This window comes from Equus asinus, chromosome 20 (assembly GCF_041296235.1).
Source record: "Equus asinus isolate D_3611 breed Donkey chromosome 20, EquAss-T2T_v2, whole genome shotgun sequence".
In the NCBI taxonomy this organism is placed as follows: domain Eukaryota; kingdom Metazoa; phylum Chordata; class Mammalia; order Perissodactyla; family Equidae; genus Equus; species Equus asinus.
This window is the reverse complement of record NC_091809.1, coordinates 60973826-61103357: the sequence shown is the minus strand read 5'-3', so window position 1 is coordinate 61103357 and position 129532 is coordinate 60973826. Positions and strand designations below refer to the sequence as shown.

Genomic DNA, 129532 nt, shown 5'->3' with positions numbered 1-129532 from the left:
ATGAAGAAGTCAAGACACCTTAGAGAGAATTAAGCATTTTTTTGTGTACCATTTTATAATTGTCCTGGATAACAGCATCTGAAAAAGGATCTATACAAAGGATGTGCTTATCTTTTATTTGTTTAACACAGCTCAGTTTCCCTTTCTTTCCCATTTGCTGAATCTTGAGCTGTTCTAGTCTTACCTTTGTGCACAGACTGGGATGTTGAGGTTCAAAAGACATGCAAAGGTAGGGATATTGGTAGAGGGGTAAAGATTGTTTGGATATATAGGACTCTGGAAATTGGTAAACTAAATTTCTTAGTTTTTATTGTCTTTCTTGATGAAAAATTGAAATTTAGCACAGAGTAGAACAAATAGATATCTGATCTTGTGTTTGACAATTTATATGGCATATTTTACCTACTTTCATAAGTGCTGTCAATGCTTCTAAGTTATATTTTTTAAAAACTTCTGGAAAATTAGGTAGGAGGTCAATATCACCTCTAACTCTTCTTCTTTAAGACCATCATTTTTCACACAATATTGCAACTTCCTCAAAAAGGTTCTCTCTGCTTCCAGGATTAGCTATCTCTAACTCTATTCTCCGTATTGCAGTGAGAGTGAGTTTTTTTATATACCAATCTGAATTATGCTGCTCTCCCGTTTACAACAGAATCAAGACTACACAACTTAACATGGTGTAGAAGACCACTGATGATCTGGACCTTGTTTTCTTCTTCAGCCTCATCATTAGCCCCCACCCCCTACTCTCTCTCACCAACAGGTCTATGCATATATGCTGTTACCTCCTGTTTGTAATACTCTTCTCTTCCCGCCTTTGGCATCTTCTGACTCTGCATGCTCAGCTAATTCCTAAACCACTTTTAAAGCATGGCTTCGACCTTTTTCCAAGATGCCCTTGCACACTATTAACTTCAAGCCAGGTGCCCCTTAGCAGGTGCTCCAATAGCTCCCTGTACTTCCTCCATCATAGCACTCACCATACAATATTATAACTATCTATTTACCTGGCTCTAGTCTCCATCCAACTGGAAGCTCAGAGATGGTAGGAACTCTATCTAATGTATTCACTGGTTAGCTCCACAATCTGATAGAGTGACTGGCACAGAACAAAGTAAATGCTTTGAACTAGTTATTGAAAAATAAAATGAGGCCCAAAGTAAGACTTTTCAATTTTTTATTTTTGTGTTTCATGGTCTATTTTTCTTTTATTAATATGGATAACTTAGAGTTGACTACTTTATGCTGATAGAAACTATTAACAGAAAATTTGTAGTTTCAGAGCTGAAAGGGATAATTTGGTCATAGTCTTTTCTCCTTCCCTTCACTTCCCCTACCTTCCTACCTTTCTCTCTCTCTCTTTCAAGTGTTGACACCCAATTAATTGACAGCTATACAGAGACTTAGAAATCAGGAATTTTTTTCTAAACCATGCAGTCACAAATTAGAAAATGGAATTCTTAAACAGCAAAAAGCAAGCTTCTGAGCATATTTATGTTTTATATGCACAGAGAGTGAGCGATAATCTCTTTAACATTTTGTTATCACTGTAGATAATCACCTATGTTTTGTATCGTCAACATGATCACCTGCTCAATAATCAAGGGAAAAACATTTAAGCTACTGTTTAGAAAAACCCTCTATTTCACTTTGTAAGTCATAATTTCTCCTTCCAAAATATGAAGAATTTTCATATTTTTCTTCTGTTTTTTCCAAATTTCAATGAAAAGCTTTTTTTAAAAAAAATTCTTTGCTCTTAATTTTTCTTGTGAATATGCACACATCAGAAAAGTTAAAATACATACAACACTCAGGTCATAAGGAGATACATTATTGGTTAAAGTGATGAGTTCTAAAGACTGCCATGTGAAAATCTCTTTCTACCCCTAGTTATCTTAAATAAAGGGCTTACATTTTAAGTGAGTAATTTTTACCCTACGGAGCACAAGCAAAGCTGCATATTTCTGTTTTGACAAGAATGTGGTATGCTGGTATTAACTCTCTATAAACATTTTTGGTCTTTCTCTTGAATCTTAAAGCCCTTAGAAGAAGAAGATGTACCTTTATATAATATATTATGATCTCAAATCTCTAGTTCTTACCCTAGTTTAGAAAACCTATGATAGATGTCCATTGATTATTTTGCTATTATAAAAAAAAAAACCCTAAATTTTTTATCTACCAAGTTAAAACTGCACAAAAACTGTGAAATCAACTTGAACATAACTGTTATGCTGCTCAGCAGCTCAAATTGATATGTCTTTGAATAATAAAACATGAAGAGAACAAAAATACTATTTCTTAATAGGAATACAGTTCAGTGGGGAGATACTTTAAAATGTAAGTTTTTCTGAGGGAGAGGGTAGTAAAAGGTATCTTTAGTAGCAAAAAGTTTAAAACCACTGCTTTCTATAAATAATTCATAACCAAAAAAAAAAAAAAAAAAACCACCTAGCAGGGAAGTAAATTTTATAGAAAAAGTGATGTTAAGCTTTAAAAATTGGCTAGAGGAAACATATTTAAGTGGGTTTCATTTAGAATAATTTGTTTGCTAAATTGGATACATCAGGATTTGATGTATTAAGAGCAACTTCAAAGGATTACAAAAATAGCTACACAGTGTATGTCTTTACAACTATTTACAATGCCATTTAAATATTTTGTTCAAATCTATCTCAGTACTGACCATGATGCTGATGGCACACTGCAGAGTTAATAATACCATACATTTTCTTTAAAGCAATGGACAGGGTATGCTTTCTTAGCTGCTTAATTCACATTCTCTCAAAGTGCTTTGTCAGTTAAAGCTTTCAACCAGCTTAAAAGCAGTGCTCTCCCTATTTCTCCATGAGTGGAAAGAAAGCAAACAAACTTGTGTTTAACAGTAAGGTCAGCATGACATAAAGCAACAAGAGCCAGTAAACTGAAAATGAGGTTGACATTCTGGGACTAATCCAGCAGTCCAGCAACAGTCTTCCAGACTCCACAGCTGCAGAAGGCTGTGGACAGGCCTGGGTGCAGCCTCCAGGCATGTGCCTGGAGCTCTGCCTTGGAATGTGATCAGCTCCAAGGAGGGGAACAGATCCCTTCATGTTGTTCTTTGCTTTGGCTATAGGATATTTAGACTATATATTAAATCACTGCTACTATAAACTGCTGCTATTTAACTTATCACCACTGCTCCCCAAATTCTGAAATCTTCTCCAATGACAGAGAGGACAGATTGTTAAAGGAAACTGCTCTTGGCTTCTTATTTTCAAATTTTTAAGGCCATGTTGTTTCAGGCCTAACTCTGGAGATACAGGTTCTATTAGCCCCAGGGAACTGATGGTCCGTAAGGCCTTTTTCCTGAGTGTAAGTAGAGATGTGATTCACTATGAACACCATTATCTAGGCCCAATTCATACTACGGATTCATATTAGGGATGCAGACCAATCCAGGCTGGACTGGATCCCATAACATGCGGTGAGTCATCATTTGTTTTACTGCTTTTCATTCATTTTTTGAGTTTGACAAGGAGCAGGGAGTACATTAAATAGATGCAGATGTCAGGTAGAGAGAGACCATCGTTTTCACCAAAACTTGAGTAAGAAAAATACAGAGAAACCACAGAGCCTGAGGGATATTCTTTTCATTAAAATCATTACATGACTTAGTCTAGTGAGGATAAGCAATTTAGGACTTGGCAAACTTTTGCTAGATTATCTGGCTAATATTTCCTGTAAAATTTAAGAGATGTGGAAAATCCCCACATTCAATGGCTATTTAAAAGGCATACTTTGGGAAAAAGAAAGTTATGCCCTTCCTTGGGTCATCTGCTTGTCTATTTCACTTTATCAGTGGAGACATGGCTGTTGGGTTCTTGAATACAAAAATGAAATATCTTTAAATCTGAAAAATTTTTTTCCTGTTTTGAGTGCTTCTTATAAACAACGCTCTGGAGACTGTAAAGATATTTAAAAGGATTTATATTCTATCCTGAAATCTGGTGTGTAAAGGGTAAGTATAGATGAGAGAAATTGCTCAGGTATTCACAGCAAAAACTCTAGAAATTTAATAGCCATCTCACCAAAGGAATGCATGATATCAGATCAAGGCAGACATGAAGATCTCTTCTGGGCATTTTGTATCATAACCTTCTTAAGGATAGGAATGTTATTTTTGGGTTGATGACTTTATCATGATTTCTAGATCCATTGTTCCCTCTTGTGGAATTATTATCATAGTAAAAGTAATCTGAGCATGTGATATAGCATAGACTTTTGGAGGGGCTGTGTTTTAGTTACGCTCTCTATACCTTAAAGAGAAACTTGAAAAATGTCAAAATCAGTACCATTATTCTTAATATTATAATGAAATAGTGATAGGCTCTTTAGATTTCTGATAAAACAGGCCCTAAACTCAAAAGACTATATCTTTTCAGGGGGAGAAATTGATTGAATACTTCTAGCTCTAATTTCAAACCAAAGACATCAAATACTCATATGTATACAGAGATAGAAATAAAGCAACTACATTTTATAGATTCCTTGGTTTCACTATAGAATATAATAGATTAATTTGATAAAATCATAGCCAGAACTATGGCTTAATGAAAACATAATAATAGCTGTTACTATTTCTGAACACCTGTATACTTTTTTTGTTTTCATTTCTGTCAATCGTAAAACAATTGAGCAAAGGCAGGTTTAATCAGAGAGGTTAAATGACTTGCTCAAGCTCATCCAGCTAGTAAATGGCAGAGAAGTGGGGCAAAGGCCTGGATGAGCCCTTTCTACAGATGCTATCATCAAATATATCACTGTAGCTCTGGATAATTTAGAAGTTACAAGTTGACATGCCATGACTATTTGAAAGGCATTGTTTTGGTAAAAACATATTTGCATATCACCTCTATAGCAATAAATTATTTTAATATTAAATGTGAAAAATAATAGCACTGCCTAATTAAAAAGTGCCATGTTTTTCATAAAAACACACAAAAAATTGTTACATAACAAATGATATTGGAGGTGTAATTGCTTCATGCTCAAATGGCTTCTCAAAGCTTTTTAAGGGAAATATATTTATTAACTCAATAATCTATTTCAGTAGGCTTCAAGTATTTTCTGATATATAACCTGTCTTCCCATGATTTAACGTCACTTTAGAGTACTAGAAAAAACATGACCTGTAAAATGAAGATAAAGGTTATCATGACTACCTAGGAATGGAGGCATTAGTAGGTAGGGATTTGTAGAGGAAAAGATTTAGATACCTTCCATTTGGTAATGTCATGTTCTTTTTCAAAAGCTTTTTTCTTTTTTTTAAAGCTTAGCCTGAAACATTACATCCTAGTATTGAGACATCTACATTGTGAATCAAGATCAACATCAAGAATATCAACATTCCTATGAGGTTGCAAAATAACAGTAACCACAATGACAAAACCCAACTCTTCTGGCCACTACATTCTTTTCCCCCACAGTTGAGTGAAATACAAAGTTTTAAATTACTTTGGAAATTAAATATGTGCTGGTGTCATCAAAATATTATTGTAATTCAAAGTAACGAGAATTAGATAGTAAAATAATCACATCATCAATAGTTCTCTGGGTCTATTACTTGAGTGTGAAAGGCTAATGATACTGTTTTTATTTTTTTGGACACACCTACATTCATTTACTTATGTCACATAATCCATTCTGAGAGGGACCACTCCCACAGTGGTAGATTTCCTTTAACCACTGTATATGGGGAAAATTTAAATGTATTTATTGGGATGACATTTGTGGGGAAAAAAGATATTGAAAGCTTTCTCAACAAATGTACATATAAGATTTAATGCAAATGAATTACCCACCAGACTAAATTAAGGAGTTATTTGATATTCATTTTAAAGTTAATATCTTACTGTGTGCTGCATTTGTCTCAGTAAAGTTATACATGATAATGCTTTGCACCTATCAAATCCAAACTGTATTTTCATTTGTACATTCAAATATTTGAGTGCCTACTATTTACCAGGCACTATGACTCAGACCTACTACTAGAGTGTAACTTTCTTTACTTAGAGTTTACTTCAGTTCTAAGTTCTCATAATACTTATTAGCACATTTTCTTGTGCTAATAGACGCCAATAAATATTTGTTGAATGAAATCAGAAATGGGGAAAATTTGTATACTGAGGTTTAAAATACAAACAATTTAGGGCTACTTAAATATAAGAAACAATTGTATCTGTGAAATATTTCTTAAGGAAGGAAATAATACTCCATTCAGTTTTAAAATTTAGAACAGGGAATATAAAGTGTTGTTCTTAATAAATATAAAATGTACTGATATTTTCCTATAATATAGTCAGTACAAGGAAAGACCTTACAAAGTAGAAAGAAAAGGTGGAAAATTTAAAAGAGATGAAGAGAAATGAAGAGACGGAGATAGGGACCATAGGAAGTGAAAGTGATAAAGTCATGCATACAGAGACATGCCTTGCTGTAACAAAAGAATGAGAGAGATCCACGGCCACACCAAAAATAGATAGAGAACATGTCATTCAACTGCCAGTCAAGAAACACTGTTGTCACACCTCAAAGTGGCTCTCAGACTTGTAGTAGAGTCAGAATTGTAGAACAATGCATTGTTGTCATTCAGATGTGCACAAAATACCTGGTGAACCTTAGGAAGAAGCAAATCACTATCTGGAAGATGTAGGGAAGACACTGCAGAAATGATGTTTGGCTGAGTCTTGAGGTTGAGATACAAGTGGGAGTGGTATGAAAGGGAGAGGGGATTCAGGCAGAAAATTGATGGTAAAAAGATTTGCATGGCTAGAACATAAAATGTATGACAGTGGAGGATAAAGAGAGTAAAGTTACAGGAAATGATGCTTGAACACCATTTTAGAGTAACTATTATGTGCCCACATTAAGAAGAAGAGCGGACCAATTAAAATCTAATCTCTGAGGTGGAGCCCAAGGAAAGATATTTTGAAAAAGCTCACTTGGAGACTCTAATGTGCAGCTCTAGTTGAGAATCACTGCAATAGGTGACTCGAAGTCAGTGAACATTTTAAAGTGAGGAAATGGCAAAATAAGATCCTTTTTAGGAAGATAACTGGCCTGGAGGGCAGAGAGAGAATGAGTCTGTATGTGTATAAAGACTTTGCAGAACTGAATGGCAGTCAATTGTCTATTGTAAGATAGATGTATTCATAGAAAAAGACATGTAGATAGACATACCAAGGAAGAGATCATTTTTATACTAATGTGAAGACTATTTGGAATAATTGGATTAAACTCTTATTGAAGGTTATAACCAAGCATTATAAAATTTGTATATTATCTATTTTATTTGCCACATAGATCTAATGAACCCAAGCCAAGGGCCCTGGTTGGAGCTTGTTTTAATCCCTATTTCGAATGCCTTATGAGAATATACTATTTATAGATATTCCACAGCTAATTCTTTTTGTAAATTGAAGAAGTTATCGGTAAGAAACAGTTATGGTGACATTTCATGCCAATTTTTTATCAGATGAAACCACTTTATCTTGTTTTGGGGGCATATTAGTGTTCATTAATATTAATCTATGTTATTGTCCTTCGGTAAACTGCAAGTATTTATCAGGTGAAGAGAATGGGTAATTAAAAATGCATTAAGAAATCAGAGACTTCAGTAAATGTTTTCTATACTGTTTTCAAAGTTACTTTGATTTTCTTAGTAACAACCGTTAATTTGCATAAAGTGATATATTTTATTTGTAAGATAAAGTCCAATTTTAAAGGAATTTTGAAAAAGAATTGGGTCTACTAGTTTTTCTGAGTTGTTAAATATTATATATATGTGTGTGTGTGTATCTATCTATGTATGTTTAAAATTGGTATAAATTACTTCATCTAGAAAAGAAAACAATGATTGGTTTTGATTAAATTTTACCAGTGTATGAACTTGGTTCTTCCTGTTTATATACATCTTTTTTTAAAAAGTGGATCTCCAGTGACTCACATCAGAAAAGAACTCTTGTCTGTCTTCGAAAGGAATATTTTCAGTTCATAAAACAATGTGAATTATGTGTTTTCTAGTTATTATAATTGGTTGTATTATTTTAAGCCAGTATCTAGTATTTCTTGAAATAGCTCTTAAAATTGAATCTAAGGCACTCAAAAATTTTCAACCTGTGATTCATCCATTATGCCTCCCTGAGTGAAGAAAGAGAATAATATTTCTCTCCTTTTTTCTACCCCCTCCCTTTCCCTCCCTCTCCTTCCCTCCCTCCCCTTCTCTCACTCCCTCCCTTCTCACCTTCCTTCCTTCATTCTCTGATTTGAGAAGAAGTGAATAAGAAGCTCTGACTAAAAGAAACATTTCTCAGGAAAGATATTATTACACCGGGGTTAAAGGTGAGGAAATTGAGCATCAGCAAGGTTAAGAGCCTTTCCACGGGCCCCAGATGGTAAGGAGTGGTCAGGCCGCAGACTCTCCTGACTTCCTATTCCATTCACAGTACCTTATTAGAGGACAATTCCCAAAAAAGCTTAGTAAAAAACTACAAAACCCACAATACTGTTGTCATAATGATATGGCTCTACTTAATAACTTCCTTAGAGATTTGTATTTCCAATCTGGGAAACAGTCTTAACATATGAGCTGTTTTTCCTAGTTTGAGAAGTATCAATGTGTTTGAGGGATTTTTGACTCTTTTCTCTGTATTTTTTTGCATTAAAAACTCTTTGGAAAATCTGATGAGGGTACTGAATTTCCTCCTCACAAAAACATATATACACACATAGACAAAATTTTGCATCCTATTTAAAGGTTCATTTTTGTAAATATAATCAAGGAGACAAAGGGAGCTACCTACAAGGAACATATATAATAGCTTTTTATTTTTATATGTTAAGATTTTTTCCTCTAAAGTTGATTTGTTAGATGCAAAAGTTAAAACTCTTCACCTAAATGGTATGAAATAATATGGATACGATTGAGTTTACTTTAACAATCAATTTTAGTACTTTTTCAATCTTGTAAACTCTTAAAGAAAATATGGGTACACAAAAACACTTAAAAAATTCTAATTATGCTTATAAAGGAAAACAAAACCTCATAATTTTCTCTGAAATGTACACAGTATGATATGTTATAAATGTAAGGCTTTGAGAAGAACATTGTAAAAACTCGAGACCTCATAATCCTGACCAAAACAAAAACAGACATACCACAGAATTTAATTTTTTAAAGATAAAAATGTCATTCACTTTTTATGAAAGAGAAGAGGTTTCACCATCCCTGCCAAGATTTTTGGTAATTGTGCAGCAATAACTTCAGTCATCATTTCTGGAAATTCAACACTCAGTGCCCGAGACTGGATAAACGTATTTAAGCAATACAGATGAAGCTGTTTGACAAGCTGTTGGTTTAACAAATGGATAAGAAATGTGAGAAAAAGAATAAATTGATATACTATTCAAACATGGCAACTTACTTTTCTAACAATATAAATACTTGTCAAGATGTTTTCTTCTTACTAAAATGAAAATAACTCCCACTCTCTAGAATAATATATAAAATATTACATACTCACAATGAAACATTTTGATGGTCCAGAAAGATTTAAAGAAACGATTCACAGTCCAATAGGATAACCACTGTGAACATTTTGGTGTATTTCTTTCAAGTTTTTTTTTCTTTTATACATTTAGATAGACAGACCCAGGTATATACACAATATGCACATATGCATATATATTTCTAAAAATGCATAAAAGTCTATTTGTTAATCTGGCTTTTTCACATAACAATACTTTGACTCTTCCTATTTCAATACAAACAACTCAATATAATTCATTTTAATATAATTTTAATTTTTGTCAAAGTAATTCATGGACATAATCTAAAAAGTCAAATAGTTCTGCAAGACTTAATAGCAATAACAACGAAACCCAGTGGTTTCCTGATGTAAGTCTTTCTATCCTTATTCCAGCTCCCCAGATACAACCACTTTCAACTTCTTTAGCCTGTCTTTTAATATTCATCTCTGTATTTATAATAAATTTTGTTCTCCAAATTTTACATTATTGATTAATTTCCTATTATGGAAAATGAGGACTTAGCTCTCTTATAATATACACCTTCCTCCCCGACTATATATACTTTCTCTTCTCCCCATTCTCTATATTGTTCTGTCTCAATTTTTGGCTAAATCAATATCCAGGATTTATATTATGTTTTTTATTGTTTCCTGCTGGATTCTATTTCCTCTCTGATATGATTTATTTTTATTTTGGTGGAGCCAATCACTTCGTCTTCCTCTTTGCTTTGTTTCCTCAGTGTTTATCACAAAGTCATAGTCAAATTCTCTGACAGAATTGTAAAAATTCACCTTAATATGTTCATATAGTTCCATCTTTTCCCAGTCCTGGTATCCTGGAAGCCTCTGCATTACTGTTCTCATCTAGACTAATGATTGCTCAGCCCAGTTAATGTGCTGGCCATCTCTCTGCATCTCTCCTGGGTTGGATGTTCTACTTCTTTTGCTTACTCCAGTGTTTTGTTGTAAGAAATCTTGTAGGTGTCCTTGAGAAAGGTTGTATCTGAGGTAAGCTCTATGAGACCTTACATGTCTGGAAATATTTTTACAATGCCATTGTATTTGTTTGATGGTTTGGCTGGGTATAAAATTCTTTGAAGATTTTCCATTCCTTCAAAATTCTGAAGGCACTGCACCATTGTTTTCTGGGTTCCAGCATTGCTGCCGAGAAGTCCAACATTATTCTCAATTCTGACAATTTGTGTGTGACTTGTTTCTTTTCTCACTGGTGTATTTTAGGATATTCTCTTTATTCCCAGTGTGCTGAAATTTTACAATAACGTGCCTTGGTTCAGTTGTGCTGTGCCTGTATACTGGGCCCTTCCAGTCAGAAAACCCATATCCTTTAGTTCTAGCAACTTTTATTTTATGATTTATTACATAATTTTCCCTCCTTGATTTTCTCTATTCGTTCTTCTGGAAATTCCTATTAATTGGAGAATGGAACCCCCTGGATTAATCCTCTAAATTTGCTATCTCTTCCCTCTAATTTTTCATTTCTTTATCTTTTTTGTTATTTTTTTCTGGGATTCTCTGAGATTTATATTTCAGCCCTTCTATTAAATTTTTAACTTCTGCTCTTCTTTATTTACTTATCCAAAAGTACTTTCTTGCTGAAAGTTCCTTTTTAAGTATTTTCTATTCTTGTGTCATGGACACAATCTCATCCTTATTTCTCTGAATATCTTAATTTTTTTGAAGCTTTCTTCTGTTCTCTGTACTAGTGCTTTTTCATTCAAATCACTTTTTTTCTGTTTATTTTGCTTTCTGCCTTTCATTTCATAGGCTTTACCTAAATGGTGAATAACCTTTGGCTGTCTGTTTATATTTAGGAGTAAGGTCTCAAATTTGACCTGGTGAGTGGACAGCTTTTTTTTATGCCTTTACTGTCCTTTTGGAATGGTTTCTAAACACAGCAGCAATAAAAGTTGTATTCTATGTGTCTTGACTAACCACATATGTCTTGTTTGATTAATCCAGTCACGGTGTTGGGCATTTCTAGGGTTTTTTCTCTTGTATAAGCAATGCTGCAGCAAACATCCTTGCTTTTATATCTTAAATACTTGCCAATTATTTATTTAAGATAAATCCTAAAAAGTAGAAATTTGAAAAGCATGACAATTTTAACTTTTGCTATATACTGCCAGATTATCTATTAGCATTGTCATTAACTTATAATTCCATCCAAAACAGTATGAGAGTCTTATTCTCCACATTCATGCCTTTACTTTTCCTGTATATATAAAATCTTTTTTGACTTAAAGCAAAAATATTTTAGAATATATTCAGGAAAATGTATCACAATTCCTATCAACCATTAAATTACCCTCAAATTATACAAATACTAGTAAAAGGATATTTGGGTGATCTACATCAAAAATGAAAAAGCACAATATAAATTCTGAGCAGTGTGATGCAAATACTGTTTTAAAATACAAGTACAAATATGAATTTGAAGAAACTATATGAAGTAAAATTCAGATTTAAGATTTAAAAAGTTATAGAAATTCAGAAAATAATCACTGATATTCTACAAAACAAAATACTTACATCATGCAAGGTATCAAGAAATTTTGTAAGTTGGTAGAAACGCTGTGAACTAGAAACAACTCCTTTTTGCCTCAAACCAATCGCCTTGATGAGCTCTCTAATGTAGTTTGATCTCATCTCTTCAAACTGGTTTTGACTTCTTAGTCCTTCCAAAGGAACTGTAAGAAGACAATTACAAGTGGCACTCATGTTTAAAAAGACATTAGCAGTTTATAATACAAATTTCTGAGTTATATAATGATTTCCTTTGATATGTAACTCGATGCAAACATTTTAAATGCAAAAGAGATAGTGTTATTAATAGTTTTAGGACATGTAAACTTCTAGTTCTCTGCAAGAATATAAGAACAAGTAGGTAAGTTAAAGAACATTTCAGCTTAACTTATTTTAGTGCTGTATCAGCAGATTGGGCATTTAATTTAGTTAGCATGTGCTCAAAAAATACTTGCTATGATTTAGTTTACAACAGCATCTATATGTTGAGTCTTCTTTTTCTTTCTTTTTAACAAATACTTGGATCTTTCTGTAAAGTCTTGTCTTCATATAAATCTCAAGTATTTCTCATTAAGATTATTCCTGGCTAATTTATTGTTTTTTGCTGTAATTTTAACATTGCTTCACTGAATTTTCTAACTCCTTCCAGCTGATATGAGAGAAGGCTATTGATATTTGAATATTTCTTTTTATCCAGTCACTTGGTTATACTTTATTTTTATTTATTTTTATTTCTATTTAAAATTCTAACAGTTTTTGATTGTCTTTTGCTTTCTTGGTATACAACAATAGTATATTCAAATAATATCTTCCTTTTCCCCTTTCCAATAGTTGTAGCTCTCATTTTTGCTTCAGGATTCAGTGCATTGTTCAGGACATCCAGAACAATATTAAATAATAATGGTGATGGCAAATATCTCTATTTTGTTGCTGATTTTAATGGGAATGCCTCTTATGCCCATTATGATGCTAACTAGTCATTTAGATATTTACCTCTGAAATCTTTAATTCATATATTCCAGATCTTAGGCACAACTTCTTATTCTTACCGCTAGTTCTCTTATTTCCTATACATTGTCAATTCACCTACAGCTTTTTTTCTTAAATCTTTTAGGTCTTTCTGTTGTTACTTGTCTGAGATGCCCTGGTTAACTTCTTCAGCAGTGCTATTAGCAGAACTCCCAATTTCCATGCTTCCATTTTCTTTGACTGCACTTGTCCTGCAAGCAAACTTTCAACCTGAAAGTGAAGCATCTGCCTTTTCCTGAAGCTATATCTGAATTGCTGAAAGAGAACTCACATAACTTCTTGGATTTATACAAGTATATATTTATAACCTTGACCCTTAGTAATGTTTCTATAGAGAAAAAAATTTACTTAATTTTAGCAAAGTCAACTGTATGTGTCCAGCAAAGGCAGAGAAATAATCCTTTTCTAAAACCCCTACTTATTCCCTGTACCCCAATAAGATTTTGATTTCCACTCCCCTTGAAAAAAGAAGCCAGAGATAACAAACCAAAAGAAACGAAAAAGTTAATTCTTTGGCTTAGAGTTTTCAAGAGCTCAGATCCTGAATATAAAAGGGACTTTCAAAGGTAATTTTGGCAGTAAGTGATCTTCGCTCAATTGAAAACTTGTATGTATATCTGTACGTACACACTATGCGTATCAATGATCTGTCTAGTTTCTTCATATATCTATTTAAACCTCCATAACTCTTTTTAAGCTTTCCAACTAATCCTCCCATCTCCATCATTCTTAAACAGGAATATAAAATTAATTTTTCTTCTGATTATTGAAGTACTATTTTCCCATTGATCTTTGAAGAGTTGGAAACTAGTAACTCAAGGCCTTTGTTTGCTCTATCCAACAGTTTAGGACCAGAACTTGAAGCAATTTCTTCTTTACTCTAAGAGAAAAGCAGGCCTAATCTCATCCTGCCTCATATCCTTTAAGTATCAACCATTAACAACATGTTTGTAGGATATGATAATCTAATCATTGGGCTGTCATCCCCTGCTCTTAGCTTATCTGAAATTTTTCCTCCTCTCCCACTCTCTTCCCTAGATTTAAGATCTTTGATGAACCAGCTTTCCTAAATATTTCTGACTATTGTCTTTAAGCACCTTACCTTAATTCATGATTTCTTTGATTATTACATCCAATATTATATGATTGGAGAATTGTCTCTCAGATTCTTGTTGATTCCACAAGTTCTGAGTTTTTAGGACTTCTAGTGGCATATCTTAGTGGCAAGTTGGGAGAGGCTGAGTCAATGGCCGTTAGCTAGATGCTATTTTAGATAAAAATACTTTTTTCAAAAAATAAGAATCTTTTTGATTTAGCTAATTTTCAAATATATTCATTGGAAAAATTTTAGAAAATTACGTCACCTGAGATCCTACAATCTAGGATTTTGGGACATTTCCTAAACAACTTTGTTGTTTAAAGTTTAACTTTTAAATATTTTATCGCAGTTTTGCTGCCTTATTAGGGCAAAGAGTAGTGCCCTGGCAACCCAACTTTTTCCATGCTCCAGAGGCAAACCACTCTCAACTCTTTTAGTGATTTCTTTTGGTTTTTCATTTCATACTTTTAAATAACACCCTTATAAAGGTGCTGATTCTTGATTTTTCATTTTTAACTTTTGAATTTCCAGCATGGAAAATCGGGCGATAGCTCTATTTCCATCTACCATCACCACCACACTATAAGCATACATATACATACAATCTCCTATTCCTCATCTTCCTAATATAATTTTCACAACATTGGTTAAATGGATATTCAATAATCAAAGTTACTATTTTAGCTATGTAAAATGCTACCACAATCAAGTCATGTAGCATATATTATTTCTTTTCCTTTCTAGTACAACTTTTTGTTTTACTAAGATTAAATACCATCCTAATGGGTGTGAAGTGTGATCTCACTGTGGTTTTGATTTGCATTTCCCTAGTGATTAGTGATGCTGAGCATATTTTCATGTGCTTAATGGCTATTTGTATACTTTCTTTGGAGAAGTGTCTACCAAGGCCTGTGCCCGTATTTAAATTGGTTTTTTTAAACTGTTGAATTGTAGGATTTCTTTATATATTCTCGATATTAATACTTTTTCTTTATCAGATAGGTGACTTTCAAATATTTTCTCCTATTCAGTGGATCACCTTTTCATTCTGTTGATCATGTCCTTTGAGGCAGAGAAGTTTTAAATTTTGATGAAGTCCATTTATCTGTTTTTTCTTTTGTCGCCTGTGTTTTGGCGTCATATCCAAGAAATCATTGCCAAATCCAAGGTCATGAATCTTTTCCTCTATATTTTCCCCTAGGAGTTTTATAGTTTTAGCTCTTAGATTTAGGTCTTTGATCTATTTTGAAGTTAATTTTTGTATATACTGTAAGGTAACGGTCTGACATTGTTTTGAATGAAGTTTTCCAAACACCATTTACTGAAATGATTATTTCTTTGATGATTTCTTCTCTTATGTATTTTGTTGTTTTCTCTTTATAGACCTCCAACTATTTGGGTGTTGCACCTCCTTCTGGACTCATATTTTCTATATTTTTTGTTTTTCGCTCTACTTTTGAGAGGTTTTCCAACTTTGCCTTCCAATACCTCTACTGAGTTTTAAATTCTGCCTTCATATGTATATATTTAATTTCTAAAAGCTCGTTCCTTTTTATGCGTTCTTCCTTTCTCATAGTATCCAGTTCTTGTTTCAAGGGTACAACATGCTCTCTTATCTTTCTTTTCATATAATTTTTTATTTTCTTTTAAACTCTGGGGGTGGGTGCATTTTATTTTATTTTATTTTTTGTGAGGAAGATTGGCCCTGAGCTAACATCTGTTGCCAATCTTCCTCTTTTTTTTTTCTCTCCAAAGCCTCAACACATAGCTGTACATTCTAGTTGTAAGTCCTTCTAGTTCTTCTTTGTGGGATGGCTCCTCAGCATGGCTTGATGAGTGGTGTGTAGGGACATGCCCAGGATCTGAACCTTCGAACCCTGAGCCACTGAAGCGGAGTGCATGAACTTATAGAAGACTCGGCCACAGGTCTGGCCCCCTGCTTTTTAATTTTTTTTAAGTTTTCATCTCCCTACATGGTCTCTGTTTCCTCCAAGTTCTTTTTTTTCTTTCTTTCTGTTTTGTCATTGTCTTTGATGTCAAAGGCCTCCCTCAGATACCTTGGTTGTTTATTTATATTCAAGAGTGGAAAACTAAAAGGCCAATTGACAGTTCTATCTGCTAAGTAATGCTTATTGACTGTGAGCTTTAGTGAAGGGCAATCTGGCTGAGCTACTTCAAAGAGAAGTTCCTGCTATTAGCATATTTAGTTGTTTTTCTTTCTGGCTAAACAGATTCTGCAGAGAAGACTCTTTCATTCTCCTACATGCAAGATAGAAACCTGGATGACAAGGTTCTAGGGGACAGCTGGGGGAAGAGTGCTGGAGGATGGTGGCTCAACAGCTGGTATATAATCTTAATCTGTTTTCACTACAGAACCTCACACCCTCAGCAGTGCCTGCAGCTCACCAATCTAGCTACCCTCTGTTATATTCTCCTTGGGGTATAAATCTACTCTCTGCCTGAGTTGGAAAGGAACAACTGCATGGCTGGGTGATATTTGGAAACAGACTTTCAATACAACTTTGTGTTTTTAACGCTACTTTCACTCTCATTTCAAAAAACCATCTTGTCACCAACTGCAGAATGTGCTAGAAGTTCAGCGATGCACATCAAGTTGCTTCTTGGCTTTCCTTACTTCTTAGAATCCAAGCTTCTCAGGTATGCTTAATTAGTTCTGCTTGCTGGCTTGCAGAATTTTATTTCTATTGATTCCTCTCTCATTCTTTTTTCCTTTTATTTTATTTCTTAAAAAATCCCTTTACTGGGGCCGGCCCTGTGGCCGAGTGGTTAAGTTCATGCGCTCCACTTTGGTGGCCCAGGGTTTTGCCGGTTTGGATCCTGGGTGCGGACATGGCATCACTCGTCAGGCCATGTTGAGGTGGTGTCCCACATGCCACAACTAGAAGGACCCACAACTAAAATATACAACTATGTTCTGGGGGTTGGGGAGAAAAAGAAAAAAAAATCCCTTTATTAATATTTTGGTGTAGTTTTAGAGGGAACAATGGTAAAAGTATGTGTCCAACCTGCCATATTTTCCTAGAGACATGTATTTTAATTTTTAATGGCAGATGGGAGGTTTAAATTCTTTGTATCAAATCACTAAACTTTTTCTTTGCCAACTTTCCTATTGAAATTTAATTTTAAAAAGGTATTCCTGGGTCTGGCCTGGTGATGCAGTGGTTAATTTTGCACATTCCACTTCAGTGGCCCGGGGTTTGCTGGTTCAGATCCTGGGTGCGGACACGGCGCAGCTTGGCAAAAGCCATACTGTGGTAGGCGTCCCATATATAAAGCAGAGGAAGATGGGCACGGATGTTAACTCAGGGCCAGTCTTCCTCAGCAAAAAGAGGGGGATTGGAGGCAGATGTTAGCTCAGGGCTAATCTTCCTCAAAAAAAAACCAAAAAGGTATTCCTTATTTGAAATTTCAAAATCATTTATATTCCTTTTAGTTTGCTTTTAATGATTTAAGTGTTCACATTTTATTCAATTACCTGTTATTTATTTTAGGATATAATTTGAGCTAAATGTCTCAGGTGAGTTTTCCCCAAATATAAAGCTATTTTTGTCAACAATATTTGTCCCATACTCATTGACTTTGATATTTCTGCTACAGTATATTAAGTTCTAATATATACTAGTCTGACTAAACTAACAATCCAGTGTATCTATTCTTCTTTTGCACTGTATTAATTATGGTAGCTTTCTAATTCTCTCCAGCCCCCAAATTTTTGTAATACTTATCTATTTACTTTCCAAGATGTAAAGATGAATTTTCAACAGCTTTGCCAAGTCTCTCCTCAAAAATCCCTTTAGAATTTTGATTAGAATCTGTAGAAATCATAAGTACTATTCACTAAGTATGTCTGTTTTCCCCTTTTTTTGAAGTTGCCAAGAATCTTGCTTTCCGTGGTATGTGAGTGGAAGTCGTATGTCTGCACTTTCTTCCCTTACCCCTGCTCTCGTGATTGTGGCAGCACGTGTTAAGATACAGCCTCCACTTGCCTGGGTACCTGAGTGATAACCGTGACCAGAGCCTCCCTGTGGATCTGCATCAGACATACAGTGGAAGAATAAATACTTAAAATTTTTTTTCTTAAGCTACTGAGATTTTGGGGTTGTCTGGTCCCCCACCATCATGTAGCCAATCCATAAATACAGAATGATGTTAATAATATCCGCTGATTTGGGAGATCTAGGAGTCTCCATGACATACCTGCTATAGGATTCATTACTGTCAAGAAATGAAGGATAGGAGTTAACTGCTCTAATACTATTTCATTCCAGGGGACTCTCTTGGCCAGTCCCATATCAATACCCATAGTCTCCTTTGTGCTCTTTCCTCAAATTAGGCTTGAAGGTCTCTGCTCCAAATACGGTTCCCAAGAGTAGGGCGATAGGCCTATGTATCCTCAGATCCAGTGCTGCTCCCTGTCTTTACACAGATTTCAGGAGGAAAACTTCCATTGAAAGGTTTTAGCTCTTCTGTTGTTTCCTCCTGACATGTTACCTCTTCCCCACCATCACCATTTGAGATTTGTGCCATTAGAAAGAGGTTCCTGCAAAAACGCTGCTGAGAAAGACCCTTAGCTCACCTTCTACCTAAGGTATTAGCTCCCTGTTGTTCCCTTTCAAATCACTATGAGTGAAGGAAGGATCAATTCAGACATTCAAAGGCTGAGCCTACCTGTGCATGGAAAAGGGGCAGAAAAGAGTAAAAGGCAAAAGCATAATTTTTTTAAAAAAATTTAAATTTAAACAATTTTCCCACCCAGACCCTTGGGGATCCTACTGAGGCAGAGGTGTATGTGTTCTTTGTATATAAGAAAGAATGAAATGGATATCCGCCAGTCCTTCTGGCGACCAATGCTATGTTTGATAATATACCATTTCATTTTTCTTTTGGGTATACAGCTAGGGTGCACTTCTCAGCCTCTCTTGCAGTCAAGGTGGGCCATGGAATGTGGGTGGAAGTGACATATGACATTTCCAGGTCTCACCTCCAAACCTCCAGATCTTCCAGGTCTCGTCTCCAAACTCAGTACTTACCTTCTAGTCAGATCCAGTGGAGGACTCCAAGCTGCTATGAAAGGGTGGAGCCCCTTCCTGGAAGGAGCCTGGCTCTTCTTGCTGACCCACTAGACTGTGACTCTGAGTGATAAATAAACTGCTCTGGTATGATGCTACTGATCTTTGTCATTATTTGTTACAGCAGCCTATCCTGGCATAAAGAGAATAGCTTCAACCAAAATTGTGTATTTTATATAATAAATCCTATGTGGAGTAGAGGTGCAGGGAAGCATAGTTTGTGTTTATGCATTAATTAGTTTATAATACCTAATTGAGTGAATATGAAAAAGTCACTTAATCATGTTTTATCTAAAAAAAAATAGAATTGGCTGAATTGATAGGCTATTTTAGTATTATGTGATGGGTAAAACCTGAGAAATATGAAGTGATTGTATTATAGTCTATGACTGTATATTGGGTGTTTCTCTTTTGCAGTTACAATCTAAGACTCATACCTCATGTTTAATCATATGATCATATTGTTGTTTGAGACTTTCATAATGAATTAAAAATTAAGAAAGTAAATATCTTGTATTAAGTTACTTGTACTCACTCACTTGTATTAAGAAGTAACAATACTTTCATACAGAGGAACTCTTCTTGGCTAACTTGAAGCTTCACAAACTCCTGTGGGATCTGCCACATGGTAAGGCATAATGAATATAATGATGATTCCTTCATCCGCTGTCTTGCACCACACACAACACACAAAAGGAAAAGCAACAGGAAAGAAAACCACATACAGTGTCTTAGCCAGTTTATGTAATTTATCAGAGAATATGGGATTTAGTAATGACCTTATTTATTATTGAAAATGACTTTTTATAAAACAGACTCAATATTTGGAATTTTAAACATCTAAATTCATTGACAATATCGAGTTTTGGAGGTCAAGAAATTTTAAAGTTAGAAAATCACATTAAATACACATTGAGCAAGATTAAAGTTGTTTCTCACTATTATCATCACATTTTAAAAACCTAAACCAAGAAAGGAGAGCAAAGTTGTAGGAGTTGAGAATGTAGAGCTGAGGGGACACTCAGGAAATACTTTATATACTGATAAGATTTTCTGTGAAAAAAAATTAAAAATTTTGTGTGGAATCCAATGGGAGAGTGGATTCAGGACACAGAAACTGAATAGTGTAGAATAGTTCCACGTATTCAGTTTAGAGTATTCAGTGTAAAATGTTACAGTGTGAAATATTCTGGGGAAATGTATGGTGATGTAGAAAAGAGAACATTAGCAATCATTAAATAATTGACAAAGTCAAATACAAATTCTGAAGGTTGAGGAAATTTATTTCAGGTATTTTCTCAACCAGGTACTGTTTTGTAATATCCTCATTAGTCAAATGAAGCTAACAGGAATAGTGAAAAGAGAATGAGATTTTGACTCAGGAGAGCTAAGATTGATCCTGACTGTCACTTAGATTCTTTAGCAGGCTAAGCAATTCTTCTGTGCCTCCATTTCCTGAGCTGTAAAATGAAGGATACTGATTCCTTATCAATTTCAAGAGACTGCAGGATAAAATGGAATAAAAATATACAAAAGTTATCTGTAATCTGTAAAGACTTACATAAGTGTAAATTACTATGTTATATAATTCTAAGTCAGCACTCACTGTTAGAAAAGTATAAATATTTCCACGAAAAGATTCTTATTCAGTTTAAAGTTATATATAGAACATTAATTATAGTAATTTAAATATAATCAAGCAAATGGACATATTTATCTTTCAACTTTCTAAATAAATTGCCAGTCTGATTTTTCTTCTAAGAAGAGAGATAATATTTTTACTTTCTGAAGGTAAGTCAATACTTTCAAGCAAAAATATTTCTCACTATCTTCAGTTAAATATTTCTCATTTACTTCATTATCCTCATTTAAATATTTCTCATTGCCTTCATTATCTTCATTTAAAGATTTCTCATTTACTTCATTATCCTCACTAGTACCAAGGTATGAAATTTTAATTTGATCAACTAAACATTTAATTTTGTCTTTAAGTATATTTTTTGGTACATTTTTGAAGCTTAAAAAAATTGGATTTGAGGGGCCAGCCTGGTGGCATAGTGGTTAAGTTCATGTGCTCCACTTCAGCAGCCCAGGGTTTGCAGGTTCGGATCCTGGGCGCAGACCTACACATTGCTCATCAAGTCATGCTGTGATGGCATCCCACATATAAAGTAGGGGGAGATTGGCACAGATGTTAGCTCAGGGCCAATCTCCCTCACCAAAAAGACAAAAAAAAAAAACCCCAAAAACCCACTAAAACCAAAAATTGCACTTGAGACAACTACTGTATATTGAAACAAAAGGAAAAAGCTCCAAATATCAAATTACGTATAAAAATGATACAATTTTATTAATATTGTCATATCAAATTATATCCTTTAGGTAATTCTGAGAAACCTTTCAAGAAAATTCTATTATTTAGGACACAAAATGTACAAACATCTATTTAAATGTAAGTTTCAAGATTATCCTACCTATACATTTTTTTTTTAATGGTTCATTCTCTCCTTTTTTTTTTTAGGAAGATTGGCCCTGAGCTAACATCTGTTGCCAATCTTCCTCTTTTCTTTTGTCTCCCCAAAGCCCCAGCACATTTGTATAACCTAGCTGAAGTCCCTCTAGTTCTTCTATAAGGATGCCATCACAGCATGGCTTGATGAGCACTGTGTAGGTCCATGCACAGGATGCAAACTGGCGAAACCTGTGCTGCCGAAGCAGAGTGTGTGAACCCAACCACTACAGCACTGGGCCAGCCCCACTACATATATATTTTTGATAATAATAACAACAAAAGTCAAGTTACTACTTACTCATTTAGTACTAGATCAGGTGCAAAATACAGCATCTGTCCACTGACATGTTTATAGGATCTCCATCCTAGTCCAAATACCATTAAGCTCATCCAAGAATACTGGATAAGAGTTATCTGGTCATCAATATGTAACTTTCGAAAACCTGCAAAACAAATTTAAAAATAAAATGATCACAAAAATCACTGTGTCAGAAATGTTGAAAATAAATAGAAATTTGAAAGTACCTGTCAGTAGGATAATATAATGTTTTTGATCTCAATATATTTATACTACAAATCAGGCAATATTAATAAAAAATAGGGCCTGCAAAATTAAAAAGAGCAGCAGCTTTGGAAGTTATTAAAATTAGTCACTGTGGTTTAGCATTTCTGGAAATTCACTAATTGATCAAATGTCTACCACTCATTCTTTCAACACTCATTTATTGAGAGCCATTCGTGTGCCAGGCACTGCGTTAAAATGCTGGAGTTAGGAAGATGAATAAGACACAACTCTTGCCCTTAAAAGAGGTTTGCAACTCAACAGGAGAGAGAAGCACATAAGTCCAATGTTACAGAAAGTTAAGAGGGAGTACATCAGGCAATTGGGAGATCAGGAAAAATATACCTTAAAAGAGAAAGAGATAATGCCCAAGCAGAATATAATCAGTTTGTTGAGGAATCTCAATTCTTTGGCATTTAAGTGTAAACTGATTTTATTTTGTAAAACCACTGCTTTCAATTGTGCTATATCTAATTTTTCTTTAACATCCCTTGATAATGTCTTGGGTAGCTGCCATAGTCTTCTGGTCACTTTTGTTTTTTGAAACCTAATCCAGTCTCATTTTAGACTCCTATGTGGCTGAAGAGGTTTGGAGTCTGTGTGTTTGTGTGTGAATACTCTGGTCTTTCACATCTTCACAACCTCCTTCTTTTAGGCCTTTCTCTGGTGTTGGTGGCAGAAGGAGGATGGCAGGGAAACACAAATGTATCTTGACTTAAATGGTCTTTCCAATTCTCTTTTTGCCTGCTTGGGGGAAGACTACCAGCTCAACACTGATTAACTTAAAAGAGGGAGGAAGAGGCAAAGAGGTGAGTTTGGAGATGTAGGCTGGGGTCAGATCATGGACGGTCTTGTATGTCTATTAAGGAGCAGTGGCGGTGACACTGCCTTATTATGTTATGTATGGATCCTTGGGAGCCATGTGGAGGATGGATTCACTGGAATAAGCCTGGAGTTAGGAAGAGAAGTTGGGAGCTATTGCCAAAGGCCAGATGAAAGATGATAACAGCCTGAAATAAATCAAAGGTAGGAGTAGAGAGGACAGAGTGTATTAAAGAAATATTTAAAGAGTAAAATCAAAGAAATCTGGCAACTGACTGTATGTAGGTAGGAGGAAGAAGTCGTCAAATAGGTCTTTCAGTATTTTTACTTGAATGGTGGGTGATGACAACAGTATTACTGCGATAAAAATAAAGAAGGAGAAATAAGCTACAGAGAAAAAAGTAAGTTTTGGACATATTTGAAGGACCTCCGGAATATCTAGATAGTAATTGGACATATGAATTAGAAGTATGGAGAGATATCTGAGCTAGAAATACAAATTTCACAATTATTTGTATCTGAGTGTAGCTGAAACAACGAAAGTGGATGATATCATTTATTAAAGGCATAGAGACAAACAAGTGTTTTGGTGGGAACACCAACCACTTTTCATAACGCTATTTTAATAACATCTATTCCTCCTAAAAACTCATTGAAATCCACTCGCAAATGACCTATTTCAAAAGGAAAACCAAAGCAAAACTTAATTCCTTAGATCTTAAGGGTGAAAGAAATTTATTTCCTGATTCTGTTAATCATCTCAAGTAGGTAGCAGAAAGGTAGGTTATCTTCTCTCCATACACTCCAGACAGTCCCAGCTTCATGTGAATAATAGGAAGACTGATATTCTCTTCTCAGAAACTTTTAGCCTTACAGGGACCAAAAACATCTCTAGTACATATTCATAGTTAGGGATGCTATAGCAGACATCAGCCTTGTTTTTGGGTGGGGAGTGTTCACTCTTTAGTGTTTAACCTTCTCCCCTTCCTCCTTCCCTCTCTTCCTCCCTTTTTTTCTCTACGCAGACATAATTTCCCATTGGTTGTAGTGTGGTGAGAGCAAGTACCCTACCTTCTCACCAAGGAAGCTGGCTAAGGCTTTGATTCCCTGGGCTTGTGATCCAGGTTTGGCCTGCGGAACACATAGTACCTGGACTTTGAATCAAAAAATAGTAAGGCAGAGACAAAGGTATGCTTAGGCTTTATTCTTGATGGTGGTGGTGCCCAGCGACAGCAGGATACAGTGGGGGCATTTGTGATGCTTGTTTCCTGGCCCTCCAGAGATGCCTTGGTTTCTGCATATTTTCCAGACTTGTCTTCTAGCTTCTATTCAGTGAATCCTTGGTGTCCTTCCAGGAAATTACTCCTTCCTTTTTGTTTTGTTTTTGATAGCCAGATGTCTTTTGTTTTTGTTTTTTAAAATTAACAGAGTTGGTTTTTATTGCTTGCATCCTGATTTATTCAGGTGCAGAAATACTCCCTAAATAACCAGCTAAGAAAAATTTGTCATGCGATTTTCTAAATTCTTTCTTTATTTTCATATGACATATATGCATCTTGAGGTCCATGTCTATATATTACCTCTTTTTTTTTAAAAAAAAATGAAGCAGTCAATACAATAGACCTAGTACAGAAATGCTGCTTGTAAATGGAATATTTTACAGGCTTTACAAAAATGGGTAATGAATTCTTTTATAAAGTTTAGAATCATTCGATAAGAGATAAACGAATTTTCCTAATCTTTGCAAGGCAAGACTCCCTAAAGGCAGGCATATATGGATCTGTCTATTGCTGGTCTATCTCAAATTAGAAGGAGTTCTGGAGAGAAGGCCCAACCTCCAGGGCTGGCTCTACCACTCACTGAATGCCACTGTGCACAAGTCATTTAATATCACTGAATCCAAATTTCTTCATAAGTAAAATCACAATGATAATGATAACTAGTTCACAGAGTTGTAATGACACTCAAATGGGATAATTATGCACATTATAGAGCACTATGCAGATGTTTACTGTTATTATTACCAATGGAGCCCAAAACAGAATTGCTGAGGGGGCAATGGCTGTATGAAAGCCACCGATTAGTCTGATGGGAAATCTCTGATATTAAAACACAGTGAGATCCAGAAGGCATTTTATATGTCTCTATATATTTATTTTTATATATTATTTATATATTATGGAACCTACATGATACCACTAAAGTGTCAATGTTATCAATAGCAGTAAAATTCAAAATGTGATGAAGCATTCTATCTGGAATATGCATTTTCCAGAATCTGTATTTCATATATATATTTGTTACATATCAACAAATATATATCTGTGAAATATATACTTGTCCAGAATATAGATTTTATATGTTATTAGATATATATAACAAATTATATATTTCATATTATATATGAGAAAAATGGCAGAATCATAGAAAGTTAGGTTCAGTCAAGCAGATGTATTAAAACATTAACAGACTATTCAATATCATCTCCGGTAATATACTTATTTTTCTCTGTATCTTTCTTAATCAATTTTATAACTTTCTAAAGAAACTATTTCGGGGCTGGCCCTGTGGTCGAGTGGTTAGGTTCACGCACTCCGCTGCAGGCAGCCCAGTGTTTCGTTGGTTTGAATCCTGGGCGTGGACATGGCACTGCTCATCAAACCACGCTGAGGCAGCGTCCCACAGGCCACAACTAGAAGGACCCACAGCGAAGAATATAGAACTATGTACCAGGGGGCTTTGGGGAGAAAAAGGAAAAAATAAGATCTAAAAAACAAAAGAAAGTATTTCATAATACTTAAATATTTGACTTACTATGCTATATTTCTTTCACTCTAGGCCTTTGTTTTATGATAATCTCTGAGTAGTTTTAACATTTTACAAAAGTATACAGCAGTTAACTCATTTGTTCTTTTATATTTTTTTTGATGAGGAAGATTAGCCCTGAGCTAACATCTGTGCCAATCTTCCTCCACTTTGTATGTGGGATGCCTCCACAGCATGGCTGATGGTGGAGTAGGTACGTACCTGGATCTGAACTGGCAAACCCAGGCCTCTGAAGGGGAGCACGTGGAATTTTTACCACTCGGCCGTTGGGCTGGCCCCTTATTTGTTCTTTTTTGAAAAACAGATTCTGCTTATATGTACATTTTTATGTTTACACTAGCCTACCCTTTGTTTTTTGTTTGTTTGTTTTTGCTTTTGCATTCTGGGGTTATTAAGGACTAGAAATAAAGAAACATTCTTATTATATTATAAAAGGCAAATCTTGCTGAAATAACTTAAAACTTATGAAAGTACCAAGAGTTATAGCAGAAAGTATATTCTTTCCATTTAACAAACAAATACACCTCAGAAACTAGCTTTATTTACTCCACCATTTAGAGGGCTAATCTGTGATAAATGTACAATGTTAAATTGACTTGAACATGCTTGGTACAGAAGTGCAATTTTTTTCCCCATTAACTGTAATATCATACATTACTTTATACTGAAACAAAGACGGGAACACTGAGATCAAATTCCCATTGATGATAATGATCAGGTAAACTCAGTACATTTGAGATGATGATCAAAATGAAAACCTTCACATAGGGAAGTGATGGATGATCTCTAATTGTGTTTAACAGGTAGTAAAGAAAAAGAGCCTTGCCTTTTAACTGATATGACCTGATTATTTCTGACAAAAGCCATGTTACAAGCTGTACAATCATTAATGCTGAAAAACAATTAAAGAGTACAGTAAAGACATGGCCTGTATGACCTTCTAGGTTCTCCTATCTTTCTTGTAGAGTTCTGGTAAAATATACAGGCTGTGCTTCTGTAAAAACTGTCATATATTGAAATAGTTAATCTACAACAGGTGCACAGCATTAAATACCCCAGCATGTTCCGACACAAAATATGAGCTTTGAGGAGCACAAAAAAGCTTCAGCACAATAAATGTAATCACCAACACATGTTTGATGACATTATCAATAAGGATGTGATGGTTAATGATTTAAGGCAGCATAGTTCTTTTCATATCAATTCCATAATTTAAATTTCTGTAAATATTCTTTAAGCACTTCTTTAGGATGAAGCATTATGCTTGCAATTAGACATAAAATCTAGAAAGACCCTGTTTCTGCCTTCAACCCTTTTGTCTGGCGAGACAGACAGAAAAGTAGAACATAATTATAACTCAGGGTGACAGTGCCTTGACACAAGGGTGATGTGGCAGAGCAAAGGGGTTTTTGACCCAGTCTGGGAAGACTTGGGAAAATCTTCCTGGGGAAGTCACAGGTAATTAGAATCCTAAAGGCTAGTTAGAGACAAGCCAGGGGAAGACGTGGGAGAAGACAAGGGCCTCCAGGTAGGAAAAACAACATGGGCTAAAGAAGGCAGGAAATTGAGCAAAGAGCATTTTGGGAACTGAACCTTAGAGTTACCTGAAGAGGAACAGTGAGAAAGAATGCTGCGAATTCAGGAGCCAGACCACAGAAGGGCCTTGGATATTAAGGCTGAGAAGTTTGAAAAAGAAAAGGAACAACAGAACTGATTATAATTGTTTTAGAAAGATGATTCTAGGGGCAGAATAGAAGATTGTTTGGTGCCAGTGTGAAACTGTGGTAACAGGATCAGTCAGGGGACTACAACAGAAATCTAGGAACAAATGACGACCTAAACTAAGGGCAGTAGCAGTGAAAGCAGCGCGTATAATGCATCACATATTTAATTAGTAGAGTTGACAGGATCTGACAACTAATTGGACAGGAAGTGAAGGAAAAAAAGTGAGCTAAGGATGATATCCAAGATTCCGTCCGAGGTGCCATTCAAGATACAGGAAAAGGTTTTAGGTTTATGGAGTAGAAGGTCATGTTGACTTGGGAGTTCATCCAGGTGGAAATGTGTAATAAACAGTTGAAATATTGGGTCCAATAGTTCGGTAGAGGGTCTGGGTTGATACTATGTGTTTAGGAGTCATCAGAATATAGTGGTAGTTGAACACAAGGCTATGTATGAATGAGCTCATCCAGACTGTAGCATGAGAAACTACTGGAGTACAAGACAGAACACAGGGAACGCCAAATTTATGGTGTAAGTGAAAGAACAAATCCACAAAGGAAAGAGAAAATGTATAAATTGAGAGAAAAATATCTAGCTGGAAGGGAAATGATGAATGCCAAAGGAAGAGTTCCAGTGAGAAATAGTTACTTTGTCAATGGCCCCGGAGGCATGTGAAACATGTTAAGGGATGAAAGTATTCATTTGATTTGATAAGTAAAAAATTTTGTTGACATTGGCAATAGTAATTTCAGTAGAGTAGAATATTAGGAAAGTCATTTTTGAAAGTCTTCATAAAAGTATTATCAAACCTGACTTTACTCCTGGTAGGCTCATTTCTTTCCCATCACTTTTTTGGGGGGAAGTAATTTGATTTATTCATTTGATTTGGGAAGAAAGAAAAAAATCTTTTGTCACATATGCAATGGCTGTCACTGACTCAAAAGATATTTTGCCATGCTTCACAGGCAGAAAACAAGCAAAGGACTGTCCGGTCTTCTGATGCTAATGACTGTAAGTAGTCTTGATGCCGGGTCGGTGAGCCGAGGAGTCGAAAGAAAGATTTCTTGGACTCTCAAGATCTGGCAGTAGTGTTCTTTTATTTAGAGAATAGTGTGGAATAGCATGGGGACAGGACCCATGGGCAGTCAGAGCTGCTGCGTGGGGACAGGACCCACGGGCAGGAGGAGCTGCTGCTGCCACTGCTGCTGCTGGCATGGGTGGAGAGTAAGGCTAAATTTAAGGCATAGGTATGTGAGTTATCTCTTTACAAGACAAAGGAAAGAATATGTAAAAAAGTTGTTAAAATGATATCAGTGCCGGTAGGGTCTGGTTATTGGGTGGTCCTATAACTTTTAGATAAGAATCAACCCGGATTAAGTAAATGGCAGAAGCCACCTCTTAAATATTGTCTTCAGCTAAAGACAAAGGAGGATGTTGGGGGGGAGGGGGTTCAGTTACATGGGGTTGTCAGACAGTAAACAACTTAAGTCCTTGCCTTCCCCATTAAGAGTTTCCAGAGATAAGGCCATCCCGCCTTCCTCCTGGTGCAGAGAGGGAGACAACCCCCACAGATGGAGACTTCCTTCACAAATGCAAATGTCTCTCATCAAAGGGGAAGGAAATTCCACTCCTCAGAGCTTCCTTCTCATCTGCAGTTTTAAAAGTAACCAGCCTAAAATACTCCCCATCACTCTGTCTAGCTGAGACCAAGAAGTAAGGTATGTATTAAAAAATGCATGTTTAAAAATGTTAAACCATTGACTAAATAGAGATTTCACCAAATAAATAGCAGAATCAAGACAAAATTTATAAAAAGGAAATATTTCTCCCAAACTTCTCTGTCACATTATTTCTGCTATAATGTATTGATATACTAGACGAAAATATTTAAAGATTAAATTAAATTGGGAATCAGTACTTAATACTCATTCTTATTATTACTTATTTCCAAAGCCTACCCTGACTTTCAAGACCCTCCTTGATCTTACTATGCTGTGAGGGGAAGGTATGATAAGATTTTTTATCTTACTAAAGGACTCTGACATTTTGAAAAGATTGAGAACCATTCTTAGGCTGGTCTAATCCATCATTCACCAAACATACTTCATGTTTTCCTTATTTTACACCATCAGCCATGCTCCTCCTATCTGAAATGCTTCCTCTTCTTATCAGGACTTATCAAAGTCTCATTTCTCCTTCAAGGTGCAGTTTAACTGAGACTTTGAATGAAGCCTTTTCTAGTTCCTGAAGCCAAAAATGTTCTTCTGTCCCCATTTTCTTTATATCTGCATCTTACATCATTTTCACATACCACTATAGTTGTTTGGGTATCTTATCTATTACATCAGATTGAATGTTCCTTAACGAGGGAATATGTCCTGTTCATTTTTAAAATTTTGCAAATATTGTGTTGCTTCAAGTTCCAAAGACGAAAATATTACTCATTGAAGTTACAGCTAAAAGTCAATGTAAAAGCATTCATATATAGATGCAATATGTCAGATGCAGTGTATCCTGAGAGGTCATTTGTATTTAAATGTGTTGTCAGGAGGCTAAAGCATCTTGCAAGTCTCCATTAAATAGACACAAAGACAGCTCTGAAATATCATGGGAGAGATGTCAGATAAGCTGTAATTATTGTAATAGGTCCAAGATAACAGAAAAGCATAGACAAAGAAGAAATGAGGAAGCTCTGACCAGGCAACAGGAATCTCCTTGGGCACCTGCAAATACATGCCTTGGGGCCCTCATGCATGCTGTCACCTTTGTTATGACTATCATTCTGCATCTAATCTTAATCTAACTTCCTAAATATACTTTCCTATCGTGAAAGGATCACTTGATCTGCCAACACATTTTCCTAGCAGTATCTTTGTTTTTTGCACTGTAATAAGTAAGCCTCATTTAACAAAAGTCCATCTTTCACAGACCACAAACATGTGAGTGAATAGATAAAATAAATTTCTCGTATGTGCAAAACTGATGACCAGATGCTAGGATGTGCTGCACCCAAATGCATTCACACCATGAGCCCACCGTTCTGGCTTCTCTTTCTAACACCACTGTTTAATTGTTAGGTCTTGCGCACAGCAGGTATGCAATAAACATTTATTAAGTGAATCAGTGAATAAAAACCACTCTCTGGTTTAAAGTCAACTGAAAGGTTTGATTAGCTAATGATACTAGATTACTGTATCATACATATGTCCCTCTGAGTCCTTTTGCAGAGGTCAATATAATCACTCTGATTCATGGACCATTTTCATCATTCATTCATTTATTCAAGTTAATCTCAGAATGAAGACTATGCAAATATGCTTTAAAAGACCACAGGCCAAACAATACTTTCATAATCTCAATGCTCCCCTTATTGTACAGTTAATGGAAATAGTGCGTGTAATACTGGTGATGCCATCATTCTTGTTCACTTACATAAATTACATTTTGCAACATTAAAAATTTACCACCAAATTCAATGTAAAAATTTCCTCTCACTGTTTTTGATGGTGTGCGTGGGTCAAAAATCTTGACAAATACAAGTGTTTCAACTTAAAAAGCTCACTTAACTTTTTATCCAAAGTGAATAAATTATCTTTTAAAATATAACTGGTCATTGTCTAACTTTGGCTAGCTGATAGTAGAATCTTTTTAAACAGTAAAGAACCTCTAAAATGCAAACAAAAGAAATATGGACTATATAAAAAAAATCAGAGAAATCACTTCTTCCAAATAACAGAAAAACAGAGAAAAGTTAAACACACATTTAAACACTCATATTTTTAAATAGAAAAAGTTCATCAATACTATTGTCACAAAAATCTATCACATTTGATAACCACTTTACAGTAAGTTTTAAACATTCAGAACTTTTCTAATGGAAAAAATTATTACCTGTCCAAGGCCTTTCAGCAAGAATAAAGCTAATAAAAACCTGGGCATTTTGATTTTTCTATAAAATTAGTCTACATCCATTAGAATAATTAATTTTATGAACTTTTCTCAATATGCATTTTTTAAAAGATTCAACAAACGAGAATCAATTTTTCTTTCTATTTCATGTTACTTTGAATTTTCAATAACAATTCATCTATTGTATTTCAATCCTTTCAGGGAGAATAATAACTGAGAAATACATTAAGGCAAATTGGGAAGGAATTATTTTTTCAAAAGGCTACTGAATTTACTTGGAGACTAAAATGACATAATATATTTAACTCTTTATCAGGTATTGGAAAAATGATTTGGTCTAAAGGAGTATAGGGATATTATTTGTGTGAAGAGAATATAATTTTAAAATGTTTCTATTTCTAACTATGGGATTAACACCTCCACAAGCAATTGCTACTAATATATTCTCCTGGCTCTATAGTCTAACATTGAGCCAAGTGTTAACTGCATCCTTGTTTCTTTCAACCTCTTGGCTCCTATGGAACGTTATTTATATAAATGTAAATACAAATAGAAACAGAAATAGTTTATAAATTGACTGAAATCCTTTCATGATGATATGATTCATATTCTCATTGTTACCCCCTTTGTCGGGGTATAAATTAGAGAAAACAGCGACTGGAAGTTCATTTCTCTGCCAAAATTATTTATTTATGTTTAGGAATATTGTTTCTTAATTGACTTTAGATACTCTGCTGTACTCAATACTATTTTGATTTGTTATATAAATAGATACATTCAGTTTTATTTCAACCAATTGAGTTTGGTCAAATTAGGGTTTAGAATGAACTAGATATGTTTAAGATGGTCAATTTGTCTTTCTCTGAACTACTAGACATCTATGGTTGAACAAATAAACTTATGCTGTTCCTTAACTGTTTCATGCATGTAATTCTTGATTCATCAACAACACTCAATGTGCTAACTACGTCTTTTGTATCTCCCTAGCAAACAGTAGGTTCCTAGAAAAGCAGCAGATAATATAGGATCCTAGATAAATATTTTGAACTACTGAAACATATACTATAACGTGCTGTTATAACATGCTGTATTAACTATAGTTAATTTACTGCACAGACTGTTTGATTTTATTTAACAATCTACTAGCACAACAAACAGTAAAATTTTTGTTACATGCTATTATATACAAATTATTATTACCTGGCAGTGATTTAGACCACTTGACTACTGAAAGAAGTTGTCTCTCGGCTAGTTGATTAAGACATGTCAACAAAGAACTGGAGGTATCAGGTTTGGTGTTGTCATGTCCTGCATAGATCATGTCTGGTTCAATGCTCATTAGCAGGTTGATCAGTGGGGGCATCAACTGTATATCCTGATTTGGTGAAAAAGAGATTCTCTGGCATAGGGGTTGGCTTTCATTTGGAATGCCCACCGGCTGTGGGAGAGTGACAGCATCTAGTGCTCTCATAACTCGCACTTTATTGAACTTTTTAAACTTTCGACCTACAGAGAAGAAAGAAAAGAAGTTCATGTAAATACATATCAACTAAATCTTCCAGAGGCATATTATTTTTCTTAAGTCTTAGAATCACAGAATTATAGGTTTTAGCACAATCTAAGAAAATGAAATTGAGTAAGTAAAAATGTTAGGTCTGAGACATGGATTAAAGAATTAATTACACCAGCATTCAGTGGGTTGGTGGGGTGTGGGTAATTACACTAGCATCCAATGTGGGGTTATGGAGCTTTACAGAAACACGTATGAAAAGGCAAATGGCTTTTAGCGGAGACTAAGCTCAGCACTGGTCAAAATTCTGACAGGACTGCTTCCCAAAAGCTAATGCTACTAACTACATTAATTAAAACACAGCCTTCTCTTGAGTTTTATTCTTCTAAGACTCTGTTAAAAGATATGTATACACATACACAAACCCCACAAAATCTTGTACACAATTTCAGTGGGCTCATAGATTCCTTCAAATTTCCTGAAATTAATACATGGACTATTACGAGATCTAAGGACCCAAAATTAAGAACCTCTTTTCTAAAGTAAGGGAGGAGAGAGTCTATATCCTGTGCTGGTCAGGCCACATTTGTATTTCTAGACAATTTCTAGGATTTTTACGTTGAGGGGCAATCCAGGAAAAGTGGGAATTACTTTTGGACTTACTGATCATATCTGAGTGAACAGAGATAAATATAAACTAACCCATAACACCTTCTATTCTGCTTCTGTTTTATTTTTCTTCTTAGTATTTATCATGTTCTATCAGGGTACAATATTTTATGTTATGTAATTATCTGGTTTATTATCTCTGTCCTCAACTAAAACATAAGCTCCTTGATAATAGCGTAGCACTTTACATATAGTAATACTCAATAATTCTGTTGAATAAATCAATAATTGCACAGCAACAAAAAAGCTGTTTTCTACAAGGGCTCCAACCCTAATCTGGCTCCTGCTGTATTACTTCTACTCTCTGAAGAATGGGAAAAAAATCCAAGTGGAATTTCCCTTCAGGAAGACACAATCTAGGGCAGAAGGGGTAGCATATTTCATAGCAGAATGTTTGGGGTTCACATATGTCTGCAAACTTCAGCTGTTGACACGTTTCTACCATAGCTACATTTATGTCTCCAATTGCTTTTTCCTTCTCTTCTATACCAAACCAAATCACTGAGATTTCCAGCTCAAAGTCTTTTAGCTCAAATTGTAAGGGGATAATCAAACCAGGAAGGAAGCCAAGGGGAACCATTTAACAATTACTAAGTCAATAACAGCCCAAGATGGAATTATACAGACTTGAATGCATAGTAACTAGTAGGCATATTTATGGAATTTAAGCAAAAATATTTTTAGGAATGATAAAAAGGGAATGTAAAAGCAAAAATCATGAATACAAGTTGGAGGAAGAATTACTGTATGAAATGGACTTATTAAGCAATCATTTCACTGTATTTCAAAGATAAAGTGGCATCTAAGTTTCAAGAAATCCAGGAAGAGAAACACAACGTCAAATAAAAGATCAAATAAATCAAAAGACGGAATAAGATAAAATGGGAGATGGCAGAGAAAGAAAATAAAAAAATAAAGCCACTATACATTTAAAAACCTTATTAGAAGAATAAAAAAGGAGAACTGATAGTGATGCAGGGTCGGTGAGCTGAGGAGTCGAAAGAAAGATTTCTTGGACTCTCAAGGTCTGGCAGTGGTGCTCTTTTGTTTAGAGAATAGTACAGAATAGCATGAGGACAGGACCTATGGGCAGTGAAGAGCTGCAGGCATGGGGACAGGACCCATGGGCAGTGAAGAGCTGTTGCTGCTGCTGCATGGGGACAGGACCCATGGGCAGTCAGAGCTCCTGCTGCTGCCCTGAGTTGAGGTTAGGGCTAAATTTATAAGGCATGGGTACATGACTTATTTTTACTGGAAAAAGAAAAGATGATGTAAAAAGTCATTAAATGATTTCAGTGCAGATGGGGTCTGGTTATTGTGTGGTCATATAACTTTAGATACGAATCTGGTCATATAGATCGGCATGTAGGTGAGGATGCCCTGGGCTTCTTTCCCTGGGGCAGCCCTAATTCATACCATAAAAATCCACCGGGTCATATAGTTCAGCATGTAGGCCAGGTCACCTTGGGCTTCTCTACCTGGAGCAGCCTTAATCCACATCACTAGTGTAAAAAACTAAATCAGTGACATGAAGTTTAGACTTTGAGATTTTGAGAAAAATCACGAAATGAAGTATAAAAGGAGTAAAAGTGAGTAAAGATAACAGATATAGAAAACAGAAACCAGAAAGCCAACACATAGATTATTACTGGGGATCATAAAAAAGGAGAGGAAAACATGAAACAGAAAAAATCTTTGAAGTTAACATTAAGAGAATACTTAGCTAATATATTAGAAGACAAATTTTCAGATCAGAGAGGGCTTACTCTGTACCAAGAAATGATAAAAATTAGTCTCACATCTCTCTTCAGTTTCATTAGATGCCTAAAGACAATGGCACTGTATGCAGATTTGAGAGACAAGGGGCTCATACCACAGATTTTCCATGTTTTAATAGAATTTTAGTGAAGATTTGGGAGGCCAAGAAAGTAGTACACACAGTAAGCTTCTCAGTCTCATCTCCCTTTGTCAGCTCACTTCTTTTACCTTCCCATCCTAAGCAACACATCTTCCTTTTTGCCTTTGGTAGATCAAATTAGCAAATATCTCTTGTAACATCAGCATGCTCCTGGGGCCCCAAACAGCTTATCAAAGCACTTCTAAAAGCCAAAACAAATAGGACATTCCCCTCTAAAGAAAAAAAAAACCTTCAACTGAGAAATGTTTTCAATCATTTAGAAAACTTTTCTACCATATGAAAATATACACATTTTCCTTCTGATTATGTTTCCATGGGAAATGTATAGTTTAAGAACATAAATATATATGATAACAATACTTAATAACTATTAAATTAATTGAGCACCTGCACTAGATATGATTCTACAAATTAATTTCAGATCAAAGATATCTGCATTGATTTTTCAAAGGTTCCTACAAATAAATAATTAAAAACTTTTAGAAGATACAAGAATATGTTTTACATCAAAGTTAAATCTTTATTTTGCCACTGATAATGTTTGCATAAATGGCTTCAAGACATAAGATATTTTAAGCCACCACTGACTAAACCTTTTTATATGCCAGACACTATGCTCTATGCTTTAGATGTATCATTCTGTTTACCCCATAATAACTCTTATTATGTGGTCTTAATAGAAAAGAAAATAGAGATGTGTAGAGGTTAAGGTGTGTGCCTGACGTCCCACAGCTATTAGTGGGGAAGTTGAAATCTAACTCCACTTGTTCTGACTTTGCACCTTTACTCTTATTAAATACTATACCATCACCTACAGAGGTGTTTTAAAAATCTTTTTCTAATCTATTGATAAAATTTAAACTTTTAAGGTGGAGTTAATATATTTGATTAAAATTGGCATAAAGTTCTACATAAACTTCCTTTACTGGCAGTATAGAAGATTAGATAAGATACACCACCTTCTCTAGAACACCTAAAAAAGGATGGATAAAACATAACTAACAGCCTTTTAAATGCATATCTAAGCTCCTCAAAAAATCAGTAAAATATCAAGAAGTCCAAAATGAAGAAAACTTCTATCCACTGACAAAGGGATGTGAGAAGGAAGCATGTCTGTTTCATCCTTGGCTCAGCATGAGAAAAAAGTCTCCTCTGATCCTTCCTAATTCATAGGCCTCCGTCACACAGGTTTGTAACTTGAAATTATTCTACACACAAAGTATGGGAAACTTAGAGGCAAAATTCAACAGGAAAAGTGGTCCTTCACGGATGAAATCCCTGAGGTGCCTGAAGAATAGAATGAAAATTCTCTCTGGAGAAAAGCTCTCTCTATTAAAGCCACACAGGAGTTCAAAAAAATTAAACTCTGCCAAACGTGAGCTTATAATCCAAAATTACAAAAGGCATAATGAGTGAGAAGTAGCAGAGATAATAAATAGAGTGGTGGATTTGGCTCATACTGGCTTACGAAAACTTATTGTTAAGTACTTAGATTAATTTTGAGAGCCAATTGTTAAAACATTGGTAACTTGAAATTTGCTATAAAGGAGTATTTACACCACAATCATTGGGAAACCCTATAAATAATCAGGGTGGGTTTGTTTGTTTTGTTTTTTTTACCACCATACCACAATGGCATAATTAGATCCAGAGTTATGGGACTTCGCAATTATGAATTTAGAATTATGAATACAAATATTTGCAATAGGTATGTTTATAATTATTAAGGATACATGATAAAGAACGAAAATAGAAAAAGAAAAGCTAGTAGAAAGAAATGGACAAATTTATGAAAGAAACAAGTAGAATGTCTAAAACAAAATATACCATCATTAAAATGAAGGAATGGTAAACTGGAAGACAGAACTGACTAAATTACACAGAATATAGCACAGACAGATAAGGATATGAGAAATATTAAATAAGACAGAGAGACATAGAAGAGAGAATGGGCCAACCTAATACATGTCTAATAAGAGGTCTGAAGGTAGAGGAGGCAATAAGGAGAGAAGCAATATTCGAAGAATACCAGGATGGTTTTGATCCTCCTGGTATTTGTGAAAGACATAAGTTCTCAGATTTAGGAATCATGATGATTTCCAAATAGAACAAATAAAACTAAATTTCCAACTGGTTACATTATAGTGAAATTGGAGAACCAAGTATAAAAACATTTTATACAAAAATATAGAAAATATTGCCTCAAAGAAACAACTATTAGATCTACAAGAGCATTCTCAGAAAAATGATACAAGCCAGAAGATAGTAGACTAACATCTTTAAGGTCTGGAGGAAAAAAAAAGTCAAGCTAAATGTTATAATCAGCAAAATCATCATTCAAAAATGAAGTTGACATAAAGATAGTTTCAGTGAAAACAAATTTATCTTAATAAATTCCCACAGAAGGAACTTACAAAAAATTTATTTCAAAAATAAGGAAACTGAATGAAGGGTTTGAGTTGGAAAAAAACTGAGCAAACAGGTAAACGTAGGTAAATGTATTAGACTGAATAGACTCATATTGATTACTAATTCTGGATTGTGTTCTGAAATGAGCCCTGTTTACTTTCCTGTGGCCTATCTTTCTGCTATTTGTTTTTAGTTCTGGCAAAAAATATTTTATATTAAATGGATGACATAAGATGTTCATGTGATAACACTGAAGCTGTGGCATAAAAGCAAAGGAAGAGTATCACGTTTCATATTAAAATATAAGTTTTATGGCAGCCAGCAAGTTTTCTGGGAATTGGATGAAGAAATAGAGGGTAAAGATCAGCAGGCAATTAGGGAATTGAGCAAGTCCTTTAGCATTGTGAGAGTCATGATAAGTATCACTGTAGTTCGGGTGGACTTACAGGCAATTATCCCAACACTAGCTGTAAGAAATTATGTCTAGATACATTTCTTACTTTGGATTAGCAAAAGGATGATCGATGTTGCTGTATCAGTCCCTTGGGACTACGCTCTAACAACCGCTCACAGCACTGATTTAGCTTGCTTTTCCTTTTTCAGGATCCACCTCTACTTCCCAGATCAAAACAATGTGCCTGTATCTACACCTTTTAAAAAAATACAGATACTAGATAATAGGAAATATAAAATTGAAATAGGTATTTGCCAAAAAACTATACTAGACTTGATTTTTTTTTTTTTTTTTTTTTTTGGTGAGGAAGATTCACCCTGAGCTAACATCCATTGCCCATCCTCCTCTTTTTTTTTTTTTTTTATTGCTTGAGGAAGACTAGCCCTGAGCTAACATCTGCACCAATCTTTCACTTTGTATGTGGAATGCCTCCACAGCATGGCTGATGAGTGGAGTAGGTCCACACCTGGCATCCAAACCTGCAAACCCTGGGCCACTGAAGCAGAGCGTGTGGAACTTTTTAACCACTCAGCTATGGGGCCAGCCTTGAGTTGATATTTTTTAAAGAGTAAATGTCTCAATTATTCAAATAAAGTCAGACTGCAAACGGAGGGGAATTTTTGTACTCCTCAATCCTGACTGTTTTCTGGGTCTAGAAAACAGGAGGTATTGATAGATTGAACAGTTCTAGCAGACAGCCATAAAAGCAATCCCTAGAAATGAAAAAAAAAAAGGAAAACAAAACCAAAAAATCTTTAAGCAAAGAAGTGATCATGAATATTCTAAAGAATGTCCTTATCCACTGTGTGTGGGATGGCGTTCAGGGTGAACAATCAGGCAGTGACCAGAAGACATTGTTTGGCTGAAGGCTTCCATGCAGGGAATGGTGGAAGCCGTATGAGAGGTACTGTCCCTGAGGTGTGCTGAGTCAAAGACCAGGGTTTGGATAGAAAATGAGATGCTCATGGGGCCAGTCCAGTGGTGTAGGGGTTATGTTCACACACTCTGCTTCAGCGGCCTGGGGTTCGCAGGTTTGAATCCCGGGCATGGACCTGCACGTGCTCATTGGGCCATGATGTGACGGTGTCCCACATACAAAAAAGAGGAAGATTGGCACAGATGTTAGCTCAGGGACAATCTTCCTCACTAAGAAAAACGAGATGCTCATAAGAGGAATACGATGAAAGGTCTAAACACGTAAGTGGCAGGCATCACCCATACCAATTCCTGCATTAAAGAGAGGGCAGATGATTTCAGTTTTTATAGTAATTAAAGGCATAGACTAGGCTGCTATATTTCCAAAAAATGTACTGTTCAGTGCCCCAAATTCAGGAATTTTGGAATTCTTCAGAAAAGAAATTGAGGCTTTGTTGGCTTTGAGTATAGCAGGAGGAAAAAACACCCACTTTACTATACAACTCATATTCTGTAGCTCAGAAAGTTATTCTCTTTGTCAAGAGAAGTGGGGATGAGTCTAGGAGGAGGTAGGAGAGATACTGGCTTGCTAATATAACCTTTTAAAATTTAAGGATAAGGCTCTCTACCAAAAAAAAAAAAAAGATAAATAACGACGCTATAAAAATACTCTCTAGCTTAAAAAAAAATTCAGCAAACATAACTATGAATTTAATCATCCTTTATGTAGAAAGCAATTTATTATTGAAAGAGATAATTACCTTTATAATAGTTCAGCATTTTTACTACAAATGCAAAACAGAGTTGTATTTGTTTCAGAATTTTTTTGTGAGTCATTACACAAAAATGTTTTCCAAAGAAAAGAAGTTAGAAGAAGAACACCTAAATTAGAAGATATATTACCATCCTTCAGGGTGTAACTGTCTTTCCTCCTCTGTAGCAATGAACAAAATGCAGAAGTTCACTGTGACCCAGTGAAGGTAAGCAATGTGATTCATTAAAAACAAGAATCATATGCAACTGAGAGACCAAATAACTCAAACATAATTCTTATAACCAGCACATAGCTGCTGAAGCAGATAAGAACAGCCTGTAAAATCTATGTTATGACATGCCAAAACATTAATAGTTCTGACCTCTGATATTGTATCATAGATTTTATTAAGTCTTTTAAAAGTTTTTCAATATTCTCTCTTGTTTCATCTTTTGTTATTCAAATGGTCTCTATATCAGAAATGAGAAACCTCAAGAAGTAGTGACAAACATGAGGAAAGAAGGAAGAAAGAATGGAGGAAGGAAAGAAGAGAGGGAGGAAAAGAGGGAGGAAGGAAAAGGACGTGGGCTCCATTTTCCGTAGTGTGTAGACAATTATTACTTCAGTGGAATTCTTCTAACTGTGGAAGAATCCAACCAGGGGCAACCCTGATTATCATTCAAAAGAAGGCTTTAATTCTCAATAGACCACAAGTATACTCCCCCTTACTCCAGAAATTTAATACAGGACTAGCAAGTAGAATCTAATCCTATAAACTGACTACCTTCTTCCTGGTTTACAAGAATTGGATCCTTGATTCTCCAGACTTTTGTCACTGACTCTCCCAGGTAGAACAATATCAAGACAATGATATATCAGAGTATGTTGCCAGCTTCTTTCTAATAAACCTATGAGCAGATCCACTTAGGAAATAATTAAATGCACCAATATCATATTTCTCAGTTTGTGATGCTGATCAAAGATAACATATAATTGAATCAATCTTTCACATATACCGGAATACAGTAAGGGGTTTTATTTTTTTAAATCCCAGAATTATCCCTCAGAAAAGATACTGCATTATAGATTAGTCCATATAAGCCATCTAATATAATGGAACTCTCCAAATTATTTTGAGTGACAATGAGTTGTTTGGGCAAGACAAATTAATTTGAAATAACTTCAATCAGTGATAGTTTGGAAGGTTTGTAGAGATTATCTGATAGAAAAAAGAGGCAAAGAAACTTGATACAGATCTAATTCCTGGGGGTGAGAACTCATGATTTTAAGTGTTAGACACCACTGGAATAAACCTTTTAAGCATCATTTTAAAAGAACAATTCAGAGGGTCAAGAAAATCAACTTTGAAGCCAATTTTGAAGAAGTGTAAATTAGGGAGACATTCTACTAGGCATCAAGATGTATAAAGCTATTATTTCAGAGAGTATGGTAGTGGTGTAGGGAGCTACAATGGGATAGAATAGAGAAACCAGGAAGAGGAGCAAACACATGGAAATTAGATACATGACAGAGGTGGCATGTGGAATTTGTAATTGGGGTATTGTTAGAAAAATATTACAGTTACTACGAACAGTTTTTTGTAAGGAAATAAAAAGAAATTAACCATCAATAACATATAATTTGATTGTAGTGCATACGTATCATTTACTTGTAAATAGATGTATGTTGGGGAAGGAGACTCAGAACATTTTTACTTATATAGGAGTGCACTATCAAAACAATCTGAAGACCCTTGTGTCAGTAAATATGCTTGGGCAACTGGTTATCCATATGGAAAATAAAATAAAGTTAGATTCTTGCCTCCCTACATAAAATAATACTTGGAGGTAGGTTAAGGACATGAATGCAAAAAAACAAACTTTTAAGATTTTAGATGATTTTTAGTATATTATCAGTAGGATTTCAGGGTAGGAAAGGATATAAAGGGATAATATTAATATATGTGATTATACAAAAATTAGGAAAAAGATCATAAACAGTAAAAAGTCAAGACATAGACTGCATGTAACTAACAATGAATTAGTATAGAGAATATAGGTAAATTCTATGAATCAATATAAAAAAAGACAGAGAATCCAGTTGAAAAATGGCTAATAGATATGAAGAGCCAATTCATGGAAGAGGAAATACAAATGGCCAATAAATATATGAAGCAGCATTTGCCTTACCACTAATAAAGGACATACAAATCAAACCAAAATTAGATACCAATTTTATGCCCATTAAATTAGAAAAATTAAAAAGTCTGAAAACACCAAGTATAAGTGAGGATGCATGGTAAGAAAAACTCTCAAATCACTGCTGGAAGGAAACACTTTTGGAGAGTGATTTGGTGATTAGGTAACATTTAGGAAGATACAATAAATCTAGAAATTTCCTTTGTAGATAAATAGCCTAGAGAATTTCTCAAACACATTCACAAAGATACAGGTACAAAAATGCTTACTGGTACACATTTTAAAATCATCAAAAATTAGAAATAAGTATCTGTTAACACAAGAAGGAAAAGCACTGTGGAATGTTCACAAAATGAAGTATCATAGAGAAGTTAAAATGAAATCCTAGCTACATAAATAAATATAAATAAATCTCAAAAAAAATTTCACACAGCATTGAGTGAAAAAAGCAAGTTTAAGAAGTACATGTAGAGTGTGATGCCATCTATATAAAGTTTTAAAATAGTCAGAATAATACTGTATTAGGTAAGGATTCATGGACATAAGTTACAAGTATGAAGATGTTAAGCAATAATTCACCATAGTGGTTATCTGTGAGGAAGAAATGAATCTAATGGGTTTAGGAAAGGATATACCAGAAGCTTCAAATATCTGTAGTTCCCTACAAAATACAACAAAAATGAAGAAAATATGAAAAAAGATCTGATATTAAAAACTGAGTGGTGGAGGGGCTGGCCCCATGGCTGAGTGGTTAAGTTCACATGCTCCGCTGCAGGCAGCCCAGTGTTTCATTGGCTCAAATCCTGGGTGCGGACATGGCACTGCTCATCAAATCACACTGAGGCAGCGTCCCACATGCCACAACTAGAAGGACCCACAACGAAGAATATACAACTATGTACCAGGGGGCTTTGGGGAGAAAAAGGAAAAAATAAATTCTTTAAAAAAAAAAAATTGAGTGGTGGATGCACAGGTGTTTATTTTAAATATTTTTGGTAGGTTTGATATATTTCATAATTAAATAATTAATAATGCAGTAAGTTATGTTATATTGTTATATTGTTATATTATGGGATATATGTTCTATGTTATGCTATATACATATAATATACATATATACATATGTTATATTATGGGGAATCACAAAGACAAACTCTTACAGTCTTACAGGATAAATAATAAAACTGTTAGATTATGTGAAGGAGCATCCGAACCTATAGAGAGCCAGTAGAGAAACACAAGACTCAGGTGACCAGAACCAAAGAAACCAAAGCTGTACCCAAATAAGAAAAGGTGATTACTACCAAAAGTGAGCTGGCAGAGGATTAATTCATCAAACACCATGAAGAACTACAGTAACACTGCAGAAGAGAAGGAAAATGATAACTCTTCAGAAACCAAATCTGAACTTACAGAAGACTACAATCTAACTGACAGGAAATTCAAAATAGCTATCATAAAGAAACTCACTGAGTTACAAGAAAACTCAGAAAGACAGTTCAATGAGCTCAGGAATAAAATTAATGAACAGAAGGAATACTTCACCAAAGAGATTGATGCCGTAAGAAAAAAACCAAACAGAAATTCTGCATACACAGAACACAATTAATGAGATTAAAAAAATAATTTAGAAGCATAAAAAAAAGAGTAGACTTTATGGAAGAGAGAATTAGTGACCTTGAAGATAGAGACCTAGAAATGGTTCAGGTGAAGGGAAAGGGAGAGCTAAGATTTTAAAAAAATGAAGATATTCTTCAAGAAATAACCGAATAAATTAGGAAAAGTAACATACGGATTATAGCTATGGCTATCCCAGAAGGAGAAGACAGGGAGAAAAGAGCAGAGAGCTTGTTCAAAGAAATAATAGCTGAGAACTTCCCAAACCTGGGGAAGGAACTGGACATACGAGTATATGAAACCAACAGAACTCCTAATTACATCAATGCAAAAAGACCTTCTCCAAGGCATATAACATTAACTGTCAAAAGTCAATGACAAAGAAAAAATATCAAGGGTGGCAAGAGAGAAGAAAATAACATAAAAAGGAACCCCTATCAGGCTTTCAGTGGATTTCTCAGCAGAAACCTAACAGGCTAGGAGGGAATGGAATGATATACTCAAAGTACTGAAAGACAAAATCTATTAGCCAAGAATACTCTATCCAGCAAAATTATCCTTCAGATATAACGGAGAAATAAAAGCTTTGTCAGATAAACAAAACCCAAGGGAGTTTATCGGCACTAGACCTGCCTTACAAGAAATAATGAAGGGAGCCCTCCTTCCTGAAACCAAAAGGCAAAGGTTTACAAAGCTTTGAGCAAGGAGATAAATAGACAAAATCAGAAAATTGCAGCTCACTATCGGACTAAGTTAGCAAATAATTATAACATAAAAGATAAAGGGAAAGAAAACACCAAAAATAACCACAAACACTTCAAGTTAGTCACAAACTCACAACAGAAAACAGAATAATTTGTGACAACAGAAACACAGAAGGGGAAGGCGAAAGGGATGAAACCTGCTTGGGCTAATGGAGATAAGAGCTTATCAGAAAATGAACTATCTCATCTATGAGGTCTTTTATACTAACCTCATGGTAACCACAAAACAAAAATTCAGAGCAGAGTCACAAATCACAAAATAAAGAGAAAATTGAAAAAAACCATCACAGAAAACCACCAAACTGAAATAGTAGTCAGAAATACTAGGGAAAAGAAACAATGGAAATACAGAACAGCCAGAAAACAAGAGATAAAATGGCAATATTAAGCCTCATATATCAATAATCACTCTAAACATAAATGGATTGATTTCACCAATCAAAAGACACAGAATGGCTGGATGGATTAAAAAACAAGACCCAACAATTTGCTGCCTCTGGGGAAACACATCTTAGCTCTAAAGAAAAACATAGGCTCAGAGGGAAGGGATGGAAGATGACACTCCAAGCAAATGGCAAACAAAAGAAAGCGGATGCAGCCATACTTATATCAGACAAAGCAGACTTCAAGAGAAAAACGATAATGAGAGACAAAGATGGGCATTATATATTGATAAAAGGGATATTCCACCAAGAGGACATAGTTATTCATATATATACACCTAACACAGGAGCACCAAAGTATATAAAGCAACTATGAACAGACCTAAAGGGAGAATTTTTGCAGCAACACAATAACAGTAGGGGACCTCAATACCCCACTTACATCAATGGATAGATCATCCAGACAGAAAGTCAATAACAAAACAATGGCCTTAAATGAAACACTAGACCAGATGGACTTAATAGATATATGTAGAACAGTCCATCCAAAAACAGCTGACTATACATTCTTCTCTAGCACACATGAGACAGTCTCAAAGATAGACCATATGTTGAGGAACAAGGCAAGCTTCAATAAACTTAAGAAGATTGAAATCATATCAAGTATCTTTTCCAACCACAAGGCTCTGAAATGAGAAATCAACTACAAGGAAAAAGCTGGGAAAGTCACAAATATGTGGAGACTAAACAACATGCTACTGAACAACCATTGGATCAATGCAGAAGTCACAGGAGAAATTAAAAATAAAAAACACCTGGGGACAAATGAAAATGAAAACAAAACAAACCAACTCTTATGGGATGCAGGAAAAGCAGTACTAAGAGGGAAATTTATAGCAATACAGGCCCACCTCAACAAACAAGAAAAATCTCAAATAAGTAATCTTAAACTATACATAAAGAACTAGAAAAAGAAGAACAAACAAAGCCAAAGTCAGTAGAAGGAGGGAAACAATAAAAATCAGAGCAGAAATAAGTGAAATAGAAACTAAAAAAACAATAGAAAGGATCAATGAAACTAAGAGGTGGTTCTTTAAGAAGATAAACAAAATTGGCAAACCTATAGCCAGACTCAATAAAAAAAAAAGAGAGAAGGCTCAAATAAATAAAATTAGAAATGAAAGAGGAGAAATTAAAATGGCTGCCACAGAAATACAAAGGATTATAAGAGAATACTATGAAAATCTATATGCCAACAAATTGTATAACCCAGAAGAAATGGATAAATTCTTAGTATCATACAAAACTGAATCAGGAAGAAATAGAGAATTTGACTAGACAATCACAAGTAAAGAGAACTTAGTTTAGTACCTGGTAAGTAGTAAGGGCTCAATATATAGCTATTTAAAGAGAATGGGAAGTTATTTAAAGAGAGAAGAAAGTAGGATGGGAGGGACTGATGTAGAGAGAGAGAGATGGAGATTAATGTACTTGACCAACTCACAGAACCAATTTTAGAGCTGGAAGGAACTTAAGTGCTCTCATTTTACAGATAAGGAGACTGATGCCCATAAAGGGTTAGTGACCTACTCAAGGCCACATAGGCAGTGAGCGGCAGAGCCTAGACTCCAATCCATGTTACTTGATGAGAGGTTGCAAACTTTCCATATTATCTACTTATAGGCAATATAGACAGAAGAAGGTTTAGTACTTCTCATAACAGCCTCAAGATGATGAAAATCTATAAAGTTAACAGGATGGTGTTGGTTGCTTCAGTCAGACACTAATAATCAAAACAGAAAAAGCAAAGCAAGAACAAAGATAAATGAGAAATCTAGGATTTTCTGGCACAGTTTTAAAATGTAAATATTAGATGGAATATTATTGATGAAAACGTCAGCATTACCTCCAAGGACCATGCCAGCCTGACAGCACTTTCTAAGGCGACATGCTGGGCAGTTTTTTCTGCGGATTTTATCAACAATGCAGTCATTTCTTCCAGCACATAAATAGTTATGTTGCCCTAAAAAACAAAAAAAGTAAAAATTATTTACAATATCTAAAGACCACCGGAAATTTTATGCAATGACAACTGAAAAAGGATCGGTACACATCAGCAAGGGCATGACTGTCCCAGCCAGCATCTTGCTTGGCGTGACTGAATGTTGGTGATGCGACAAAGCTGCCAATACTCTACCGATGCCTTCAGGGGTGCAAATGAGGTGAATACAGCTTAGAAATCAATTCCAGGGCTCCTCTAAAAATCTTTTGTACAAGATTTCGGTGCATCTTCTTAATGGTATCAGCATATGAATGCCCTCAGACCTTTCTACTATTTCAAAATTACCTACATGTTACTGATAAGCATTAGTTATATAAGATAGTCAAGCTCTAGTAAAACCTTTTCTTTCTGGCATCTAAACCTTCAAAAGAACAGGTACAGACTAAAGAATTAAAGAGATCTCTGGAACAGACCTTTTATAAAACCTATATGGTTAATTCTATTAGAAAACCCTGGAGCCAGCTCACTCTTAAAGGGTCTAATAATTGTGAATAGCATGGGAAAAAAAAGTCACTGATTGTACTGACTTTATTTGCCCAGGTTATTTTGGCCACAAATTAGAAAACATGATAAATAGAAATAATGATAAAGGGAGCACAACTTAAAACAATGAGAAGTACTCAATGAAGGAGAGGACAGAAGAATTATAGAAGAAACATGGATAGAACATGTGACCCCTGGGTATTTGTGTAGAGGAAATTACTTACAGCCTTCAAAAGGTCTGGACTATGAATTTAATATGCAACAATGATTTTTAAGCCACAAATATGTCCTATTTAATAAGGCATGAAACAATCTAATTTATTTAGATTGAACAAAAATAAAAAATATTTCAGCTTAAACATGTAAATACTAATTAACTGCAAAATTTGCTTATTTGGCACTCATTTTCCAATAAATTCTTATCAAACAGACTGTGAGTCTTTTAACATCATCAGCTTACTTCTACTTTTTAAGCATGAAAAATAGTCGTCAACATAATGGGATTTCCCTATAGTATTTTCCATTAGTTGACCTTAAAATCAGATTCACTCTTCTGGCCAAAGTTTGTAGTTTAGGAACACAGAGGTACCTTACATGTGTGCTTAATCAAACACAGGAAAGTATATGACCAAAAGGCAAAAGACAAAAAGGCCACATCTATGGGATAGCTAATAACAGAATGGTCTTGATCTGGAGCATTTTTGGAAAAGCACAGATGGTCTTTTTTTTTTTCTTTCTTTCTGGTGAGGAAGATTGGCCCTGAGCTAACATCTGTTGCCAATTCTTCTCTTTTTGCTTGAGGAAGATTGACACTGAGCTAACATCTGTGCCAGTCTTCCTCTATTTCGTATGTGGGACAGCGCCACAGCTTGGCTTGATGAGTAGTGTGTAGGTCCACACCCAGGATCCAAATCCTCAAACGCATGGGCTGCTGAAGCCAAGAGTGCAAAGTTAGCCATTACACCACTAGGCCAGCCCCAGATGGTCTTTTCTTAAAAATATATTCCTCCATGAACTTATGTGCATGTACTCTCATATACTAGTGTTCATTTTCTTGTTTAGGAGTCCTGGGCTTTCCTCCTAATAAAGGATAGTTATGAAGCTGCACAGCTATGCCCACTAGGTTAGCAGAGTGTATTGCATGCTACTTTCTGTTTTATTTTGACTCTAGTTTATTTTTGACCACAAGTTATATTTGCAGGCTATAGGAATGACCATGGGAGTAAAGTGTGTATGAGTTTACCTATCTATCTATTTCTATCTATCTATCTATCATGTATCGTTTATCTAGGCCCTACACTGATTTCTCAAAAGAAGGGAGAACAGAAAATAGGGAGTAAAATTTTCCATCCTATACAGAGAACGAAATTAAACAAACAGCGCACATGGATGAAGCTGCTGTTTGAAGGGAGGCTGATCTACTCGCTACATCTAGGTCACAGGTATACAGGAAAAAAGCCTGAAAGGCCATCAGCTGGAATGCTGCTGACTTGTCTCTTTTCTATTTCTTAAAAGATTTACAACAGCACCTCCTCCTTCAGTGTCTCAGAGGGAGAGTCCTCCTTGCCAGGGCTCTCAGTCTACACTCCTGAAACCATTCCTTCCCACCTGCTTTCAAATCCTGTCCCATCAATTTTCCCCTTTCTCTCCTAAGATCTTTAGTCTCTCCCTCTTCAACGATGTTGTACTTTCTCCTCGTTTTTCCATTTCAAAAGATTCCAGCAAAAAGAAGAAAAGAAAGAAATTTTATCTCACTCTAAATTCTTTCTGAGCCCATCCCTTTCTCGGTCATCTAAATTGTTGAAAAGTCATCTTCATTTGCAATCTCTAATTACTCAACTTCTTTTACTCCTCAGCATTATGTCATTTGGCTTATATGTTCACTGTTTTTATAAAGTGTGTGACGTCATCAAAGATTTCCACATTTCTAAATGCTGTAGATTCTTTTCCTGACTTTCTGTCTAATGTGCCACTGGTGATTTCTCTCCCACCAGCCCCCCTGCTTTGTGTTTGGGGGCATGTCTCTTCTGACTCTTCATCTATCTTTCCAAGTTCCTCTGAAGTTCGCTTGGCCAATCCCTCCTCCTTTGCCTATTCGTTATACGTTGTATTCCACTGTTCACACTATGGGGATGGTCTTGCCATCTTCTCATGGCTGCAAGCTCTCATGCTGAGCTCTCACCTTCCAACCATCTCTCTGTAGGTGCCTCAAACTCAATATATATGAAAAAACATTTAGTGATTATCTGGTTAAATTGTTTATTTCATAAATTGTATTATTAGAGAAAGTTTGTAACAAATTAAGGAAATTCAAAACAGAAAATCATCTACAATCTCATTACCATGAAACTATTTTCATTTTTATGTTTCCTTCCAGTCTGTCTATACAGACCTAGAGAGTGTGTAATATCTATTTGTTAATATTAGTTAAGTGAATATATACATACTTTTACAGAACTCTCATTAATTCAACAAGTATTTATTGTGTATTTATCGAATATGTCCCAACACTGTTTTTTGAATAATCCCTTTTCTTCACTTAACTGAAATGCCATCTTAGTTGTCGATACTGTAGTGTGAAGAGCTGTTGCTGAAGTCAGACTGCTTGTTCAAAGCTCAGATCTGCAGCTTACTATCCATAAGATAATAATAACAGCAACAGACAATTATTAAGCATTTATAAGCTATTTACAAGCTCTGTTATAAGCAACTTGCATGTATTAACTCACTTAATCATCACTGCCACCTTGGGAGGTATTATTGGTACCTTTTATAGAGAGTTAACCTACGCACAGAGAAGTTAAGTAACATGCTTAAAGTCACACAGCTAGACTTTTTAGCTTAATTGACCTGAGAGGTAGTACAGGAATTTAAGAGTATGGACTTTGGGGCAATATTGCCTAAGTTTGAATTTCAACCTCACTAATTATTAGCTGGGTGACTTCTGGCAAGTAAAATGAAGATAATATTAGTACCTAGGGTTGTATCTAAGGATTAAATGAAGTCATGTAGTACTTAGAATAGTCTGGCACATAGCAAGTACTTAATGAATGTCTACGATAATTATCACATCCCAAAATCCTGTTCTAGATGTGACCCAAGAATTCTATACTGAGTCAAGTTATTCAGTTTTAAAAGCAACAGAAAGACATTCTCAAATATGCATAAAATCAGGAAATAATACCCCTATATACTCTTCCTAAAGAGGTTCCTACAGATGTAGCCTAGCCAACAATAAATGAATTACAATAGAGAACGCATGAGGGAGGAAGTCTGGTGTGAAAGGATATTGATAAGTACTAAATAAATTTAAATGTTATTTACCTATAAATGAGGAAATTATAGTTATGAAATAGAATGCAATTCTTATAACTCTTGGGGGGGGAGCTGAGCATTTCAAAATTTGACATTTGAGTGGGAGAGAAAATTTCTGATAATTAAGGCTACTGGCATGAAGTCACTACCTTAAGATATTGGCGTGACTCAAATCATCATGGACGGCCTGTAACAGAATGGAATGGCTTATAGAAACCTGGAAGCTAGTCCACTCTAAGCTACGGTCATCTTTAACACTAGCACTGGGCTTTCAAAACTGCAAAGCAGATGCACCACCACGCATGCAAAAGATAGGGGGTATAGCTGGAGGTTAATCTTCTCTAAGAGATTTTTTGGCCTAAGAAACATTGCAGCCAGCCAGTTTCAACTACAGCTGACCAAGATAATTGGCATGGGGCCCAGGCACTGCCTCTGTACCACGTTTGGCCAGGATTCAGAGCCACCCAGAAAGCAAGGAATGCAGAAAAAACCACTCCATTGCATGTGTCACTCCATCAGGTACCCGGCTGTGTATACAGATGGAAAAAGCTCACACCCAGATGCACTGGCTCTGTCATGACATTATCTGGAAAGTGCAAAACGTTGAACTGTGGTGGCAAATCTAGCATGATGTCTGTTGCTACCGCTTTTCTTCAGACAATAGTCCCAAATTTATATGCTGGTTTCAAAAAACACATCCATGTCTAGATCCACTTGCTTATTACCCATAAATCACAGATTGATGGCTCCAATTGCATATTGTTGCTGCTCCTCAGTTCAACATAACATTGTTACTATACAAGTCTATAAAAAGTCACTCTATTAAACCCCACAGTGCATTCCACTCTCTAACGTCCTTGCTATCTACCCACACCTTCACCACCAGGAATTACAAGACATTCAGGAGTATTTATAACCTATGGGCCGCCACAAACAGGACGAATGACACAATGATAAACAATAGTAGAGTTTATCTGCTTGGTAAATACTTACTCAGCTTTCAAGTTTGGTCTTACTTGACTGATCACAGAAAGGCCTAGACATTTCTTCTGTGTATCAACTGCACATTCGATATATTCCTCTTATAAATGCTGTGTGCTTGTTTCGCCTAGGTTCTGTGAGAGTAGGAAGTAGGTCTTTAGATCCTTGTAACACTTGTGTCTAATAAGGGTTCAATAAATACTTGTTGAATACATGTATACCTAATTATATTTATTGTTATACTTATAGTCATAAATATACTCAACAATGTAACATCTATAATAATATTTTACTTATTGTCATATATAGTAAATAAAAAAATCATTTGTTCCAGATTTTTATTTGCCACCTTTCAATATTTATTTTTATTATGGAAGGCCTTTTATTTCAGAAAATTCATTGCCTTTTTATGGTAGTAAACCATGAGTTACATGTAGAATCCTTACCAAGCTTTTTTTTTTTCGCTTGAGGAAGATCGTCACTGAGCTAACATCTATGTCAATCTTCCTCTATTTTTGTCTCAGCATGGCTTTGATGAGTGGTGTGTAGGTCCACACCCAGAATCTGAACCTGTGAACCCTGGGCTGCTGAAGCAGAGTGTGCAAACTTACCCACTATGCCACCAGGTCGGCCTCAACAAACTTATTTTTAACATCTACCTTTGGAAAAACAGAGAATTTATTATCTCTGAAAAATCTGTTTAATGATCTGAAAAAAGGGATTAGTGAATAATTGTATTTATATATTGTTTCTAATGGCTCTTTTTTAACATTTTAATATAACTTCAAGTGTTACTATTACTAAAAAGATCATATTCTGTGAAAATAAAAGCACTATTAAAGTGTGATTAGATCATTTTATTTGACTAGTGACTTAAAAAATTTTAGATACATGACAAACAAAATTCTATTTTAATTGAAATGAAATCTCTTTATTATAAGCTAGGAAGAGATTTCCCTTTAAAATAAGAAATCTGTATTATTTGTGTTGTCTCTCAATATGAGAACAAGTGAACATATTTCACTTTGGTTTGAGAGAAGTCACAATTTGTCATGGCTTTTTTTGAGGAGGAAATAGGTAGTAAATAACAGGAGAAATGAGTACAGATGTTCAAGAGAGAAAGCAGCAAAGAAGAGAAAGTATAATATGACCCACTGAAAAGGGAGGCTTGAGGCAACGTGTGCTGGTGCTTATGGGGACACTCTTTCCACCTGCAAACACACAAATGCTGGATAAACTATGACGAAGCATGCTGTTTAATTACATTCTAGGCCAAAAAAAAAAAAAAAGAAAAAGGGAAATCCCTGTAAGCCAGAAATGAAAGCCAGAGTGGTAAACTGGAGAGGACTCAGCAATGGCCCCAGAATGTTTCAGATGCAGATATAAGACCAGGAGCCAAGAACTGGGGTTTGAAGCCCTTAGGGGCTGGGATACATGACCTCAGGCCCACCGGGAGAGAGGGGCAGGAAATGAACTCTGCATAAAATGTAGAATCTCAAACGGCCATCTCATCCTTGAATAAGGCTAGAAGACACTCCTCAGAATATGCCAATGAAGCCAAGAATCTGTCCGAAACTTTGGGTGGGGAGAAGACTCATCCGTGACTAAAAACAAAACAAACAAAAGTCTTGGCCTTTACAGGAGGTGAATTTTCACTTCCACTTGCTGTAGGAATCTGTACCAAGGAACAAATACTGGTCTAGGATCAGTGAAATTCCTAGGGTCTAGGGAGAGGCAAATGCAAAACTCATCTGTTAGGACAGGTATGCACATATGCAAAAAAAGATCTGTATAAGAATATTTACAGGAGCAATGTTCATAATAGCCCCACAGTGAAAATAACCCAAATGGTCATCTATAGCATAATGAAAAACAAACTATTTTATTTATTCAATGCATTATTATACAGCAATGAGAATGAATGTCTAAATGTGAATAAACTCCATAAGCATAATGTTGTGTAAAAGAAGTAGACATAGAAAAATACTGTATGATCCCATTAATATAAAGTTCCCAAACAGTCAAAACCATCTATGATGTTAGAAGTTGGGATGGTAGTTACTTTTGGGGAGTGATTAGAAGGGGTACAACGGGCCGCCCTGGTGGCGCAGCAGTTAAGTTCACACGTTCCATTTCTCGGCAGCCCGGGGTTCACCAGTTCGGATCCCGGGTGCGGACACGGCACCGCTTGGCACGCCATGCTGTGGTAGGCGTCCCACATATAAAGTAGAGGAAGATGGGCACGGATGTTAGCTCAGGGCCAGCCTTCCTCAGCAAAAAGAGGAGGAGTGGCAGCAGATGTGAGCTCAGGGCTAATCTTCCTCAAAAGAAAAAAAAGAGAAAAAATAAAGAGAGGGGAAAAAAAAGAAGGGGTACAAGGGGGCTTCTGGGAAGCTAATGATTTTTTAATTTTTTGACTTGGTTGATAGTAACATGGTTTCATTTACTTAGTGATAATTCATTAAGCTCTACACCTTTAATTTGAGACCTTTTCTGAAAATATTTATGTCAATAAAAAGTTTCTTTCTTTCTTTTTAAAAATAGTTCCACCCAAGAGGACAGCCTAGAGGGCACTGTGATCCAGCAGAAGGAGTCTGTGTAGGGCTGACCACTGAAGTCCAGTGGCTGAGGGTCAGAGTCAGAAGTGTCTAGAGAAGAGAGAGGCATCACCTACATTACAGGATTACAGCTGGAGTTTCCCAGTGAAATATCCCCGAGAATCCCACCAAAGTATCCTATTCGAGAAAGAGTCAGCTATAATCATCCACTAAACACACAGAACTCTTGTGACAGTCATATATGTACCTGCCAAGTATAACTGTGTCCTTCCTTTTAACCCCTATTCCTATATCTTTGCCCTGAAAAGATAAAAGATTAGCTGCTAATGGGGCTTGGGAGTGTGAGCAGAGTAAACAGTGAAGGTGATCTTGTTCATTCTTCCCTGCAGGCTTTAGGCCCCAGGGAGTGCTGAGCTGGAGTAAAGGAAAAAGCCTAAGTTAGCTGAGAGTTTGGAATTTTGACTATAAGGCTGGTCTGTGCATTTTGATTACTGAAATGAGATTATTTTTCCAATGAAAAACTGGGATTGGACTAAGATTTTGTGCAAAGGATGGAAGAACTAGCCCACAGTTAGATGTTATGCTCATATTGGTATTTTGAAGAAACACACATACACACACACACACATATATGGATAAAACAATCAGGCAATTGTTTTAATGTTGCTAGAAATATAAGTGTAAACCAGTGGTTCTCAAGTAGAGGCAATTTTCCCACCCCCTCTCTTGGACATTGCCCAATGCCTGGGGACAATTTTGGTTTACATAACTAAGGAGATAGGTGTTACTGAGGAGAGGCCAGGGATGGGATGCTGCTAAACATCACACAAGACACAAGACAGTCCCCACAATAAGAATTAACTGGCCCAAAATGTCAATAGTGCTGAGGTTGAGAAACCTTGACATAAACTCATGATCATTCCACTTTTTCAAAAAGAAATATTTTCTAGGTCTGTCCACTGAATATGTCCAGAAGCTAAGAAAACCACAGCAGCAATAAATGCTAGGATCCAGATTGTCATGTCTAATGTCATTTTCATCTAAAAGGAACCAGAGCTCTTTGGAGACGTGGCTGATAAGGACTGGGGAAGGAAATGGACAAGTTGAGTCTAGGATGCTTTGTTGTAACAGAATTTGATGTAATTGGGAGTTAATGAAATTGTTTCAAAGCCACAGTGACCAAAGGTAAGACAATTTGAAAGTCAGAAAGAATTGAGTTGATGTGATTAAAAACACTGACTATAGAAAAAGCCATGACTACAGAACATGTTAAAAAGGAACAAACTCCAGGCTGGTCCAGCGGGGCATAGTGGTTAAGATGATGTGCTCTGCTTCGGCAGCCCAGGGTTCGCAGGTTCGGATCCCAGGCACGGACATAGCACTGCTCACTGAGCCATGCTGTGGTGGCATCTCACACAAAACAGAGGAAGACTGGCATAGATATCAGCTCAGTGACAATCTTCCTCAAGCAAAAAGAGGAAGACTGGCAACAGATGTTAGCTCAGGGCCAATCTTCCTCTCTCTCTCTCTCACACACACACACACACACACACACACACACAAAAGGAACAAACTCACTGGAAACTACTGAAGGCTGCTAGGGCACAAACTTATTACTTTAAAAATTGATAATGAAAAGAAAATATGCATCTAATAGGTCTTCGAGTATAAATTGTATTTTAAGATTACCAAATTGCCTTTTGGAAAAAAGAAAGAACTATAAAAAAGATTTACAGCTGATAAAATCAGAAGTAGCATATCATCTTTTTGCAATCCCTAACAAAATGACCACCAGTTGTCTAGTCTGAAAAGACAATTAAAATACTCCTCCATTTTCCAACTACATAGCTGTGTGACACCAGATTTTCTTCATATCCTTCAACCAAACAAAATATTGCAACAGATTGAATGTAGACAAAGGTATGAGATACAGCTGTATTCTATTAAGGCAGACATTAAAATGACTTATAAAAACGTAAAACAATGTCACTGTTGTCATTAAATTTTTTTGGTTTAGAAAATTAACATTTAATGAATTTGCTTTTCTTAAGTGAATTAATAAGAAAATTTCAAAAAAATAGTTTTCATTTCTAATATGATAAATATTGACAGATATAATTCACATAAAGACTCCTAAGGTTCTCAATAATTTTTAAGCATATAAAGGGGTTGAGCACATTATCAGCCATTATACTAGCAACTTAACTGGTTGATTTCATGTAATCTTTATAACAAAATAGATACTACATAGGTATTTAATTTTTCCAAGGGGAAATGGCTAATAAGATACATGGAAATACCTAAGGATAGAGTAGACATAAAGAGTCTTGGGCTGGGAACAAAGAGGGCACAGAATATGCCCTTTGAGAACAGAGACACAGGCACTGGGCATCAGACATGAGCATGTGACACCTGAAGGGGGCTGCTGGGGAGAGTTACATCATGCTAGTGGATAGCAAGGGCAGAGAGAATGGCACCTCCCAGCTCTAACAGAAGAATATTGCTAAGGTTCAGCCTGAATCAGAAGCCACTCCTGGAATCCTAATTTCACTCAAGTATCAGACACACAGGTACTTAGTAGAGGCTGGGCACATTCGCAAACCCTCACACATCAATGAGAACATACGATGCCTTCACCCAAGAACAGCAACTCAGCTTGATTGAATTCTGACCAATCCCAGCATTTAGTGCTTCAAAGAAGAATTCTAACATCAGCCTAACTTTTATTTCTTGGTAGTTCACTAGTTTTTGTTTTGTCCTATTTAAACTCATTTAGGATGTTTTTTTCTACGTAAAATTAAACATTTTTTCAATATATGCAAAGGGTGGCTTTTTTCATTATATTTGTTTGGGACACAGTGAGTCCTTCTGATGTACAAAGAAAAATTTTTATTTAACTGTTAAATTTACTTCTGTTATCCAAGGTCTACCACCTATTAACTATAAAAACAAAGCTGACCATGTCACTTCCCAGCTTAGATGCTGGTTCCCCTCTGAGTAAAGCATGACTTAATAAGTACTTGATAAGCATAAAAGACAGTCAGGCAGATCATCGAAATGCAGATTTCTGAGTCCCTTACCTACATAGTTTGATTCAGCATATGTGAGGTGAGGTTCAGCAATCTTTATTTTAAGCCCGTACCCCAGGTGATTCTGAGGCAGAATGGGTTGAAGACCAAATTGGAAGGAACACTGGCTTACCAAACAAAATCCAAAGTAGAAGAGGAGCTAACTTTTGGACCTAATAGTTTGAGATGTTCAGTAGTCATCTATGAAGGTATCAGGTCTGCAGTTGGATATACGAGTCTGGAGTTCAGGGGAAAAGTCTAGGCTAGAGACAGAAATTTGGGAGAGATGCTATGGATGATTTAGCTAAAGCCATGAGACTACATTACATCTCCAAGGATGTGTCATACAAACAGACAGGAAGGGGTCCAAATACTGAGCACTGGGTCCTCCAATGTTAAAAGCTAAAGAGGAGGAGACTGAACAGGAGCCAGTGAGGAAAGTCAAGAGTGAGGTCTCCTGAAAGCCAAGTGAAGAAAGTATTTCCAGGAATGTGGAGTGATCAACTGTCAAATGCTATCAATAGATCACATCAGATGGGACTGAGAGTTGCCCATCAGATTTGCAATGTGGTAACCTTTACAGGAGTGTTGGTAGAGGCAGTGGTAGAGACAAAAGACTGATTAGATTAGGTTTGAGGGAGAACGGGAGAAGAAAATTCACAGGAGGAGTTTGGCTGCAGGAGGAGCAGAAAAATAACTGGTTGCTGAAGGATGAGTAAAATCAACAGAAGTATTTCAGTTTTATTTTACTTAAAGATGGGAGAAGTAATAGCATATTTACATGCTGATGGGAATGATAGAGCAGAGAAGACAGAAATAATGATTTAGCGAGGAGGGGAAAAATTGCTGGAGCCTGCCCTTGAGTTGACAGGAGGAGTCTGGATGTGGGGCAGAGGGGAGAGGGCTGGCCTTGAAGAGGAGTGCAGATCCCCAGGAACAGGATGAAAAGTCAATTATGCATTAGATGCCACAGGAGTACATGTGGTGGTGTGGTGGTAGCAGTTTCATGAAGTTTTCTCAGAAAATTAGGAAGCAAGGTCATCAGCTGAAAGTGAGGGTAGGAGAGTGCTGGAAGGCTGAGGAGAGAGGGAAGGTGGAAGACAGTCGTCCAGAAGCCATGGACAATGAATGGACTGTTTGCAGGGCAGATTACTTGTCATGATATTCATTTTTCAATACCACCTACCGATTATGCAAAATTTCTTTTCCCCTGAAATTCAGCTAGCAAATTTCTACCCTCCCTGATATAAATCAGTGTTCATTACAAATAATTAGGACAAAGAGACTCTAAATAATGAGTAAGATATAATGTAATATAAGAGAGAAGGTTCTCTGGGTTCCATCCTCAGCTCTGCCATTTATTCGCTATTTGCCTGTGCAAGCGATTTAACCTCTTTGTGCTTCATGTAATACATACAGTCGAGTTCCTGGCATGTAATAAGTGTTAACGTATATGCCACCATTATTAATAAATATATTCAGAACCATGCCAGTGAAACTCTTGGAAGACTTTTTTAAGAAGTTAGAAAAATTTTTATCTATAATGTACTTATACTGTGTGCACAACAAAATCACATAACAACAGAATCATCTGCAGACACCCATTCTTCTAAATGCTCTCTACATCACAAAGATGTCTTGCAAAAGGGAGCTACTCTCATTTTTCTATCAAAAACATTGTCTCGAGGGGCTGGCCTGGTGGTGCAGTGGTGAAGTTCGCACCTTCCACTTTGGCGGCCTGGGGTTTGCCAGTTTGGATCCTGGGTGTGGACATGGCACCGCCTAGCAAGTAATGCTGTGGTAGGTGTCCCACATATAAAGCAGAGGAAGATGGGCACGGATGTTAGCTCAGGGCCAGTCTTCCTCAGCAAAAAGAGGAGGATTGGCAGCAGATGTTAGCTCAGGGCTAATCTTCCTCAAAAACAAAACAAAAAAAATGTTGTCTCTACCTTTAAGGGGCAGATGAAGTGTCCCTTCTGCTAAATATCTTCTAAGTAACATCTACTGAGAAACTTGTTCTCATAGAGAAGGTCAGCAATTCAGAACACATATCCTTTTATAAAGGAAAATATGTAGTTCATCCTTAAATTTGACAACTCTTTTTAAGTACTGTGCAGTGAGAAAAGCACTGCGTGGTAAAAAAGATTTTATATTGCTAAATATTTTTAAGATTCTACTGTATTTTAAGGGCCTTGTGCTAAAAATCAACCGCAGTAACGACATCTTGCAGAGCTTCGTTCATTTAAGATTTCAACTTGTTTGCTGCCATATATAACTTGCCTACGAAGGAAGCAGTAAATGAATTTCATATATGATGTTAACTGTAACCTTAACCTGAAATCTTTTTTTTTAATATCACAGCAACAATCCTATCAGTGCTTTATGCAGTCTTTCCATAGAACATTCCTTTAGTAAAGAAGGCAATTACTATTGAGACTATATCTTTCCTATATATATCTTTGCTTTACTGATTCATAAAAAAGTTTTTTTCTATATTTCATTATTGAAACAGAACCTAGCAACCAGTAAAACCTGATGATAAAGTATCTAGTGATGATGAGATAATGTTAACTCAGATAAAATCCAACTCTCAAACGCCTCCTGTCCTCCAGGCAGCTCCTATTCCCCCAAATTAAGAAGACAGTGAGGCTAGGCAGAAAAAAGGTAGGCAACTCCCAATCAGCCTTAATCTGTGAGAATCTCCCAAGGTGGGCCAACAAAACTGGTACTGACTAACCAGGAGATTTCCTGGACTCCTTGCCTAGGAGATCTAGAATCTTTTCCACCAATGTTTAAGCGCAGTGTAAAACCACAATCAAGACTGGATGGATTTGGATTATATAGTGGACCCCTGAGCTCTAAACCATCTGGCTGTGCAAGTTTACCCCAATCATTTCATTGGTCTCATAGTAATACCACCTAGCATTTGACTGAATTGAATTTTTTGGTGATTACCTTTTGGCAGTAATTCACTGTCATATAAACCAAGACATAATGAAACTCCACGTTCTTCCATCTGTCTAGTAAACCTTCCACACTACAATTTTTTCTAATATTTGATTTCTTTAAATCTTGAGCAATATTCTCTATGTATCTTTCAAAAGTATTTGCTGAATGCATTTAGCTTGCTACCAAGTTGTTTTACATGCATTATTTCAGTCATTTATACTAGGGTAGGAAGAACAGCAAGAACCTGCATATGTGGATTTTTACTTGGGAAACCTCAAAGAAGACTTCCAAACATTTTTCATTAGGTTAAGGGAAATTTGTGAATGACTAAATTGAATATTGCATGACCCTAAACATTGCTGAAAAAAATGGCAGAGGTTTGGCTTCAGGTTCTGAGTACTACTTCAAATGTCTCGTTTATAATAATGGCTTCATATAGTTATTAACCAATAAGTCTAGCAAAATGTATTCTTAGAGCAAGGTCCATCTTTTATGAAACCTATTTAAATACATATTTCAAATTATCTTCCTAATAATTTCTAATTTTTTTTATTTCTTGACAGATCTGATGACGTTGTCTAGTTTAGAGCTCTACATCTGGCTGATGAGTAGCTATTACTGGAGGTATGAGAAATTTCAGCTCTACCATTTTTCTTGTTCACCTGTGCTTAAATTAATTGGTATTATCTTCAATCTGTGGTTTCTCTGTGGTCCAGATAAGCTGTAGTACTTCGCCATACCCTAAGCATGAATCCAGGGGGGAGTTTGCACGCCTCTATGCCTCTGCACCATGGAGCTTGGGCACTTCCATCAGGAGGCCTTGTCCTCCATAAGTGGTTTATGCCTCTGATGTATGCATTGAGAGTGTGCTAAGACAGATACCAATGCTATCAATGAGTCCTTTCTTATTTTTGAATAAGAATAAACATAAATACAAGTTCTAACATTTTCTTCACAGACCTCAAATGCAACATCCCTGGGGTGTGTGCATCATATTAGAAAACCAGAGCTCTAGTGTATTTTGGGAGAAACGGCCCACTCCAGCTCTAATAAAGGCTCTTGGCTAACACTGCTGCTGTCCTTTCTTGCCAACCTCCTTTGCCACACATACTGGATATCACCACCTCCCTTCATTTCCCCAAAACAACAGCAACAGGGTGAGTATGTAAAGCAAAATTCTACTTAAGGTTTGAGAGTAGCTGGAGGTAATAAATACATAAGGCAGTAAATAATCCCAAATTTGCTGTCAGACATCACCATTCCTAGGGATTTATCGATCACTCCCTGTGATAGAAAACTTCTCACAGGCATTTATTTCTTGAGCCCTTGCCCCTTACTCTATTTCCTCCTCCTTGCCCCAGCTGCCAGTGACAACTCTCTAATTTATACTACAATTGTACACAGAGAGGGATTCAGTTCTTCACACTTCCATCGCCCCCAACGCAAAGTGGGCTCTGGACTGACTTTGCATAAAGAAACTTTCACTAAAGTGCTCTGCTTAACGAGAGATCAACCATTGTGGTCTCTACTGTTAGCAACACAAACACTGCCACAAACTTTGGAATTTATAACTGAAAAATTAAAAATGTTTATCTCATGCTTATGCAAGATTCATTTCTCTCCTATGCGCCCCCAGTAATTAAACACCAGAGTTATCTGCTCCCTATCCTATGCTTCCACAATTCGTACTTCAGACCTCCCATAAATATTACTAGACTATATTTTAATAATGTGTTTATATTTCTTTTTCCCTAACTTATGAATTTGGCTGATTCATTTTTGAGTCTCAATATCTACCATAAATCCTGGCACAAAGAAGTCACTAAATCTTTTTGTTTTTGTATGAAGGAATAAATGACCAAATGAATGAGTAAACTGACAGACCAGAATGTCTCAATTCTCAGAAGTTATGTTGTGCACAAAAGATTATATTATTTCAATATTCTGGTGAGTATATTATGTGGAATATAATATATACAATTTGAAATTAAACCACATCTCATAAGCCACGTTATCAGCTCCATAGGTGTTCTCTCTGACTCAAAGGCATCTAACCTCGTTCAAATCCATTTTGCACGGTGCTCTGAGGATGATCCTCTCTAAACACTACTTTCAACATCACTCCTTCACTTAGTAAAATAATCATATACTTCCTACTTCTTTAGATCAAAGTTCCCCTATCTACATTTTTTCCCCCCAAAATAATTATTTTGTGGAACTTTCATTATGCCACTCAACTTGGCTCCCATCTACCCAATGAACGTATTCCTCTCAGCTCCTGCCTGGCTCAGCTCCTTAGCGCACCATCTCCAGATTGTTTTCATGCCCTAGTATTTTCCTGGCCTCAGTCTTGCCTATTCACTGCAAATATATTAATTTCCCTACAGTATTGCAATATGTCACTAAGGTGCTCAAAAATCTTCAGAGGCATCTCATTCTCTACTCGGTTGCCAAACACCACATTGTGTATTCCACATTTTTTCAACCCTTTGTTTAATAATAATAATTTTCACCACTCTTTTATGGCAGTGGTACCTAACTTTTCTGGAGGGGTGTCACTGATGCCTTTGAAAATATTGTGCGAGGGATCACCCGAGAAAAAAACACAAAAATGTTATATATAATTACAGGGGATTCTTGGATCCCTGACCATGTTCTACACTTTAGCTAAATTGTGCTTTTGCTCATTCGATACTTTTTGTTTATAAGAGTCATTATTACAACTCTTGCTATCAAAATCATGCATTTTCAACAGTCCATCTAACGTGCTACCTTCCCAACAAAAATAATTTTGGTCTTCCTATTTAAATATGATCTTTTCCCCCTGGAAATCCAAACCATATTTAGTTTATATTACCTATGTTATACTTACTTATGGAGTTGTCTTATCTCCCTGATGAAATTAAAAACTCCATGAGGTTAGGTAGTATGACTTATTTATTTTTTGTAGCTCTCTGCAGAACCCAGCATGGTAGTAAAAGTATAGGAAGAGAGATAATAATAATTATAGTAATTTTCAAGCTGCTACTTTGCAAAACTCCAGTGGGCACCATGTTCAACAAAGTCTAAGAATTTATTTCTTAGTACGTCTGAAACCTTTTGGGCCAGATATGTTTCAGAATTCAAAATTATTTAGATTTTAGAAAGATGATACAGAGCAAATCTTCATAATGAAACACATTAATATCTATGCAACAAAATGTATGAACATTCACATAGCCTATAAAATGAAAGTTCAGGTCAGGTCAGGTAAGGTATTATTATTGTTATGTTTTGCTGAGGAAGATTCGCCCTGAGCTAACATCTGTTGCCAATCTTCCCCTTGTTTTGTATGCAAGCTGCTGCCACAGCAGGGCCACTGACAGACAAATGGTGTAGGTCCATGCCCAGGAATTGAACCCAGGCTGCCAAAGCAGAGTGCACCAAACTTAACCACCAGGCCTCTGAGGCTAGCCCTCAGGTAAGGATTACTGATGAATGACTACAAGAAAACTCTAGTTTGCAGGGCTTTTTGGATATTGAGATTGTGAATGAGGAATTGTGGGCCTCTGTCAGTTCTTGGCTCCATCTAGTCAGGCTGGATTCTGCAATTTATAATGCAGGGTGACCTCAACCTTTTACTTGGAATTTTCTGCTCTAACTGTATTCTTTAATGGTCTCTTTCAACTTTCTAGGGTACCTGAAGGTCAAAAGTGGTGCACTACAGCCACTACACAGCACCAGGGAAGCAGAGGCTAGCTCAGACTAGGTAGGGTTAGTGTGGCAGGAAATCAGATACCAGGTTGATGTGTAATAGTGGCCTTCTCAGGAAATTCTTGCTTAAAGAAAAAAGCATATTGTCATATCATATCCTGACAGCAAGTAGTTTGGTGTATATTCTTTCCAGATAGTTTTCTATATATAGTAATATCAACTGAGTGAAATTATTTTTACCCAAAATGATATCATTGCTTGCTTTTTCACAAAATCATGTATTTTAGATACCTTTTCATATCTGCAATACAGACAGCTAGCTCGCTCTTTTTAAAGGCCACAGAGTATTTCAGTGCACAGGTATATCATAATTTATTAATCTCCTATTAACAGACATTTGGGCTATTTTCAGTTTCTAAGTATTGTAAATAATGAAGTAATAAACATCCACCTGGAGCTATTTCTAGTTTTTTTAAGGACGAGTTTCTAGAAGTAAAATTGTTGGGCCAAAGTAATGAATACTTTTAATAGATAAGACCAAATTGCCCTCAGATTCTCAAATGGTTATTGTTCACTGCTTTATCAATCTGACTGCTGGAATACCCAATATTTTAATCAAATTACTTATTAGTGAGTTAAGCATTTTTCATACTTCTACAGACTATTTTGTGAATTATCTTCATATCTTTTGTTCATTTTTCTTTTTGGCTCTTTGTCTTTTTTTCTTATTGGTTTGCAAGAATATTTTGCCTATTAGTAATAACATTCTTTTGATTTATACATGTGTTACAAATAGTTTCCTAATTTATCCTTTGACTTTTTTTTTTTTGCCTTATAGAAGTCTGAAACTTATTTATGTAGCAAAATTGAGCAAATTTAATTTTGAATTCTGGATTTCATGTCAATATTAGAAAGTTTTGTCACTCCAAGATTATAAATATATACCTCCATCTTTTCTTTCTGTGCTTTTAGGAGTCTTTTCCCTTCAAAAAAAATAACACGTAAATCGTCGGCCCACCTGAAATTTTTCTTTTGTTTAATAGGCCAGTAGTCTCAAGACCATTTATCAAATAATCCATCTGAAAATAAAAGCTTCTTAACTCCTATCTATTTTTTAAAAGGTTGTAAATAAGTTCTACTTTTTCCAATAAATCACCTTTTCTAACTACTACAGGACAAAAATAAATAATCTCTTCCAGCACTACCTACTATTTTTGGTAAGTTACTTAACTTCTGAGTCTCTGCTCACACACCTAGAAAGTGGGAATAAAAACAGAGATAATGAACATAAAGCATTAACCATGGTTTCTATTACACACAGGCAGTCAATAATAACAGCTATTGGTACTTTCTTCCCTGATCCACTTACAGCACTCCAAGTCTGCATCACACAATTTAACCAGGCTCTAAACGGTGGGTTGTTTGTCATTCAGTCACTTCCACTTGCACTACAAGCTCCTTGAAATTAAAGACTGCACTTTCTCCTGTGAAGGCAGTGAATATCTGGTAGAGAGTAGGAGCATGGGCTCCAGGAACTCAATTCTGCTCTACTTCTCACTAACTGAAAGAACCTCATCTGTAAAACGAGGAAAGAACCTTCCTCAGAGGATTATTGTGAAGGTTAAATGAATTAGGACACGTGAAAAGATTAGAAGAGTACCTGAATTTAGCAAACACTTAATAAATGATAGCCATTATTTTTACTCTTTAATTTTTATGTTTCCTACAAATGTTGCAGCATAGTTTTGGGCTCATTGTCCATACTCACTAATTTTTTTATTCAACCTCACAAATAAATCACTTCGCCATAGAAGAGAAAATAACATTAGAAGTATTTTTTTCTGAAGAAATAAAGATTATCATTGAGTATTATTCTTCAAGAAAACAAATTATATGATTCCTTAAAATGTTATATAAAGTACGTAATACCAGAGGCCGTAGCAGCAGCTGAGAAGGAAACCAAAAACCTAAGTTGTTTACATTTAAAAAAACTGAGCATGAGAGTTTACTTCTTTGCTTTGTAGGAATTTAAACTAAAAAGGAAAACATAATAGATTGATAAATTATGTGAAATATGCATTATGTAATTTATTAGCTCCTTCCAGCAATGAGAAGGCTATTGTGTTCATCTGCCCTTTCACAAATTAGGCAGATATGGAAGATCTAAGAGTATGTGACTTTCTAATGTTCTAAACGAGGATGAAGTTTAAAAACCCAGGAACGTAAATGATTAGTGTGCCTGTTTTGGAGTCTCTGCCTTGAGTATCAATTATTTCTATCAATCTCTTAAAGAAGTTACTGATGAAAGAGTCTCTAGAGTTACTTTGTTTTGCTGACAAAAGACAGAGCTCTATAACTCAGATATGATTTTCAGGTGATAATGCTGATATTCTGTTAGAATACTGAACAGCTTGATTTGAAACCTTGATCAAATGTTCATCCTATCTATGCACAGATGTCAAAAAGGTATCAGCAAATAAAGTCAAGAAACTGTTTAGGATTTGCTCAAGTACCTGAATAAATACATGATTGAGGCCTAAGGGCTTCTCGTCATAATGTAGCAGTATTAAAAAAAAACATTGGCGGGGAATCCTTTGTTCAAATAAAATCTTAAGTGGAAGTAGAAACCAAATAAACAGACAAAAGCAGAGCTGTTCTGGGCTGAAAAAGGAATGGGACTGAGTTAAAGAACACAACTTCAAAACCAGTCTCCTGTAAGAGATCATGTTTTTGTCTGCAAAATTATAAAGTAACAAATATTTGTTCAAATACAAAACAATCTGGAGAGACAGCATAGAAGCACACAAAACACAGAAGCTGGAGTCAGATGCCCTGGATTTGAATCTCGGCCCCTACACCTTGTAGCGTCCTTTCTGTATACTCATCTGTGAATACAGAAATTAAGAATACCTCCACCTCATAGGACTCTTAGAAGATCAAAGGACTTAATACAGTAAAGCACTTAGAACGGTGCCTGGGTCATAGCCAAGGGTACTTAAGCGTCCGTTAAATGAATAAGCCTCTCACACAACACCAGGATATGTTAGTGGAACAAAGTGCAACCCTTCGAGATTTGTCTAACTGAATACTGTGGTGCAGCATCCACAGCATGGCATAAGTCATATCAAAGTACTCTCACGTTCACTAATTGTACATCAGTATTTTTCTTTTGTTTTTGTTTTCTTCTTTTTGGTTTTATGCATGTCAAAGAGAGGGACTACATAAATACTCATCTTTGTAGTATCAGCACAAACAACTTTTAAATGTAGTTAGTGTCAATACATACATCTGGAAGGAATAAATCAATGAATTAAATCATTTTAGCAGCATGAAAGAAGCTAATCACCCAGTTCACTTACAGCTGCATCAAAATAATTGTATTCTGGAAAGAGGAGTAAGGCATGTATTCAAGGAGGCAAGTGCAAAAAATGCTTACTCAAGTAATGGTGCAATAGCAATGCCTTAATAAGATTCTTATACTATGAAGTATGCAATAGTTAAAAGAACAAGCTAGGACTATATATAAACATACTGGGCTACAAGTCATTGTTGCATAAAAAAATACGATGAGAAATGATACACAAATTATGATATGTGATATCATTTACGTGTTAACATATCCAAAACACAATATTACATATGCATACACACACATGTAAAAATCTGAGATAGAAGTGTAGAAGAATGGTAGGAAAGGAAACAGATTAGAGGTATTGATCAAAGAGGACTTAAGCCTTATTGGTAATGTTTTAATTTTTTAAAGGATAACATATTGCTGTGTTGAGTAATCAAAGCACAAAAATTCAAAGGCTGGAGCAGGAGCGCTAGCTGTTAGCATTAGCAAATATGTCTTGATATCAATGCTTCCCTTAGGTTCTTGCAGTGGTATTAAGATGCAGGCTCTGAAGGAGCACTAACAATTTGAGAACTCTACATAACAAATATGGAGCAAATGACACCAAATGCTACCTTTTAATGATTTCTTTCAGTAAAGTGGAGGCTTACTTTAACAGGTCATAATACAAAACTGTGCTTAAAACCAGCTTACTACTCATGCTAAATATTAAACTGAGAGACGTGCAGCTTGAGAATAAAATATCCAACTTATTATCTACTATTAAAAATATTTATTATTATTAATAGGGTTTAGAAGTGATGTCCAGTGAATTACTACATGTTTGGTTTTAGGGTAACAGGAAAACTGCCACAGGGTAGACTCTACTGGAGAGAAAGTTACATTAAACAAGTTTATTGGCAAATTATCTTCTCAAGAGCCCAAATATTAATGGAAAAAATTATGGTAGAAGGGATTGCTGGATAATTTGTGGACTACAAAAGACAGAGAAGGCATTAAAAAGCTCCAAAGGCAGGAAAAAGTTTTTAGGGATACAGAGGGGCATTATATAATGATGGATACATGTCACTGTACATTTGCCCAGACCCATAGAATGTACAACACCAAGAGCGAGCCCTAATGTAAACCATTGACTTTGAGAGATTATGATAGGTCAATGTAGGTTCAATTGTAACAAATGTGTCACTCTGGCGAAGAATGTTGATAAAAGGGGAGGCTATGCATGTATCAGGGCAGGAAGTATATAGGAAATCTCTGTTCCTCCTCTCAATTTCACTGTTTACCTAAAATTGCTCTAAAAGATAATAAAATCTTAAAAATGTTTGTATGTTCATTATTTCTCTTTTGGAAGCCATACCAGGCAGAACTATGCTGCCAAATCAGTTTTCATTTTTAGTTTATGACACCAACTCTTCTGAACTTTTGAAAGAAATCCATTATTCATAAAAATATTTCATTTCTGTCTAGTTTCTTCTGTGGTCTACTTATGATGGTGTCTCTAATTCTCAAAGACTCTTCCCACCATGCCCAGCTTCTGGCAGACTGGTCAATTCTCTAGTTGCCCAGGCATTGCACAAACTAATCACTTACCACTTCTATAATTACTTACATGCATGCTAATTGAGAGAATGTCCCTTTCCTCTACTATACTATAAACTCCACTAGGGTTGCAGCCAGCTAGCTCACCCCTTTTACTGCTTTTTCAACTAGCACCCAGCATAGTATTTGGCATACAGCAGGTATTCAATAAATTTGGTTAATTCATACATGAACAACAACAAAAAAACAGATGAACCTGGAGGACATTATGCTAAGTGAAATGAGCCAGACAGAGAAAGAAAAGTACCGTATGGTATCATTTATGTTAGAATAAAAAAAAATCAAATTCATAGAAACAGAGAGTAGAAAAGTGGTTGCCAGGGCCTGGGGGGCGGAGGGAGGTGTATGGAGGAAATAGGGAGATGTTGGTAAAAGGGTACAAATTTTCAACTACAAAATAAATAAGGTCTGAGGACCTAATGTATAACATGGTGACTATAGTTCATAACATTTTATTGTATAGTTTAAATTTGCTGAAGGAGTAGAACTTAAATGTTCTTGCCCAAAAAAGGTAAACGTGAGGTAATGGATGTGTTCATTGACTTTATGGGGAGAATCCTCTCACAATGTATATGTTGCTTCACGCCAAGTCTTAATAAAGGAATGCAGTGGGCTATTCAGCCAATTGCTTTTTGCCTAATTCATTTTTTAGCTTAAGAGACATCATCTCTCCCTATCCCTGTACCCGACTTCAGAGTGGTTTCTTTTTTTTTTTTTTCTCCCACTTCTGTCTTCCGTCTCATACCAAAAGAAACCCAGTTTTCCTGGGTGACTTCTGTATAGGCTTTCTCATCTCCCACTCCTAACTTGGAGGACAGGTGGGGAAACTGGTTTTTGGCCCCTGCTTGTGTCTTCTCATTGCTGCTCTATCTATTTATATCACACCCTCCAAACATCCTTGATCTTGCATTTTCTTTTAGGATTCACTTTTACCTTCTTAGATGTCTGTTTTATCACTTGGCTGACACTTTTTCTTCCAACCCTCTATTGTTTTTCTTTGAAATTTAAACCACATTTCCTATTATGAGAAAGGAATTATAGTGGTGGAGAGCACAGATTCTGGAGTCACACCATTTGGATTTGAATCCTGACCCTAAAACTTCCCAGCTGTACTTAAGGCTATTCAACATCTTTGGGCCTTACTTTCCGTATTTGTAAAGAGAGAGTAATAATAACATCTACATTATAAGGATTAAATGAGTTAAGACCCATAAGACACTTAAACAGTCACTGGAACATAGAAATGTGCCACTGGCACATAGTCACTCTAAATGCCATTATTATCATTATTATCCTTAGTAAACATTAATATTGATACTGTTGACTCTTGACTTTCAACACCTGGACATACTGACATCCACAGATAGTTCTACCTCAAACCAGCTCATGACACAGCCCTACTTTACTCTAAGATTCAAACCTGGTATTTCTCTTCAACTATAAAAGTCCTTTCACTCATCTTCCTTACTATTGAAAACTCCCAGAACCTTCTCTCTATTCTTTTGCTTTAAATCACTGATTCTCTCCCAATTCATCCAAATACTAACAACCTAACTTCCCAGCCTATAACTCTAACAATTTCCTAATATGAATCTTCAACTCTTGGTCAGTCTAATCTTAATCTCTTCACTCTTCTTTGAACATATACACTTAAAAGCTCTCCTCAATGTTCAGAGATCAGTAATCTTACTTGTCCTTTAATAACCAAATGAAGTTTATATCTTCCATGAAGTCTTCTCCCATCATTCTAGAACATGTACATTCCATCCTACGAACACCCTCCCCCTTTGCAAATATACAAACTCACAAACTACATAAATCTTATATACTTTATAGAATTGCTTATCTGGATGTTAAGTGAGAATTTCTATTTTACATACACATATGTTTTACATGCATATCTGTTACCTCCTCAACTCTACACTCCTTGAAGGCAAAAACAACACCAATTGAAGGTGACAATATGCTAGGCATTCCTTTAAATACTTTACGCGTAGTAACTCATGTAATCTTTGTAACAACTCTAAGAAGTAGCTTCAGCTATCCTCATTTTGTAATCTAAGGCAAAGAGAGGTGAAGTCAGGGAAAGAATATCTTTGGCACAAATCTAAATATAAGAAGTATACAATAATTGCTGAATGAATGAACTTACTCATATACTTTTGTAATCTTGCTCTAGTTTCATGAAGGATTTATCAATGTCTGTCCTAAGTTCCTCTTTATAAATGTTGCCAAATAAGAGTGCCTCATTTCTACTATTTAAGACTAAAATAGGACCATGCCAAAAGTAGGGGTCCAACAAATACTTTCTAAGAGTAAATTTTTGGTTTTGGATGCTATTCTGATAATAACGTGGTGAAAACATTTGTATTTTACAGTTAGGGTGCTCTTAGTTCTCTACATGCACTTTTTGAAGTAACTTCTGAGAATTAAACAGCATTTACCATATATCCACTTGTGCACAGCATTTCTGATTTATAAGCATTGTAATTAAATACTATCTAACCTATGTTGACTAACAATCAATTAGTAACTAGTTGTGCGCTCTTTGGATACTCAAATTTATATCTTTGGGATTGCTTATCTGTAAAAAGAAGGAGCTGGGCTAGAAGAAACTGGCCTTTAGGGAATTCGAAGGGGATCATTCACTTATAAAATTATATTATTCTAAGGAGACTATAAGAATAAAGAAAATCATATTAATGCAGAAAGGAATGTTCAAGAAACCAGAACCAAAGTCAGATGGGATAGTAACTCCAATTACACACTGGAGAATTGACTCTTCCACACAATGAACTTCTATCTGCAACTATGACTAAATGATGTCAATGGGAAAGTTAAAGCCACTCTCAGTTGTACCATTTTCTCAAGTACCCTCTTTTCATAGTGCTTCAGTTAATTTAAAATGCAGTTAACCCCCCCTGAAGCTGAATACATGTGTTCAACATCAGTTAAAAACATTCATCCTTTGTGGGAAAAAATCATATTCTAGAAATATACAAAGCAAATATTTTTATGAAGAATTAATTTCAGTAGAATGAGTACAAATACTATTAATAAATAGTTGGGAATCATTTTTATCAAAAAGGCATAATAGTTCTAAAGAATCACCTGTTAGGCATCTGCAGGGATAGTCAATTTTTTTGTTAAATATTTTTAGGTTAATATTCCTTTGGAGTAAATGTGCATTAAATATGCACATCAAACTCCTCTGAAAGCCCTCTTAAGGTAAAAATTCCCCACTCCCTCTTTTCTTATTTATGAATAGAGGGCTCCTGCAATCAGAAAACTCATGGACAGAAAGCAAAAAAAGCAGACATCTAGATCTTTGGTTCCTTGTCTAGATGTGATCTTAGTACTCCAGAGGGAACCTAAACTCACTTCAGCTTGTTATAAAATACACTTATTGTGAGAATTCAAATGAGAAATGATCTTCAAATATAATGTGTTTGCCTACTTAGAGTTCAGTGTAGATAGAGAAATTAAAAAATATTTTCTACGAAAGTTCAAGTCTGAAATATACTATGCAAGTCAATGCAAAATCATTAAATATGTAGATGATTTTAAAAACTTAAATGTCTTACTTGAAGCAAAATACTTCTTTAGAAATTATATTACTGTGATGTCCAAATTTTTTCATTTGCTTTAAACTATTTACTCCATTCCCTATACACTTACAAAAATATGCTAAACAATTTAAAACATTTGTTTAGAATTATCATTATATAAGTATTACAGAGATATGCAAGTATGGGAAAGACAAAATCATATAGAAAATTTGTAACTGCGTCATATGTACACATATACATACAAGTACATTTATATAATTTCAATAACTTTTACCATTTTTCTTTTGATTGAAATTTTAAATTTAATATATATTATATATGATAGAAATAGAGACATATGATTAGAACAAAGCTATTTCTTAAAGCCAGACAGTTAATAAACAATAGTAGCATTATTCCCGAGATTAGTATGACTTGTGTATAAAACTGAAAGTGTTAGTCAAACAGTACGCAATTATAATATCCAACCACGTTCAAGTTTGAGTATTATAAATAAAAACATATTGTTAAAACATCATACATTTTAAGTTAGATGGAAATATAACTTTCTTAGAAGAAGCAAGGGATAAATAAAATCTATAAAATATTAGATGGTCTCCATTTACAATCAAGCCAACAACAAAGGGTGAGGGGAAAGGAGCCTACCTTCCATTGCCCTTTTAAAGAAGACCTTACAGCTCCCACAGGTAAGGACACCATAATGACAGCCTGATGCTTCATCCCCACAGATTAAACAAATCTTCTGAGGTAATGACTCGAAGCTGTACTGTGGGCTCTGGCTGGCTTCTGAATCCGGCCTTGAAATGCAAAACAAAGTACTCCATTTATTTTTAGGTGCACCACTATCTAATACTAAAGTTTTCTTAACTGGTCATTGACAGGGCGAAAGGGGATTTTAAAAATAGCATTGTATATATGCACACTTGAAAGACATGCAACTAAACTTGGTGGACTACCTGTTACTGGATTCATCAGACTTGCAAATTATTAGCCGTTAATCAGGAACAGCAACATGAAAAAATAACAATTTATACACAATTTTATGTTAGGAAAATTAAGGTCCACTGGTTTAAAAAATTCTTTCTACAAAACTTATTTAGAATCAATTTAGCCTTCATCAAATGAATTATTATGCCCTTCCTGTATGCTAGGTAACAATAAACATGGTTTTTGCTTCAAGAGTTTAATCGTTCTTAGCAAAGCTTTTGAGTTTTTAAAACTCAACCCTATAATTATTGTTACAAGCATAGGTGTTTGTCATTTAAAGTACTGTTCAATATACTGACACTTTTTTTTTTGCTTATTTACAGCACAGAAGATTCCAAGAGAGCATTCTTTTTTTCCTATAAAATTCCATTACTTCAATATGTAAATTAAAATGTTTTTGAAAACCTTCACGAAAAAAGTTGTAGCGGATCCGAAACAACACTGGAATACAGTGCACTGCAGGGATTAACGTTTAAATCCAGAATTTAAAACACATTACCCTTCTAATTAATTTTAATCTTGAGATTTGTATGAAAATGGAGCCGTTAAGCGTCCAAACCTGCTTTCGGTTCTGGCCGGGTACCCCGCATCAAGTGCTTCCCCTCCCGGGGGACGGTGCCTTAACGTCTCCTCTCCAAAACACATCCCCAGGAGACAGCCTTGCAAGAAGACAAGCATTTCATAAAGCCCCCACATCGCCTCACCTTTTCGGCTCCACGGGGCCACAGCGGACCTAGTGTGACGCTGCAAATTTTCAATCAGGGCCGGTCCTGCCCGGGAAGCTCGCCGATTTGTAAAGTTTAGAAAAATGTTTGCGGGAAGGCATGCTCCAAAACCCGGCATATTCTGCGCCCCCTTTGCATCCCCCAAAAATGAGGACAAGAGGGAAGGAGAATGAAGCCCACCTGCCCCGTGCGCCGCCCCCACCACCCACGCCCTCGCGGCCGCGCGGGGAGCGGAGGGCAGGGGGCTGGCGGCGGCGGTGGCCCTTCTCCCGCGCTGCGCAGGGCGCGCCTCGCCCCGGCCGCTCACCTCAGGTAGTTGAGATAGGGCGGGTAGACCTGCGGCAGGCCCTCCTTGAGCACGGCGGCCTGGTAGCCGAGCTGCGGGAGCCCGTTGAGGCCGAGCGGCGGGTAGAGCGCAGGGGCCGCTGCCACGCCCGCGGCGGCCGAGGCCGAGGTGGAGGGCAGGGCGTCCCGCGGCAGCAGGCAGGCGCCCGCGCCCGGCGCCTTGCAGGGCGGCGGCGCAAACGGGCCTTGCTGGGGCGCCGCGCCCTCCGCCTTGTACAGAATGCACTCCAGGGTCGACCCCGACGAGGAGGCGGACGAGACGGAGGTACTCGGGGGGGCGGCCGCCGCGGCCGATTCCCCGGGTCTGGACGACGGCGCGCGCTGAGGCAGAGGCGGCGGCGCCAGCGGGAACTCCGTGAAGATAGCGGGATTGGCGCTCGCCACCAGGTACGGCCGCGGGGAGCGCGCGGCGGCCTCGGCGCCTTCCTCCTCCTCCTTGATCTTCAGGGCGGGCGACTGGAAGTCGCCGTAGAACGGGAACGCGTCCTCCTTGGGCTCGGCGTCGGGTGGGTACGCGCAGTCGGGGAAGTCGCTGGTGGCCACCAGGGTGGCCGAGGCCGAGGGCGAGCCCCGCGGCGGGGCAAAGGCGCTGACAGCCGGGGCCCCGCCGTCATAGCTCTCCCCCTCTAGCAGCTGCCGGGTGCGGGCGGCCAGGAAGGCCGAGTTGAGCGGCAGGATGGGCAAGTGGATAAAATCCATCACCGTGGTGGCCAGCGGGGAGCGCCCGGGCGCCGGTGGCGCGTCCTGTTCCGCCAGGGCAACCCGGGGCGCCGAGAAGCGGGCATCTTCCTTGGGGACCAGGGCGACGCCTCCTGCGGCCGCCCCAGGAGCCGTGGCCGGGGCTTCTCCTCCGGCCGCCGTGCCTCCCAGAGGCCGGGGTTTGCCCTTCAGAAGCGGACCCACGGAGTCCTCGGACTCGGAGCCATCCTCCCCCTCCATCTCCACCACTGCGGGCTGCGGAGACGGCTTCACTGCGGCCCCAGGCCATCGAGGGCTCCCAGAGGTCCGGGGCAGCAGCTGCCGGGACGGTGACAAGCCCCTGGACAGTATTTTATGGGCAGCTGCCGTCCCAGAGCTGTCGCCAGCCTTGCCCTGGGGCCGGCTCATGAGCGGGGGCAACACCCCCTGGGTGGAGGGGGCAGATCGGGGATCTTCAGGATGCTCCTGGCCAAAAAGGCACCAAGGGCTGGTGGCCTCGCAGGTGGGAGGGCTGGCGTGGCTCTGCCCCGGACCTGAGGGCGCCAGTAGCGTGTCCAAGACACTGTCCAGCAGCCCGCTGTCCTTTTCTGGGGGTCTAGAGCTGCCACCTCCTGCAGCCCCTGTGGCTTCAACTCTGGGATACGCCCCCTCCACTTCTGACAGCGACTGCTGGGCCTGCGTCTTTCCGTCCCGGGGGTCCTGTCCCTGGCAGGGCCGAGGGAAGAGCAGCCCGTCCAGGGAGATGGGGATGGCCGAGACCACGGACGAGGCGTCGGAGGGCTGGCTCTCCTGGAAGGGGCCAGCGTCTGGACGTCCCAGCAGAGGGGATCCGACCTGGGTGGGAGAGGGCGCACCGCCCGCCACGTGGGGAGCCCTGGGATCCTTTGCTTTCAGCTCTGTCATGACGACTTGAACTTCCTTTTTCTCCTCCCCTGTCTCTAGGGAGGAGGGATAGGGCAAGGCGGAGGAGGTGTCGGGAATATAGGAGCAGCGGGAAGAGAAAGCAGGTGTTGAATTTGGCTGGACCGGCGGGGGGTATCTCCACCTCCTGGGTCGGAAGGGGGCGGCGCTGGTCAGCTCCTGCCCTTGCCCTGCATCCGGTAGGCAAGGAAAGGGTGGCAGTTGTTGGGTCCCTGAGGCAAGTGGGGAGGGCAGGAGAAGGTAGTTGTAGGATCTCGTCGCCTAACTGGGAGAGTTCTCCAACTTCAGTCTGACGACAAGAGACGCAGAATACTCACAAGTCCGGCACTCGAGTGGTGGCAGCTTCTAAAGTAATTAGAGGCGGCTCTCTCTCCCGACTTTTTCTCCGGCTTCAAGCCGGTGCACGCCTTGTAGCTCCCAATCCCTGACTGCGTTCCACTTCCCTTCTCACTAAAACCCTGGGGCTACTTGGACCTTTCGGTACAGCCCATTCTCCACAACAGTAGTCTTCCTGCCGGCTCCCTATTGCTGGCGACAGTCACCTCTGCAGCTGTCGCATTTCTCGGCAGTCCGGGAGGACGAAACTCCTCTGGTTGCAGATGCCACTCAAATGCCAAATGAAACTAGTTCTCATTGAGAATGCTACTCACACACCAGATCCTCGCACGCTCAGATACTACAAGGCTTAACTCAAGTTGTGACAGCCGTGGACTGGTCCCACAGCTTTCTAACGACGCTTCCTCCCCTTCCGGAGGCCCCGCCTACAGCCCCTCCCTACCCCAATTATGGACTTGATCTGAATTTCTGGAGTTGGTATTCCCAAGCGCTAGTCTGAGTTCCACTCTGAAGAGCAGGTGTTGTGGGATGGAACTTCATAAGCATATTAGATGTTGTCCTATCAATTAAGAATTACGCCCAATCTGACTGGAAAAACGAATGGATTCTACGCTGACTTTTCAGGATTTTAGTGTTGTAAAGATTTAACAAAGAGGAAGATATTTGGCTATATTATCTTTCAGAATAAGTGTATCAAGGATGATCTTAAATAATATAAAAGAGATTCTCTTTTATGGCTTCCATAAAAGTGAGTACTTTCAAATTTCTCTTACTGCAAACAACATGTCCTGCTCCTCTTAAACAGTCCTCAAGGTAGCAGAGAAGTTTGGGAGTGTAAGAAAGTTGATAACACCTCTCTACCTGTGCAGGAAGTTTGGATGTTGTGTGCCATCCCTTGATTTGTCCTCAGGAATGCATTCCAATTTTTAATAAACAGTACTTTAAGGAAAGTTTCCTTTAGTTGCAGCTTATTCCTGTGCTACATCATAAAATCTTCAGTAGAGTTGTTGAATAGTATTTTCTTCCCTCAACATTCTTATTTAAAAAAAAATAATCCTTGAGTTTTTTAAGCAGATCACCTCTTACTTCTTGAAGATATAGTGGAGGGGGGTGGGGAGTCTCGCAATATATTTGAGATATGGAGTCAGAAACGAACAATCTCTGTGCTGAACTGAAGACCATTGGGTATCTTGACATCATCTTAAATGTACCATATTCAAAACGGAATTAATCACTTGGAAAGTTCCTCGAGGTCCTATCTGTGCTGATGCCCCCACAGGTTCTCTCAGCCAGGGGTAGAGAATACAGTGGAAGACTCCAAGACTCCAGGATGGGCAGAGCCACTAGAGGTAAGGAGCCTGGATCTCTGTCTCACCTTGGGAGGGTCTACATGAGTCAGAAATAAACTTGCATCATGTTAGGCCACTGGATTTTGGAATTGATTATTCCAGCAATTAGCTTATTCTGACTAATTTTAGATGTAAAGGAATTAGGCAGATAGAGGAGAGGTGAAGAGAATTCCAGGAAGCACATATACTATGTTCACAGGACATCAAATAGGAAGATATAATATTAGAACTGCAAGGGGGTCATTATGGATCCAGCATAGAGTAAATTTGGGAATGGAAGGGGATGAGGCTACAGAGGTGAACTAATTTATTATTATGAATACTGTTATTGTTGCTCTCAGGCTTTCCTCTTTCCCATCCATTTTAAACCACTTAACATGCTTTTTTGAGGTATAATTCACATATCATAAGGTTCACTCCTTTTAAAGTGTACAATTCGATGGTTTTTAGCATATTCACAGTTGCGTAACCATCACCACTATCAATTTTAGATTTATACACCCCAAAAAGAAATCTTATCCCATTAGCAGTCACTCCTTTCTCCCCAAATATCCTCCTAGCCAGTAATCTACTTTCCTTCTCTAGGGATTTATCTATTTTGTACATTTCGTATAAATGGAATTGTACCGTATGTGGTCTTTTTTGCCGACTTCTTTCACTTAGCATATTGTTTTCAAGGTTCAGCCGTGTTGTAGCATGTATCAGTACTTCATTCCTTTTTACGGCCAAATAATGTTTCATTGTATGATTATACCACATTTTATTTATCTGTTTATCAGTTGTTGGACATTTGGGTTGTTTCTACTTTTAGGCTATTATGAATAATGCTTCTATGAAGATTTATGTACAAGTGTTTGTATGAACATGTGTTTTCCTTTCTCTTGGATATATTCCTAGAAGTAGAATTGCTGGGTCATATGGTAATTCTAGGGTTAACTTTCTGAGTTTTACCTTTTGAGGAACTGCCAGACTGTTTTCCAAAGTGACTGTACATTCTGCATTCCCACTAGAAGTATATATATATGAGCGTTCCAATTTCTCCACATCCTTGGCTGCACTTGTTAGGTCTTTCTTGTTATAGTTCTCCCAATGTGTGAAGTGGTGTCTCACTGTGGTTTTGGTTTACGTTTTCCTGATGGTTGGTGCCACAGAATCTGTAGAATTTGTAGAATCCGGACAGCACTGCCAGGTAGTCTTTTAAGACCGTTACATGTGTTAATTTGTTTAATCCTTCAACAGTCCCATGAAGAAGGTACTGTTATCTCCATTTCATAGTTGAGAAAACTGAGGCACAGAGTTGCTCAATGTTATAAAGACAGTAAGTAGCATAGCCAGATTGGAACCCAGGCCATCAAATGGCAGCCTTCTTGGGAGTGTTTTTTTTAAACAGCAGATAGCTTGGAATTTGGTTTTCAGGTTGCTGTAGCCATAAAATTGGCTCTCGGCCTCATTTTAAATCTGGCAAACTATATTTGGCTTAATTTTGATTGGTTATACAAATTCTCTCAAGCCATACAGTCTGACTAGGTTATTTGCATAAGATTGAAAATCTTGAAGTGGGAAAACAATAATAAAGGTGCCCAGCATATCCTAAATCACCATTATGCCATGACATTTGATTCTTGGTGATTAGCGTTGTTGGTACAGGAATTTCCAAATATATGAATCTTTGAGTGAAACAGAACTACTGGTTAAATTCAAGTAGATGGGGCTAACTCCAAATATTCCTGAAGACTATTTACTTTTGGAGAAGAGAATTCAAATTTGGAAGTTTTTGTTTGTCTGTTTATATTTGAAAAAATATAATTGTCAAACAATATGCTGCATATGTTTAAAATGTACATTTTGTTACACTTTGACATATGTATATACCTGTGAAACCATCACCACAAACAAGATCATAAATAACCCTTTTCCTCCATAAGTTCCCTTATGCCACTTTTCATTTATTTTTATTTTTTAAAATTTTTATTATTATTGTTTTTATTTGTCACACTGGTTTATAACATTGTGTAAATTTCTGGTGTACGTCACTATATTTTGGTTTCTGTATAGTCTGCATTGTGTTCACCACCAAAAGTCTAGTTTCCGTCTGTCACTACACTTGTGCCCCATTTTCCCTTTTGCCCTTCCCCTAACCCCTTTCCCTCTAGTAAGCACCAATCTGTTCTCTGTATCTGTGTGTGTTTGTTTGTTTATCTTCCTCAAATGAGTGACATCATACGGTATGTATCTTTCTTTGTCTGACTTATTTTGCTGAGCATAATACCCTCAAGGTCCATTCACGTCACAAATGACACAATTTCATCTTTATTTATGTCATGCCACTTTTTAATCCTTTCCTACTGCTCTTTCCTATTCCCTCCCACCTCTGCCGCTTCCCATCTATCCTTAAGCAACCACTAATCTGCTTTCTATCACTACACATTAGTTTTTTTTAAAAAAAAATCATATCTGATTTATTAAACATATTAAATTATACACACACGGTTTTTAGGACTAAGTGTGTTAATGTTTTTATTAATAGACTTTACTTTTTTAGAACAATTTTAGATTTACAGAGAAATTAAGCAGATAGTACAGGGAGTTCCCATATATCCTCTACATACAGTTTCCCCTATTAACATCTTATATTAATATGGTATACTTGTTATAATTAATAGACTAATATCAATACATTATTATTAACTAATAGAAATAGTTTATTCAGATTTCCTTAGTTTTTACCTAATGTTCTTCTTCTTTCCCAGGATGCCATCCAGGACACCACATTACATTGTTGCTATGTCTTCTTAGGCTCCTCTTGGCTATGAAAGTTTCACAGACTTTCTTTGATTTTGATGACCTTGACAGCTCTGGGGAATCTGGTGAGGCATATTGTAGGGTCCCCCTCTATTGGAATTTCATGTTTTCCTCATGATTAGATTGGAGTTATGGGTTTCGTGAGGAAAATCACAGGGGTAAAGTGCCATACTCATCACTTCATATCCAGTTACATACTGTCAACGTGACTTATCAGTGTTGATGTTGACCTTGATCACATGGCTGAAGTAGTATTTGTCAGGTTTTTCCCCTGCAAAATTACTCTTTTTCCCCTCTTGCCATACTGTACTCTTTGGAAGGAAGTCACTAAGCAGACCATACTTTAGGGAATATGTGGGAGTAAGGAGTTAAGCTCTCCTTCCTTTAGGGTGGAGTATCTACAAAATTTATTTGGAATTCTTCTGCATGGGAGAATTACTTCTTTTCCCCTATTTACTAATTTATTCAGTCTTTTATTTATATCAGTATTGACTCATGGATGTTTATTTTTTATACTTTGGGTTATAATCCAGTACACTTTATTTTGTTGCTCAAGTTGTCCTAGCTTTGGGCATTGGGAGCTCGTGTGTGTGTGTGTGTGTGTGTGTGCGTGCGTGCGCTTGCACACACGCACACGCACTTTCCTACTTTCTGTCATTACAAAATGCTACAGACTCATCTTGTCTATTTCCTGCTCCCATCCTAGAAACAGATATTTATTGGAAAATTATATTGGAAATGAAGATCTGAATTCTAAATGTGTTCTACATTTGTTTTTATTTCTTAGAATTTTATGTAATACAGTGTATGATTTTTTCATCTAGCTTCTTTCACTCAGCGTAATTATTTTAAGATTCATCTATATTAAGTGTGTATCATTAGTTCATTCCTTTTATTGCTGAGTAGTGATTCATTGTATAGATATATCATAGTTTATCCATTTACCTGTTGATGAGTATTTGGATTGTTTCCAGTTTTTTGATATTGCAAATAAAGCTACTATGAAATTGTATGTATAAGTCTTTGTATGGACATATGTTTTACCAAACAATTTTCCAAAGTGATTGTATCATTTTACATTCCCTCTAGCAGTATATTACAGTTCTGATTCTTCCATATCCTGGACAACAATCGGTATGGTCAGTATTTTTAATTTTAGCAATTCTAATAGTTATATAGTGATATCTCATTGTGGTTTTAATTGCATTTCCCTAATGACTAATGATGTTGATCATCTTTTCATGGGCTTATGTGTCATTGGTATATCTTTCTTGGTGTGTTTGTTCAAATGTTTTGTTTGCTTTTTAAAAAAAAGTTGTTTATTTCCTTATTGTTTGAGAGTTCTTTATGAATTCTGATGCAAGTCCCTTGTCATACATATGATTCGAAAATATTTTCTCCTAATCTGTGCCTTATTCTTGTTTTCTTAACAGTATCCTTTGAAGAGCAGATGTTTTTAATATTGATAAAGTCTAATTTATAAATTTACACTTTTATGAATTGTACTTTCAGTGTCATAATTAAAAATCTTTGCCAAACCAAAGGTCACAGAAATTTACTCCTATGTTTTCTTCTGGTTTTACAGTTTTAGATTTTACCTTTATATCTATGAATTATTTTGTTACTTTTTAATATGGTATGAGGTATAGATCAAAGTTCTTTGTTTTGCATATGGATATCCAGTTATTCCAACCCTATTTGCTGAAAAGAATATCCTTTGTCCACTTAATTACTTTACAACTTTGTTGAAAATCACTTATTCATATATGTGGAGGTCTGTTTCTGGACTCTCGATTTTGTTTCATTGTTCTATTTGACAATCTTTATGTCAATACCACTCTATCTTGACTGCTGTAGCTATATAATAGGTCTTGAATACTTGAAGTGTTACTGCTCCAACTTTATTCTTCTTTATCAAAATTGTTTTGGTTATTCTAGGTCCTTTGCATTTCCATATAAACTTTAGAACCAGTTTATCAATTTCTACAAACACACCTTCTGCAATATTGATTGGGGTTGAATTGAAATAGATTGATTTGGAGAGAAATTGATATCTCATCAACGTTGTCTTCCATCTTCCCATGAAGATGATATATATCTCCATTTCCTTGGGCCTACTTTCTCTCAGTGATATCTTGAAGCTTTCACTATACAAGTCTTTCACATCTTTTGTCAAATCTATCTCCAGTTATTTCATATTTTTGATGCTATTTTGAATGGTATTGTAGGGAAGGAAGACTTTTCCTCTATCCAAAGTAGGTTCATCTGGCCGGAGAACGAATTAAATTCACATGAGACAGAATAGCAAGAGAAAATTAAACAACTGCTTTATGAGGAACCATGGCCTTGGGCCTTTCTTCCCGAAGGAAGAAAGGGCACCAAAGAAGTGGGGTGCACAGAGTTGTTATATACCCCCAAACAGGATGTTTCACATATGATTGAAATGTCCCTCCTACAATAGTCACAAGGTTGCCCTGTTGGCACAGCTGCTTGATGGACACAGCAGGAGGCAAGTCTATTGTCTTGAGCTGGGTGGTCACAGGTGAGTGCAGCAATCAGTTCCTAGCCTAAGGAAAGATGCTTAATCCTTAAAGAAATGCCAACATTGGGAGGGGGAGGGAAGTCAGTTACAGGAGGTTACCAGACAAGCACAATAAAATGCAGATTTAAGTCCTTGCCTTTGGCATTGATTAAGAGTTTCTAGAGAGAAGGTCATCTCCTTTCTTCTTCCTGGTACAGAGGGAGGCACCTTTTACAGATAGAGATTTACCTTACAAATGTAAGTGTGTGCTAACAAAGGGCAAATTCCATTCCTCAGAGCCTCCTTCCCTGTCCCAGTTTATCAAAAGCAATCAGCCTCAAATAATCCTGATGCCGAAGAGACATATCTTGGGGTGGCCAATTTCAGGTCCCCACAGTCCTGCCTTTGAAACTTTAAGAAGTTTCACAGTCCAGAAGCTGAGTGGTAGATTGTTTCATCTCACTGAACACATTTCTTAGTCCTGATAATGGATCAGTCCAGTTAAAGTCATTTTAGAAGGTGGCAATGCAGGTGGGCTCCCAAAGTTAGGCCTATATTTTGGAAGCAAGCAATCAGGTATTTAATAAGTATTTCTATGGAAATAAAAAGAAAAACAAGGTTAGTGGTTGGAGCAAATTATAAACTAGTTCCTGAGTCCAGGAGGCAGCCAGTCAAGAAGACTTCTAGATGTTAGAGTCAAAGCATCTTTAGCAGCTTGAAACATCTCTGATGATGTCATCAGGCTTTCAGATGGCTTGCAGTTTACACAGCAACAGACAGGAATCTCTTAAATTTCTATTAAGTCGTTCAGCTTCAGTTTGCAAGGCTTCAGGAAAAAGAGCAGGTTCAGTTCTCAGTGATTCCAAATGAAAATGAGGAAGATTGAAAACATTAGTTTGGAGATGTGTAACCAAATATTTCAGCAGAAGAATTCAGGATCCAGTCCAGTTCACAGGTAGAAAAAAACCTCAAAGACAATTAACAAAACAAGGATCTAATATCCACAAATGTGTATTATAGTTTTTCACTGAAACATAGTTCTTCTCTCTAAAATCACCCTCATTTTTACCAAAGATAGACAAATTAAGACTAATTGTTTGCAATATAAGTTTAGTTTGGAGAAACTTGGCCCAATTATTTACATAAGTGCAGCAAGGCTAGCAATTGATCGTATAGGCTCTTAAATCTGCTTTGCTGGAATTCTTTTATCTGGAATCTCAGATTGAACTTTAAAGACCTCTAGAGGCCAGGAAAGCCAAGCCAAGGACTTGCCGTCAGATTTTGCTTGCAGTACCTACAGATTCATGTGGATTCCTCTCTTCTTGAGGTCCCCCAAAATATTCCGAGGTTCTTTACATCTGCCAGATAAACAAGCTTCCTCACTTACCAGGTAAGATTGCCAGAATCTCTGTAAACAAGGTACCAGACCCATATTTCCAAGTGGCTTTATTTCCACAAAGTCAACCTTATTCCTCAAAGGCAGTATTGTCATATCCGAGTCTGTATGTTTCTCTCAAATATGACATTCCAGTCAAAGCCTTGGTAATATAACCAATGTGTCCTGTTATAAGGAGAACAGATTCTTATTGAACTTATGCAAATAACTATATTGCCACAAAATAACCATGCTCACAAAGAGTTTCCAAATTCTCGAGGGATCAGGTAGGGGGAAAAAGATAAATGTTTCAGTTTGCTCACAAAGGTATAATTTCACCAAATTGCTGTAAGTCATAGCACAAGAAAAAAGAGAAGATTTTCTTGAATCTGAAAAAACAAAGCAAAACATCAAAAAATCAACAATATTTCAATAAAAGTCATAAAAATTATAATCATCCTCAGTTCGTTCAGTCCTGTATAATCAGTTCTTGATCTTAATCTTCTGTTAGCAGTTTTATGGGGTCATCAGTTTCTCCATTAGATTTCTGTAATTCCTTACCCAGTTCAGTTCTTTTTTTTTTTTTAAAGATTTTTTTTTTATTTTTTCCTTTTTCTCCCCAAAGCCCCCCGGTACATAGTTGTATATTCTTCGTTGTGGGTCCTTCTAGTTGTGGCATGTGGGACGCTGCCTCAGCGTGGTCTGATGAGAAGTGCCATGTCCGCACCCAGGATTCAAACCAACAAAACACTGGGCCTCCTGCAGCGGAGCGAACGAACTGAACCACTTGGCCACGGGACCAGCCCCAACACAGCTATTGTTTTAAAAATCACTCCATGAATCAGGTACAATACAAAGCTCCCTAGTTATGAATCCAAATTTTGTTTTGCGCCTTTTTACTAATCTTTGTGGAGAAGACACTCAAGATGCTAGATTTTTTTTTTTCTTTTTGGCAAGGGCATGCTTATGGCCTTTTCCCCTCTCTTTTTTTTTTTTTTTTTCAGTCTTAGGAATTAGTGATGGGCTAGATAGTAGTTCCTGGAGAGGGGAGATGATAATCCTTTTTGAGATAAAGGAACTGGGTGGAATCTGAACTGCCTCTAGAGCTGTATTTCCAGTCTTGCATGATTTTCCAAGGACAGTTGGAAGTTACTGGGTGTAACTCAATGACATTCTAGATTGACCTACCTCTCCAACTACATCACAAAGGCACAGAGAAACCCCTCAAGTTTTGTTTCTGGGGCATAACCCATCCCATTGAAAGCGATTCTAACTAGTTAAAATGCACCCGGGGGTGAGTCTCTGGGTTGAAACATTTCCCATGGCGGTAAAGCTGGTGTCCAACTGACAGCAGCCAGAGAAAGGGTGCAAAGGTGCCTGACTGCAGGCATCAACATAGTTATAAGATCTAGTCAAATCCCACTTAGCCCAGGTGATGAGGACTTTAGGCCGGTTAATTTTATTTATTTTATTTATTTATTTTTTTAAGGAGATTAGCCCTGAGCTAACTACTGCCAGTCCTCCTCGTTTTTGCTGAGGAAGCCTGGCCCTGAGCTAACATAGTGCACATCTTCCTCTACTTTATATGTGGGACGCCTACCACAGCATGGGTACCAAGCGGTGCCATGTCCACACCCGGGATCCGAACTGGTGAAGCCCGGGCCGCTGAGAAGCAGAACGTGCGAACTTAACCTCTGCGCCCCTGGGCCGGCCCCATAGGCCTGTTAATTTTAAAATGCAGATGAGAGGCAGGCTCCAAGGACTGGAATTTGCTTGCCCTTTGAGAGACATTTGTATTTGTGAAAGAAGGGAGATGACCTTGTCTCTAGAAACTCTAAATGGGGAAGGCAAGAACTTAAGTTGGTTACTGTCTGGCAATCTCATGTAACTGATTTAGGGTGGTGGCTTCTGACCTTTACTTAATCCGATTTGATTCTTATCTAAAAGTCATGGGATCACCCAATAGCCAGACCCCACCTGCACTGATACCATTTTAACTTTTTTTTCATATTCTTTCCTTTGTCTTGTAAAGAGATAACTCAGATACCTATGCCTTAAAATTAGCCCTACCCTCAGCTCATTTTTGCAACAGCAGCTCCTCCTGCCCGTGGGCCCTGTCCCCATGCAGCAGCTCTGACTGCCCATGAGTCCTGTCCCCATGCCCGCAGCAGCAGCTCTTACTGCCCATGGGTCCTGTCCCCATGCTATCACACTATTCTTTAAATAAAAGAGCACTACTGCCAGATCTTGAGAGTCCAAGAAATCTTTCTTTCGACTCCTTGGCTCACCGACCCCGCATCACAGGCACTTAGTCCCTGAGCCAGCACAAGGCGAGGCAGGAAACAGAAGGGAAAGGCCTGGAACTGGCTGGAGGCTGGGCTCCCAGTGCCAGGGTTGAAAGTTAAGTCTCTGGCAAAAAGTTTTCAATTTTACAGAAGGTCCAGGTTCTGCTCAGGTCCAGCCTGAACTTAACCTCAACTTAGTGACAAGAGTGGAGGTGGCAAACAAAGGAAAAGAGATCAGAGCTCACCCTCATGGCCTCTTCCCCAAGGATTATCGAGATAGAGGTCACACAGCAGTTCCCATGCTGGGGCACACAACACCATCAGGACAGTTCACAGAATAAATCACAGGTCTCCCATCCTCATAACCAACTCAGTAGGCACCTAAAATACTTAACAAGTCAATCGCCAAGAGAGGGCTCTCAAGGTGGTCGCCGGGGTGATCAGGCCCAGAAACCAGAGTGGGGGCTCCTAGGGGTGGAGCCTTTGAAACTTTAAAGATTTCCTTGTTTCTCAATTGCAAAGCTCCAAAGGAGCCCAAAATGGCCACTGTCACTTTAAGAGAGAGGAAAGAAAAAGGTCCATTACCTTGAAAATCTCCCCTGAACCTAGCGCAGCATCCTACCCATTCTGCCTGAGGGGTCCCTATAGCAAGGGGCGATGGGGGTGTCCCTCTGCATTGCATTCCTTGTACACCTTCCCTATTATGCCTGGCAGTAATAAGTGCCAGGTGAATTGTCCCAAAGATAAAAGAACAGAGAAAAACAGTGAAGAATTTTCCGCCAGTCTGGGGGACATTCTACCCAATTGCATCCTGGAGCTGTTCTCCCAAGAAGGATTTCCCACACTCAACCAAAGTTTAGAGTTTGGTATTTGCCTTGAACCAGAGTCCCAATTGGGACTTTCCCACAGTTCGGAGTGTGGTCAGGTGCCAGAGGGAGGGATACCAATCCAGCCTTAGGAACAGAAACCTTCCATGGGAGTCTTGGAGATTGGCGACCGTCCTAATGACTTAAGTGGCCAACCTGTGCCCATGTAAAATTTATATATCAGAGATAGAGTCAGGAAGGAATGGATTAATTCATTCTCCATCACCCTCAGGCTTAACGTACTGATTCTCTTCAGGCTGAATACCACAATTTGCCCCATAGAGTAGCCATGGGCAGCAAACATGGATTCATACAGCTGTCCAAGAAGGTTCCCAATGGACTAGTGAATTTAGATCCATCCTTGAAAAAGAGAAAGGCACAAGGAAGACTATAACTTCAGCTTACAAGCTGGCTCAGCAAGCTGGCTCAGCAAGCCAAGGAGTCAAAAGAAAGACTTCCTGGACTCAAGGTCTGGAAGTACCACTCCTGTATTCAGAGGATAGTGTGGGGACAGGGCCCATGGACAGTGAAGAGCTGCTGCATGGCGACAGGGCCCATGGCCAGGACTTGGCAGGTCTTAGTCTTATAATATTGCATAAGAAACTATTCCCAGCCAGACATTTTAAAACATACTCAGGCAAAGTTAATATAACCTCTTTATATAGAAAATCAGCTCAAGCATTCCAACCTTTATAATCTTATCAACACTGAGACCTTTATATTTCACCAATTCAATTATAACCTGAGTCAGGGTTTAAACCTAGTCATCATTTTCTGTGTTTCCTTTTTAATTTGCCTTTTTTCATAGATACCAATAAAAATTATGATGAGAGCTCTCACAATTTTTTCCCCCAATTTAGAAGTTTTCCAAATTTAAATGATCCATCATCTGGCCAAATTGACGAGTAGGATCTTAACAGCAACTCAACCAAAGCTTAACCAAGCACACAAAGAGGCGTCCCCAAAAGAGATCCAGAAAATTCACTCCCCAAAATAGCCTAAGAAAGTAAAGGCCTTCATTGCACAGCAAGCAACAAAGGTTGAGACGACAAAGGCCCCTTATGAAAGCAATTGGGACCTCTATGACAAACTCCCCTGAGAGCTTACACAGCCGGACAAAGAGTGTGTCCCGGAACCCCAGTCTACTCGACTGACCGCCAAGATGCATGCCAGTACATGCATCCTCTGATGGCGGAGACCAGAAAGGTCACAAAGCCAAGCTCTCAAGACATAGAGCAAGACAAAAAGCCCAGACAACAGGCTTATAGAGATGCCTGTGTCTTATGACAAACAAAAGACAGAGACAAGGAAAAGTACTATCTCTGGGAGGAAAAGGATCTACAACCAGTGAGTACTCAAATCCTAGAGTCGCTGAATACAAGAAGCTAGCCTCACCAACATTTTCTCCTGCTAATCTAAATTTAGAAGAGCAAAAAAAAAAACCTCACCACTCTTGCTTCCTTTGGAGCCTGCAGGCAGAGATCCAGGAGACTGACGTGGTAAGAACACTTACCTCTTGCCGGTTCTCGTCAGGGCTCCGGGATCTCTTGGCCGAAGCAGTCCAGGAGCAATCAGTGTCCAGCCAGTGAAATTGTGCCCCACGTTGGGCGCCAAACTGTAGGGAAGGAAGACTTTTCCTCTATCCAAAGTGGGTTTGTCTGGCCGGAGAACGAATTAAATTCACATGAGACAGAATAGCAAGAGAAAATTAAACAACTGCTTTATGAGGAACCATGGCCTTGGGCCTTTCTTCCAGAAGGAAGAAAGGGCACCAAAGAAGTGGGGTGCACAGAGTGGTTATATACCCCCAAACAGGATGTTTCGCATATGATTGAAATGTCCCTCCCACAATAGTCACAAGGTTGCCCTGTTGGCATAGCGCTTGATGGACACAGCAGGAGGCAAGTCTATTGTCTTGAGCTGGGTGGTCACAGGTGAGTGCAGCAATCAGTTCCTAGCCTAAGGAAAGATGCTTAATCCTTAAAGAAATGCCAACATTGGGAGGGGGAGGGAAGTCAGTTACAGGAGGTTACCAGACAAGCACAATAAAATGCAGATTTAAGTCCTTGCCTTTGGCATTGATTAAGAGTTTCTAGAGAGAAGGTCATCTCCTTTCTTCTTCCTGGTACAGAGGGAGGCACCTTTTACAGATAGAGATTTACCTTACAAATGTAAGTGTGTGCTAACAAAGGGCAAATTCCATTCCTCAGAGCCTCCTTCCCTGTCCCAGTTTATCAAAAGCAATCAGCCTCAAATAATCCTGATGCCGAAGAGACATATCTTGGGGTGGCCAATTTCAGGTCCCCACAGTATCTATGTAAGTTTTCTATTGCTGAGAAAGAAATTACCACAAACTTAGTGGCTTAAACATCACCCAGTTCTTATCTCAGTTTCCATGGGTCAGGAGTCTGGGCATGGTTAGTTAGATCTACTGCTCAGGGCTCACATGGCAGCAATCAATGGATCAGCCAAAACTGCATTTCCATCTGAAGCTCAGGGTTCTCTTCCAGGTTCATTCAGGTTTTTGGCAGACTTCAGTTCCTTGCTGCTTTTGAACTTATGATGGTTTCCATATTCTTTGAAGTCAGCAGGAGAAATTTTCTCATGCTTTTTAAGGGCTTCTGCCTGATTAAGTCAGACTCACCTAGATAATCTCCATTTTGATTAACTCAAAATAAACTGGTTTAGGATATTAACTGCATCTGCAAATTTCCTTTTGCCATAAATGTAACATAATCATTGGAGTGAAATCCAGCATTTTGACAATCTCATCTACATTCAAGGGGAGGAAATTATACAAATCATGTATACCATGGAGAGGGGATTTTGAAGACCATTTTATAATTATGCTTAATTTATATTTTGTATGGTACATTTCTAGTGTTTAGAAATACAATTTATTTTTTAATTGGAGAGATGAGGTTGGGCGTCCTTGCTGGTTTTCTGATTTTATGAGGGAAAGCATTCAGTCTTTTATCATTACGTATGATGTTAGTTGCAGATTTCTTCATAGATTTCCATTGTCAAATTGAGGAAGTACCCTTCTATTCCTAGTTTGCTCAGAGGTTTTATTAGGAGTAGATAGAAGTTTTTGTCAAATGATCTTTCTAGACCTGTTGAGATGATCATATGGTTTTTCATTTATAGTTTGTTAATATGATGAATTATGTTGATTGAATTTTGAATGTTTAACCAACTTTGTATTCCTGGGATAAGCCCTACATATTCATGAAGTAATTTTTTTTTATATATTACATTTGATTTGTTAAAAGCTTGTTTAGAATTTTTGAATCTTCATTCATGAGGAATATTGGTCTGTTCTCTTTTCTTGTAATGACTTTGTCTGGTTTTTGTATCATGAATTCCAATAAATAAATGGCATATTTTCATATTAATAAAATAAAACAAAAAGTACAATAAAATTTAGGGTTTCTGCAAATACATGTCTTTTGGCATGAACTGTTCTTTAGTATTATCTCTTCACTATGGCACTGGGCAGAGCGTGCAAAAAAAACCATGAAGCTTGCTTAAACTTGAAAAGATGATTGAGTTTTGTCAAGTCTAGTCCAGTTTTTATAGTGAATGAAGGAATCATTCATTCATTTTACAAACATCTGCCTGCAGTATGTCATTAAACAGTTTGTTTTTTATGGTATTTTACAATGTATATACATTGCTACACTATTACATATAATGCTCATAAAACTTCATGGTGTGAATATTATCTCAATTTTGTAGCTAAGAAAATTGAAGTCTGAAGTCTTAGACCTAGTAATTAGTAGAACTCACTAGTAGGGTTTCTGATTTTAAATCTAGTGCTATTTTCACTTTACATATTGTGTTTCTATATTTTTTACAGTTCCAAGTGTTGTGTAGTTCACAAGTTTCATGGAGTAGTGTAGAAACATTTACTTGATCTGAGACCTCAGAAATATGAGCACATTCAGAAAGGTATGTTGGGACACCCAGACCTATGATTTGGTTACTTTGGAATTTTTATTTTTCATACAACTTTAAAACTCTAATTCTTTTGTATCTACAAAGGGATGATTGTACGTGAAAGTTGGCACTTGATGTGAGTACACAAAAGTCACTTCTCTGACCTTCTTGACACACTCCCCTAGTTTCTGAATCCAGTGTTCCATACAACGCTTGGGTTCCTCAGGCCCCTCCACAGATGTATTGACCACCCACAAATGTATACCTGCTTTTTATACCCATGTCAGGAGGGATATATTTTAGTTCCAAGTAACAGGGTGCTCAACAAAAAGTGACTTATACAACAGATATTTCTTATCTCGCATGACAAGAAGTCTGGAGGAAAGTAATTCCAGAGTTCGTTAATCAGTGGCTCAGTAATGTCCGCAAGGTCCCAAACACTCCATCTTTCCAGTCAGCTAGTGTCAGAGGCTTAGTTTTATCTTCTTTCTTGTCCCCTAATGTCCAAAGATGGCTTTTGAAGCTGCAGGCATCAGAGTCTCGTATAATTGCATCTAAAGTTAGGGAAAAGGAGAGTTTCTCCTGACAAGTTTTTTCTTTTTTCTTTTTTTTTAAATCAAGGAAGAAAACTTTATCCAGAAGCTGATCCCTCAGACATGCTATCAAGACTTATAGGCTAGCACTGGGTCATCTGCCCACCACTGAACTAGTTACTCAAAGGGAAATTTGATTAGATTAATTGTGATTCATCTCCTGCAGCTGAGTCCACTACTCTGCATGCTTTGCTACCAGTATGTGAACAAACTTGGGGTTCTATTAGAAAGGAATAGGAGTACATGTATGGCTGATGGGAATTCGCCAAATAGTATCTGACGTTCTACCAGTCTCACTTCCCTTGAAATCCTACATGACTCTTAATATAAACTTAGAAAGAAATTCACATTAATGTATGAATGTAGTAGCTTACTTATTTTTGTAAATACAATCTTCACAATTTATCTTAATTATTTTTTGCACATACATATATGCATACATAGACTCTTGTGATTCTCTCTAATATTTTAAAATGATTATCAACTCAAAATATCCTTTTTTGTATCTTAAATTATTCTTCAAGTTTAGGCACTAATTGCTGATGTCTATGGCTCTCATTTCTTTGGTTCTGCAGTTTAGCATATAATCATCCAAAGCTTAACACATAGGTGCATTTGTTATATTTTTGTGTTCTTGGGGCTATATACACTTAAATAGATGGCTTATATTGCAGTTTTAAAGTGTTTAATTTTTAATTTTATAGTCAGGCTTTCTCTCCTTAATGTAATATGATTTTTCGGAATTTTTCCAAATTACCCTTAAAAGTCTATATTTATATAGATAAGAAAAGATTGGCAAATATAAGTACTAAAGATAAAGATCTGTCACAGTTAATCTATAGTTGATTTTGTTTAATATGTCATTAATTTGTGCTATTAAGTTACTATGATATTAGGAGAGAGCGTGAAGATCAAGAACCAGAAGGTAATTCTTTTACTATATTCTGAAATCAGATCTTTTGGAGCAGGGGTCATAAACATCAGCTATTTAATCTTAAAACTTTTATTAATGATGTAAATTTTAAATTTGTCTATCTAGGAAGGGGAAAAGAAATATATTGCTATTCTGAGTAATTTTGATAAACAAGAACAAATACTATATAAAGTAGCTATGTCTTTAAACACCAGAAGTAATACGTTCCTCATAAAGTTGATAAGAAGATCAATAGTAACAGTGTAGTTGAGGTTAAAATAAGGAATTATGATAATTTTGAGTTTAAAGCTATAATGTATGAAACATAAAAGAAGGCCTTCTCTCTTAGTTTTGTGTTATACCATGTACAAGTTTTGTTAATAATGAGAAAGAATTGGAGTGTATTCCCCCACCCCCCAAAAAAGAGTATATCCATCTAACTTTAAAAATATGCAATAAAATATAAAGTGAAAAATCAAGTGCAACAATAAAAAGTTCTTACTTGATGCCAGACCATTTCTGGAACTGCAGACATTTTCAGTTGTGAGCCACTCATTCCTCACAAAGATAAACTTCATTTGTCCATTATTTTGACTTTTTTTAAAAAAAAAAAACTAACCAATTCATTGAAAGTGAGGAAATCTAGGCTTAGGAGAAGCCATTATCTTTTTACAACACCAATCATAGTGAAAGCACAATATAAACAGCATAGCTAAATTTAGAAAATATAATACCTGGTAGTATTCTTCATCATAAATAGCTACCTGTATATACCAATTCTAGTAAGCAGAAATCAAAGAGAAGATGGGAGGGTTTCAAACTAGAATAGTCATTTATGTTCTTTTGCTGTGGGGAATCCTACCTCCCTCTCTTGTCTCTTACTTTCTCTTTCCCTGTGCTGCTTCTCAGCCTGATTCTTGCATTTTTGTTGTTCTGCATTACTCTACTCTCACACATACTCTAGTCTTCTAGACAATTATCTTCAGTTGACTTTCGTCCTCTGCCAGTTTTCATTTTACCCCCCTTCTTCTCATCTCACATCCCAAAGTCTTGATCTTTATCCATGCAGAAATGAGAGAAATAAAATTTGTTAGTAAATACCGTACTTACAAAAAATGTTTGACGTGAGGTAGGCTTTGAAACAAATTTTTGACAATAAAAAACTTTAAAGAATTAAAAATACTGCAACTATGGAAATAGCACAAATTTGTCTCATCTTTAGTGTACATGAGGAAATGGTGATGAAAACCACTTATAAAGAAAATTAATTTTCATTTTAGAATTCAAATAATGTATTGATTTAAGGTGGCTATATCTTCTTCCTTCGCTCTTTTCTTTCTTCCACAACTCAATTTTATTCAATAGTGTTACCTTTCCTAGTGTTTTCCCTTGTATTGTTTACTCTGCTTCTACTTGAATTTGATTTTCAGCTTTATCTTATATTCTTTGACTCCCACTTATATATATATGGGTCAATCATACAGCATTTCTGTTTTTCAACTTATTTCCTCATTCTTTTCGTTTTATATTTACATCATTTATAAATATAACATTCCATCCTGTAACCCTTATCCCAATGTTTGTTTTCATTTTAGATTTTCATTGGTTAAAATATTTAATACTCACTGCTAAAGATTCCACAGCCATATCCTGGTTTCTGTAGTAGTTCCTGAAATGTGAAGAATCTTTACTAAGTTCTTACACGTTCAAAATTCTTGGTTATCTCTCTTTATACTTGAAGTAGTGCTTGGCTGAATATGAAATCCTGGGGACTTACTTTTGTTATGTATCTAATATGGGTTGCTCCTCTGCTTCCTGACTGTGGAGAAGTGTGATGCCATGGTCTTTTTCTTTCTTTTGTAAGTTGGCTGCTGAAAGAGCCTGTCGTTATCACTGAAATCTAATAAAATTTGCAGGATAAGTATCAATGTTGACTACTCTAAATCAGATTTTGTGATATGTAGTGTGCTATTTCCATAGGAGATTCAATTCTTTTAGGAAAGCATTTTCTGTTTTGAACTATAGTTTAAAATGTTCATTCTGTTCCATTAGCTTCTTCTTTGGAAACTCCACTTATGCAAGTATTGGGTCTCTTCTGCCTGCTTTGTATATCTATTTTCTTCCTAATTCTTTTTTCTTTGTTTTATTTTGACATCTATCTTCTATAGCCCTTACTGTATTTTTCATGATATATTAATTTCCTAGGGTTGCCATATCAAATTACCACAAATTTGGTGGCTCAAAACAACAGAAATTTATTCTCTCACACTTCTGAAATCAAGGTGTCATGCTCCAGTTGAAGGTTCTGGGAAAGAATTCTTCCTGTCTATTCCTAGATTCTGGTGGCACCCAGAAATCCTTGGCATTCCTTGGCTCTTATCTGCATCCCTCCAATCTCTGCCTGTTTTCACATGGCCTTATTCTCTGTGTCCTCTCCTTTTCTCATAAGGATACCGGGCATTAGATTTAGGGCCCACCCTAATCCAGTGTGATTTCATCAGGAGATCTTTTAACTATTTTTGCAAAGACCTTATTTCTAAATAAGGTCGCAGTCACAGGTCCTAGAGGTTAAGAGTTGAACATGTTTTTTTGCGGAGACACAATTCAACTCACTACACATGGTATCTATGTTCTTTGTGCTTCAATTTTGGGTTTTTTTTCTCTTAAAGATTGGCACCTGAGCTAACTATCTGTTGCCAATCTTCTTTTTCTTTTCCTTCTCCTCCTTCCCCTCCTCCTCCCCCTCCTCCCCCTCCTTCTCCCTCCCTCACCCCCTTCTCTTTCTCCTTCTCCCAAGTGCCCCCAGTACATAGTTGTATGTTCTAGTTGTATATCCTTCTGGTTGTGCTATGTGAGACGCTGCCTCAGCATGGCCTTGTGAGCGGTGCCATGTCCACACCCAGGATCGGAACCAGTGAAACCCTGGGCTACCGAATCGGAGTGTGCAAACTTAACCACTCGGCCATGAGGCCGGCCCTTGTTATTCAAATTTAAAACTATTTATTTGGAAATAATTTCAAATGTAGAGAAAAAAATTCAATATGGGTAGAAAAAACTCCCATATACCCTTCATCCAGATTCTCCAACATTTTATTCTGTTTGCTTCATTGTTTGCTTAACCTAATCTAATCTGTGTATCTAACCTGTGGCATTCTATCTATTTATCTATCTGTGGATATGGATAGATACACATTTCTTTTCTGAATCTTTTGAGAGTAAGTTGCATAAATCATATGGCTTTACTTCAGAGTGTATTTCCTAAGAAGAAGGACATTTTCTTACATTAACATGGTATGATTATCAACTTCAGGAAATTCAACACTGATACAATATTTTAATCTACCTTTATATTCCCAGTTTTCTCAATTGATAAAATAATATTCTTTATAACATTTTTCCCTTTATTCCAGGATTATCATATCTCTTTAGTCTCCTTTAATCTGGAATAGCTCCTCAGCTTTTTAAATCTTTCATGGCTTTGATATTTTGAAATATATAGACCCTTTTTAAAAAAGAGACTATTCTTCATTTTTGATTAGTCTGATATTTTCCTATGGTTGGATTCTAGTTAAGCATCCCTGGCTAGAGCACCACATAAGTGGTATTGTGTCCTGACGACATCACTTTCAGAGGCACATATGGCCTGTCTGCTCCTCATTGCCAATACTGATTTTGATCATTTGGTCAAGGTATTATTCAGTTTATCCATCACGTACTTACTCTTTTCCTCTTCCAATCTTTATTATTACAGTTGAAAAATTTTGGTTCTCCTACTCCAATTTTCCCTCTACCTTTATTGGTGAGCATACTCCTGCAAGGAAAAGTTCTCCCTTTTGTTTATTTACTCATTCATTCGTTCGTTCATTTGTTTACCTACCTACCTATTCATTATCAAAATGGATTCGTGGATTCCTATTTTTTTCAAATTTTCTGTTTTTATTTTTCAATACTGTCTTTATTTCAGTGCTTAAATTGTCCCAGGTTTGGCCCTGGGAGTTCCTCTACACTGGCTCCTTTGTCCTTTTAACATGCTCCTTTTTTTAAAAAAACACATGCTTAGTTTATGACTTAATATGTTCTGGGATCATTTTGCATTTCTTGTGCCATCCACTGAATCATCCACCTTTTAGAGGAAACTTGGTTCATTTTAGTGGAAAAAGCAATTAAAAACCAATTTCTGGGCATTCAATGTGCTCATTACTACTGGAATATCATCTTTATTTCTTGGCCCTTTGAGCAGGTAGAGTTAATAAATGTCTGTGCGTATGTGTGTGTGCATCCTTTATGGGTGTATAATCTAGTATACATATATGATCTGTATAACATGTATGTATAACCTCATATAATCTAATTATCTATCTATGAAGATATCAAAATTATTATTTCTTGCTGATACCTCTGAATCCTATCCATCTCCAAAGAATTTTCTTTGCCTTCCTCCATTCTGTATTTGTATCTCTCTTCTTCCACAGTGACAACCCTGATCCCCAACAACATCAAAGCATTCAAAGCATTTATTCCATTTCCCCAGTCTAACAGAATACCTAAAATAATTTCAGACTTGTTTCATTCATACCTCTGTAAAAAATACCTACAAAAAACTTCAAAATGTTTCACTCTTCCTTTCTGTCTTCCCCCTTCCCCTGACTAAAGAGATATAGTAAAATACCATGTTTAAAAGTTTTTTGGATTTGTTGTTGTATTTTCTCTGCAATATTGTTGTTATTCATTTGAAATATAGTTGTATATATTTGTTTTCTTTTAGTTTTAATTTGTTTTAATTTTTGTTCTTCTACCCCTTGGTGATTTATTTTTATTTCTAGAATATATATAACATTAACATGCATCCAGAAGTCGTAACTACAAAAAAAGCCATACTTTCTCAGACAAATGTCATACCCTCCTCTGTCCCTTTTGCCTTCACCTCACCACTCTGTAGGTAACCAATTTTATTGTTTTCTGATTTCTCCTTCCTGTGTTTCTTTTTGTAAACATTAGCAGTTATATTTGCTCTTTTATTTCTCCTTATTTACCATACAAAAGGTAGCTTTTTTCGCTTAATAGTATATCCTGGAAGTCACTTCATCTAAGTTCTCATTAATGTTTACAGCTACATAGTACTCTGTTGTGTGCATATAGACTATAGTTTATTCAAACAACATCCTATGTTGGGACATGTAAGTAGTATTTAATATTTTGCAATTATAAATACTGTAAGAATGAATTATCTGGTTCATATGTATTTTTATATTCTTGGAGATGTGCACAGAAGGTAAATTCCCAAAGGTGGGACTGTGAGGTATGATGATAAATGCCTGTGCAGTTTTGTTAGGTAGTACCAAATCCGCCTCCAGAGGAGTTTACCAATTTCTATGCCCCCAGCAGTGTGAGTGCTTATTTCCCCACAGTTTCACTAACAGTCAAGCTTTTGACTTTTGCCAGTCTGATGGGCAAGATATGATATCTTTTTATATGCTAACATGCTTAATATTTTTAAGGGACATTTTTATATCTTTTATTATAAATTGCCTATTCACATCTTTTGCCTATTTTTATGTTTCTGGTGTTTTTTTATTTTCAGTTTTTAAAAGTTTTTTGTATGTTAGGGATATTACCCCTTTACTTGTGATATATGTTGCAAATATTTTGCTCCCAATTTGTCATTTATATTCCAAATTTGCTTGTGGCATGTCTTGCTATGAAAAATAGTTTAAAAAAATTTTGCGTAGTTCAAATTTATCAATTTTTAAAATTGCATTTGGAATTTAAAATTTAAGAATTATGCAGCCTTTTTCTACACTAAAGTTATGGAGGAACTTACTCCTAGTTTTCTCTAGTACTCATATAGTTTTCTCAAAGTTTACATCTCTAATTAATTTGGAGTTTATTCTTACTTACAGTATAAGGAAGGGATTTAATTTTTTCTTTTTTCTTTTTTTTTAAAGATTTTATTGTTTTCCTTTTTCTCCCCAAAACCCCCCAGTACATAGTTGTATATTCTTCGTTGTGGGTCCTTCTGGTTGTGGCATGTGAGACGCTACCTCAGCGTGGTTTGATGAGCAGTGCCATGTCCGCGCCCAGGATCCGAACCAACGAAACATTGGGCCGCCTGCAGCGGAGCGCGCGAACTTAACCACTCGGCCACAGGGCCAGCCCCTAATTTTTTCTTTTTCAAATGACTTTCCAGTTGTCTTAACACCATTAATTGTAAAGTTTGTCTCTGGCCCAGTGATTTGAAATGCCATCCTTATCATACACTAGATTTCCATATGTAATTTGGTTTATTTCTGTACTTTCTATTCTGTTGGCCTGTCTATTCATATACAGTATCAGATTGTTTTGGTTATAGAGGCTTTTTAATATAGTTTAATATCTGAGTGGGTACAACACCCTCATAACTCTTCCTTTTCAGTGTTTTACTTGCTATCTTTACCTGTTTATTTTTTCATATGAACTTTCGTATGAACTTGTCTAACTGTACAAAAATATTGTTTCTATTTATTTATTTTTTTAAGGATTGGCACCTGGGCTAACAAGTATTGCCAATCTTTTTTTTCTTTTTCTTTTTCTGCTTTATCTCCCCAAACCACCCTGTACACAGTTGTTTATCTTAGTTACAGGTCCTTCTAGCTGTGGGATGTGGGACACCGCCTCAACGTGCCCTGACGAGCAGTGCCATGTCCGCGCCCAGGATCCCAACCCTGGGCTGCCGCAGCGGAGCACACAAACTTAACAACTCGGCCACGGAGCCGGCCCCAAGATTCTTATTTTTATTGGAATTGCAATAATTTATAAATCATAATTTGTTTTAAGCAGTTTATATGTAAGTAAGTACATTATAAATTAAGTTTGGGAGAAAGGAAATCTTGGTGATAGTGAGCTGTTCTAACTGATAACAAAGCCTGTCTTCCCATTTGTTGAAATCTGCATACATGTCTTTCGCAAGTGTTTTGTAGTTTTCTCCATATAGTTCTGAGCATTTCTTAAGTTTATTCCTAAGTGTTTTGTATTTTTATTGCTATTAGAAATGAAGTTTCCTTTTTCTCTATATCTTCTAATGGTTATTTGTATATATCAATGCTACTGATATTTGAGTGTTAATTTTATATCTTGCTACCTTGATGAATTCTTCTGTTGTTTGAGTTAGTAGGGTTTTCCAGATATACTATCATGTCATCTGCAAATAAAAATTATTTTATTCTTATCTAAGCCTTATGCCTCTAATTGTTTTACTTGTCCAATTGCATTGGCTTATACCAGTATTATTCTGGATAGTATTAGAGATAGTGGGCATCCTTGATTTTTTCCGAACTTTGTAGGAATTCCTAGTGTTTCTCTGTTAGATACAATGCTGCTTTAGGATTGTGGTATGTGAATATATATATATATGTGTATATAATGATATTATTATGTGTATATAATACATATATTTAAATATACTTAACGAAGGATCCATACATTCTTATTTTCTCAAGAGTTTTTAATTGAAAGTGAGTTTGAATTTTGTCAAAGGCTTTTTCAGTATCTATTTCCCTTCAAATTTATTCTTGATTTCTGAACTTTTCTTTGCCTTTTTTCTTCTATTTTTTTACCTTAAGTTTTCAAGTTCTTGATTCATCTCCTCCTATTGTCACATCATAACCTGCTGTTTTCTGACCATCTCTTCCTAGAGGTTTTGTATTTCTCCTTTGTGGTCTTCCTTCAGAATAGTGATTGCTTCATTATTTCTCCAAGAAGTTTTGGTTTGCAGTTTTCATCTGATGGATGACAACATTTTCTGGTGATTTTTTTTTCTATAGGAATGTTTTGTTGCTCTTTTTCCATTTTTAAAACATGGTATTATTGTGTGGCTGTGGTGTCTATTTCTTTTCTGTTTCTCATGCTTGATTAAGTTTTATTTTTATGGGTCAGCTTTTTACAAGAAGCTCATTTGGGGGAAGGGAAGACTAGGGTAATTTGACACTTCTACAGTTCAAAGTCTCCCACCTCTTGTTATGGTGATGGAGCTCTGAGGAGCCATCATGTCTCTATTTCTTGAAGCTAACCTGGCTCAGGGAGGTTTCTGTCACCATACCTAAACTTCTACAAGTTCTACTCTGCACTTGCCACCAAGGGACAGCACTTGCCTTTTAGGGAGTCCCCTTAAATTTAGAAGATGTATTTTTGATGATTTTATGATCTGCTCTCCTTGGATACCTTCTGAGCTCTCTCTCTCTTTGCCTTCCACTGTGCTCCTCAGCCCTGTTCATAGCAGTTCCCATTCAGCGTGGGAATAAACTTCTTCATGGTTTGTTTATGTGCTGATGACTTTTGAGATCTGACAGTCTGTTTTCCCACTGCTCTCTCTACTCTTTCCCTCAGCTTTTATCATACCCCATCACAGTTTCCTGCAAGGCTCTGCCATCAATTCTGCTTTGGGCAACTTTTACATAAAATTTGTAGTCTGGAGGGGTTTTCTCTGTCTTCTGCCTCTGCTGAAAATTGGACTTTCATTTTTTTAATTGTTTTTGTCTCCTTATGGCCTTCTGGAGGAGTGGAATGATTCACAACTAAGTTGCCACCAAGTTTTTACTGGAAGTTGAATACTATTTTACCATCTTTCTTCTGTTTTACTTGTCATATGACCCTAGTCTAGTTATCTAAATTCTTTGTACTGCTGTTGCCTCATCTTCAAAGTGGATTAGATAACGTCTAGTAAGGTTCATGTGGAAATACATTGAGATATTACAGTTGGTATAATATCTGGTTTGTGGTGGTGTTCATTAGATAGATAGTAACTGCTAACAATAATAATTGTTGCTGCTGCTCCTGATGATACTAGAAGTTCAAGTTTATATATACTTACTGATAGAGAAATGGAAGACCTGGTTTGAATTAATATGTAGTTTTTAGGAGGGATATTATAAACGTTCTGTTCTACTGTTCTCCCTTTTCCTTCCATTAACTGGATCTAGAAATACTTGATTTGATTGGGTAAAAGTAATATTACAAATCATCATATATATGACTGATGTTTGTGGATAATTACCATGTGGCCATGTAACAACTAAGTGTATTATTATGTCCAATTACTTTTGTTATATTCTTGATTATAGTACTAAACATAACCAGTTTATGTCACCTCATTTGGCTCAACTCCAATTATGAAATGTGCCTTTTTAAAATTAAGTGCAAAGACAATATGTCTGTGTCTACTTTTATTATGAGGTTTTTTTTAATCAACAACTCATGATGATTTGGATACCTGAAGCAAGAAAATTGCTTTCTTCTCCACTGGGATGCCTTCCAATCACTTTTTTTGCTAAAATATTCACCAAAGCTTTCAAAGTCATCTGCTTGTTTTCAGTTATTCTTCCCTCTTGTGCCAACTACCTCTCAAGAGATTTAGAAGTTAATCTGTATTTGAAATGATTATGTATATTTTCTGTGTTTATATGTAAGTTTAAGAATCAGAAATTCTATATAATTCCATTGGTGTCTCATCTTAAATAAAAAAGTATCATTCCTTTCACTCAACGCTAAGATCAAATATCAGTTCTTCTGAAGGCTCCCTTGACTCTCCCATTGCAATTAGAGAAATTTATTTTTCTGTTGGAGCACTTTCCATGTTGTGCTGTGTCTTCTGTATAGCACGTGGCATCTAGTGTGGAATTGAATGAGATACATGCGTATCTCCAATTGGACTCTGTTTCTTGGGAATGTGGGCTGCATCTTTTCATATCCTCAGAACATAGCATAGTGCCTGGCATTTGGAGGCATTCAATAAATATTTGTCATATGAATGAATACATTCCCGGAAAACACCCCTAAAAGTAATTTTGATTCATTAAAATTTCTTCCCAATAAATGTCATGATAACATTGAAGATGTGATTCTTAATTCTTAAAACATGATTAGATGTGTGACCCAGCAAAGCAATGTAGTCTCTATGGACTTTATTTACTCATTTGTAAAATGAAGTGTTCAGATAATATGATTTCTAAAGATCCTTGTAGCTCCAAAATTCTATAACTTTATGACACCTAAGAATTGAATAAATGGGAAGGGGTGGTGTGAGCACATGGTTTCAACCCCACTTTGTCAACTTCTTTCTAGAATAGACAACATTAAAGTAAGCCCACATGTGTTGGCTGGAAGGATCTAGCCGTCTACAGGCAATGAATTCCAGGGAAAAGAGAGCAAATAGGAAGGAAGAGTCAAGTACCTACTAGAGGATGGTTTGTATTAACTGTGAGACTGCCAAGTTATGGAATATTATGCAACTCTTAAAAATTCACATGGAGACAACAATAAGATATTATTCCACACCCAGTTAGAATGGCGAATATTAAAAAAGACTAATAATACCAAATTTTGGTAAGAATATGTAACAACTGAAACTCTCATTTATGTTGGTAAAAATATAAAATGCAACATTTAACCACTTTAGAGAAAAGTATGGAAATTTTTTATAAAACTAAACATACACCAACCTTATGATCCAGCAGTTTCTCTCCTAGATATTTTTACTTTATTTATTTAAATTAGCCTACATTAAAATTGCCTTCTTTTGCCATAGAATTTTATGAGTTTTAACACATACATAGATCATGTAATTGCTCCACAATCAGGCTACATTTCTATCACCCTTCCCCCTCAAATTTCCTCATGCTACCCCATTGTAGTCACTCCCTCCCCCTAATTCTATCCCTGGAAACCACTGATCTCTTCTCTGTCATTATCATTTTGTTTTTTTCCAGAATTTCATATAAATAGAATTATATAATATCTAACCTTCTGAAGCAGGCTTTTTTCACTCAACATAATGCTTTTAAGATCCATCCAAGTTGTTGCACATATCAATAATTCTTTTTTAAAAATTTTTTATGTAGTATTTCCCTTTATAGATATACCACAATTTGCTTATCCATTCACCCATGAAGTATATTTAGATTGTTTCCATTTTTTGGTGATTATGAGTAGGATGGCTTTAAGCATTTGTGTACAAATTTTTGTGTAAAAATGTTTTCTTATAGATGTTTCTCTAGGGTAAAAACTTAGGAGTGGGATTGCTGGGTTATATGGGAAGCATGTGTTTAACTTTATAAGAAACTGACATTCTCTTTTCAAGAGTGTTTGTACCATTTTCTATAACTGGGAGTTCCAGTTGTTCCACAACTTGTCTGCACTTGGTGTTTACGTATTTTTCTTTTAGTCATTCTATTAGATCTGTAGTAGTCTCTCATTCTGGTTTTAATTTGCATTTCCCTAATGGCTAATAATATTGAACATTTTTTTAATGTACTTATTTGTCATTCATATCCTCTTGGTGAAGTGTCTGTTCAAGTCTTTGGCACGTTTTTTAATTGGGTTATTTTCTTGCTGCTGAGTTTTAAGAGATCTTTATATATTCTGTGCTTTGTTGATGTGTAATTTGTGAAAAGTTTCTCTCAATCTGTTGCTTGTCTTTTCATTCTCTTAAAAATGTCATTTACAGAGCAAGTATTTTTGTTTTGATAAAGTAAAATTTATTTAATTTTTCTTTTTTTGATTTGTGTTTTTGATGTTATATCCAGGATATCTTTGTCTAACCCCAAATCATGAACATTTTCTTCTGTAAGTTTTATAGTTTTAAGTTTTACATTTAGAACTATGGTTAATTTTGAGTTATTTTTTGCATAAGATGCGAGGTTTCAATCCAACTTGATTCTGTTGCTTTTGGATGTCCAATTGTTCCATCACCAGTTATTAAAAAATTATCCTTTCTCCTTTGAATTGTCTTTGTAAAAAATCAATTGGCCATGTTTGTCTGGGTCTAATTCTGAACTCTATTGTGTTTCATTGATTTATGTATCTATTTATTTACCAGTACTACACTATTTTGATTATTATGGTTTATAGTAATTTTGAAAATCCAGTAGTATGGTTCCTCCAATTTTATTCTTTTTTTTTTCAAAATTGTTTTGGTTATTCTAGGTTTTTTGCTTTTTCACATAGGTTTTAGAATCAGCTTCTCTATGTGTACAGAAACCTGGTTGGGATTTTTATTAGAATTGCATTAAATCTGTAAACTAATTTGGGGAGAATTGTCATCTTTGTAATGTTGAGTATTCCAATCCATGAACACAGTATATCTATCTTGATTTAAATTGTCTTTGATTCTTTCATCCATTATGTCATTTTTCAGCATATAGATCCTGTGCATATTTTGTAGGATTTATGCCTAAATATTTGTTGTTGTAAATGGCATTTAAAAAATTAGTTTCTGGTTTTTCATTGGCAGTATATAGAAATGGGGTTGACTTTTGTATGTTAATCTTGTATCATTATATTTCTAAAATTATTTAACACTTCAAAGAGTTTTTTAATAGATTCTTTGTATTTTCTATGTAGATAGTTTTGTCTTTTGTGAATAGGGGGAGTTTTATCTTTTCTTTACCAATCTGTTTACCTTTCTTCCCTCCTTTCATCTCTCCCTCCAATCCTTTTCCTTCCCTCCTTCCCTCTCTTTTGCCTTGTTGCATTGGCTGGGACTTCCAGTATGATTTTGAATAGGAGTGGTGTGAGCAAATAATGAAGATGATAGAAATAAATCCAAAGCAAGAAGAAGGAAGGAAATAATGAAGATAAGAACAGAAATCAATAAAAGTGAAAAGCAGTACCTTATAGGTTGCCTATTTAGGGGGACAGCATTGTCTTTTACCATTAAGTGTGATGTTAACTGTAGGTTTTTTGTAGATGCTCTTTATCAGGTTGACAAACATTCCATCTATTCATAGTTTCCTGAGAGTGTTTATCATGAATAGATGGTAAAATTTATTACGTAATTTTTCTCCATCAATTGATATAATCATGTGATTTCTTTCTTCTTTAGACTTTTAATATGGTGGACGACATAGATCAATGTTTGAATATTGTATCATCTTGCTTTTTTTTGATAAACCTCACTTCATTGTAATGTGTTATTATTCTTATTTATTGCTGTATTTGATATGCTAGTACTTGGTTTAGGATTTTGGTCTATAGTTTTCTGTTCTTGTACTGTCTTTGGTCTTGGGGTAATGCTGGCCTAATATAATGAGTTTGGAAGTATCCCTCTTCTATATTTTGGGGAAAATTGTATAGATTTGGTATATTGCTCATGTATACACCTGGATCTAGAGATTTCTTTTTTACAGTATTTTTAAGCTATGATTTCAATTTCTTTATGCATTATAGAACTACAGGTTGTCTATTTTTATCTTGGATGAATTTTGTGAGTGTATGGTTTCCAAAGAATTGTTTCATTTTGTTTAAGCTGTTGAATTTATGCATGTAATTGTTCATAATATTCCCTTATTATTCTTTAATGACTGTGGGATCTATAGTGACATCCTTACTTTCATTCCTGATATTGGTAGTTGGTATCTCAGCTCTCTTTTTCTTCTCAATCTTGCTGAAAGTTTATCAATTTAATGGCTATTTTAAGGAACTAGTTTTTGATTTTGAGACTGGGAGGTGGCTTATCTCATAGTTGTTTTGTCATAGTCTTTGATATGTTCCTTAGTGTCTGATTTGTGTATGTGCAGCTCAAGGGTAAGCTCAGGAGTTCATAAATGACTCTGTGAGGTCATTATTCTGAGCTCTTCTCTCTCCTTGATCTCCTCAGTATGGAATTTTGTAGTTCTCCCAACTTCCCCATTGTAGTCCTCTGGCCAGAGACCTGAGGCTTTAGTTACCCTTGTCTGCTGCACATGCACACTTCTGTTGACTGTATCTATGTCTGGAACCCAGTGGCAGAAGATAGAGAGCTAGACAAACTGAAAAACAGATGTTTATTCCACTATTTTGAGACCACAGCTCTCTGATCAGAGAAGTTTTCTATTTCTGTAGGTCCCTTCTGGAACCTTCATCATAGGCGTAGGGTTGCCTTGGAGCTGGAGTGAAAGAAAATGGAGTAAAAGGAAAAAATTAATAAGAGATTTTCCTACTCTGTCTGAGTGTTAGGAGCTCTCTGTCTGCTCCTCAATCAGATCTAGAGAGATTCTCCCAGAGTTCTCTCTGACTACATCCTGTCTTATACTTGAGATTTCAGGCTGTCTTGCATCCAGGCTGGGGGATACTGAAGTAAAAAATGAGAAACTTGCTTCTAGTTAGTGGTACTTCAAATTTTTGTCTTTTTTTCTCCCAACCTGCCTGCTGCCATTTACTTTTCAAATAGCTGCTCCCTACATTCTATCCAGATTTTATGGCTTCATTCAGTGAGAGAGACAGGGTGAAATATGCTTAGTTCACTTTAGTGGAACTGGCCACTGCTCAGTATTTACCCAAGAGAACTGAAAATGTAGATTCAAAAAAAGAATCTTGTAATTATGTTCACAGCAGCCTAATGTATTCTAACCAGAAGCTGGAAACAGTCCATTGTCTGATGAACAACTGTGGAGTAATCATTCAATGCCATGTTACTCAGCAAGAGAAAGGAATCAATTACTGATTTATACAACAGCATGATTGAATTTCAAAAATATTATTTAAATTTTATATTTAATCTATATTTTATATGATGCCGTATTGTTTGTGTTCTTATCATAAGCATGTATTACTTTTATAACTTTTCCCAAAATCTATTACAATATATTGTAAAAGTGAAAAAGACTTGAGAAAAGTGATCTGAGTCACCACTTGAATTTTAAATTGTATATATGTATACATAAATATTTCAGTTTCTCTGTGTGTATATATATACATATTTCTCTGTTATTATTATTTCTCAAGTTATTATCATTATTAACTTGTAAGCACCTATAAAAGCTGACCTAAATCAGTTGGGTAAATTCAGAAACTGACATGATGTAGTGTTTGAAGACTTGCTTTGAAATATATATAGATATTATTTATGTAAAGATATCTAATTATATATTCTCTCTCTCTCTATCTAATCACAGAGCCGAGCACACAGTAGGCATTTAACATCTATTCTGGAAGAGAGAAAGGAAGAATAAACAGATCACTCAAGAATTTTGATTGTAAAGAGGAGTAAGCAGTAGAAACTGCAATATCAAGGAAAGATTTTGTTTTATTTTTCTTATAAGAAGAGAGCAACTTGAAATTTTGTATAGCATAAGGAGAAGGAGCCCATGGAAATGGGAGACATTGAAAATATAGGGGGAAGAGGGAATAAGATCCTGGAGGATACGGGAAAGAGATGAAATTGAAGCCATAGGTGGAGAGATGGCTTTGATCACTCTCTACCATGGTACACATGTTCTTCTCCAATCATTTCTGTTTTCTGCCTGGCCTTTTAAGGCAATAAGCAGTTGGACTAGAAAATCTGTATGATCCTTTCTAGCTTTGTATATCATGATTCTCAGCCAGCTTCTCTGAAGATAATGTTTGTTGGTAGAGGAGGGGAACCAAAAGAGAGCTTTTCCTTTCCTGCTGAACTCCGCTACTAGTACCTTCTTAAACATCATATATTAAATTCTTTGTTTTCCTGCACAAAGTACAATCTCACTAGACATCTGTTTTCCTCTACTATCAAATTTCGAAATAAAAGTGAGTTACTGCCAAGGCAAAATAAAAAGAATTAGTTTGTACTAATCTTATTCAGTCTGAGATATATGTGTTGCTAAAGTATATATGGAAAGCTTCCCATTTATAGATAGATTTTTTTCAACTATGGGTATTAGAAATTACACAGGAAACTGATAGAGGATATTGATATGATTCAGGAGACATGATTTTTTTAGTTTCTAGAAAATAAAACCAACTATTTAAAAAATTTATTAGTTATTCTAACTTTATGAACTCAGTGCTTCCCATTCTCTGAATGGACTATTTTGACTACTGAAATTTAAGCTTTAAGAGAGGGATACAGCTATTCATATAATTTAGGCCCAAGAAAGATGCTCTCTCATCTAGGAAGAACATCCTTGCCATGGCAGAGAGGAAGGGCAATCTTCCAGGATGATCAGATCAGCTAAGTCAAGATTATTCTCACAGTTTTTTCTTTGTCACTCCCTCCACATACCTTGTTTCACACAATTACAAGACAAATATTTAAAATATGATGTATTATACTAAATCTTACTATCCTTATTTTTACTTCTATATAATATGCCAGGGTTTTTGATAATTTGCAATGCTTTAAAAACAGTATGCTCTATCTTTGTAGCTTATTTCCCACCTAATTCATTGGCCTTGATAGGTGTATATGTATTTCAATTTTAAATTTGAATTTTAACTATAGGTTTATGAACAGTTTTAATCACCATTGCATAGAAGAAAGATATTTGGTGAAAAATTAAGCTGTATTTAAAGCTATTTCAGAATTCCTTAAAGATTTTAATCTCAAAAAATATTTTTTCTCGGTTTACTAATGTCATACCTTTTTAATAATTGCACTACCTATTAACTTTTTTCCTCATTTCTTCATTCTTTCAATTTTTTTTATTAAGCTTTCTTATTACCAATAAAACTCAAGACTTTGGAGAGGACAACGAGAAGCATTTGGGTAGAAAGATAACTGATTGAAAACTCAAAGTGAAGCTGTCAATTAGAGGTGCCTGTTGATTGAGAGACTAGAGTAGAAATCCTGCCTTAATGTGTAACAACAAAAATGCAGAGACCAGATTGAGAAGAGCAAATAGGAAAGGGAGAGTAGGAGAATAAGTGAAGGAAGTAGTCTTGTATGGATTCCTCCATAGCAATAAAACCCAAATAGCTTGGAGCTATTTCTTCTTCTGTGACTTTTATTTCTCTTGTGGGAGTTGGTATATGTAGACAGCTATTGATAATGAGAAATACTATTATGTTTCCTATTTTTAAATATTTGCCGTATCGGTTAAATTGAGTTTTCATAATAATTGTTATGCTGAGGAGATAATCACTCCTAAATTCAGATATTGCAGTTTTAGAGAAATGATCTATTTTTACAAAGAAATAAAATAGTAGACAAATGGAAAGCATCTTTGTAAACAATGAGTTTGCAATAGACTTAGAAGATTTTGCAATTAATTTTATTTGATCAATCTGAAATTGTATTTCTGCATTTTCTTAATTTTATCTTATAATTTGCTGCTAATATGAGTATATGGTTTTGTTTCTCAATAATAACGTATGTGCGTATTTATATGCAAGGAAAATTAATAGAGATAGGCTTTATTGAAAATCTTGTGAAATATAGAAAAGTTCAATAAATATGTTGAATATGAATTATGTTTTAAAGCCCTCAAACCTCAGAGTTAAATGAAATGCATATAGTTACTTATTGGTACAATTTATTTTGGGCTTTATTCATTGGGTTCTCCATTTTCACTCTTTTTCTTTTACCTTCAAAAAACGTCACTTTAAAAACAAATTTTACCAAATGCTTTGACCACTACTGACTCTGCTTAATGCATTTCATTAGCAACTTTTAATCACTTTAAATAAATTTCAATTAATTCATTTTACTTTAAAGAATCTTTCCTTCCCTATTTTAGACAGACTGACTTCAGTATGGCTCATTTGTTATTTTAGAGGTGCTGTCCTTTTTTTTTCTTATCGGATCTTATTCTTCCCTGTTATACTCCTTTATATGTGAGATTCCACTGAAGTAGAACCCCTTCAGTGTATGGGAACTTCAAACTGTGAGGAAAATGCTATCTTTTGCCACAAACAAACCCCCAAATCTTAGTGACTTTCCACAGTAGATGTTAATTTCTCACTCACTGGAAGTCCTGTAAGATGTTTCTTATATGGACGACATTCATTGTGGTCTTTCAGGTACAGAGGCTCCTTATAACTTGTGACTCACCTCCATCCTCTAGGGTCTGAGTCCTATATATTTAGCCTCCAAATGAAGAAAGAAAATGAAGAATTTTACACTGAGGTTTTTGTGGGCAGGCCTATAAGTAGTGCTCATCATTTGTGCTCACATCTCACATTTCATTATTCACACTGCCACACGTAACTGCAAGGCAGGCTGGGAAATGTGGTCCAGCTAAATGCCCAGGAAGAGGAGGTTATAGGTTTGGTGGACAGTTTGTAAGTTTCTGCCACATCTTACCTTTCCTTTGCTTCTTCTCTTCTCTTAAAGATTGATCTCATTTTCTTTTTTTAATTTAATAATTCATTCACTCATCAGATGATTATTGAATGCATACTATGTGCTAGGAATGTACTAGACATGTTCTAGGCACTTGGCATATATCGGTGAACAATGCAGACAAAAACCCCTGCTCTTGTAGAGCTTACATTCTAATAGATGGAAATCACTAATTTTTAAAAAATTAACTTAATAAGTAAGTAAATTATAAAACATTTTAGAAGTTTAATAGAAAAAAGTACAGTGGGGGATGAGGGAGCAAGAGTCAATTTTTAAGTATAATGGCCAGAATAGGTTTCATTGAAAAAGTGACATTTGAGAAAGGATTTGAAAGAAGCGAGAGGATTATCCAAGCAAATAACTAGAAGAGTGTTCCAGGCAGAGAGAACAGCCTGTGCAAAGACTCTGAGGCAGCAGCATGCTAGGTGAGTTCGAGGAGCTGCCAGGAGGTCCATGTGACTGAAGCAGAGTAAGAAGGGAGAGAGTAGTAAAAGATAAAGCCGGAGAGGTAACTGTGGGGCAGGTTGGGTAAGGCAGAGATTCCTCAACTTTCATGTTCCACATGTGCCCTTAGTGCAAATTTTCACAGATCCTCTAGGTAAAAAGAAATACCTAGTCATTCCGTTTATGAAGTAGTTAAGTCTAAACAGCTTAATGAGTGTTTATGTCCTAATAATTTAGTAACTGTCTGAAAAAATAATTCACATAGAAAGAAAAATTTTTTTTTATAATTAAATAACCATAATTACTTCCTAATAGTTTGCATGTACCTGTTGGGTATTGAACAGTTTCTCGTCTTGGAATCACCTTGGACACTGCCATGTGATTTCCTGTTCTTGTGGATTTTTGTATGGCATTTGCTTTTAATCACAGCAACCTCTCAAAACCCAGCTTTGTAAATGTAAGATGTAATGGAAAGGAATGTGGAGTGATCTGATGTTGAAACTGTGAACTGTCCCAAACTAGAGGTTTGCATGTTGTCTCACAGAGGCTGCTGTATATCCCTTGAAAGTTTAAAATATCCTGCAACATCCCAGGCCCAGCCGTGAATTTGCTGCAGTGCCTCAGAGCATCATAGTGCACAGTTTGGGAATCATGATAACTGGTCCCAAGAGCACACCCCTATACCCAGTTAAAAACACTGATATTCACTAAACATAATTAAATAGTTCCTTATACTCAGTCACTGTCATGAATACCAGTTGTTATTATATGTTTTAAAATAGAGTGGTATCTTGTGCTCGTTCCAATGTAATTGACAGCTAGTATATGACCTGTACAAAGCGGGTCATAAATTTCCCACTTCCTGTATGCTATTCAATTCTTGCGATTATTTTAAATGGCCTTTCTGTCTATTATTGTATCCCTTCTTGTCATTGTGTATGTTTCTACTCTTATACTTTTTAATTTTACATATCCAGGGTACAGTGGATTTCAGAACAAGATAATCAAGCTTGCTAGAATTGTCTTTAAAATACTTTGTAGAAAGGAATTTGCAAAGTGCTTCTATGAGTAAAATTTATGAGCTTTGTGAGATCTTATTAGCTGCTTAGAGGCCTTTTAATACTTTTTCTTAAAGTAAGCTAAATAGTTTTGATAGGGTATTTGATTATTGATAATGATTATTATAATATATTATAATATTATAATTATTATAAAAACCATACTTATTGAGAGAAGTGTTTTTTGTTGGAGTATCTCTGAAACTACATATTTTTCAAAAGCATCTCTGAAACTACATATTTTTCAAAAGCTTTTTTATAGTGAAAGTGAATACTATCTCCCCGGAAAAATTACTAGTGCCATTGTTCTAAATATTTTTATCTAGTTGCCTATGCTTATTAATAAATTTATCTCATATTATACTTTTGTTTATTTTACCCAATTTGCTTTATCGTTTGCACTCTGTATGTTTCTTTTTCTCAACCTTTTGAAAGGAAGTTGCATACATTATGACTCTTTATTTTTAAACACTTTGACTATTTCTTGAAAATAAGGATATTCTCTTACATAACCACAGTAAAGTTATAAACTTCAATAAATTTAAATATATTTAGTCATTTAGTTAGTATGGCATACATATTCAATTTTGCCAGTTGACCCAAAATGTCCTTTATAGCATTTCTCTTTCCTTCTCCATACCAGATACAGTCTACTATAAGGTATAGCATTTATTTGTCATGTCTCTCTAGCCTTCTTTAAATTGGAGTATTTCCATAGACTTTGTATTTAATTACATTGACACTTTGAAGAATACAGTCCTTTTTATGTTTGTTTTTAGTAGAACATTTTTCATTTGGGGTTTTTCTGATTTTTTTTTTTCCTGGTTAGATTCAGGTTGTGCATTCTTGGCCAGAATACTGCTCCTAGTTCTCTTATGCATGTGTAATTAAATATATTCTACCTTTCTTTTCTGTTCTAAGGAGAACACACAGCTTGAAAGTAGTTAAGGGAGTATGAAAAGTAAGGTTAAAGCACACTTTTGGAGAAGGTGTATCTTGTATTATGTAGTTAATTTTAATTTTAAATATTCCTAATGGCATCTATGTGACATGTCCATCTAGAAAAGAATATGTGAATATATTTTATTTATAAGTAAATTATCATAACACAGACACGTTGATAGTCTTAACAGTTACTATAAATAATAACATGACTCCATTAATATAAATAAAGATTATTTTCTCCATATGTCAGGAAAGAGATGTGCTCATTAGAAGAATTGTCGTGTAAAATCTCTCTAGACCTGAGATTCTTAGATTTTAAACTTCTTGTGAGGGTATGAGCTCCTTGAAGTCAGGGATCCAGTCTTACTTATTTATATTTTCCCAGTATTTATCACAGTACTTAAAGAATAGTAATAAAGATTATAGCTAATATTTATTATGCACTACTATGTACCAGGTAATATTTAAGCATTTTACATATACAACTTTATAACATTGATACAATTTTTATCCCCATTTTAAGGTTGGGAAACTGAGGCACAAAATTCACTAACACACCCAATGACACACACCTAACAAGTGGCAGAGCTTATATTCAAACTCAGACAGTCTGACTTCAGAGCCCATGCTCCTCATTTCTTCACTACCGTAGTAGTAGTACAATGTTTGCCAAATGGAAGAATGAAAGACTGAATGAATGGATGTATGAAGAAAATGAGGGGGAAGACCAGAGGAGCTCTAATGTGCATTCTGGATCAAGGATTTTATGATTCTGTGATATAATCACCCATGACTTTGGGTTTTATTGAAGTTGGATTATAATGGATTTTATTCCAATTGATCAAAATTATCTATGATGCTAATTATGTTTTACTTTTTAACTATAGATAAAAAGACCTGTAATGACCCATCTCATTATTTATGTAATTATTTACTTATTATTTATTCATCAGATAGATATTAAGTCTCTACTATGTGCTAGATCTTGTGATTAAAGCACTTAAAACAACAACAGCAATATCCAAATTCTATGTATAGAATTTATAGACTTGGGGGTAGAGGGTAGAGTTGAAATCAACATAAATGATTACCGAAATAGTAATTAATTTCAATTGTAGTGGGTGCTAAGTTAGAAAAGTACAAGATTTCTTTTAAAGCTAACAAAGCGGGGATCCAACTTGTTTTGGATAATCAGGAAATGGTTTCCTGAAAAAGATATCAAGGTTCAAAGCTAAAGAATGAGCAGCAGATAACCAGGGAAGGGAGAGGGAGAGAAGAGTGTTCTAGGCAGAGGGCATATGAGCAGTCATGAGGCCTGATAGGGTATGGTGCATGGGTTCTTTCATTTCATTCAATGGATATTTATCAAGCTCCTTCTCTGTGCCATGCCCTGCTCTAGGTCATGGGAATATAGCAGTGGGCAAGACATTTTAGTTCATGTAAGAAGGAGAATGGTTCAAGATGAGACTGTATGGTAGAGCCAAGAGTTTGCAGACCCTTGAAGGTCATGTTAGCATTTTAGGCTTTATTTTAAGGGGAATCTTTTGAGCCATGGGAAGCAGATGTTTCAAGGAGAGAAGTATAATATGCTTTATATTTTATTTTATTTTGGTGAGAACACTTAACATGAGATCTGCCCTCTTAACAAATATTTAAGTGTACAATACATATTAGCATTTCCATGTTCATTGCAGTGCTGTTCACAATAGCCAAGATGTGTAAACAACCTAAATATCCATGGACAGATAAATAGCAAAAGAAAATGTAATATATACATACAATGCAATACTATTCAACCTTAAAAAAGAAGGAAAATTTGCCCTATGTGACAACATGGATGAATGTTGAAGACATTGTGCTAAGTGAAATAAGTCAGTTACAGAAAGACAAATTCTGCATGATTCCACTTACATGAGGTATAATATGTTTGATTTTTTTCTTTTTTGCTGAGGAAGATTCACCCTGAGCTAATCTGCTACCAATTTTCCTCTTTTTGTGTGTGAGCTACATCATGGCCACTGACAGACGAGTGGTGGGGGTCCATGCCCAGGAACTGAACCCCGGCCGCTGAAGTGGAGCATGCCGAACTTAACCACCAGGCTACGAGGGCTGGCCTTAATATGTCTTTGATGATGCTGTGAGATGAGGTAAGATGAGAACTGAATGGGGTCCATTGGATTCAGAAACCTGGAGGTGACTGTTGACCTTAATGAAAGCAGGCCTTGTATCGGTGGGGGTGGAAGGGTTATATGGGAGAAAACGAAATGCAGACAGTATTGTTTTGTTATTGATTAAAGTCGTTATTTGTAGCTGTTGCTCTTCCTCTGGTGGGGTCTGTATCTGGGCTCTTCACTTTACATCCTCCATTGTCAGGTCTTGCTCTAACTTCCCAGTTAACTAATGGATTTGCCTCATTGCTTATTGTATTCCACTGCACACCTTTAATTCTGCTTTATAGAATGTTGGGCAAGAACTTAGACGCTTGAGTGAGAGTGGACTGGGTTTGAATCTTAACTCTGCAACTTGCTGGCTGATTGACCATGGGCCTTATATAGACATGATGAACTTCAGCTTCTTCAGAGATCAAATGGGGATATTAATGATATCTCCCTCATAGGACTTTTGCATCATTAGTCATGGAACTGTTTAAAGCAGTGCTGCCCTTGGACACATACATAATTTTAAAGTTTGTGGTAACCACATTAAAAAAAATACAAAGGAGCAAGTGAAATTAAATTTAACTTAATCCAATGTTTTGTTTATTTTATGTTATTTATTTATTTTGTTTAATCTATCCATAGACTAAATGTTTATATCCCCTCAAAATTCATATTGAAACCCTAACCCCCAATGTGATAGGAGGGGTCTTAGTAGGTGATTAGGTCATGAGGGCAGAGCCTTCATGAGTGAGATTGGTACTCTTATAAAAGAAACCCCAGAGAGCTCTGTTGTCCCCTTCTTCCATGTGAGGACACAGGGAGAAGATGATGATCTGTGTACCAGGAAGTGAGCTTTCACCAGACATCAAATATATTGGCACCTGGAACTTAGACTTCCTAGCCTCCAGAATTCTGAATAATAGATTTCTGTTGTTTATAAGCCACCAAGTCTATGTAATTTGTTATAGCAGCCCAAGTAGACTAAGACAACCTAATATATCAGAAATCACCATTTCAATATGTAATCAATATAAAAATATTAATAAGATATTTTACTTTCATACTACTACTCTGAGATCTGGTGTGTGTTTTACACTTACATCACATTTCAATTCAGACTAGACTCAATTCAGCACATTTCAAGTGCTCCATAGGCAGTAGCTACAGTATTGAACAGTGCAGTTCTAGAGATGGACGAGAGTGTTCGGCCTTTATAGGCTGAGGAGATGGAAAGCTCGTTGCTGGTGCACTGAATTTCAGCCAAGAGGAAATCCACATCCTGAGATATCTATAAGTCTCTTGCATTATTCACAACTCTGATACATTCCTGGCCACTTCAGTTCTTGTTACAGTGTGCATTTATGCATATAAAAAAATAACATAATTCATTCACTCATTTGCCAAATATTTACAGAAAATGTTCTATATTACTGGTGCTGTTCTAGTTTCTTGGAATACATCAGTGAACGAAAGAGAAATATTTTTGCCTTTATGTAGTTTACATCATAGCAGGAAAAGTCAGACAATAAGCACTAATAATAAGTAAGTTCATGACATGAATGTTGGAAGGTGATAGTGCTATGTGAAAAGGGAAAATTAGAGCAGCCAAAGGGGGTTGGGAGTGTTGGAGGGGAGGTGGTTTACAGATTTAAATAGGATGGTCAGGATAGGCCTCTGAGAAGGTAAATAAGTAGTTGATGAGGCCAGAGAAGTTCTGAGGCCAAGTGGACAATGCTATGCTAGGTGCTATTTGAGATCCAAAGCTGAACTAGACATAGCCACATTCTTCAAGGATCTTATTGGGGGAAATATGACAAGTATACAGATAATTATGACACAGTGCTAGATACAACGATTGTCATGAAAGAATTTTCAAAAGATACCACAGGAATTAAAAACAGAATTCTTAGAGGAGGCAGCATGTGATAGTAGAACATGAGCTTTGAAGTTGAATAGACCTAGACTTGATCCCAGCCATCAGCTTGCCAGCTGTCAGTAAGGCGAACAATGGTCCTACATTGTCCAAGACTGTCCTAGTTTTAACACTGAAAGTTTTGCATCCTGAAAAGCCACTCAGTCTCAGTCTTCACACTGAAATTCCCATGTCTCAAGAACTTTCTCAGTTCAGTTGTACGCTGAAAGTCCATTACTTTAATCCTTGGCAAACCAGGATGATTAGTCACTCTACAGCTGTGTGACTTGATCAAAATAGATGAAGACTATATCCCCATATGTAAATTGGGAATAAATCCAATCTTGTGGGGTTGATCTAAGGATTATATGTAAAATACTTGACACATTGGAGACAGTGAATGTATGGTATCTGTGATTTGATTGATGGGATGAAGGAAAGACTTCATGAAAGAGGTGGATTTTGAGATAGATTTTGAAAGATAAATGAAATTTCAGTTGATATAGGGCAAAATATGCTCAACTGGTCAAGATAGATAGAGATAGGAAGTAGGGCAAGAGGAAGAGGATGACCAAAAACACAGGAAAAGCAGGAAATTGTGGAGCATCTTCAGGGAGTCAGTGAATATGATTCACAACAGGCCAAGCATAGGTATGATAAATCAAACAGTATAATAAAGAATCGGGGTTTAGAAAGGTTGATTTAGACCATCTTCCTGATGCTGTGTTGTGCTTATTTTTAGTTTGAAAAGAGTGTTGAAGCATGAAAGTTTATCACTTCTTAGCCATTTAATTTTTGTCGATACTGTCTAATATTTGGCATTAGAGCTGAGTGATTGATTATATAAAAATCCAGATACTTTCACTGAAAATTATGAGCACCATTTTAAATTTTCACTGTAGGATAAATGATATTTAGATTGTGTGGAAAAAAATCAAACTTGATTTTAGGAAAATTAGGGTTCAGTTTCCTAGTACCATATTATACTAGTTGAGTAGCATAACAACTATGCTTTAATTTTCTTTCTTGCCCAAGTGTTAGAAATGCCCAGCACCTTGTAGAGAGAGTAGGGTGTAGAGGTTAAGAGTGAAATCTATTGAACCAGCCTGCCTAGATTTGAGTACTGGCTCTCCCTTGTGGTGGACTCCTTGACGCCCTGCCGAGACCTTCACTTGTTGCTTTAGCTGCTGGGAGTGCTCTTGGCAGACAGCATTAAGCTGTCAGCCCCTCTGTATTGGCAAAGCTTCAGAGAGACTTCTTGCCCAAGTTCACACTCTTCCCTTACTGGCCCACATCCGTTTACTGATTAAGGCAGTGGTATAAAGGCCTGACCATTTTCACACAATGCAGGACCACTCTAATGGGTCATTTTTGCTCCAGCAACCCCTGTGGAGTCTGTGTTGGATTTGCATCACAGATGAACCTTTCCCTCTGCTCACTCTTGATGTCTTCCCTCTCTCCCACAGATATTGATCACAAGGTTACTCCTAATAAACATTCTACATAAGAAACATCATATCAGAGTCTGATTCCCAGAGACTGAAGTGTGTGATGACTGGTCTGTAGAATGGTCTGAGAAAGCAGGCGATGGGGTTTTGGAGTGGGATCACTTGAAGCCTGGCTGGCAATGTCAACTGCATCACTGGGAGTAAGTAGAGCACAGGGAATCCTGGGCATATGGCATTGGTCCAGCTTTTACTGGTAGTAACTTGGGTTGATAAATTGATGGAAGGGAGTGTACTAGCTGGATCTCTGTAGCAAGCATTAGAAAATTGTGGGGAAAAGTAATTTTTTTTTTCTGAAGAAGATTTGCCCTGAGCTAACATCTGTGCCAATCTTCCTCTATTTTATATGTGGTTTGCCTCCACAGCATAGCTGAGGAGTGGTGCAGGTCAATACCTGGGATCTGAACCTGTGAACCCGGGCTGCTGAAGCAGAGCATGCGAACTTAACCACTAGGTCACAGGGCCAGCCCCAAAAAAGCAATTTTAAGGACAGTGAAATTGGATGGCGATGGCTAAGCTCACTTGACACTCTAGAAAAAGATAACAAAAAACTAAGACCAATTAATAGCTAGTTGAAAGCCAGTGTGCAAGCCAGTGGGCCTCCCTTGTAGCATACAAAGAGGCCTTTGTTTCCTACAGAGGAAAGTCAGAGGAAGCTGAATCAGGCATAGTACTTAATCATTACAGTAGCTGAACTTCAAAAGAGGTTAAAATCCTAGTCAAGACAAGTTTGCTGTGAAAGAGTAGGAACCTGACACATGCAGTGGAAACATCTGGCTTGTTGCCCCAGAAATCTTAAATCCCTATATTTCTCTGAACATTCTGAGCCTCACTGGCCAGCTCTCTCTATTAAGAGCTAGTACCCACTCTGTTTTGCTTGAACAGTGCAGGATCCTCTTCCTCTCAAAGCAACATGTAACCCCTCAGAGTCTGTCCTCTTATTCCCCCCACCACTAAAGATATAATTAATTAGAATTACATGACAGCATAATCCAGCTGAGAAGTACTGAGCTTGAAAAGGGAGGAAAGAGAGTACATTCTCAAAGGAGCTGCATGACTAGCCAGCCTGTGTAGGCAGGAGCCAGGGGAGCACATGTGAGACTAGATTCTGGGAGTTCTTGATCAAAAGGACAGGCACATAAGAATGGAAAAATGAGAGTTTAATTTTGGGGAGTACTCTCTCAAGATGCAGAATTTATACCCTAGCCAGGACCCTCGGAGATAGTGAGGAATTGCTATTAGAGTGGCTTCCAGAAGCATGAGAAAAGCAATGGCTTATGCTAAGTGAGGTTGAAATGACAGATTTGCTGTGGTAGATGGTGGAATAAGGGATTTAAAAATTCAGAGGAGTAGGGGCTGGCCCCGTGGCCGAGTGGTTAAGTTCGCGCGCTCCGCTGCAGGCGGCCCAGTGTTTCGTTGGTTCGAATCCTGGGCGCAGACATGGCACTGCTCATCAAACCACGCTGAGGCAGCGTCCCACATGCCACAACTAGAAGGACCCACAACGAAGAAAATACAACTATGTAGCAGGGGGCTTTGGGGAGAAAAAGGAAAAAAATAAAATCTTTAAAAAAAAAAAATTCAGAGGAGTGGACTTATGGAGTGGATAGACTATGTAAGGCTGGAAAACTCATCTGATGATTCAGTTTTATCATTTAAACCTATGATTTTATCATTATGATTAGGTTTTATTAGGTTTTTTTCCCAATTCTTTAATTATTTTATTCCCATAAGTTCTACTTGTTTCTTTTTCAGATATACAACTCATTTTTTATAGTTTCTGTTTCATATTTCAAATTCATCATTTATTTCTTTAAACGTAATAAGATGCTTGTTTTATACTTTGCATCCGGTAATTTCCGATATCTAAAGTCTTACTGAATTTTTTTCTCTCTCTTTCTGCTGGTTCTTACTTATGATGCCTTATTTCTTGTGGTGCTTCAAACTACCATAAACCATTCATTTTCCTTGGAAAACCATTTGTGAAAATTATTTGAAGCATAAAAGAAGATGGATTCCTCTGGGGAGGCAGGGACAGGATACACCATTTACTAAGGCTGTAAGGAATGCACTCATGGGAGGGGCACCAGCATCACTAAGAACTTGAAAGGACATTCTCCTCTGTAGGCCAGGGCTGATGATAGGAGATTACCATTGTAGAACTAGGCTCACTGACAGCAACGAATGTGATAGGAACCAAAGCAATTGAGGCTACTTAGCTTTAAAAAGCCAGATGAATGTAATTACATAAAGATCAGCAAGGTCAGAGGGGCAGCCAAGGGGATGTGATCCGTAGAGCATTATGAAGGTGTTAACTAGAACAAAGTGCTAGGGAAAATAGATCGGCAGTCAAGAAGAGTACTGCTCAACTTGTACCATCAGAAGAAATCAAGGACAGATGATCAGGGAGACAGTGCAGTTTCCCCCCCCAAAAAAGTCAGTCATAATTACTGACCAAGTTTTTGGACCAGAGCCAGCATTTGGACCTGGAACTTAATGATTGAAGAAGATCCTGGGTCCGAAGGATGAAGGACCTTGTAATACCACAGCAAGCAGTGGCATTAATGACTCCCCAATCCTTCTCCAAAGAGATAAACAGCCATGTTCTAGGTTAACTGCACACAGTACAGTACATATTCTGAGGCTTGTTAGACATGAGGTCTGAGTTGACATTGCTACCCAGAGTCTCAAATCCCACCCCCACCTCAATCCCAGAATGGGTACATATGAGATCCAGGTAATAAATAGAGTCCTGGCTAAGGTCCAGCTCAAAGTGGGTCCTCTGAGATCCTCAAACCCACTTGGTTGTCATTTCCCTGATCACTGAAGGTATAAAATTTGAATAGACATATTTGATAGTTGGTGCAACCACTGTATTGAACCTTTAACACCTGAGGTATAGCTCTCATAGTGGGGAAGGCCAGGTGAAAAATTTTGAGATGCTCCCCTCTCTACTTGCAGCAAAGTTAATGAATCAAAAATAATAAAACATTCCAAGGTAAGGGGGATAGCAGAAATTAATGCCATCCTAAAGGATATAAATGATGCAGGGGTGATATTCCCAGTCTGATATCCCTTTAATTCCCAGTCTGGACCCTGAAGAAATTAGATGGATCCTGGAGGATGACACTACGCTCTCATAGTGTAACCATGTAGTAGTCCTAATTGTGGCCACCATACCATGTGTGATATCTTTGCTCAATAGATTACATGCCCTCAGGCACGTGGTAGTTGGCCATTGATTTGGCACATTAATTATTTTCTCTCTTTATCAGAAAAGAATCAGAAACAGTTTTTATTTATGGAAAGAAGAGTATGTATTTAACAGTTTTGCCTGACTCTCTGTCAATATAATCTGAAGATGTGTGAACCATTATATCAATAATGTCAAGTTACTTAAGCCAGGTAAGCAAGAAGTGTTTACCATATTGGACATCTAGGTAAGACTCATGTGTTTGAGAGGGTGGGAGACAAACTCTGTGAAGATTCAGGGGCTCACTACATCAGAGTCCAACTGTCAGAGGCATGCCAGGACATCCATCCACATTAAAGGACAAATTATTTCATCTTTTATCTCCCAACGCAAAGAAGAAATGACAATGCCTGGTAGAGACTTTTGGAAGAAAGTTTTGAAGTCCCAGCTGAAGCAACAGTTTGGAGGTGATTTTTTTTTCCTGTGGAAGATTGACCCTGAGCTAACATCCATGCCAATCTTCCTCTATTTTGTATGTGGGTCACCACCACAGCATGGCTGCCATCGAGTGGTATGGTCTGTGCCCAAGAACCAAACCAGGTCACTGAACTGGAGCATGCTGAACTTAATCACTAGGCTACGGGGATGGCCCTGGAGGATGGGATGCTGTTCTCTAGAACTCAATACATACCCTCAATCAAGTATCTTTATATGGTACTATGTTTCCAGTTGGAAGAATACATAAGTCCAGGAACTAAGGCGCGGAAGGAGGAGTGACCATGCTTGTAATCACTCCCAGTGTTCCACTTGGGAAATTTATGCTCCCTTTCCTTACAACTCTGGGATCTGTTAGAGTTCTCATTGCCCAAAATGGGGGCACTGTCACCAGGGAACACAAAAAAATTCCCAGTGAACTACAAACTATGTCTAAGCCTGGGTAATTCAGGTTCATTGTTTATAGGGACCAGCAGACAAGAAGTGAAATCACCATCTTGGCAGGCATAATTGACCCTGAACATCAGAAAGACAAAGAGCTTCAGTTACAAAATGGGGAATGGGAAGTATATGTTTGGCACTGAGGTGTTACACTTGCATCCCTTTTGGTACTCTCATGTCCAATTGTGAGAGTTAATGAGCAATGCAGCAACCCCACCCTGAGAGGTGTATAATGACTAGGGGCTCAGACCTTTCAGGAATGATGTCTCATGCCAACAGTTAAGCCACTGAAACTGGAAGAAGTGCTAGCTAAGGGTGAGAGGAATCTGGAAAAGATAATAGACAAGGGAGACTATGAGTATTAACTTGCCATTCAAAGACCAGGTGTGGACTAACCTTCCTTTTCTAAGTTTTTCCCAGGAAGATAGGCTACTAGATTCTGAAGAGCTGCTCGCTGCATATATAGGAAGAGGATTCAAGCAGCACAAGGGATGGACTATTTTGGACACTGTGATGTGCCATCAAGATCTCTCTTTAAGGAAGGATCTGTTGCCCAGCTTCTGAAAGTGTTGTTGACCATCAAACTTTAGTTCTCAGCGCCTCCAGGAATAGCTTCAGCTTGAGTGAGCTGTCTCAACCATGCTCCCATCCTTCTGAGGGTAGGCCACTGACTGAGACTAGGGTACCAAGACCTGGCCATTTGGGATGAATGTGGGACAACTCTGATGGGCTGTTTTATCTCTGGAACTTCTCAAGGGATGGATTAAGCTGTTGTCAGGCCTGCGTCAGAGCTTGACTTTTCCCAATCCTTCTTCCTTCCTCTCTCTTCTACAAATATTGATCTTAACAGGACTCCATAATAAACATTCTTTACACTAAACTCCATCTCAAAGACGGCTTCCTGGAGAACCCAACTTAAATAATTTGGGGAACTTGAAAAAGTTAACTAATTTTCTGTACCTAGATTTCCTCATCAGATAATGATAAAACCTTTCTCATAGAGTTGTTACAAGGATTTATGCAGTAATCTTTAGACAGTATCTGGCACATAGTAAACACTCAATAAATGCTATCCATTATTATTAATTGACAAAAGGGTTATTTTAAGGACAAAGTAAGAACAAAGAGGTGAGACTACTCTAAAAATATTTAAAGATCAGTGTTCATTTAAATGAAGTGTCGTTTCCTACATTAACATGTTTTTTCTGATATAAAAACTAGAAGTAATTCTGTGCCTTTAGGAATATTTTATTTGCACCTCTTGCCCCTACTCTTATGTTCCCCATGGTTACAGGTCCCTGAAATAACTGATTTCTTTCACACACTGAGCACTGTAAAGTGAATGGAATGTAAATAATATTTTAAATAATAACAATGGCAATATTAATAGCTACCATTTATTAAGCACTAACTGTGTGGCAGACACTGTGTTAATTGCTTGACTAATGTTTAATTTAGTTCAACTTAATAAATATTTGTGGAACAGCCCCTGCATTACAGGTACATGGTGAACAACAGCATGACAGTCAGTAAGTCAGTCATGTTGCCTGTCCTTACAGAACTATTGCCCAGTCAGGAAGATAATCAGTTAAACATAAAATTACAGTATAGAATAAATGCTATATTATGGAAAGAAAAGGGTAGCATTGGGTGAGGAAGGACATAGAAGGGAGGTGGAAACTACTTAGTGGGTGGGGGAAAGTTTACCAGAAAAAGTAATATATAAACTGAGACCTGAAATATAAGCAGGAGTTGGCTAAGTTAATAGATTGAAACCTTCAGAGAATGCACAAAGAAGCAGAGGAACCAGAACAGTTTTCAAGAAGCCAGAAAGCAGTGTAGTTAGTGGGGAATGGTGATAAAGGAGTCCGGAGAAGAAAGAAGAGAACCAGTCAGTCATGAAGGACCTTGTACACCCATAAAGTGATACCCAGGAAGTACCCTCTACTTTTTCCTAGGGCAATGGAAAGCCATGGCCAGGTTTTTGGTAGAGAGAGAGGTGAATGATTGTATTTGCCTTTGAAAAGTTCCATTCTGGCTGCATTGTAGGTGATAGAGGAAGCAAAGACAGAGAGGGTGAGGAAGCTGTTAAAATCATCCTTGTGTTAGGTGTTAGTGGTTGAAGTAGGGAGCTTTGGGGATAGCAAGAACTGTACAGGCTCAAACCTTGTGTGGAAAACAATAATAATAGTACTTGGGAGAGTGATGGGATGTGACACTGAGGGAAAGGAAAAATAGGAAAGCTGCCCTCAGTTCTGTAGGTGTGTTGCCTTGCACAAAGGTGACTGCTCAGGAGATGAGTGGGTGCTCAAGGCTAATGTGAGCCTGGCTCACCTGATTGTTGCTCTGGCATGGCCTACATCTGCTGGGAGCAAGGAGGATCTTTCCAAAATCATGCAAAGGGTCATATGGGCTGTTGGTGGCCTTGGGGAATAGTCAACCATAATTCCAGAGTTTCTGGCTTGGACAAATGGATTAATGATAGCACTATTGGCTGAAACTGGGAACAGAGGTGGTGGTGGGGGTGAAGGTAGTGGATGCAATTTGTGCTTAATTTCTAATAAAAACCTTACAAAGTAATATTAAGCTTATTTTATAAAAGCAGAAATTGAGTCTTAGAAAGGGTAAGTGTTTTACCTGAGGACATATAGGTAGTAAATGGTAAAACTGGGATTCAGATCTTGATACTACATTTTTTTCCACTCCCTATATATTCCCAAAAATAGCATTAACATATTCTGGGGACTACTCCATTATGAAAATATGATTTCATTTGGGAAACGTACATGAATAATTGTTAAATCATTTGTATATTTAAACTTTTCAATATTTAGAAACTTAATTTTAATAAATGTCTTTCCTCTCAGCTTTCCTTCCACTGTTCCTCTCTTTACACTTGCTATTCTGTTGTCCTCCTCTCTTTTCTCTAAAGCCTTTTCTCTTCTCTGTCTTTTAAGATTCAGCTGCAGCCTCGCGTCCTCCAGGAAATGATCCTGAACATCCTGCTGGATATAAATATTTCTCTCCTGAGCTCCCTGGGCATCTTGTATATACCTTGTTCATGTGAATTATCACGACTGCCCTAATTGTTGGTGTACTTTTAGTTTTATACTCCTGGTACCTGGAAAATAGTTGCTATTCCGTAAATAATGTTTGGTGATGATTGTATGAGTGAACCACTGCTCAAGGCCCACCTTTCCTGATAAGCCTTCACTGATTTATTCAGTCTATTCTCTAGTCCTGTGACTCCCAGACATGGCTGAACATAAAAACTTTTAAAAAATACAGATTTCCACACCCCACCCCAGACCTACTGAATCTGGGACAAGGCAAAGGCATCTGGACTTTTAAAATGTTTCCCACATGACTCTACGCTCAGCCCAGACTTGGTGTTAAGAACCCCTGCTCTAATCTGCCAACACAGTCTAACACAACCCTTCTACCAATGTGTGCTTATAGTTATTATACTTTATATTGTATTTATGTAATATACTTGTTATATTTTCATTAAAGAATTTTAAGATAATTATTGGTTTCTAAACTTTTTGATGATGCCAGACACCCAGCAGGGTGATTATTACATGTTTCTCCCTAGTGGCTAGAGAGTATTTTTCTATCTCACATCTTGAATTTATTAATTTACTTGGAGTCCTTTCGTTTTAAGACTGCTGCATCTCACACTTTGGATACTATAAGAAATCTATATAAACACACACATGAAGAAGCTATTTTTCTACTTGTTGGTACAACATATATTTTCATATGTTCATATTACTATTTTAGAAAATACGAAAAACACTTTTATCTTGCCATTTGTTATGTACTTTATAAATCTGGCCAACACAGAATCCTTCTGGGCTGAGGCCAACAGAACTGTTTCACTTCTGCCTTGTTTGTGTTATTAACAACACAGCTAATGTCAACATGGCTTTCTTTGCTCTTGTTCTAAAAAAGCTAACCAGAATCCGTGTAGATAGCTTATAAATCATCTATACTTTCTTATGCACCATTAAGAAAGTGTTGACATTTTTAAAAGGAAGGTGTTTTTCAGAGTACAGTATCTCTAACATTGAGCACTCAAATCATATTTAAGTTGACATACATTTTCTAAAATGCTATGTGCCAGATTGCTGTTTCTTTTTCAACAAATATAGTTGAGTTGAATGAGAAACTCGGCTTGACTTAACCTCATAAACTTCAGTGTCTTGAGATTTTGCCATTGAAGTATGTTATCATTTGTAGAGCATGTTTTGTGCTTTTGTTTCCATTTCCTATGTTAGTAATCTAGAAAACTTCGCATGTCTTGATGCAATAAATGATTCTGTCAATAATGTAATCATAGTTTTCTGATGATTCCTCAACACCTCTGCAGCTGATATGACGTCATTCCAGATGATCTTACTGAGTCTTTTATACTCTCACAGTACTTTCAGATCAAAGATTTATAACTTGTTCTTCTGACTACATGTGTGCTGCTTTCTAGTGCTGAGATCTCTGAAGCTATTCATGTTAATTTCAACAGCCCAAGATTTTGCTATGCTTTCTTTGTGGAGGAACATCTCTCAAGTGTGACATTTTCCAAATAACCTTACAGGAGCCCTATAAAATGTAAGCACATTTCTGGAACAAGTTACTCCTTTCTTATCCATTTTTTCTAGATGATGTTTCCTGGATGTGATGAGTCTCTGAAACTGTCTCTGCTGCACTGTTCTGTCACTTCACGATCTTGTCATCTAAGTGCCTATATCATAGCATTGGTGTCCCTGTCTCCACTCTTCCCAGTTCTACTCCATCCTCTATACAACTGCCATGATAACTTTTTCAAACATTATGTTTATGTCATTCTCTTGATAACTCTACTATAGCAATGCCTTCTTTTATATTAAATCAAACCTGAATTACTCAGTTTACACTTCAGAGCCCTCTACAATAGGTCACTTCAAGACCATTCTACTTCATCATTTGTTGTCTCCAGTAAGCTCGTTTCCTTGCCAATCCATTTTTCTTTAAATTTTTGAACTTGGTCCTACTTTTCGTACCTTCAGTGATGTTCACTGCATTTCATTTTAATCACCTCCTTGTTCTGTACTCCCTTATATTTAGCAGTTCCTAAAGGAGAGTTGAGTTTCTGAAAATACTTTTGGGGCTCTGAAATTAGCAAGACATATCACAGTTTGAATTCACTAGAGGGAGCTCAATATTTAAAATAACCCTCTTAGAAATTATTCTACTTAGGAAATTAACAGGGTTCTTTTAAAGATGAAAAATCATCTAGCTTTTTTTCTTTCTGTTAATTTGGAGCTTTGGTTTCTGAAATTTTCCTATAAAGAAAGTGTATAGAATAAGAGAAGTTTAGTTTTAGGAGATCATTTAGTCTTAAGCACTAAGTTTAAAGAAATGAAATTCTAGCATTGTAGTTTATATTATGTTATGCTACTTATATGTTGCCTTGTAATTGATTTCTTAATATTGTATACCTTGTTTCCCTACTTGCTCCTCCTGTATTTTCTTTCATAGTTAATGGCAGTATCATCCATTCAGTGGTCCAAGCCAGGAACTTAGAAGTCATCAAGATCGACCCTCTTGCTCAACTCAACACTAGAATGTCTTCCACTAGACTATAACTTCCTGAGGGCAAGGATAGTGCTTGCTTACCATCTTATCTCTCCTACCTAGTACAGTACCTGGAATGTAGGAGACAGTCAATAAATACTTGAATTAATGAATAAGAATGACTCTTCTCTCCCAACTATATCTAAACCATTATC

At 36.7% G+C, this 129532-nt stretch overlaps 1 protein-coding gene across 2 annotated transcripts; it reads right to left on the bottom strand.

Annotated features, from left to right (window-relative positions):
* Nucleotides 1-8854: 8854 nt before the first annotated feature.
* On the bottom strand, nucleotides 8855-76848 carry PGR (progesterone receptor). Of its 2 annotated transcripts, XM_044752698.2 has the most exons (8): nucleotides 74930-76848; nucleotides 73556-73707; nucleotides 47185-47301; nucleotides 32888-33193; nucleotides 22145-22289; nucleotides 19874-20004; nucleotides 12123-12280; nucleotides 8855-9392 (listed from the first exon to the last, which is right to left on the bottom strand). In XM_044752698.2, exons 1-8 carry the CDS (start codon nucleotides 76567-76569, stop codon nucleotides 9237-9239), a joined length of 2805 nt encoding a protein of 934 aa, XP_044608633.2. In that variant the 5' UTR covers nucleotides 76570-76848; the 3' UTR covers nucleotides 8855-9236. The 2 variants fall into 2 exon arrangements, 1 of the variants encoding a protein (XP_044608633.2); XR_011495712.1 differs by lacking the exon at nucleotides 8855-9392 and having other exon boundaries at nucleotides 19874-20000; nucleotides 74930-76720.
* Between the last annotated feature and the right edge of the window lie 52684 nt (nucleotides 76849-129532).

What these genes read in the sequence shown, in the direction of transcription:
- PGR (XM_044752698.2), bottom strand. Translation starts at nt 76,569, where the DNA reads ATGACAGAGCTGAAAGCAAAGGATCCCAGGGCTCCCCACGTGGCGGGC. An exon ending in GTGGTCTAAATCACTGCCAG is followed by an intron (nt 22,290 to 32,887) that starts GTAATAATAATT and finishes TTTGTTTTGCAG; the next exon opens with GTTTTCGAAAGTTACATATT. An exon ending in ATTGTTACTTCTTAATACAA is followed by an intron (nt 12,281 to 19,873) that starts GTGAGTGAGTAC and finishes GTCTTCTTACAG; the next exon opens with TTCCTTTGGAAGGACTAAGA.